This window comes from Aethalodelphis obliquidens, unplaced genomic scaffold (assembly GCF_003676395.1).
Source record: "Aethalodelphis obliquidens isolate GAN/ISIS:26980383/991018 unplaced genomic scaffold, ASM367639v1 scaffold18, whole genome shotgun sequence".
In the NCBI taxonomy this organism is placed as follows: domain Eukaryota; kingdom Metazoa; phylum Chordata; class Mammalia; order Artiodactyla; family Delphinidae; genus Aethalodelphis; species Aethalodelphis obliquidens.
In genome coordinates this window covers 11,798,117-11,902,210 of record NW_020837962.1, presented here as the reverse complement: position 1 = coordinate 11,902,210, position 104,094 = coordinate 11,798,117, and the positions used below count along the sequence as shown (strand labels likewise).

The 104,094-nt window shown below is 60.3% G+C and overlaps 4 protein-coding genes across 17 annotated transcripts; 2 read left to right on the top strand and 2 right to left on the bottom strand.

The window, feature by feature from the left end:
* Positions 1-1,002: 1,002 nt before the first annotated feature.
* Positions 1,003-12,264, top strand: NHERF2 (NHERF family PDZ scaffold protein 2). 4 transcript variants are annotated; one of them, XM_027117818.1, is made up of 7 exons: positions 1,003-1,351; positions 3,795-3,995; positions 9,681-9,860; positions 10,163-10,316; positions 10,394-10,437; positions 10,804-10,866; positions 11,099-12,264. In XM_027117818.1, exons 1-7 carry the CDS (start codon positions 1,139-1,141, stop codon positions 11,255-11,257), a joined length of 1,014 nt encoding a protein of 337 aa, XP_026973619.1. In that variant the 5' UTR covers positions 1,003-1,138; the 3' UTR covers positions 11,258-12,264. The 4 variants fall into 4 exon arrangements, with proteins under 4 accessions (XP_026973619.1, XP_026973617.1, XP_026973615.1 ...); XM_027117816.1 differs by lacking the exon at positions 10,804-10,866 and having other exon boundaries at positions 1,032-1,351; positions 11,099-11,369; XM_027117817.1 differs by lacking the exons at positions 1,003-1,351; positions 3,795-3,995 and adding an exon at positions 6,057-7,173 and having other exon boundaries at positions 11,099-11,369.
* A 699-nt stretch (positions 12,265-12,963) lies between these two features.
* NTHL1 (nth like DNA glycosylase 1) lies at positions 12,964-18,992 on the bottom strand. 2 transcript variants are annotated; one of them, XM_027117820.1, is made up of 6 exons: positions 18,809-18,992; positions 17,343-17,578; positions 16,632-16,802; positions 15,554-15,713; positions 13,263-13,368; positions 12,964-13,182 (listed from the first exon to the last, which is right to left on the bottom strand). In XM_027117820.1, the coding sequence occupies exons 1-6, from the start codon at positions 18,921-18,923 to the stop codon at positions 13,059-13,061; spliced, it is 912 nt and encodes a 303-aa protein (XP_026973621.1). In that variant the 5' UTR covers positions 18,924-18,992; the 3' UTR covers positions 12,964-13,058. The 2 variants fall into 2 exon arrangements, with proteins under 2 accessions (XP_026973621.1, XP_026973620.1); XM_027117819.1 differs by having other exon boundaries at positions 17,343-17,581; positions 18,809-18,986.
* Positions 18,993-19,036: 44 nt separating this feature from the next.
* TSC2 (TSC complex subunit 2) lies at positions 19,037-56,355 on the top strand. Its single transcript, XM_027117813.1, is given in 43 exon segments — positions 19,037-19,130; positions 19,649-19,815; positions 20,864-20,950; positions 22,586-22,696; positions 23,536-23,680; positions 24,703-24,820; positions 25,229-25,277; positions 25,695-25,820; positions 26,156-26,229; positions 27,292-27,418; positions 28,242-28,385; positions 29,263-29,400; positions 30,311-30,414; positions 30,842-30,923; positions 32,059-32,214; positions 32,709-32,825; positions 36,177-36,299; positions 37,071-37,177; positions 37,373-37,523; positions 38,816-38,938; positions 39,426-39,560; positions 40,954-41,143; positions 41,986-42,079; positions 42,298-42,400; positions 42,663-42,757; positions 43,904-44,032; positions 45,467-45,631; positions 45,781-45,933; positions 46,072-46,184; positions 46,738-46,953; positions 48,295-48,482; positions 48,484-48,499; positions 49,202-49,270; positions 50,531-50,661; positions 51,607-52,106; positions 52,371-52,446; positions 52,711-52,797; positions 53,726-53,912; positions 54,112-54,251; positions 55,391-55,469; positions 55,539-55,630; positions 55,720-55,818; positions 55,967-56,355. Coding segments are annotated over 42 exon segments (5,448 nt in total). The 5' UTR covers positions 19,037-19,130; positions 19,649-19,677; the 3' UTR covers positions 56,138-56,355.
* Positions 56,356-56,358: 3 nt separating this feature from the next.
* On the bottom strand, positions 56,359-103,779 carry PKD1 (polycystin 1, transient receptor potential channel interacting). Of its 10 annotated transcripts, none has more exons than XM_027117808.1 (46): positions 103,338-103,552; positions 87,285-87,356; positions 87,093-87,164; positions 86,837-87,006; positions 85,819-86,490; positions 85,537-85,720; positions 84,164-84,384; positions 83,708-83,823; positions 83,171-83,297; positions 82,581-82,828; positions 81,337-82,092; positions 80,326-80,457; positions 79,946-80,121; positions 79,591-79,724; positions 75,313-78,932; positions 74,936-75,085; positions 73,278-73,421; positions 72,910-73,189; positions 72,625-72,838; positions 72,370-72,541; positions 71,898-72,050; positions 71,015-71,159; positions 70,175-70,795; positions 69,750-69,906; positions 69,322-69,574; positions 69,023-69,218; positions 67,307-67,477; positions 67,083-67,226; positions 66,776-66,986; positions 66,551-66,677; positions 65,205-65,452; positions 64,810-64,994; positions 64,626-64,719; positions 62,132-62,221; positions 61,629-61,741; positions 61,345-61,547; positions 61,075-61,269; positions 60,522-60,661; positions 60,046-60,158; positions 59,641-59,788; positions 59,390-59,515; positions 58,947-59,121; positions 58,577-58,867; positions 58,368-58,502; positions 57,988-58,293; positions 56,359-57,892 (listed from the first exon to the last, which is right to left on the bottom strand). In XM_027117808.1, exons 1-46 carry the CDS (start codon positions 103,550-103,552, stop codon positions 57,419-57,421), a joined length of 13,089 nt encoding a protein of 4,362 aa, XP_026973609.1. In that variant the 3' UTR covers positions 56,359-57,418. The 10 variants fall into 10 exon arrangements, 9 of the variants coding, with proteins under 9 accessions (XP_026973609.1, XP_026973605.1, XP_026973604.1 ...); XM_027117804.1 differs by having other exon boundaries at positions 61,629-62,221; positions 65,205-65,254; positions 65,336-65,452; XM_027117810.1 differs by lacking the exon at positions 62,132-62,221 and having other exon boundaries at positions 57,419-57,892; positions 65,205-65,254; positions 65,336-65,452.
* Positions 103,780-104,094: the final 315 nt, after the last annotated feature.

Genomic DNA, 104,094 nt, shown 5'->3' with positions numbered 1-104,094 from the left:
AAGAATAAATGACTTTCCATCGGTTGGGAGAAGGGGGCATTCATGCTGGTGGAGGTGGAGGGAGGGGAGGGGAGGAAGAGCTGGGGTGCAGGAGGGGCCTGCTCAAGGGAGCAGCTCCCGTGAATGCTGACTGGCTAGTGCTCAGAGGCCCAAGCCGTCAGCACATTTCATCCTAGGTCAGGAGGAGGGTAGCAAAGACCCCTTCCTTCCAGCCAGATAAGTGCATGTCATTCCCTCACCCTTTGCAGTCACCCACCAGGCCTGGGATGGGCAGGGATAGGAGTGAGGGGTCCTGGCAAAGGGAGGGGATGGTGGTGGGGAATGCTTAATGGTCCAACGTAGCACAGATAGGCACAATCACTCCTGGGCAGGGCCAGGAAGTCACTCAGTCACTGGCCTACAGGATATAGGAAGGGGCTGCTGCCTTGTCAGTTTCAAACCCCTCTTTTTGCCTCCTGGACCATCCTGGGACTCTGTGCTGGGTCAGGGAAGCTCTGGGTTGCAGGAGGGATTCTGATACAGGAACGGGCCATGGGAGGGGAGAGGGGGGAGGGGTAGGGGGGTTCCCGAGGAGGGTGGGCAGAGCCATGGCCATTGTTCTTACCCTCGGGCCCTTGTATAGGGGTTCCTCAGTCTAAGGATCCTTTCTCCACCCCCTTCCCGCCTCAGAGGCCTGCCTTGATACCCCTGCTGCTCATACAGTAGGTGCTCAATAAATGTTACTGGCATAGGAGGCAAAGGCGCTGGCGCCAAGAAGGCTGCCCAGAATGGGAGCGAGACAGAGGGGTACTGGTGATTCGGGGGTCCCCTGACGCCTCCCCCGGGGCCTCCCTGGGCTGGCGGAGCGCGGAGGCAAAGGAAATGACCAGGGTGGCTTGGACCCGGGGCGGGGGCGGCAGGGCGGAGGGGGCGGGGAAGGGGCGGGCGCGGGGGCGGTGCCGCAGCCAGAGCCCGAGCCGGAGCCGGAGGCGACGGGAGCCGAGCGGGAGCCGCCGAGGCCACCACCGGGTCTCCAGCGCCGCCGCCGCCGCCTCCGCGCCCCCCCCATCCCCGCGAGCCGGCCCCCACGCCCCTGCCTGCTGGCGGCGGGCGAGAGCGCCGTGGCCAGCCCTTGGCCGGCCGGTGGGCAGCCGGCACCATGGCCGCACCGGAGCCTTTGCGGCCGCGTCTGTGCCGCCTGGTGCGCGGCGAACACGGCTACGGCTTCCACCTGCACGGCGAGAAGGGCCGCCGCGGGCAGTTCATTCGGCGCGTGGAGCCCGGTTCCCCGGCGGAGGCGGCCGCGCTGCGCGCCGGAGATCGGCTGGTCGAGGTCAACGGCGTCAACGTGGAGGGTGAGACGCACCACCAGGTGGGTGCCTGTGCTCCATCCCCGGCCCACCGCTCCGCCACCCCCCACCGCCCCCATCCCCGGAGCGCGTCCCTGCCCCGCGCGCGCGGAGGGCGCCAATAACCACCGAGCTCGGGGCTGCCTGCGCCCAGGCCTCAGCTCCCTTCTCCGGGCCAGGAGGGGATCGCACAAGGGCCTGCGGTGGGCTCCCGTGGAGAGGTGGGGGACGTGGCCGCTGAGGCAGAGGCAACCGGCCTCCTTCCTAGCCTCCTCCAGCCCGGGTCGGTCCTGCACGGAGCGAGGCGGTGGGGGGTGGAATCCTGGCAGGGAGGGGCCCGCATTGCGGCTCCTCCGTGTCTCAGCCCTCGCTCTTAAGTCTTGTTCCGGCCTCAGCGCAATGTGTGGAGCAGTTGGCCCCTCGGGGGTCTCCCTGTGCCTGGGGATACGGGTGCTTTTCTATCAGCGTGTACACATGTGCGTGTGTACACAACTGGGTATGTCTGTGAATGTACAGGTCCCTCGTGTGTGTACCTGCAGGGGATGTCACAGGGAGGGCACACCTGTGTGTGCCTGCATCAGGTGAGTGAGTGTGTGTGCTGGACTGTATGCACATGCGTATACAGGTCTGCACCCCTAGATATATGTGTGTGCATACAGATCTGCATGCCTGGACGTGTGTGAACTGGGAGATGTGTGTGTGTGTGTGTGTGTGTACCCTCCTGTGTGTGGCTGTGTATATATGTGTCCCGGCCTCTGTGTCTGTTGGCTATGTGTAGTCGTCAGTGTGTCTGCAGCCAGTGTACTAGTGTGTGTCCTGGCTGATGGTGTCTGGGTCCTGGTGGGAGTCACCGCTGTGGCAGCACATTCTTCTCCAAAGAGGCTGCTGGATGGCCTGGCAGGGGTCACTGATCGCAGCCCCCTGCCCCTTGCAGCTGAAGATAAAGGCCAGAGGGAGGTTCTCTGCAGGTTCTGACCCCTGGGGGGTGTCCGTCTCCCACTGACCAGGGACTCACCTGGCTTGGGTCCAGTCTTCCTCCACCCCTTCTACTCAGGCTCCTCTGTGTCCCCCCAACACCTGTCTGTGTGGCCAGGCCTGGGCCTAGAGATTAGTAAATTGGCTGGGCTGGGAGCTGAACTCTCACTTCTACCCTTGGAGATTTTGTCTGTCCGTCTGTCTGCCGTCCTTCTGTCTTTTACCCAGAGTGTCAGCTGGATAGGCTGTTTGCTGGAGGGTGGGGGTCAAGGCCAGAGAGCTTGGATTGACAGGCCATAGGGAGGGCCTGGTAGAGCTGGCGCCTGGCCTCTGTTTAACAGTTGCTGCCACCCTTGCCCCTAGAGCAATGCTTATCCCAGGCCTCCCGGGGTGCTGGTCTCTAAGAACTTCACACAGGACCACTTGAGACCTTCCCACTGTCTTGGGAGGGAGAAGGTACAGTTACGGCTCCCATTTTACAGATGAGGAAACTGATGCTTGGGGATACTGGGTGACTCGTCTGGGTCCCACAGTCAGGAAGCATGAGGGTCCTGGAGTCCTCCTGTGACTCTGTGGCTCATGGGGAAAGACAGGTACAGAGGAGGGCTGGGGCAAAGATGGGCCTGGTTCAGACCCTCCTATCTTTTGAGAACATCTACTGAGAAGCTGGTGGGGGCCCTGTCTGTCCTTTCCCAGGCCTAGGGGTAGGGGTGGGGTATTGCCCTTCCTTCCCCAATGCCCAGTGGGCACTGCCCCTCCTGCGGGCACACACTAGCATGTATGCGCCGTCACCATGCACATGCTCTAGATACTTCACAGACACCTGTGTAACCACACCTGTCCCACAGGTGGACCTGCCCCTCCCCACCTCTCCCTGCTGTGTCTGAATCCTGCTTTCCGGGTTATGGGTAGGTACCTGAGGAGGTGCCTTGCCACAGGAATCCAGGTGTTCTCTCCGCAGGTCCAGTAGGAATAGGTCCATTGTCATGATCTGGAAGAGAATGGAAGGCCTAGAGGCAGGGGTTTAGACCACTATGTTCCACCACTGGAAAAGACAGAAAAAGGCACAAACACACTGAAACTGGGACCCAGGGAGACAGTTCTTTCCTTCAAACCCAGACCTAGAGACACCCTGAAACAGAAGGTTGCAGGGTGCAGGCCGCACACATGCACACACGCATGCTGAAAACCCGAAGCTCAGCCGAGCCCCGTCTTTGTCACTTCCTGGGCCGAGGTGAGGCCCTGTGAGGCCCCCACAGCCCTTGCAGCCTGGGCGCTTGTGTCCGGAGTCCCAGGAGAAGAGGGAGGGAGCTGCTGGAGTGGGGGTGGGGGGCGGAGCCAGCGGGCCTCTCGATCCAGCCGCCCACCCCTGCCCCTGGTAGGCTCGCAGCCTGCCCACAGCCCTGGGCCAGCCCTGGGTGGTGCCGCTGCCCATGTGCTGCCTGCTGCCTGGAGTGCTGGCCGTGACCTCCCACCACCCACCTGTCCCAGGTGGTGCAGAGGATCAAGGCCGTGGAGGGGCAGACTCGGCTGCTGGTGGTGGACAAGGAGACGGACGAAGAGCTCCGCCGGCGGCAACTGACCTGCACCGAGGAGATGGCCCAGCGAGGGCTGCCCCCTGCCCACGACCCCTGGGAGCCAAAGCCGGACTGGGCACGAGGGAGCAGCCTCAGCTCTGAGGTCGCCCAGAAGGTATGGTGGGCTCTGCCCACAGGGACCACCTGGGCTCTCCCAGAACCACCTTCTTGTCCTCCTGACAGCAGTCTCTGCCTCTAGTCACCTCCAGAAGTATCTGTCTCCGTCTCTGCTGCCCCTCTGGGCCCCTTCTCTGCCCCTGGTGAAAACCCTCTTGGCTACCTGGAGCCACTCTTTCTGCCCTCAGCCTGTGCTCTAAATCAGGTAGTGTCAGGGCAACCTGGCCCTGGTCCACAGCCCCCGTCTCTGGCCCTCTTCCCCAGGACGCTCCTCAGAGCCACTTGTCCTAGGAAGGGTCATTCTGACAAGCCACCCCCTCCCTGGCCTAGGGGCTGAGGAACCTGGGGAGGGGCTGCTGGGATGTTCTGGGACTGAGCGTGCTCAGCTCTGTGCCTGTGTTGGGTGTCTGTCTGTCCGTCTGTCTGAGGAGCCTGCTTGTGCTCTGAAGGCCTCAGAGGGACTGACCCTCCTCCGTGGTGGCAGCTGAGGAGACTCTCTAAGCTGGGTCCTCAGCTCTGGGGTCTGCAGGGGTTGCGGCACCTCCCCCTTCTCCCTGCTCCCCGCTCCAGACAGGAAGAGCTAACTGGGGAAGAGCTGGGGAAGGGGGAGGTGGTGGTGGTGGGGAGTCTAGTTCTGTCTCTTTCTAGGTAGCAGGGGCTGGGCAGTGGCCCTATTGGGGCAGCACCTGGATGCCAGGAGGAAGAGCCTGCTTGTCCTGCCCTCCTGGAAGCCCCGTGCCCTTACTACCTTCTGTATTTTGTGCCCCTACTACCTTCTTCATTTTTTTTTTAAAGAGAAAAATCCCTTAAAGGAAGATTCAAGCCGAGGGGCTCCCCAGAGCCCACTTTGAGAACCACTGGCCTGGGGCTGGTGGAGGTGTGAGATCTGACATTTCTGGGTGTGCAGGGGACCCTGACACCTGCCCTGTCCCTGTCCCGGATGTCTCCCAGGCGAGCTGGCCATGCCTGTGACCTGGATCCTGTGGGGCCTTGTGTTTCTCCTGGAGGGGATGGCATTCCCGGTGGGGAGGCAACCTGGGCACAGGCATGAGCATGAACCCCTGCCCCACTTTTTTGTTCTTTGTGGCTCTAGGGCAGGCTAGGGGGTGATGGTTAGGGCCACAGTGCCAAGTCCTGGAGTCTGGACTTTGCCCCAGGGCCACTGAAGGCCAGAGTAGGGGGTGTTAGGGTCAGATTTGTGATTTCAGGGGAGCCCTGGGATGGTGCACTGGCTGACCACCCCGCCAGACTGAGAGCTGGAGTCTCCCTCCTTCCCAGGGCATCTCACCCCCAGGAGGAAGCGCCCCTCCCCCCAGGCGTTTGTCCATTGATTTAGACACAAATGGCTGAGTTCACCTTCCTGTGGAAAACTCTGCCCTCAGGCCTTATCTGGAGGGTGGGGAGGCACCTTGTCCTTGGGTGGGACCTTCTCCCTCCACTATTTCAGGCTCTGGGGGCTGCAGGAAGCCCTAGGAGGGGTCTTCCGCTGGTGTATTTTTTTAAATTTATTTTTATTCGACTTATTTTATTTTTGGCTGTGTTGGGTCTTCATTGCTGCGCGTGGGCTTTCTCTAGTTGTGGCGAGTGGGGGCTGCTCTTTGTTTCAGTGTGCGGACTTCTCATTGGGGTGGCTTCTCTTGTTGCGGAGCACGGGCTCTAGGTGTGCAAGCTTCAGTAGTTGTGGCTCGCGGGCTCTAGAGTGCAGGCTCAGTAGTTGTGGCGCATGGGCTCAGTAGTTGTGGCTCTCTGGCTTTAGAGCGCAGGCTCAGTAGTTGTGGCGCACGGGCTTAGTTGCTCTGTGGCATGTGGGATCTTCCCAGACCAGGGCTCGAACCTGTGTCCCCTGCATTGGCAGGAGGATTCTCAACCACTGTGCCACCAGGGAAGCCTGCTGCTGGTGTAATTTTAGAGGAAAAGAGTGGGGCCCGTCTGGCAGGTCCCTCCGTGGTTGGGGCTGGCAGGGGGACAGGGACCCCATAAGGTCAGGGGAGTCCCTGAGGGCACGGTCTCTCTTTTCCCTCCCAGCCAGAGACCCGGTATTTAATCGGCTGAGCTCAGAGCATGGGAAGGAAGAGCTGGACCTCCGCTGACCTCCACAAACCAGGCTTAGCTTCCGCCCATCACAGGCTGTGAGGGAGGCTGGGTGAACGATGCTTATATACAGGGCTATGCCCTGATAGGGCCTCAACAGCAGTGGGTCAGGAGAACTGGGGAGAGATGTGTGTTGTTTGCTTCACGGTGGGGGATGAAGGGGCCCACCCTCCATGCCCTGTGGGGGGAAGGGCTGAGGTGGGAGTCCAGGCCCCAAGGGCCCTTCTGGCTCTCTCAGCCTCAGTGTCCTCCTGTCCTGGGTAGGGAGGAGGGGGTGGGCAGGGGAGGACACTGATGTGGCTGGCCCCTCCCTTCCGGGGGCTGTCAGCGCTGTCAGTGGTGACTCAGCCCGGTTCAGACTGGGCTGGGGTGGCCGCAGCTGCAGTGCAGCTGATCGTGACAGTGATGATGGGGGACCGCCCCGAACAGCAACGGGGCAGCCAGTGGTGCCAGGGCTGCAGGGGTGTGATAGACCCCGGGCCCTCCTCCCCCTCACAGCCAGCCCATGCCTCCATCTCCAGTTCTGGAGGCCTTTGGGGGCTGAGAGTGAGTGAGGTGACAGAGTCCTGCAGAGGGTGACCGCCTGGTACAGGACGTGCTGCCTACAAGAGGGCTTTTGGGGCTCCCTGGTTCCTGCTCCCCATCCCCCCGTGAGCTGCAGCAGGACTGTCTTATGTTCTGAGGTCAGGGTCCCCTCCTTTGCCTCCTTGTCTCCCCAGCCCTGGGTCCTGGGAGAAGGGCAGGGCCTCCCAGCAGTTTCCTTCCTTCCTTTCTTGGGACGGAAACCTGGCCGGTGGGGGACACCCGGCTGGAGCCTGAGAAGGGGAGGGGGGCTCAGCCACCACCCTGCTCCTCAAAGTGACTCAGCCCTATGTCCCCACCCGTCCCTGGGGAGCCTGGGCCACAGTGGGAGGTGGATAAATGGGGTGGCAGCCTGGGCTGGCTGGAGAGCTCAGGCCACTCCAGCTGGACGCTCGCCGCTTGCCGCTTCTGTCCCGCCTCCTATGGCCCGCTCTGGGAGTGCCACACCACCCTCCCCGGCCCCAGGAGCCCTTCCACGGAGCCCATCCCGGAGGCTTGTGCAGGTCAGGTGGGGTGGGGGCAGGGTGGGCAATGAGGAAACTGGCAGCCAGCTTAGTCTCTGTCCCCCAGGATTGGGAGAGGGGACGCTGGGGACCCTGGTGACCCTGGTGTGAGCAGGCTGGACCCTGAGCAACAATGGGGGCCTTTTTCTGCCAGGGCTGGTGAGTCACCATCTGGGGGGTGGTACAGCCTGGCTCCAGGGGTACCCCCATGCCAGCCTCTTTGTCTGGTTAGAGGCATGTCCGGGAGACTAGGGCTTGTCCAGCTCTGTGGCTGCCTGGTAGGGAATGGGGCTTGGAAGCCTGTGGAAGCCTGAGGGCCTAGCTGGGAGGCAACAGGAAGTGCTCTGAGCCAGGGCAGGAGCGAGGAATGTGAGCAATGCGGCCAGGCCCAGCCTGCACCCCCTCCTGACCTACTATGGTGCTGGGCCTCCCCGCGGGCTTTCCCCCTGGGTCGCCTTGCTGCCAGCCTTGTCTCCCCACTGTCCCCCATTGCAGCCCCTCAACCTGAGGGGTCTAGTGCCAAGTTTGGCGCTCCTTGGACCCTGATCGTAAGGAGAGGGACTTAGGTCAGATGTTAGGAGAAACCTCTTGGCTGTGCGGTGAGAGGCAGCCGTGCTGGGTTGAGGCAGGGAGATGGCCAGTACGGTCTCGAACCAGAAATGACTGCATTCAGCCTGGCTTCATGGCCCCAGCTGTCCCCCCCGACAGTCCTGCTTCCCATCTGGGGGCCTTAAGAGAACACTCCCTGGAACCATTGTGGAGGGTGTGGGAAGAGGCCACAGGGCCCAGTGCTGAGGGCCGTCCTTTCACACGATGGGTCACTGCACGGGTCCACGAAGCCTGTTTGCGAGCGTACGTTTGGATGTCTGGTCTCTGTGACCATGTGATGCCCTGCTGCCACCCGGGCCCAATTCCACCACCAGGTGTGCTCATGTCACACTTCCACGGCCACACATGGCCCCGGCCAGCCTTGGGACCTGTGCTCTGACAGCCTGGACCTGAGAGGCACGTCAGAGCTGCACACCTGTACTTCCAGGTGTGTCTGGAGAGGGGCTGAGTCTATAAGTGAGCTCCTGGAGCACCCAGGGGTCTCACAGCCCCAAGTTCAGCCCAGGATGCCTGGCTGAGCCCCTGGGGGACTGAGGAGCAGCAGCCCAGTCCCTGGAATTTCTGGGGTTATGGGGCAGATGGTGGCCTGCAGCGGGGGTTCCAAGGGGGCAGGCTTTGGGGGGTCGGGGAAGGGGTCATGGAGAAGGGGCACAGGCTGGACCGGAAGAAGGTGTTCCCCAGGGGTGGGAGGGCCTAGAGACTGAGGTAAGGCACCACCCTGTGAGGAGAGACACGCTTGGTCCCACAGCTGGGTGGCCATAGTCCGATTTGGGGTTTGGGGGTGAGCTCGAAGGCCTGGAGGCTGGCCCTCCCTCAGTACAGCCCCCAGCCTGGCCCAGGGTCACTGGCCACACACAGGGAGGTAGAGGGACAGGAAAAGGCCCTGGTGAGCACCCCCTCCCTGCATAGTCTCATCTGCACGCGCACTTGAGCCCCAAGCTCCCAGGAAACCTGAGCTGCTGGCCGCCCGCTCCCTCCGGCCACCGCCATGTTCAACTGAGCACCGGTGGCCGCTGGCCACTCAGCGCTGTGGTCACTACCTCAGGCCCTGGCTGGGTGGGGGCCCTGGGGTCTGGCCTCTGCCTGCACGGCCCTCCCGCACCCCCAGCCCAGAACCTACTGCAGGATGCCAGAGGTAAACGGAGGCAGAGCCCTGGGGTGTTGGTGGGGGGACCCTCAGGGCACCGTGAGCCTTCCATGGAGAGCAGGGAAGATGGGAGGCAGGCCCCATCCTCGGCCCCTCACTCTGCTCCCTCACTGGGGCTCCTGCCCAGGCTCCAGCCGGTGCCTCCCAAGCCTCTGGGCCCTGTGGGGGCGGGGGCGGCTCCAGCTTGATCTGGAATGTGAAAGCAAACACAGCCGCACTGCCATCAGCCCTAGGGAGACCTTTGGGAGCATAAACAAAACAGCCGGTCCTACGGCCCTACCCTGCCAGCCCCACACTCCGGATGGGGGTTGGGTAGAGGACAGGCGGGGCCCACAGCCTTCCTGGACGCTGTGACTAGTGGCAGCTCATCGCACTTGTCTCTCCTAGGCCCCTGGTCTGTGCTCAGCCCTAGCCTTGAGCCCATTGATTCTCCCAACACCCCTGTAAGGCCCCTGACCCTACCACAGGTCCTAAGGCTTTGTTCAGGATCCGGAAGCTGGATCATCACAGGCAGCCTAAGCATCACCCCCCCAGCACCCCCCCCCCCCGCCAACCCCGTGTTGGTCTCTGAGACCTGGGGATGCTGTCAGGTGGGGGCATGATGCTGAGTGTGGGGCTGGGGCTCCCTCCCACCACCTCCACTCCTGCCTTTGCACACTGGGGATGGGACTGGAAGCCTCAGGGGTGGGGTCAGCGCCTCTAGGGTGGGAGGTCAGAGCTGGAGCCTCACCCTGCATCCCTGTGCCTGCAGGATGTCAATGGGCCCCTGAGGGAGCTGCGCCCGAGGCTCTGCCACCTGCAAAAAGGCCCCCAGGGCTACGGGTTTAACCTGCACAGTGACAAGTCCCGGCCTGGACAGTATATCCGCTCGGTGGACCCAGGCTCTCCTGCTGCCCACTCTGGCCTCCGTGCCCAGGACCGACTCATAGAGGTACCCGCCCTGTGTGTATATGTCTGCTCCTGTGTCCTTTCTGTTTGTGACTGGGCCCGTGTCCCCTGTGTGTGTCCGTATGTTTGTCTATGCCTGTGCCCTCCCGCGCGCGCGCGTTTGTGTCTGGGCCCCGGGTCCTCACTGGGAGGAGGGAGATGCTGGGAACCTGAGCTGGTGCTCCTCTTGCTGCCGTGGCTGGTGACAGCGTTGATGAATATTTGATGTCACACCTGGCCAAGTGGCTTGGGGGGCTGGTGGGGACCTGCCCTCAGGCAGCACTGATCCCATGCTGGCGGCGGCAGGTGAACGGGCAGAATGTGGAGGGGCTGCGCCACGTGGAGGTGGTTGCCAGCATCAAGGCACGGGAGGACGAGGCCCGGCTGCTTGTGGTGGACCCCGAAACAGATGAGCACTTCAAGCGCCTGCGGGTCACACCCACCGAGGAGCATGTGGAAGGTGGGCGGCTGCCCTGGGACCCAGTGCTGGGGTAAAGCATTGGGGGCTGAGTGGCCAGTGACACACTGTCCCCACAGGTCCATTGCCATCACCAGTCACCAACGGGACCAGCTCGGCCCAGGTGAGAGGGTGGGAGTGGACAGGGTGAGCCCAGGAGACCACAGGGGCACCTTTGGGGGTCCCCAGACCTGACAGAGCCCCTCCGACATTTCTGTCCTTGTCTAGCATGGTTGTGAGATCGAGCTTGGCCCTGTCACTCCCAGCCATGATGTCCCTTGGATCCGTCTTGGGTCAGCCACACCCCAGCGCCATAGGGCACTCGGGCACCTCCAGGGTGTAGTAGAGGCTCAGTGGCCACTGCCAAATAGAGGAATAAAGGCAGCTCTGGCGTGTGCACGCGTGTCTGCACGTGTGCATGTAAGCCTGTGTGTGCACAGCGGCTCCTGGGTGGGGTCCCTAAAGCCAAGCCTTACCCTTGGTTTCCCAGCTCAATGGTGGCTCCGTGTGCTCATCCCGAAGTGACCTGCCTGGCTTAGACAAGGACACTGAGGTAGCGGGTGCCTATCCACCTCTACTGCTGTTCACACACTGGGGGGCCTGAGGCCTTGGGGGCGGGCATCTGTGGAGCTGTCAGCCTGAGCTGTGAGGCCACCGCCTCTAGGAAGCCCTCCTGGGCCTGCCACCAGGTGGCCTCTGGTGTGAACTCCCTGGGAAAGGCCACCTGTCTGGGGGCCTGGGTCCAGGGCTCACTCTGGCCACCCACCCACCATATCTGCCCCTAGGATGGCAGCACCTGGAAGCGCGACCCTTTTCAGGAGAGCGGCCTCCACCTGAGCCCCACTGCAGCCGAGGCCAAGGAGAAGGTGAGAGCCACCAGGGTCAACAAGCGGGCACCGCAGATGGACTGGAACCGGAAGCGAGAGATCTTCAGCAACTTCTGAGCCCTCCCTGCCTGTTTCCTGCCGGGCTCCTCCTGCATGGACCTTGGGCCTTGCCCCTCAGGCCCGCCCAGAGCTCCCCTCAGTGGACTGGAGGGGACATCCTTACCCCCCAAGCCGTGGTGGTCCCACCACCACCCAAGAACCAACCTGTGCCCCAGTGAGACCCCGTCCTGCCCCCCACCCACTGGGTGCTAGGGGAGTGTGGCAGCAAGATGGGGAGAGCCCCTGAGATGTGAGATACCCAGAGAGACAGTGATGGGATGTGGGGAGAGGGAGAGGAGGGAGAGGAGGGAGAGGGGGGAGAGGGGGAGAGGGGAAGAGGCAGTGGTAACCCACAGGGCCCGGCCCTTGCTGCTCTGCCTGGGCCTGCTGACTTAAAGGAATTTGTGTTTTTGCTTTTTTTCCAGAAAGAGCTCTAGCTCCACACATGTTTCCACTTAATACCAGAGCCCTGCCCCCACCCCCCTCAGGACGTGCTCTCTAAATAATTGCAATAAAACAAACCTTTCTCTGCAAACCATTTTCTCCCCACCCCCTCAGCAGCAGCCATCCCAAGCAGGAGTGCCAGGGACGTCCAGGGACAGAGTTGGGGCGCTTGCAGGCCGTGTTCATTCAGGCTTTGGGGGGTGCTGGGGATGCCAGATGTGGCTGTGAGAGCTGCCCCTCTGCCCTGTCCCTGCCCTCCCTGGGGGGGTGGGTCTGGGGTACAGGGCCTGGGCTCTTTGAGGGGCCTGAGAATGGAGGCCCTGTGCCCCTGAGGAGGGCAGACTCTGGACAGGCACCTTGCCCTGCACGGCAGCCCCCAGACCTTTGGGGTGTGACTGTGTGAGAGCCTGTCCCCAGGAAGGACCCCAGGCTCCGGGCTTGGCCCCTGCTAGGAGCCTCCCCCAGAGGAAACCCCACCGACTCTGCCTTTCCCCTGCCCAGAACCTGACCGACCGACATCGCTGTCTGCCCCATAAGCCATAGCACACGCGCGCCTTCAGAATAAATAGGCCATCCTTGGACCCTGGCTGTCTCTGTCCTTCCTGAGCCTTCATTTTGGGGGTTAGAGGGATCATGGTCTGGGCAGGGAGGTGGCAGCCTGCAGCTCCCCAAGTCTCAGCTGCTGGAAACAGTCCCATTCCTAAGCCTCCCCTCCCCAAATCCATCCGCTAGCCCCTCTCAGCTCCTGCTCCCTCTTGCTTATCTCTCCAGCGCACTTGGGACCCCTGTGCTTCGGAACCCTGCCCTCTCACCAGCACCTCCCTGTGAAGCCTTCTGGGCCCCTGGCCCCCCAGCAGGTACACGCAGGTCAGGCCCTGTGCCCTGTGTTGCCCTCCCTGGGCCTGCTGGTGTCCCTCTGAGACCAGGTGGCTCTGTAAACACTGAGGGTGGGGCCCTCGTGGCAGAGGCTGGGGCTCTCAGGGTGCACAAGTTCAGGAAGGGGCGTGTGTTTCCAGGTCCCCAGCCAGCTGCTGCGGGAGGCAGCCTGGGCTTCCAACGTCCCCAGCGGGCTTCCAGACAGCTGGCTGCAACTGGCTCCTACAACCCCCCCCGCCACCCCTGCCCCCCAGCACTCAGTCCAGATGGTCACGTCCCCATCCTGGCCTCCCAGGCAGCCCTGTTCCAGACACATGTGAGCACGGATGCAAACACAGCTCATGCATGTGCTTTCCAGCATGCCGCCTCCCACCCACCGGGGTAGAAATCAGCCAGACCCTAACTACAAACAGCCCCCAAACTTTATTATAAACAGGCTATGGCTCTCCAGCAAAGGCACAAAGAGGCCAGAGTGGTGCCGGGCAGAGGCCCCAGGCCCTCAGAGTCCGTGTGCAGCTGGGCACAGGGCCCGGTTGAGGCAGGCCTGGCAGCGCGGGTGGAGGGGCAGGCAAGTCTGCTGGCCAAAGCCCACCAGCAGTCCATTGATCTCGCTCCACAGCTCCCTGTGGGGGTGGGAGCCATCAGTGTGGAGGGAGGGTGGGAGGGAGGGGAGCCCGCCCTGCCCCACCCCAACCCTGCACACCTGGGCAGCCACTCTTCCAGTGCCCTGCGGGTCTCCTCCGGGGACTTGGTTGCCTTCCTGGTCCATCTGAGTCGGTTTACGATTCTGTGCACGTGTGTGTCCACTGCTGCTTGGAGACGGGGCAGGGTGAACACGGGGCAGGCTCACCGGGCCAGACTGCCCCATCCCTGCCACGGCTCCCAGTGCGGGTTGGTGGGGGGCTGAGTCTGAAGCCTGAATCCCCCTACACACCTCCCCAACCCCCGCTGGCTTCTGAGGAGGACCCAGAACTGCGCAGGCCTGAGAGAGAGTCACATGGGCCATCCCTGCTGCTAGGCAGGGGCTGGAGTCAGATCCAGAGGACTTGGGCCTTTTTCCTGGGGTGCAGGCAGCAGTGCCTCCTGGCCCAGGCACCGGCCATGGGTGCTAGGCTGGGTGGCAGCAGCTTGACCTAGTGGGCCGGCATGAAGTCACTGCCTGCAGAGCCAGCACCTGCCACTGCACCATCAGGGACGGAGAGGGGAGCGCGGCCAGGCCAGCTGCAGCTGTTGTGCACCCGGCCGCAGTCCCGGCTCCCCATGGCCGGCCACCCTGGGGCTTGGCCTGGGCACCTGCTCACCAAGGCCCCCTCCCCTAGCCAGATGCAGCCCCTGCCTCCTCCTCCTATGTGTCTGCCGAAGAGAAAGCGAGTTCCTGCACTGGCCCACTTCCCCTGCTGCTGGCTGCCTGGAAAAAGGCTCGGGCCTGCCCCAAACAGCGATAACAGGGGCACAGGGAGAGTATGCAGATGGAGAAGCCACACCCCTGGGTCACCACCAAGCCTGTTTCTTTCTCTGTAACACGTAGGTGGCCATGCACTTAAGCTACCCAGAAGCCCAGCCCAGGGCCACACCACACTTGTGGGCCTGTCCAGCAGGGCTCTGCACACCTGTGCCTCTAATGGGAGCAACTACTTCCCCTGCTTTGTGGCCCAGCTCAGAGAAGCCAAGTGCCTTGCCCAGGGTCACCCAGCTGGGAGGGCAGAGCTGGGATCGGCTGCTGTATCCCATGGCTCTGGCTCTCTACTCGAGGGGGCTTCTTCTCTCAGGAAACCCCCTGGGAAGTGGGGCCCACCCTCCCTAGGATCTCCCTGCAGGTGGCCTGGCCCACAGACAACCAGATAGGGCAGCATTCCCACACTCCTGACTGCTGCAACCAGCTGCAGGCAGGGGCCCTTCCCCCACAGACCTGCCAGACCACTCCTAGACACGGGCAGCCGAGGACAGCCGCCCAGATAAGCTCAAGTATCTGCTGAGAGGCCGGCAGCCGCAGGAGCCCAGTGAGGGAGGCTCTGCCCGGGCCCCGCCTGGCCTGGCTCCCGCTTTTCAGGGCTTCTGGGCTCCAACCTCATCAGGTAGCCAGAGCCCTCCTCCTCTGGCGGGCACTGCAGGGAAGGGGTCCCTACCCCAGGGGGCAGGCTTCACAAGCCTCGGAAGCCCTGGGGGGATCCCCACCACCTCTCCTGGCTCCTCTGCATGAGTCCCTGAGAAGCACCACGGTGGGAACACACAAGGAGGTCATGGGTCAAGCCCTGGTTTCCGGGCTGGCTGGGCCTGCGCTGTGCAGCCTCAGAAGCCCCCACTCGCTGGGCAAAGATCTGAGGAAGCAGTCCCACCCCAACCCAGGGGTCTGTCTCCACTCGGAGCTCCTCCAATGCCAGAATGCCATACAAGGACCCAGGATAGGGATTCCAGGAAGGGCCCCCCCAGCCGCTTCCTCCTCACCCCGGGTCCCCATGTCTGCACTGCCCCTGCCCCCTCTGCCCACGCTCATTCCAGAGCCTTGTGCTCTGGCCCTCTTCCCCAGCTCACGGCTTTGCAGATGCTGTTCCTTCTGCCCGAGATGCACCTCCTCCCCTTGGCCTGGCCAGCCCACCTCACCCTTCAGCTCTTGGCTGAATTATCACCTCCTCAGGAAGTCCTCCGAAGCCCCAGACCAGGCCAACTCCAAAGGTGCCCTGCATGCCCCCATCAGTGTTTCTACCCCAGTGTCTCTCTCCCTCATGCAGCATAGACCCGAGTCCATCTAGGGCCTCTCCCAGAGGCCAGCATGCTATAGGAGCTCCTCAGCAAACAGGAACTCCTCCTGCTAGTACCCATCTCTGGGTGGGGTGGGCCTAGCTCTGAGCTGGGAACACCTTTCTGACCCTTCGGGCTGAGTTGTGAATGAGGAGAACTGAGCTGGGGTCACTGGTCACAAGGATGGGGGAACCTCAATGGCAGCCAGCAAGCCTGGAGCCGGCCACTCCTGCCTTGTGGGCGCATGCCACTCACCAATGCCTGACACAGTGCCCCAGGCCACTGCCATGGCCAAATGTGCCATCTTGGGCCCGACGCCTGGCAGTGCCACCAGCTCTGCCAAGGAGGCTGGGATGTCCCCATCATAGCGCTGCTGCAGGATAGCACTGGTCTGCTTGATGTACTTCACCTTGTTCTGAAAGATTGCGGGGGTCAGCGCTGGAGGTCAGGAGTATAGCCCGACCTGGGAAGACGAGGCCCAGAGGAAACCCACAGGTGCCCAGAGCTACCCGCCAGCTGTCCAGGACACACTCAGAGGCACCTGCTTGCCTCTGTCCCCCCAGGAGGTGGGAACAAGCCAAGGGCAGGAGAGCCCAAGGAAGGCCCAATGCAGGCCTAGACCCTGCCTCCTACTTGCCTGGGGCCAATGACAAGTGCGTGGGGTCAGGCTTGAGTCTCCCTGTCCCATCATTCCCCACTAGAGACCAGGCAGGCTAAGCAGGACCAGCTAAGCCAGAAGCTGGGCTCAACAGCACCTGGGCCTTCAGGAAGGAAGGCTGGAGCCTGGGGCTCCCCCACCAGCCGCCAGGCCAGCCGGGCGGTTCCCATCCTGTGCCTGAGTGGACAGGGCTATTTAAAACCCATCTGATGAACTGTAGCCCACGCCAGTGCCAAGGGGAAGTAGCCCCACCCACCCGGCTGCCTTCAACAGACCCGCCCACCCACCACCCTGTACTCTGTGGCCTGTTGGGGCCCTAGAGGGGTTGTGCACTCCAGGGAGGCTTGGAGTAAACAAAGGGATAGATGGGTGGGCAGCCTTAGTGAGGAAGAGAAGGGCCAGGCGTCTGGGAAGGGAGGTGGAGGAAGGAAGGGGTGGGCTGCAAACAGGAAAGGCCAAGGAGCTCCAGTGCCTGGACTTGAGGCCCCATGGCCAGGCCCCCTGTGGGCTGGTCAGAGCGGCAGGGGCAGGGCGGTGCTCCAGTGGGAACTCATAGCCAGGCCCCCACGGCCAGGGATGCCCGCCCCGGCCTCCCACACCCCACAGCCCACTCAGTCTGACATCTTTCGCAGGCCAGTGGCACCCGCAGCCCCACTTGCCACGGGCTGGGCTCACCCTCCAGAAGCCCACAGGATAGATGAGCGTGCCCAGTGTGCTGTCATCCATCTGCAGGATGCTGTCCACCGTCAGGCCCCGGGCCCGCAGCCGCTGCATGGCGCCTGCTGTCACCTGGTCCTTGGTCTGGCTGGAGAGCATCAGTGACAGCAACACCTGGTACCTCCGCACCTGCTTGCACAGTGACAGGCACCAGGGTGGGGGTGGGTCCTGGGTGCTCAGCCCAGCCAAGCCCTTTACTCATCTGCACGTGTCACCCCAGGCAGTGCATGGGATATCTGCCTCCTATCTGCCCAGGCCAAGGGTGTGTGTGTGGTGTATTTTCCACTTATGTGGAAAATAGCAGCACCTGCTTTGCAAGATCACTGTGAGGCTTAAAGAATTATTACTGCATTCAGAATTGCACCCGGCATGACGTCAGTGCTCAACAGCCCTTGGTTGCTCTTGTTATCGTTATTGCTTTGCAAAGGATGCTGCTGCCCACTTTACAGACAAGCAAACTGAGGCCCGTCACCGGGTAGCAGAGCTGGGATTGGAATCAAGTTAGTCTTAGGACCAGGCTCTGGGCCAGTGAAGTGTAAGGAACTCCCTCTCTCTCTCAGCAAAAGTTACTGAACACCCATGATGTGCCAGCTGTCCCCTGCTAAAGGCCTGAGAGGAAGCAAGTGTCTTGTTCAGAAGGGGGTCACCAGCAGATGGGTGCCCACCTACCTTCGGGGGTGCGCTGAGGTCATAGCAGTGTTCAACCCCCAGCTGGTCCACAGGCGCGTCCTTTCCACTCCTCATGGTCCGGATGTTCTCCAGCTGCTGCCGCCAGTCCTGAGGCTCCCAGGCTGGTGACTGGAGATGCTCGACCCCCTCTCCTTTCTCACCTTCTGAGGCCTCGTAGGCCACATTCAGTCTTTGAGCCTTCCGCTGACGCTTCACAGGGCTGTAGCTTTTCCTACCTTCTGCAAAAAGTACCACTTGGTCCCTTCAGTGAGGGCTACAGGTAAGGAAAAGGTGTGGGTGCTGCCCTACCTGCTATCTCATCCTACATCATTTATTCAACAACCACCCATCACCTACTACAACTGCGGGTGCTCTGGCCTCTGCAGCATGTGCTCCGGGCCAGGTCAGCCTTCCTCATGCTGTTGGCCCTCTGACCAAATCCACTTTAGCACATGACGACTCTAAGTAACAGCCTCCACCATGGTGCCCCCAATCTAGTCTCGACACTGTCAGAGAGAACTTTCTAAAATCTGAATTGAGGGGCTTCCCTGGTGGCGCAGTGGTTGAGAATCTGCCTGCCGATGCAGGGGACATGGGTTCGAGCCCTGGTCTGGGAAGATCCCACATGCCACGGAGCAACTGGGCCCGTGAGCCACAACTACTGAGCCTGCGTGTCTGGAGCCTGTGCTATGCAACAAGAGTGGCCACAATAGTGAGAGGCCCGCGCACCGCGATGAAAAGTGGCCCCCACTTGCCGCAACTGGAGAAAGCCCTTGCACAGAAACGAAGACACAACACAGCCGAATATAAATAAATAAATAAATAAAAATTAAAAATTAATATCTGCTAAAAAAAGAAATCTGAATTGAGTTGTGTCACTTTCTGTTTAAAACTCCAAACTCTGTCCTGGCATCAGAGCTCCTGCCTACCTGGCTGGCATTATCGCGTGCCTGTCCCCCCAGCCATGCTTCTGCCCAGTGTGTCATTTTGTCTGGACTACCCCTGGGGTCTTTGGGTGTCCGTAAGAATCCTCCTCTGGACAATCCTGCAGACGTCCAGGCAGGACAAGTGGCAGGGGGCCCTGTCGTTCTCGCCCACCGCTGAATCTCAAATTAGGTCCTTAATAACGACGTAAACGTAAGGAAAGCCACGCCGTTTCCCACTTTCTCTCAGAGGCACCCTCTAGCAGGGGGAGAAAACTTCTGGCTGGGACAGTCCTTGGCACCGGGCCTCTGAGCTGGAAGCAACTATGAGGACAGGGCCGGTTTGCCTCGCAATCAGCCTGGCACAAGTGGAGTACCCTAGGGCATGCTAGCGGGACCGGGAGAACTTTCTTCAACAGGACGAAGGTGGGGGAGGTGGGAACGCCTGAACCCAGCCCCTGTCTCCTGGGAAAGAGCTTAGGGCGGGAACTCAGGCCCCCACCCCGCCTCTCTTCCTGTGACCCCGCGCGGGCGCGGCGCTACCTGCAGCCGCCTCTTCTCTCCGGAGCGGCGCGGGCTTCTCCCTACTTCCTTGCTGACCGGCCCCGGGTCCCCGGGTCCGGCTGCGGGTCACCATCCTCACGCCCACCGCATTCATGCCGGATTCCTGCGGACTACACGTCCCGGCGGCCCCTGGGACCCCATCACGTGACTAGCACTCGCCCAGCCTTTCCTCCAGAGGGCGGCCCTCGGCGCCCTCCCGCTGCCGGAAGTGCAGGTCGCGCTTCCGGCGGCGGCTTGTGGCCGGGGGTGTGCTCGGTTCTCGGCGCTGGGACTGTCCCGCTCGCTGCGGGCGCGGGGAGTGGTGAGTGGCTCGAGGTGTCCTGACCGCCGACTCCGACGGGGCAGCGGAGGAGGCTGCCTCTCCAGGCCTGCTCGGCACTGAGGCCGTGGGGGCGGACCCCGCAGTGTCAGGCCCGGCTCTCGGGCGCGCCCACCGCAGCCTGATTCTGGAGCTCCAAGCATTCCTTGGTTTTAAGTCATGGCGGGTGCGAGGGGGTCCCTGCTCCCGGCGTCCCCCAACAGTCCTCCTCCACACGGGGAGAAGAGAGATGGCAAACGTCAGGGCTCCCTGGACCCCGCGGCGGCCGCCCCCTGGCCCCAGTTCCCCTCCCTCACTCCATGCACTGAGGCGGGCGGACGGCCTGGCGTTTTCCAGGTTTATTTCTGGCCGGAACCGCGCCAGCCTGTGGTGGAGTTTTCTCGGGGGCTGTGGGAGGGAAGAAAGGTCGTGCCCACCGGAGACCTAGGGTTCGCGGGCGGTCCGCGGCGGGGCAGGTGGGTGGAGCCGTCCCTGAGATCTCTGCCTGATTGTCGGCACAGAGGAGTCCTCTGATGCGTCCCTGCCCAGCATGGCCAAGCCAGCAAGCAAAGATTCAGGCTTGAAGGAGAAGTTCAAGATTCTATTGGGACTGGGAACTCCAAGGCCAAATCCCAGGTCTGCAGAGGGCAAACAGACGGAGTTTATCATCACGGCGGAAATCCTGAGAGTGAGTGAGCTGCCTGGGTCTTCTCTGCTAGCTTAGTGGGAGGTGCAGGGAAGGCTGAGTTTGGTCTGTCACCAGGTTCTGTGGGAGATGGGCTGCTGGTGACCGTCTGTGGGGCTGCTGTCCCCAGTACCATGGTGACATATGTGTCTTTTCTCTGGAAATTCAGGAAGTCAGGATCTTGGCGACTTGGTCCAGCACACTTGAGTTAGTATTCAGATGTTGATGCAAGAAAACTTGTTTTACTAGATGACCTAAAGGCCATGGTCTCCACAGGTGATTAGGGTTATGGCCAGGGGTAACTGGTAATGTGTGAGTTTCTGGGAGAAGTAAGGCTTCACTTTTTTGTCTGTGTTGGAATCTCACAGACGTGCCTACTCAGTGCTTTACCCATAAATAATGTTGAATGTTTGCACTTGTAAAGTTTCTCGTTCAGAAACAACCAAAATGCTCATCAATTGGTGAAGGTTTAAACAAAATGTGATGCTTTCATACGATGGAGTAGTATTTAACAAAAAGAGGAGTGAAGCACTGATAACATGCAACAGCATGGATGAACCTTGAAAACGTTATACTAAGTGAAAGAAACCAATCACAAAAGCCCACATAATGTATGATTTCATATATATACGAAATGCCCAGAATAAGCAAATCCATAGAGACGAAGTAGATTAGCCTTTGCCAGGGCTTGGGGGGAGGAGGGAATGGGGAGTGAAGCTTCTTTTTGAGGTGATGAAAGTGCTCTGGAATTAGTGGACCTGGTTGCAAGCACTGTGAATATGGTAAAAACTGGATTATACAGTTTAAAGTCATTACAGTGGTGAATTTTATCGTATGTGAATTTTATTTTAATAAAGTGCAGCTATGGAAGAAAAAAAAATTGTTTGTTCTTACTCCCCTAAGGTGGACTAGTCAACTCTGGTGATTCTTGGTTCAGAAGATTCTGCTGTGGGTCTCCAGCATGGGAAAGGCAGGGCAGTTCCTAGAGTGCTCTTGATTGGCAGGTAAGGAGACCTGGTGTCTGAGCACTGGCCTTCTTTCATCTCTCCAGGAGCTGAGTGTTGAATGTGGCCTCAACAATCGCATCCGGGTGATAGGGCAGATCTGTGAGGTTGCCAAAACGAAGAAATTTGAAGAGGTAGGTGTGTCTTGGTTGGGTGCCTGGAGAGATTCATGTGAGCTGCATTAAAGCCTGATTTGGCTCTTTTTAGGAGCAGGGTTGACAGCTGACTTCACTAATGAACTGATATGCACCATTTGAGGGAAATTTAGTCTTCATCTTAGCGATGAGGAAGCTTCTGGAAATGTCCTGAGCATAACCCTGAGAGGCCAGTCACATGTGGAGGTGGGGAGCAAGAGGATTAGGCTCTTTTAGCAGATCCAGAAGCGGTTTTGTGGTGCTTACAGAAACGCACGCTCACTTGTCCTCTCACATTACAGATTCGCAGGAAGGAAAAATAGGGGAACGTCAGGAGAGCATGTGGTTTCACAGAGAACAAGCCCAGGCACACCAGTCTCTGTCTTTCTGGGAGAGATGTTTGGGTGGTATTAAGCAGCCTCACAGATGTAGGAGTATTTATTTTGGGCAGATACTTCCAGGCTCTCTCCTGATGTCCTGTGGACAGAGTGGGAAGCTTCCTGCCGTTAGAGTTCCTCAAGGGCTCTGCTCTCGCCTCAACCCACTTTTGTGTGCGTGACACAGGAGGAGACATGGGTCTCATACCTGGCGGGTTCAGATTTGCTCAGTGGGGAGGAATCACTATGTCCTCTGCAGGTCATCTGAAACGTGCAGGCTGCACACGACCAGGGATAAATGTGAGGATAGGCATCTATGTTCTTAAAGTTGTTTGTGTACAATAAGTACGGAAAGGGGAGCCGTGTCAGAGCTGCCGTCAAGTGAATAGACAGATAGGCCTAAGAGGCTGGAGTAGTCCATGGGCTCAGTGTCTGTGTGCTCTTGTGGCTTAGGGTGCATCAATAGGAGTATTGTGAATGGGACAAAAGAAGTAAAACTTCCAGTGTATTCCAGTGTATGCCCGAATAATGTTGGTCAGACAACATTGAAAAGACATTTTAGTTCCCCTCTTAAGAGGAGTGCGCCCGGGAAAGGGTAAGTGGTCTGGAAACTCTGGCTGGAGGGAGTCAGGGATGGTTAACGTGGGAAAGGGAAGCTGACACAAGAGAGACTGATTCTGGGAGCTGAGGGGAAAGCACCCAGCAGCTCCCTTGTGGGCTGGGTGGACTTAGGAGGCAGATTCCAGAAGCCTGGACAGAGTTCTTAGCAAGCCAAGCCAGGCAGCAGAGTCGGGGTTGGGGTGGGGTACTGAGTGGCCCGAAGCTGGTTTGTTTACACAGGGGAGATCCAGAGCATGGGATTCCTGGGTCAGGCTGCAGGCCCGGGGACCGCTGTGGTACTTCTGGTTCTGAGACTCTTCCAGTGGCTTTTCCCATGGAGCCTGAGCAAGCTCTCAGAGACTCGCTGCTGATCTCTGGAGGCAGCCAGGACGGCCTCCCTGGCCTTCCTGCTTTCCTCCCTCCCCTCAGACTATGGCCTGGTGAGGGTTAAAGGGACCTGTGAGGGTTCGAAGTAGCTTGGAGCTGTTCCCCTTGTCAGGCTCGTGGTCGCTGTGGGCTGTGACAGGTACATGAGGGCTTTAGAAGAGTGAGTTCTAAGTCAAAAGACCACGTTGTTCTGCTCTGTCCTTTGCCCATGGAACTGTCCCTCAAGTTGAGGGGCCAGCACACCAATCCCTGTCCCTTCTTTGCCGGGCAGCATGCGGTGGAAGCACTCTGGAAGGCCGTCTCGGACTTGCTGCAGCCAGAGCGGCCGCCAGAGGCCCGGCATGCCGTGCTGGCTCTGCTGAAGGCCATCGTGCAGGGGCAGGTAAGAGGTGGCCGCTCTGTGCCTGGGGGGAGCTGGGCGGGCCACGTGCTGACTGCTCCCGCGGGCCACACTTGGACCCTCGTCTTTGGCGAGAGCACCAGGCACAGGTTCGCTGGTTCCCAGGGGCCCTGCAGCCGGACTGCCCGAGTGGGCATGCTGGTGTCACCTCTAGTATCTGCGTGACCCTGGGCAAGTCACTGGAGCCCCCTGAGCCTCCACTTCCTCTCCTCTAAAGTGGGGATGCTTGTCATTCCCTTTTTTCTGGGACGTTCTGGGGAGTAAATGAGGCAGTTCACCCAAAATGATGAGAATGGCTCCTCACACGAGTGAGCTGTTGTTTTCTTGCTCTCACTGACCTCCTGCCCCTCACCGTGGGCTCCTGCCCCTCACCGTGGGCTCCTGCCCCTTGCTCACCGTGCTCCTGCCATGCTGGAACACCCAGGCCACCTCTCACCATTCCTGCTTGGAAGGCTTCCTCTCCTCTTGGCCTATTTCCTCTATGCCTTCACACCCCGCTGCTCAGAGAAGTCCCCACTCTCAGCTTCGTTAGATGGCTATCATCATTCCGTGAGCATCCCTCGAGGGTGGGTGCGTTGGCTCCTGCTGTGTGCCCAGACCTGGGCTCATAGTAGGTGCTCCACACACACACTGGTCAAACGATGACCAGTGCGCCTGATCCCTTACCCAGTTAGTCCCTCACAGCCGCTTCCTCGGGGAGGGAGAAAGGGCCCCAGGGCTGGGAGTCTTGGAGCCCACAGCACTTCTTGGACTTCTCATAGCTGCTTGGGAAACCCAGGGGGATCTTGGCGGGACTGCTGACCCGATGGTTTTGTCTTCAGGGAGACCGCTTGGGCGTTCTCAGGGCCCTCTTCTTTAAGGTCATCAAGGATTACCCCTCTAACGAAGACCTCCACGAGAGACTGGAAGTTTTCAAGGCCCTCACGGACAACGGGAGACACATCACCTACTTGGAGGAAGAGCTGGGTGGGTGCCACGTTGGGTGTGAGGTCTCTCTGGCCTTGGTGATCAAATTTAATCTGGGATGCAGGAAGGCCTGTCGGGCCCAGAGGGAGTGCTGCAGTTCACAGGCGTGGCCTGCAGAGGGCGCTGCAACACACTGGTCTGCTTATCTGTGTGCAACCAGGATCAGCCCCCCGAATCTCCCCAGGAGCTTGTTAAAAATGCAGAGTCTGGGCTTTACTCCAGACAGGCTGGCTCTGAATCCCTGGGGAGTGGGGCCTAGATGTGCCTTTTAGGCGGGCAGGAGGTGGTCTGCGTTTTGCTGTTGGGAGAGCATGCTGCTGACCCAGGCCTCAGGCTGGGTCTTATCCAGAGTGCCCTGAGGTTTTTGGGGGGCTGGGGCCACCTCGCTGCGTCTTTCTCCTTGCCCTTTTCATGCCCGGTCTGGCCTCCTAGCGCTTCCCTTTGGTGGCCATCCTCCCTGTTATCCTTATGGTGTGAGGTTTCCATGAGTCTTGAGATTTCATGTCACTGCTGTGGGGAGAAGAGGAAGGTAAAGGAAGAAGTAAATCTGACTTGGGCCTTGCTGTTCTGTCAGAAACGGGCCTCAGCTGTTGGTCCACCTGCAGGACAGGTGCTGACGGTGAGGATGTGGTTAGTTTTTCTGTCCAAGTTTATGTGTCCAGCAACCAAGCGTTGCTCGTGTCTCCTTTGAGAGATTCTCTGTGGGGATGGGGGCCTCCTAGACACTCGCCCCGTGTTTGCACCCCCAGCATCGGGGTCAGGGCTCTGAGCATCAAATGCACAAACGCTGCCCCTGCCTCAGCTCAGACCCCTTCATGCATCCTGGGAGCTGGTGAATTCCAGAGTCCATGACATGCTGACCTGCTCGGGCTCCAGCTGAGCCTCCATCGGTCCCGTGCTGGCCTGCCTTTCATTCCATGGGGACCAATGATGCTGTTTCCAGCAGTGAATGGGATGGGGACTCATTTTCCTGGGGAGGACGTGAGTAGGAAGGACATTGCTCTCCTCTTTTTCTCCCCTAGCTGAATTTGTCCTGCAGTGGATGGACATTGGCCTGTCCTCAGAATTCCTTCTGGTGCTTGTGAATTTGGTCAAATTCAACAGCTGTTACCTCGATGAATACATTGCATCCATGGTCCAGTAAGAAAAACATGTGATCAGTAACATGCACTGATCACAGTGCTGCTGTCTTGTTTCTGCGGTTCAGCTCTGTAGGGTGAATAAAGCTGTTAAAATCATCAAATAAATGGAGATGTTGGAAGTGGCCAAAGCCACCTTCCACATAATGTTTGTAGCAGATGTGTGATATTACCTGATGTTTTGTTTATTGTTACTTGTCGTTTGTTCAAAACACTCTGTGAAACCCTGTGGGCAGAGGCTTGGTCTTGGTGCTGTACACTCAGTGCTGAGCAGTGGTTGGGTGAGGGGAGCCCTGAGGGAGGATGAGCCACTTTTTTAACTGACTTGGTAGAGGAACCAGGAAGTAAAATGGAGCCACCCAGCCTCTGGGAAGTGTCCTCTCAGCTGACTTTGTGTTTCTTCCCATAGCATGATCTGCCTGCTGTGCGTCCAGACCGTGTCCTCCGTGGACATAGAGGTCAGTAGCTGCCCCCGTCCAGGGACAGCCCCTTTCACCGTCCTTCTGGGCAGGCCGGGTGGTGTAGCAACTGAGACCCCAGGCCCTGGGGTCAAGCCCTGTGCTGCCCCTCACTGGCTGTGTGGCCTCGGGAAAGCTGCTTGACCTCTCTGAGCCTCAGGACTGTCTCCTGTAAGTAAGGGCGTTGGATGACATCCGTTTTGGGGTCATAGTTCATGATGGGATAACCCACCGTGACTGGGATGTAAAAGTGCCTCCCAGATGCTTGCTCACTCTGTGGTTCCCAGGAAGGCTGCTTTGACAGAGGGGAGGGGCAGTCATTGCTGACCAAAGGATGGTCAGTGGAGGAAGCTGGGGGTGTCACTTCCCTGTGAGCAGGAGGCAGGGCTGGCCTGACTCTTTTCTCCGCCCCACCAGGTCTCTCTGCAGGTGCTGGACGCCGTGGTCTGCTACAACTGCCTGCCGGCCGAGAGCCTCCCCCTGTTCATCGTCACCCTCTGCCGCACCATCAATGTCAAGGAGCTCTGTGAGCCTTGCTGGAAGGTAGGGGTCTAAACTCTCATCTTGCAGAGTTCTTGCCCGGATGAAGTGATAAGCCAGGCTTATGGACAGGACAAGGGCCATCTTGTCCTCAATGAATGGCCATCTTATTCTCGGAGCGGCCAGACAATGGCCTGTTGAGGGGAAGCCAGTGGCATTTTCCCAGTGGCTGAGCTGAGGTCAGGGTTTTGGTGACATTTTGAGAACTTAGCTGCCCCTGTTCGGGAGGAGATGGTGGAGAACAGCTGGACGTGGAGGGCTTCAGAGTGGTGGCCGTGCGAGGCCCCGGGCTCGTGTTTGTGTTTGCCAGTCTAACGACGGTGCGTCTTGCTTCCCAGCTGATGCGCAATCTCCTGGGCACCCACCTGGGCCACAGTGCCATCTACAATATGTGCCGCATCATGGAGGACAGGCGAGTGCGGGTGGCCCAGCCGGCATGGGTGAGGGCGGCTTGGCGGCCGCAGGGCCTCCTCAAGGAGGCTCCCTGTGTGGGCTCTATGCCTCGGCACAGGCTGATGCGGAGCTTCCTGTTCTGGTGGGGTGGCTGCTCCAGAAGCGAGTCCTGATCTAGGGCTCACGTCTTATGCTACTGGTCACCTGTCCTCCCCTCCTCCTGCCAGTAAAGTTAGAACATGCAAAACTGAGCTCTCGACCTCCCTCCCACAGGCGGACCTCCTCCAGTGGGGCTGCCTCACCACCCACTTGTCACGAGGCCCTGCCTCACCTCCCACAGCCAGACCGTCTCAGGTGGTGTTGCTTCTGCCCCTGAGATGGTCGTCTGTCCACTCCCGGGCCCCCCCACCCCCTCAGCTCTCACCTCCTCACTGCTCTCCTGCACTCACTCTTGGCCTCCTGAAGTCCATTCCTCCACACAGCAGCCACACATAGTTTTTCCAGCACAGATCTGACTGTGTCACTTTTTGCTTGAAGCCACAATGGCTCCTAGTGCTCTCAGGATAAAAACCAAATGGCAAGGCCTGGATGGTCCAGCCCTGCTCAGCCTGTGAGCTTCTCGTTCCCGCCTTGTTGCCCTTCTGCCACCCACCCAGGACCTTTGCACATAACTTTCATCTTGCTGAAATGTCCTTCCACCTGGGTTGAGTTTCCCTGTGTGTCCTTGACATTGTAGTGTTGCGGTTAGATTCCCTGATCACCCTGAGCAGGTCTGCTCTCGTATCCCATGGCTTTCCTTCTTAGCTGTAATCTGAGTTGGAACCTTGGTGTTTATTTACGTGATCCTTTGGTTCACACCTGTGTCTCCTAGGCTGTCAGCACCATGATGCTGAGGGCTGTTGAGCGAATGCGTGAATGAATCACACGGTTGCTGCTGGCCCCTGAGTCCCCTGCCCAGCCTACTTCCCCAGCTTTGCTTCTGCCTCATAAGCGTAGGGACCTCCAGGGAGGCTGCCAGGAGCCTGGGTAGATGCTGGGCTGGGCCCTGCTTATATCCTGTCTTCCCGGGGAACGCTTTCAGAGCCTACATGGAAGATGCCCCACTGCTGAGAGGAGCTGTGTTCTTTGTTGGCATGGCTCTCTGGGGAGCCCACCGGCTCTACTCTCTCAAGAACTCCCCAACATCTGTGTTGCCGTCATTTTATGAGGTAACTTGGCTTCTGTACCGCAGTGAGCTGGTGAGGGCGGGAAAGCTCACCTCAGCCCCACCCAGTGGGGACAGGCCTGTCAAGACGGGGAGTCTGCTGCAGGGGCAGGAGGTGGGGGGTGGGCACGGGGGGAACGTGTGCAGTCATTTGCTTTGCAAGTGGGGTTGCGATGTAGGGCCTTTGAAGGTTTTATCCTCAAGCAAATATTATATTTTGTGAATTTCATTTTCTACAAATTAGCATCAGGACTGCTCAGGATTCCCCCTGGGGATAGTGACATACTTGCTTTCGACAGTTTCCTTGGTCAAGTGGCAAACTTGCTCTTGGTCTAGAATGAGGCCAGAGTTAATAGCTTGTGTTTCCACCGTGTCTGGTGGAGTTCGGAGCACTTTGCATGTTTTCATGTAGCTGTCATGGCACCCTGGTGAGCTGGGGCAATCACACCATCCTCATCTTACCTGACAAGCAGATGAGCTGTGTCATGTCCCAGCTGCCCCTAATGGGGTCCTTCTGGCCACACCCTGTCTCCTGGGCAGTGGAGGCCATGTTCTTTGCACGTTGCTTGCATCAGGGTAGCTTTCAGGTTCTTCTAGGCCAGGAAGCCAGGGACCCAGAATTTGAAATGAATGGTCTGGCTACGTCAGGCCCTTTGGAGCCAGTATAGAAAACACACTTCTGGGTTCCTGAGATACTACTTTTGTGGCCCACGAGATGTGCGTGGGAGCGAGGCATCTCATGCTAGGTTCCAAGGGCGACGTGCTGGGGCTTCCTGTGCGTGAGCGCAAAGGGGCTGATGCTGCGTGCCCCCCGGGCCGTGTTCCAGGCCATGACCTGTCCGAACGAGGTGGTGTCCTATGAGATCGTGCTCTCCATAACCAGACTTATCAAGAAGTACCGGAGGGAGCTCCAGGCTGTGACATGGGACATCCTGCTGAACATTGTTGAACGCCTGCTTCAGCAGCTCCAGGTGAGGTGGGCACAGGGAGAACCGAGACGGCCGACCCGTTGGCCAGAGGGCCCCTTCCTGGGGGGCGTGGACCCATGGGGGCCTCTCCCCGCCCCTCCAGGGCCCTCCCTCAGAGCTTGCTGGGCCGTGTTCTCTGATGGCTCTTGGGTGGCAACTCACCGTCCACTGAAGACGGCTGTTTTTCCCAAATCCCCTCTATCAGTTGAAGCAGGACTATGTAATAGGTGAGCAAGGGGGGTGGGGGGTAGTGTTGATCAAGATCGACAGAGTAACACGCCAGGTGGCCTCCATGGCCTGCAAGTGGACCCTGAAGACAGTTCCCAAAGTGTCTCGAATGCTGCCTGCAGTTGGTGGAACTTTGGAGGAGGGCTTTGACTGTGGCAGGAAGGAGGACGTGATGGTGCAGGGGCTGCAGATGAGATGAGGCCCCATATAGCATGGGCTCGGGTCTGGGGCACTGGGGCGGGCTTTAGGCGGACGGCCAGGCCCGTGGGAGGAAGGACCGGAACTCAGCAGGGCCTGGGTTCTTGTCCCTCAGGGGTGGCTGCTGGGCCAGATCATTGTCATGACCAGCTGGTCAGGCAGTGCTTCATCTTGGAGTGATGGTCTGGGAGGCCACACCCCTGGGGCCTCCAGAAGATGCGAGAGCCTGAGGGAGGTGTGAACACACTAGTAGTGGAGGCCCGCCATGTGGGCACAGCCAGGACCCCTTGGGCCCCACCGTTCCCCAATGGGCAGGAATAGCACTCGTGCCCCCTGTCCAGTGGGAGGACCTGAGAGGGTGTCTGGATTCAGCTCATTTGAGCTGAGGACTCCAATGCCGAGTCCTTGAAGGGAGCTGAGATCCCTCCTGTGTAACCGTGCCTTCGTGTTGCAGAGCCTGGACAGCCCAGAACTCAAAGCTATCGTCCACGACCTGCTGACCACGGTGGAAGAGCTGTGTGATCAAAATGAGTTCCATGGCTCGCAGGAGAGATACTTTGAGCTCATTGAGAGATGTGCAGACCAGAGGCCTGTAAGACCACCTCTCTCTCCAGCACAGTGGGCCTTTGGTGCTTGGGCAAGCGGGTGGTTTAGGTCAGGCTGCTGGGGGAGAGGAGGGGCTGCTCAGCTCCCGGAGGTCTGGCTGTGTGGGTCTGGAGGCAAGTTTTCCGTGAGTTTGAAGTAAAAACCTTGGCAGGCTTCTGCTCCCCTGGGATTTGTGCTCCAGCAGAGAAGTCTGCCGTGCCGTCAGGAGGCTGAATGCGTGTGGGTCTGTGAGAGCACATCACAGCCTAAGCATCCGTTTCCTCCCACCTGTGCGGAGGGAGGGGCCAGTTGGCTTCATGCTCAGCATGTCTGCTCTCCGAAAGGCAGGCAGTCCTGGTGCCAGAAGGGCTCAGCCTGATGCAAGGCTTTTATGTGGGTTTTATCTTTTATTTCTTTATTTTGGCTGTGTTGGGTCTTCGTTGCTGCACGCAGGCTTTCTCTAGTTTCGGCAAGCGGGGGCTGCTCTTCGTCGTGGCGCGCAGGCTTCTCACTGCGGTGGCTTCTCTTGTTGCAGAGCGTGGGCTCTAGGTGGGCTTCAGTAGTTGCAGCAAGTGGGCTCAGTAGTTGTGGTGTGCAGGCTCTAGAGCACAGGCTCGGTAGTTGTGGCACACGGGTTTAGTTGCTCCACGGCATGTGGGATCTTCCTGGATCAGGGCTTGAACCCATGTCCCCTGCATTGGCAAGCGGATTCTTAACCACTGTGCCACCAGGGAAGTCCGTTATGTGGGTTTTAAATGAATCTTCACTGCTGCCAGCAGGGCCTTTATCGTGTGGGCTCCCTACCTGGGCCTCGGAGTGGCTGGTCTCTTGGGCCAGCAGCATGGGGCCGTATTTATCAAAAAATCTCTGGAAGGGCAGAGCGGCTCATTCACTCCAGGTCTTTCTTCCTTTGACAGGAGTCCTCCCTCTTAAACTTAATAACCTACAGGGCTCAGTCAATCCATCCAGCAAAGGATGGCTGGATTCACAACCTGCAGTTACTGATGGAGAGATTTTTCAGGTAGGCAGCCTCTGGAGGCCCACCTGACCCTGTGTCTGCACTGCAGGCAGGACACTGAGAGTTAGCACTTTCCTCTCCGATTCTTGAAAGTGACAGTTCTCACTGAGCAGGAAAGGGTTTGTCTTCCAGAGGACAGAGTTCTCTGAGGCCTCTGTGCTTACTCCCTCCTGTGGAGTGGTCATCTAGAAAGAGGCCATCTCTGAGGGCCAGTTCTCTGCCCCTTTACCCCATTCTTGGTCTGGATGTTGCCGAGCCGGGCCCCACGCGGGGAGGATCTGGAGTCAGTCTTGCCTGACACGGAGGCGGGTGGGTCTGGGGGCTGGGTCCCCAGGGAAGCCATTGGAGGTTGGGCTACTCGGGCTGGGGGAGGGTGAGGCCGGTGGCTGGTGCACCCGCCCAGCCCCAACAGGTGTGCTCCTCCCCCCAGAAACGAATTGCGCAGTGCTGTGCGTATCAAGGTGCTGGACGTCCTGTCCTTCGTGCTGCTCATCAACAGGCAGTTCTATGAGGTGTGTATCCATGCTGGCGCGGGAGCCCTGGGGCAGCAGGTGCGAGGGCGGCCTCCACAAGCCATGCGGGGTGATGCTCACCCGAGAGGCAGCGCGTGGCCCTTTCAGGGCACTACACGCCTCCTGGGGTTGGCCTGGGACCTGGGGTCTGCCAGCGCCTCTCTGTGGCAGGCTTTGTTTCCTCGTTCATCCCTCCCTCCCTCCCTGCCTTGGTGCCTTCTGCCAGGCCTGTGGCTGAGCGGCCAGGATGGCATAGTCCCTGCCCTCAGGAAAACAGTCTTGCATGGGGACATTTTCTTTTTATTTTTATAATCATACTCATTCTCCGGGCTCTGGGCTGATCACCAGATGCCAGGGTGGTGGCAGCCCCTACCAACCTCTCTACTGCATTTCTTCCCCTCCAGTCCATCCTTCACTAGGTTTGCAGCCAGGGCCTGTCCTTCTTTCAGAATCGGCAGCGGCCTCTGCCCACTGGGCTCTCTTCTCCGGGAGGTGTGCTCAGGCTCTACATCTCCCCTCGTTTCCCAGCACCTTCCTCACCGAGGCCTCACTGGAATGCCTGGTATCCCTAGGACCTGCCCACCCCTCCTACCCTCTCAGCCTTCCCTTTCCCTGCATCTCTGTCCCTTGGAATTCATTCTTTTTCAGAGTCCAGCTCAGTGCTGCCTCTTTTAGGAAGCCCTCTGGGTTCTTGAGTCCCTCGTGTTGGGGTCGCTCTCGTCCTGCTCTCTCCTCCTGTAGCGCTTTGTACCTGCTTCTGTGAAAGCGCTCGTCCTGCTGCCCCGTTATAGTGGGCTCTGTGATGTCGGGGACGAGGTCTCTCTATCCCCAGGGCAGAGAGCCCTCCACATGGGATCCTTGTTAATTGTGATGTTGAATGACAGAGAGGGAGCAGGGACATTCACTGCTGCATCACGTCTGAGTCTGAGCCTGTGGGCCATGCCCCGGCTGGGCCAACGTGTAGTCGTCATCATTCTCCTGAGCCAAGGGGACGCACAGAGTGCCCTGGAAGAGGCCTGGGCCTCTCAGGCGCTCGCACACCCCGCTGCTGTTGTCCCAAGTCTTTAACGACGTGTTAGGTGAGTTTTGGCCGTGTGGCCAGTGGCTCACCTGGCTTCTCTTGTGCTTGGTGCAGGAGGAGCTGATCAACTCAGTGGTCATCTCACAGCTCTCCCACGTCCCGGAGGATAAAGACCACCAAGTCCGAAAGCTGGCCACCCAGTTGCTGGTAGATCTGGCTGAAGGCTGCCACACCCACCACTTTAATAGCCTGCTGGACATCATTGAGAAAGTGAGAGCCACTCGAGCCTGGGGCTTGGGGCGCCTGGGCTGCCATTGGGACCCCTCTCTGTGGCAGAGCCCAGCGGACAGCAATGTTCTTTGGACCCGCTGTCTCCGTTCTCTGCAGGGAGACTGCCTGGGTCTCTCCGAGATGGGGTTCCCTCCTAACAGAGATGGGGCGGTGTTGGGAGGTCTGGCCGGGCCTGCTGCTGCTTGGCGCTGTCCTGCTGCCGTGCTGCCCAGGGGTCCTGGGACATGGCTCTGTGGCTTCGGGGGAGACTGGCTGGGGGTGGGGTTTGGGCACATTGTCCTTCTGCACAGCCAGCATCCTTTTAATTTCAAAATGCATTGCAGTTTCTGAACCATGCCTTGGATGAGGGGAGTGCATCTTTCCTCTTGAGAAATAAAGGAGAAAGTATTTTTGGGTAGAAAATATCAGATCTGATGGTTGCTGCCTCAGGGAGCCCAGAGTTGGGAATTTAAATAGAGATCTTCTCTCTGTAGGTGATTGCCCGCTCCCTGTCTCCACCCCCTGAGCTGGAGGAAAGGGATGTGGTGGTGTACTCGGCCTCCTTGGAGGATGTGAAGACTGCAGTCCTGGGACTCCTGGTCATCCTTCAGGTGGGCCTCTGCATTTCATTGGAGTGCTGCTCTTTAGCGACCCATCCCCGAGGAGACCTGGGCACTCCCTGGGGTCTCAGAGGGCAGTCCGAGTGTGATCCCAACTCCTCGTTACAGTGGGGGGACCAGGTCAGAGCCCTGACCAGGTCAGGGAAGCGTGGACAAGGCCCAGCCAGAGCCAGTTTGTGAGAAACACTCCCAAGCCAGGGCCAGAACCACCACCTCACGTCTCTCCACAGCCAATGAGGTGGGAAGGGCTGGTGTCCATTCTGTCCCCACGGTTGTTTGGTCTTTTTTTAATAGCTTTTTTGAGATGTAGCTTATATATCATACAGTTCGTCCGTTTAGAGTGTATGATTCCGTGGTCTTTGTTGTATTCATAGAGTTGTGCAGCCATCATTAGAGACATTTACCCCAAAGCAGCTCCATACCCATTAGCGGTCACTCCTTATTCTCCCCTCAGCACCTCCAGCCCTTGGCAATCACTAATTCACTTTCTGTCTCTGTGAATTTGCTTATTTTGGGCATTTCATAGACATGGAATCACACAATATGTGACCTCATGTGTCTGGCATCTTGCATTGAGCATAATGTCTTCAAGGTTCATCCATGTTGTAGCGTGTGTTGGTACTTCATTTCTTTATATGGATGAGTAATAGTTTATTGTACGGATAGACTATATTTTGCTTATCTATTCATCAGTTGATGGACACTTGGGTCACTTCCACTTTTTGGCTGTTGTGAATCGTGCTACAGTGAACACTCACAAGTTTCTATGTGGACATGTGTTTCATTTCTCTAGGGGATCCACCTAGGAGTGGAATTGCTGAGTCAGCCGGTAACTCTGCTTAATCGTTTGAGGAACAGCCAGGCTGTTTTCCACAGGGCCTGCTCCATTTTACATTCCCAGCATCAGTGGATGAGGCTTCCATTCTCTCCACATCCTCACTCACACTCCTTATTTTCTGTTTTTTTGATTATCACCATCCTAATGGGTATGAAGTGAAATCTTACTGTGGTTTTGATTCGCGTTTTCCTAATGATGTTGAGCATCTTTCCATGTGCTGACGGGTTGTTTGTGTATCCTCTTTGGAGAAATGTCTGTTCAGATCCTTTGCCCATTTTTTTTTTTTTTTTTTTTTTTTGCGGTACGCGGGCCTCTCACTGTTGTGGCCTCTCCCGTTGCGGAGCACAGGCTCCGGATGCGCAGGCTCAGCGGCCATGGCTCACGGGCCCAGCCGCTCCGTGGCATGTGGGATCTTCCCGGACCGGGGCACGAACCCGTGTCCCCTGCGTCGGCAGGCGGACTCTCAACCACTGCGCCACCAGGGAAGCCCTCTTTACCCATTTTTAAACTGGGTTATTTGTCTTTCTCGAGTTGTAAGGGTTCTTTCCATACCCTGGATACAAGTCCTTCATCAGTCAGACAATTTGCACACATTCTCTGTTCCCAATCATTCTCGCCACGTCGTGCTCACTCTCCTGCGTGGTGGCTGTCCTCACACGCTCCTGGGCACCGCCTGGCTCTTGAGGCTTGATGGAGCTGTGGACTTGTCCCTTTACGTCCCCAGCAGGGCAGCGATCAGGCTCTTCCACTGGCTACCGCCCTCGATCACTGACTTGCAAAGCATTGTGGTGTTATCTATACTTAGGGTCACCTGCCAGTATCAGTATTGTGTAAAATGTAATATTTGAATCAATTGGTTCATAAACTACTTCGTAAAATGTTGATGGTAGAACAGTTTCCGTCATGTTTATACGTGGACTTTTATTATCTGGTGTGGAAGTTTAAAATTTGATAAAAAGTGGACGGCACCTCCTTGGTGTCTTGTCCATAGCAGCCCCGTGCTCCCTGTGTCCTGACTTGAGGGGTTGTGGGGAGCCCTGTGGCCTGGATGAACCCAGAAGCCTATACGGAGAATGAAAAAGAGATGGTCTGTTGCCCTCACTTGGAAATCGAGCCCTGGTGACCCGGGGCCGCAGAATTGAGCTGTTTCCTACTTGAGCAAAGTCCTGGGCCAGCCTGTTTTCATTTTTTGTAATTAAAAAGTAATATATATGTCTAGTTAAAACACGCGAACAGCATAAACATAGCAAAAAGTTCTGTTCCCTCCTTTCTTCCCACCAAAATGGGCAGGCAGAGCAGTGGCTGCCCAACTCCATGGGTGTCCTTCCTGAGATGCTTGTGCTTTGTCAAGCGTGGTGTCCAACTCCCTCCCCTCTCCCTTGTGTGTGTGTTTTGTTTTTTGTGGAAGGCAGGGATAATGCTTCTATGTTGTTTTTTTAAAATTAATTATTTTATTTTGGGGGGCTGCGTCAGCTCTTTGTTGCGGCGCGCATGCTTCTCTCTAGTTGCGGCGTGTGGGTTCCAGAGTGCGTGGGCTCTGTAGTTTGCGGCACACAGACTCTCTGGTTGAGGCGCACGAGCTCAGTTGTTGTGGCCCATGGGCTTAGCTGCCCCACAGCATGTGGGATCTTAGTTTCCTGAGCAGGGATTGAACGCGCGTGCCCTGCATTTACCACTGGACCACCAGGGAAGTCCCTATATTGTTTTTGAACCAAAGAGACACCACTCTGTTAATCATTTTTTTCTTTAAAAAGAATATCAATAAAAAATAAATGAAATTCAAAATAAATAAGTAAATAAAAGAACATCAGTGATACGATTTTGAAGCACTGCTCTCCTCCAAGGCTCAGAGTACCACAAAGGGGACCCTTGGCTGTAGCTGGGTCCCTTGGGTCCCTCCTGCCCCAGCACCACCCCATAACCCCTGCCCCCAGAACCAGGTTGCTGGCAGCACCGCGAACTCTCACACCTGGCCTCCCGTAGCCTGGCTTGTCAGGGAGGTGCTCTTGACCTTGCAGAGGTGGGGGAGACGGGCTCATCGTGGGGTTAATAACAGCCCCAGCAGCTAGGGGAATTATCCCCTTTATAACCCCTCACGAAGCACACCTCCCACCTTGCTCTGCCCCTGGTTTCTCCCGCTTTGCCTCGTGACGTTGAGAAGGTGCTCTGTCGGTGCACGTGGATCCTGTCATGCGTTGCTGTGTTGTGTGCCATTGGGCAGGTTTCTCTGATTCATTAACCAATTCCCTGTTGATAACACAGATATGTGGCTGTTTCTGGTTTTTTGCCTTCACCAAGGGTGGGCGCATGTGGGCGTACCCGTGGGATGAGGCCCTGAAGCAGAGTTGGTGGCTTGAAGTGTTTGTACATTTTAAAGAATGGTGGGTACGGCCAGTTACCTCCAAAGTGCTTGCCTGGCCTCTCCCCCCGGGCATCAAGGTGCTGACTCCCCGGCTGCAGTTTGGCCTCCTGCCCTTGCAGTGACCAGCGCACTCTCTCTGCAGACCAAGCTGTACGCCCTGCCTGCCAGCCACGCCACACGTGTGTATGAAACGCTTGTCAGCCATATCCAGCTCCACTACAAGCACACCTACACCCTGCCCATTGCCAGCAGCATCCGGCTGCAGGTATGTTCCCTGGGGCACCCAGCAGCTGCATCCGGCCTGGTGAATGCAGTGGCTGCAGACTGGAGAGGTGGCAGGGGGCCCGGGAGGGGTCTTCAGCAGACTGTTCCTTCCTTAGCACCAGCTGTGGCTGCGTCCTCCCCAGGACCTGCTGCTTTTTCCTTTGCCTGTGGTCTGCATGCCTCTCAGTCACATGGCAGCCTGAGATGGGGGCAGAGAAAGGGAATTGCTCTGGAGCCCCAGACCCCTGGTGCCGCGGAGTCTGTTAGTGACTGGCAGCGGGGGTGCAGGGCAGGGCATACTGGTATGAGCTCCCACCATGGGAGCTGGCACCAGGATGAGCAGAGGGCGCTGGGATGGAAGCCCCGCTCCCTTTCAGAGTGTCTGCCCAATGGGGCAGCCCCCTGTCATTTGGGGACTCCAGTTAAATGACCCACCAATAGCTGGGGGAAGCGACAGTGTCCTGAGCAGAGCTCTGCTGTCTATACCGGGGCCGTGCAATGATGCCTGGGCAGGTGCAATATGTCCACTCCCGCTGTTTCCCCGGGTGTGAGAGGCTGCCATGTCGCCCAGCTTTTGTGGGAATGTCACAGCCTCCATGGGCTCTGAGGGAGGAGGCCATGACTGCCCGCGCCTCTCCGCCAGCACCACCGTCTGCAATGAAGTCAGGGCGTGGTTGCTGTTAGCGCGGCAGCCTTTCCCGAGAGCTGCGCTGGTCTGCATGGCCAGGTGGCGGCTTTCTCTCTGTTGGACCATACCTCCTGCTCTCCGCAGGCTTTCGACTTCCTCCTGCAGCTGCGGGCCGACTCGCTGCACCGCTTGGGCCTGCCCAGCAAGGACGGGCTTGTGAGGTTCAGCCCCTACTGCGTCTGCGACTACATGTACGGTCCTGGGTCCTGGGGCGGGTGGGGGGTGGGGAGCTCGCTGCCCTCCGCCCTGGGGTGGTCCTGTGTCTGAGGGAAGGTCCCAGAGGCATCCTGAGCACAGCCCTGGGTTGGGGCTTGGGGCCTGCATCAGTCCTTAGCCTCGTGGAGCGGGAGCTCTGGCCTCAGTGCTTCTCCCACTTGCTTCCACAGGGAGCCGGAGAGGGGCTCTGAGAAGAAGGCTGGTGGCCCCCTGTCACCTCCCACTGGGCCCCCTGGCCCGGCACCTGCAGGCCCCGCCGTGCGGCTCGGCTCGCTGCCCTACTCCTTGCTCTTCCGTGTCCTGCTGCAGTGTTTGAAGCAGGTGAGATGGTCAGACCCTCCGGCTGCATTAGGTCAGACCAAGCAGTGACTGGTGCTGCCCGGGGGCCACCGTTCTTCTCCCGCATTGGCAACCTTGGGAGGTTCGCTGCCTGTTTCTTGGTTGTCTGCCTCGAGGCCTCACAGCGGTTCCGTAGCCATGTGTTGAGCGCCTGCTGTGTGTGGTGCATCACCAGAAGCTGGGTGCGGAGCCGAGGAGACGTTCCTTCCTCCAGGTGGTGGTTTTGGTACAAGAGTGAGGTGTATTGACAAATAACTGGATTGTAGGATGGGGTGTGCCTTGGGAGGAGGCACCAACAGGCTGTGCGGGACTGAAGCGGGGGGTGCCGTCACATCTGGTTGGGGGTATGGGGAGGGGCAGGTGAGGGCAGTCTTGAAAGAGGGGGAAGATTCCAGCGGCAGGAGTAAGCAAAGCCTGGAAGTAGGGGAGGTAAATTCCCTGTGGCGGGAGGTGGAGGAGCTTGGGCCTGTTCCCCAATGGGGCAACGAGGGAGGAGGGTTGGTCAGCAGTGTGCCGCAGGCGGGGCTGGGCAGCCCGGAATAGGCTGGGGGGCACTCCTGGGGGCCACGGGTGGGGAAGCAGAGCTGGATGGAGAGGCGGTAGCAGGTTCCCCGGGGGTACCGGGGTTTGGCATTAAAGGGGTTTGTCGGAGATTTCCTGTGAGCGTCTCAAGGTCTCCGTGTCACAGTTGGGATCTGGGGAAAGGCTTTTAGGACTCCTGGCCATTGGTGTAGTTTATGGGCAGTGGTCACCCCAGTGGAGGTTGGGAGGGCTCACCAGGGAAGGTCCGTGCAGGCCACAACCCTGTCCTCGATGCTGTGGTTCTGGGTCAACTTTGGTCCTGTGGCAGGTATGTGGGCTCATGGATCGTTGAGGAATACTTGCTTCTCTTTAAGCTAGTACAGTAGCTTCTTTCCAGATCCATCTTCATTGTGCTCTGGGCGGGCATCGTCAGAGCCCCTTGGGTCCAGTGCCCTTGGTAGGCCGTCCTCGGATCACCGTTGGGAAGGTGGGGAAGATGGGGCCGGTGTGCAGAAGTTCCAGGTCCTGCTGAGAGGAGAGGGGTGGTGCTGCACTGGGCCTCCTGCCCTGCCTGGCGTTTGGAGGCAGCAGCCGCCGTCCAGGGCTGACTTTTTTCTGAGTAGCGTCTGCTCCCCGAGCTGCAGGGACTGAGGGCCCAGGCTTGTGTGGAGAACAGGAGAGCAGGTCTGAGGCCTCGCTGCTGTCCAGATCAAGCTTCCAACCCTGAGACCCCGTCTTCCCTGTTCCTGCAGGAGACTGACTGGAAGGTGCTGAAGCTGGTGCTCAGCAAGCTGCCCGAGTCTCTGCGCTACAAGGTCCTCATCTTCACCTCCCCGTGTAGTGTTGACCAGCTATCTGCCGCCCTCTGCTCCATGGTGCGCCTTCCGCTTCGGGCCTTTCCTGCGTCGTGCACAGCGGGTCCGCGGCCTATGTGGTGGGTGGGGCCACAGCATAGTTCCTCAGCTCTGAAAGACTGAGGCCTGGGAGGCAAACTTGTTTCCCTCAGAGGCTCGGACCCCGGCTGGAGTGCAGATGGTGCCTCTGGGAGCCTGTCCTCCCATCCCAACTCTCGGGCAGAGGATTGGGGGCCTCAGTGAAGGGCTTGGGTGTGCAGGACTGAGCAGGGTCTTAACTCCTTCCCCTCTCCTCCTCCCTGGGGTCTGTCTCCCTGGCGGATCAGTGGGCAGCCTCCCACTTCTCTGAGAAGGCAGGCTGCTGGCTAGAACAGGAAGTAGGAAGGTCCTCGGGCTTTGACCCCTTCTCCCACTGGGCCTACATTCTCAGGGGCCACCCCGTGCCCCCTGGCCACCCAGCTTGACCCAGCTGCCGGGCAGGGCTTCACATCTGGCCCTTGGCTGTTAGCTTTCAGGTCCCAAGACCCTCGAGCGGCTCCGAAGCACCCCAGAAGGGTTCTCCAGAACCGACCTGCATCTCGCTGTGGTTCCCGTGCTGACAGCGTTAATTTCTTATCATAACTACTTGGACAAAACCAGACAGGTACCAGATGGGAGCGGGTTGGTTGAGCTTTGAAAGCCTGGTCCCCAGGATGCTTGCTTCAGCCAAAGGGGCCCAGCGTTTTCCTCCTAACGGGTGGCTATTGGGCCAGGGCGAGGGCATCTGGCTCTGCTTCCCTATGTGGCCAGTGCACCCCTGCCAGCTGGCCCAGCCTGGAACCGCGGACGTTTGAACTCACTGGTGCTCCTGAGTTGTCTCAGGGAGGAGTGGGCTTAATGAAATGCTTGAATATCCCCCCTCCACACATATGCAGTGCTATTTTCTTTCTAAGGAGCTTTGCCTGGCTTGTCCTTGCTACAGTGTTAGGATAGGTGCTGAGACGCTTGGCGGCGCCGAGCCTGTTTTGAGAGGCATAGCAGCCGGGCAGAGGGCCCCCCCTCCGCCTACCTCCAACTCTGTCATGAGATGCAAAAAGCACACGCAGTAATGCCTGTTTTCTTAATTCTGCACTGCTGGGTGGGAGGCCTGCAATGAGCCATCACCTTTACTTTCTCTTTAAATTCCTGATACTTTTGTTACTCTGCCCTCATCAATCAGGGAACAGAAGTCTTAGGGAGCTCAGGTAGCCCACTCAAGGCCACAGCAAGGCGAGAGGCCTAAACTCAGACTCAGTCCTGTTTGGGTGGTGAGCCCATTGCTCTTGATCAAAGTGCTGTTGGAAACTCACACTCGACTTGCCATCCCCCACCTCACTGCCCACCCCAACTCCTGGGGTGAGTGTGAGCTCCAGCTCCTTCTGTGTGGCCTGGCCTGGTTCTCACTGGGGTTCCCCGAGAACCCTCAAGGCCCAAAGTGTTTCTGAGGGGTGGGGCTGGCTGCAGGAAATCACAATCATCCACAGGGCCTTAAGCTACCAGGTGGTTTGCCCGAGGCTGTGGCCTGAGATGGCACTTGTCTCCTGCTGGGCACAGCTGAGCCATCTTCATGGGGGACTCTGTCCAGGGTTGGTGTGGGCCCGGCGGCCTTGCTGTGTTAGGCAGATCCTCCCCTTGCCAAAAGGCCAATCAGTTGGGAATTCCAGAACCAAGGGGGTGATGAGCCTAGCATGTCCTGGCTCCAGGGTGGGCTGGGGACCTGGGACCCCACCTTTGTGGGGGTGTGGGGAGGTGTCAGGAAGACCTTGACCAGACCAGCTTTGCTGTCCCCTTGGCTCAGGTGGGGTCAGCTGCTGGTGGCTCTGCCGCTTAGGTGCCTGAGACCTGGGATAAGGCACTTGGCCTTTCTGAGTCTTGGTCTTCTCCTCTATAGAACATTCTGGAGTGGGAGAGGGGAGACCAGGCCCTGGCTCACCAGAACGGCTCTCTATGGGCAGGGACGGGGCACAGAGGGCCAGCCTGTGGTGGGCCTGGTCTGAGGCATCCGTGTTGTCCCACAGCGGGAGATGGTGTACTGCCTGGAGCAAGGCCTCATCTACCGCTGCGCCAGCCAGTGCGTGGTGGCCTTGGCCATCTGCAGCGTGGAGATGCCTGACATCATCATCAAGGCGCTGCCTGTCCTGGTCGTGAAGCTCACGCACATCTCAGCCACGGCCAGCATGGCCATTCCACTCCTCGAGTTCCTGTCGAGTAAGCATCTGTGGCTTCGCACGTGTGTATCTGGGTGTGTGTGAGTGAGGTGGACCTTGAGTTTGGGGCTGTGCCTTGCCTGAAGTAACTTGTGCTGCCTTCTCAGACCTCACCTTGGCTGCCTGTAGGCACGTTGTGCTCCGTGGGCCACCCTTTGCTGCCTCAGGGCCTTTGTACCTTCTGCCCCTGTGCTTTGAACGCTTTCCTTCTTGGCCTTCGAGTGGCTGGCTTCTTTCCTCCTCTCCGTGTCAGTTTAAATGGCACAGAGCCTCCTGTTGCCTGACCTTGGTCCCTACTCGGCCTGGCTCTTAGAGCCTCCTCTCTGTCCCCCCTCAGCACACACTACAACTTGGAGAGGCTCTACTCACCCCTCAGGTTGTGACGTCCAGGAGCTTGGGGTGCCCCACTCGCCCCTTCCCAGTACCTCATGCATGTCTGGCCCTCAGTCGTGTGGACAACAGGAGCAGGGCAGGGCTTTGTTTCTGTAAAGGGCCACGTGTGATATGCCTTGGCTGCCTGTTCTTTTTGCTTACAACTTTTTGAAAAGGTAGAAACCATTCTTAGCTCACAGGTCATAAAGTGAGGCCACTGGCTGGATTGAGCGTGGGGACCATAGTTTGCCAGCCCTTGGAGTAGAGAGCCGAGGCCCAGGGGCAGGGGAAGGTCCTGTTTGGGTGGGTTGTGACCTTCACTGCTTTGCTGCCTTCTTGGGTCGGAGTAGCTGCACTGGCTTTTTAGACACAGAGCACAGGACTCTAGCAACACCTGCCCTGCTGTGGCCGTGGGCCCATCTTTGCCAGGCCCATCTGGGCTCCCTCACTGGCTGTCTCTTGGTGTTGCAGCTCTGGCCAGGCTACCTCAGCTCTACAGGAACTTTGCAGCAGAGCAGTACGCCAGTGTGTTTGCTATCTCCCTGCCGTATACCAACCCCTCCAAGTAAGTGCTGCCGTGTATCCCTATGAGACCCTACCCCTCCTGGTTGTGGCCCAGGCCAGCTGGAGGCCTCTGCTTGCTAGAGGCCAGGCCTCTCGGAGTAGAAAGCCACATAGGCTCCCTGTGGCCATAGCACCTCTGATCTGCACCCCCAGCTCCTGGCTCATTTCCCTCGGGTGCCACGCTGGACCTCCAGCACTTCTCTTTTCTTCTTGTCGCAGGTTCAATCAGTACATTGTGTGCCTGGCCCATCACGTCATAGCTATGTGGTTCATTAGGTGCCGCCTGCCCTTCCGGAAAGATTTTGTTCCTTATATCACTAAGGTAAGCCAGCGGAGGCCTCATCCTTTGTTAGGGCCGGGACCTGCTTTGCTGCTGGCTCACCATGGCTGGATCAGGGTGACGGGCAGGGGAGAGAGAGGTGGGGCGCCACTGGGACACAATTCTGCCACCCTTGTCCTGGGCCTGTAGCTCATCCCAGGCTCACAGTGTACCTGGGCTGGCAGGTGTGGAGGGAAGAAGCCTGTGGGTGCCTGGAGGGCCAGTACCTTCTGGCCTGTGGCTCAGGTCTGCTCCACTCTGCCAGGGTCTGCGCTCCAACGTTCTCCTGTCTTTTGATGACACCCCCGAAAAGGACAGCTTTAGAGCACGGAGCACCAGTCTCAACGAGAGGCCCAAGAGGTGCGGGGCCTGTGTGGGCGGGCCTGGTGTCAGTGGGGCAGGGCAGGCCCGCAAGCTGTGGCCTGTGGCCGGCATGGTGCCTACGGGCTGGGGCTGAGGGCACGCCCTGCGCAGACCATGCTGGGCTCCAAGGTGCCCTGGGGTTGTGAAGCAGGGCGGGGCCTGAGAAGGCTGCAAACGCCCCACACATGGCTGGAGAGGCCAGCGCTGCTCCTCAGCAAGCCGGTTGCTGTGGCCTGCGGTGTTGTGGAGCCTGCGTGCTGGGTCGTGGCCAATCCTGCCTGGGTGACGGGCGAGTACAGATTTGCTGAGTTGGAGATTGAGGTGCTAGTTCTAGGGCGTCAGGTTTTGGGACTGACTCCGCTGAATAAGCCCAGGGTTGCATCAGGGCAGCTGACTCCTGAGAAGCCAAACACCTGGCCTGGATGGGAGGATCCAGGGTCCACAGATGCCCAGCCTCGGGCCAGGGTGGCTTGTCCCCCGAGCTCTCGCCCAGCCCATTGCTAATGGGGTCATGCTCTTCTTCATCACAGCCGCTTTCGCCAAATCTGAGAAGAGCCGTGCTAGGCCTTGTGGTTTCGTTTGCATTTCATTTGAACGGCTGCCCCCCTTCCTGTCCCCCACCTTCCTGTCCAAGCTTTTTTGGCTCTCCCTAGGTGGGAATACGGCATTTTCCAGAATGACCACGTCAGTGTGACCTAAGTCAGAAGCTGTTCTCTCAAGGTCCTGGTGGCTGGGGGCCAGGGCCTTGAGCTAAGAACTGACCTCTTTTTGAGCTATGACCTTCGGGGCCTCAGCACCTGGTCCCGAGCGGGTGGGCGGGACGCCTGGTCAGCACAGCCTGGAATCTGCCGTGCGATGCGGTCCACACACATTTAGTTTGCACTAATGTTCTTTGTTTTGGTATCATGCGTGAAACCTTACTTTTTCTGTCATGTTTACAAGATGTATTTTCATGCATTTTTGTTTTCTGTTTCTTCCCCCTGCTAACTGGCCTCTGGCATGGTTTTTTGTTCATCTCACCCGTGGGCTCTCCATCCTGACCCTGTGGCCTGTGACCTTTCCTCCTCATCCCTCCAATGGCTTGTTTTCCCCTCCCGGGAGCTGGGCTCTCTGGGGCTTGGGCCTTCCTTCCTCACCTGGTAGTTTGAGGATAGCCAGACCCCCCAAACAAGGCTTGAATAACTCTCCACCCGTGAAAGAATTCAAGGAGAGCTCTGCAGCCGATGCCTTCCGGTGCCGCAGCATCAGTGTGTCTGAACATGTGGTCCGCAGGTAGTGGGCTTTGTTGGGTGGGGGGCTCAGACCCTGGAGCTTGGCCCGTGAAGTGGCGCTGCCAGGCGGGAGCACCCGGGTGGCGGTGCATGGGGCTGCTTGCATGACCTCATCTCCTGCCCACGCCCTCCCTGGCCAGAGCTGGAGGAGAGCCCAAGTGGCAGCCCTCAGGCCGCAGGGGCCCGTCCTGCCAAGCCCTGCCCTTGGGCCCGGGGAGCCTGGTGGAGAGGGGTGGAAAGGTTGCATTCTGTCACCAAGGCTCGTATGGGTGCGGGCTGGCTGCACAGCATACTCAGAGGCCGGCCTGGGAGCCTAAAGCAGGGTGACCACTGTGAGATAGAGGGTGTCCAGTGGCAGCGCCCACAGGCCTCTCCCTGGTGGTCAGGGGCCTTTGCAAATGAAAGCAGCGCCCATGCAGGTCAGGTGGGGACACACTCTCCAGGGTTCGGCTTTTCTTTCATATTCTCTTCAGTGGACTTTCTTCTTAAGCTTTTTTTCTAGAAAAGGTCTGTTTTCTGCTGTAGCTGAGAGGGAATGGGGGCTTTTGTGTAGGTCAGTGGGCTGGGGGCCAGCCTGCGAGAGGCTGGGCAGGGGAGGCCTGGCCTCTCCAGGGGTGCAGTCTCATCACTTCTCCCTGCTGTGTCCGGGTGCAGGTGTGGGCTCTGGCGGGGGGAGGGTTATTGCTTCGTGCCGACAGGCCAGGCTGCACTGTCTCCTCACCTGGAAGCTCCTTCAGGCCTCAGTGTCCCACAGCTCGGAGACCCACCCGCTTGCTGACGCCTGACTGGGGCTCCAGCCTCAGGCTGGCTTCCACCAAGTGGGGTTTGACTTGGTGGGGAGCTGGGGTTGGGGAGTGGTCAGTGAGGCTCTCCTTTTAGCTCTTTTCCAACAAATTCTTTATCATGAGCAAAACTCGGCAAAGGGAGTATGAAATTTGTATCAGAGTGAAACCTGCACAAGCCCCTCCTCCTGGTCACTGGGGCAGGGCCGGGGCGGCCCAAGTGTGTGGGTGAAGAGCCTCACACAAAGCCCAGACCCTTCCTGTCCTCCATGGGAGGTGGCCCTGTGGGCAGAATGCAATCTTTGTCTGTGTGTCCTGTGGTCTCCGTGTCTCTGCATGACTACACTGTTCTGCCACAAAGCCATCACCTGACTCTTCTGCGCTTCGGTGAGGGGACAGCCTGTCTCTCCCCATCTCCTAAGCCTCTGCTCCGATGAGCGGGCCTGGGTCTCTCCCATGAGCCCCTGTCTGCCCACCCCCTGGGATGATGTGTCCACTCGGTTTGCCAAGCTGTGGCTCGACTGGCCACACGCCCTGGCGGGTCTTTCTGAGTGCAGCCCTCTCAGCACCTGCATGCCTTGAGCTTTGGCCCCGGTGGTAGATGGCTCAGCCCCCACCTGGCACCCTGACCTCGCCGTGACTCCTCCCTCCAGCAGGATCCAGACATCTCTCACGAGCGCCAGCTTGGGGTCTGCAGATGAGAACTCAATGGCCCAGGCTGACGACAACTTGAAAACTCTCCACCTGGAGCTCACAGAGACGTGTCTGGACATGATGGCCAGATACGTGTTCTCCAACTTCACGGCGGTCCCCAAGAGGTGCGAGTCGGGCTCCAGGACTGGGGCAGGGCAGGAGGGCAGGGCCTAGCTTTTCTTCTATGACTGCACTTGGTCAAAGGGGCAGCAGGAGTGGCACGTGGGACTTCTTCTTGCGGGTGAGGTATTGACCAACATTCCTATGCTTTCAGGTCCCCCGTGGGAGAGTTCCTCCTGGCAGGTGGCAGGACGAAAACCTGGCTGGTTGGGAACAAGCTTGTCACTGTGACGACGAGCGTGGGGACTGGGACCCGGTCTCTGCTGGGCCTGGACTCAGGAGAGCTGCAGGGGGGCCCAGAGTTGAGGTGACCACCTTTCTGCCCCTGCCTGCCTGACCTTGATGGTGGCTGTCCTGAGCCCAGGCCTGCATGAGACAGTGTCGTGCTGGCCTGGAGCCCCTGGAATACCTTGGTTACGCTCTGTGGTGACCCTTCTGTCCTCAGCTCTGACCCCAGTGTGCACGTGAGACAGACAAAGGAGGCACCAGCCAAGCTGGAGTCCCAGGCTGGGCAACAGGTGTGCCGTGGAGCCCGGGACCGGGTCCGCTCCATGTCTGGTGAGCCTCTGCCTCTGCCCACCCTGCCTCCCTCCTGGGTGCCTCTGCGAGTCCCTGTGCTCAGGAAGGTCCTGGGAGCTGAGGATCAAGGTGGCTGGCTTTATTTAGGCCTGCTCCAATTTTTGAATAACTAAGAGTGCTGTCCGTGAGCCCTTATCACGGGGTTGGGGTGTGGGGGGACATGACCTTCTGTGCAGCTGTGGCACGAGGCCTACTTGCCGCTGGAGGCCTGTTCTCGTGGTCAGTGTTTCTTATGAGCCCTCAGCAGTCCTGGCCCTCAGCCCAGCTCACCCCTTGAGCTTTTTACTCTACTGTAGCTGAAATGAGCCATGGTCTGACTATGGGACAGGTGATGGGGGCCCTTCCTGCTGCCCTGGCTCCGCCAAGGCCGACACTGACACTGGAAGAGGGCCATGCCTGGGGATGGCTGAGCTGCCTCTGGGCACTAGCTCAGGGCTTGGCCAGCCCAGGCCCCAGGTGGAGCAGCCAGGCCTTGCCAGTGGCTTTTCCACTGGGTGGTGGTGGTCACCAGCCCTCCTGCTCTCCTCCTCAGGGGGCCATGGCCTTCGAGTTGGTGCCTTGGATGCTCCAGCCTCCCACTTTCCTGGCAGCCCTGCTTCCCCGGGCTCACAGACTGCTCCAGCCAGCAAGCCCGAGAAAGCCTCAGCCAGCACCCAGCTACCAGCACAGAAGGAGAAGACAAACCTGGCGGCTTACGTCCCCCTGCTGACCCAGGGCTGGGCAGAGATCTTGGTCCGGAGACCCACAGGTACCCCAGGGGTGGACCTGCGCTCAGCTGTCCTGGGCCGCTGTCAACCCGTAGTGTGGGACAGTTACATAAAGACTCTGGACACACAGAAGCCAGTGGCAGGCAGACTGGGCCACGGGAGCAATTTGGAGGTGACTTTTGAGCCGAGTCCCCAGAGAGGAACAGTGAGGGGAGGTCCCATGGCTAAGTGAGGAGAAGGTCTGTCCTGGTCTGCTCAGGCTGCCATAACGAAGCACCACAGACTGGACAGCTTAAACAACAGAATTTATTTCCTCCCAGCCCTGGAGCCTGGAAGTGCAAGGTTAGGTTGTCGGCAAGGCTTGTTTCTCCTATGGCCTCTCTCCTTGGCTTTTAGATGGCCGTCTCCTCACTGCATCCTCATGCGGTTGTCCCTCTGTGTCTTAATCTTGTTTTAAGGATATCAGTCAGAATGGATTAGGGTCCATCTGTGCGGTCTTATTTTACCTTAATCACCGCTTTAAAGAGCCTGTTTCCAAATGCAGTCATTTTCTGAGGTCCCAGAGGTTAGGGCTCCAACACGTGAATTTGGGGGGACACAACTCAGTCCACGACAGGGCCATTTCAGCCAAGGCCCAGAGCCTGGGAGGAATCTCAGGTGCAGTGTGGGGCCAGTGGTGACCGAGTGGTGAGGAGAGGGATGGGGTGCTGGCCCCATGGAGGCCTTGCGTGCTGGGCTGTGGGGCCGTGGGGGTCGGGGCAGGGAGAGGCTCCTCGTGTGTGTTAGCCCAGTCCTCCCGGTTCCTGTGAGGGCATGGCCGTGGGGGAGGCAGGAAACCAGGTGGGCTGGGAGGAGGTGGACTGAGGTCAGATGAGATGCTGGGATGTGAGGCTGCTCAGTGAGGAAGGTCAAGTCCAAGCGTGGTCCTCTGGGCCTGGAGGGGAGAGTGGACAGAGCCCAGAAGCCTCTCTGAGCCCCACCCAGAACCCCCCTTTGGGGAGGAGTCTGCTGCGCTGAGTTGCCTTGGCTGCTCGCCCTCTGGCCCTGAGCCTGGCTGAGCCTGTCCTGAGTGTGGGAACTGCCCTGGGGCAGCAGGTGCTGTGAGCTAAGGGCCCCTCGTGCTTGTCACTGAGGCTAGTGACCACTGGTGGCTGCCCTGACCTCAGGGCCGGGGCAGGGGGACTGGGGGTGGGAGCGTCAGGGCAAGGCCAGGGGCGTGCCTTGCCTGGTCCCCCCACCATTACTCCCTGGTGAAGCACGAGTCATGCTCCCTAAAGGCCAGCGTGGCTGGGGCTGCCTGGGGAGGTCCGGGAGGGGATGGCTGTTCGGATGCGCTGGGCCCGAGCCCTGAGCCCTGTGGGGTGCTGGCTGCCCCTCTGCAGGGAACACCAGCTGGCTGATGAGCCTGGAGAACCCACTCAGTCCCTTCTCCTCGGACATCAACAACACGCCCCTGCAGGAGCTGTCCAATGCCCTAATGGCCGCCGAGCGCTTCAAGGAGCGTCGCGACACGGCCCTCTACAAGTCGCTGTCGGTGCCGGCAGCCGGCTCAGCCAAGCCCCCCCCCACCCCCACGCTCTAACACAGGTGAGCGCTGGCCTCTCGCCCACCTGGTGTGCCCTGTCTGATGGCAGATGCGCCTGGGGTGGGGTCCTGAGCCTTGGTGCTGCCAGCCTCAGGCATTGGGAGAAGGCTGGCCGTGGGGGGATGCCCATTTCCAGAGAGCGGGGACTGCTCCTGCAGGGGCGACCTTCTTCTTTGGAGGCGCGGTACCATGAATCGGTGGGCTCAAGGCCCTGCTCAGCTGGCCCTACTCATGGGGTGGACACGGGCAGGGCCAAGCGAGGCCTTGGTTCTGCACCTTCTCTGGGTGCCTGGTGCCAAGGGTTCCAGGAGGCTGCCACACTTCTGCTTGGGTTTGGGTTTGGGTTTGGGTTTGGATGCGCCGAGCATACCTGAGCCTGCCTGCGCCTGCCTGTGCTCTCATGGCCCTGCCCAGCTGGGCCCATGCTGTCCTTCAACCCCCGGCCTTCCCTGTGGCCAGATGACACTTAGAGGCTGAGGACCTCTACTCACGAGAAGGAGGGATGCACTCCCGCCAGATGTTCGCTCAAGCAGCTTGGAGAGCTGGGACCCGTGTGTGCCACACCCGCCCCTCCAGCCGATCGCTGGCCCTCCCCTCTCTCTCTCCAGGCTCTGGGTCTGTGCAGGACTAGTGGTGCCTGTGCTCTCTGCTTGACCTGTGCGTAGTCTCTCCTGCTGACTGGCCGCTCACGGTTTCCCTTGCAGTGGCCTCTTTCTCCTCCCTGTACCAGTCCAGTTGCCAAGGAAAGCTGCATAGGAGCATTTCCTGGGCAGGTATTCGTGCGTCTCTTTAAGGAAAGCGGTGTTTGCTGCAGAGCACCACTTTGCCCCCTAGATGCTGACTCATCGTCCCTCATCCGCTCACCCCTCCATGATGGCACCTCAGTCTCTCGTCGCCCTCTGGGTGCAGGGCCCTGACTCGCACGAGGACATTGGTGCCGAATGCGTTTGCTTTGCCAGCGGGAACCCCCACTGTCTCGCGCTTTCATGGCTGAGCTCTGTTCCTGAGCCAGACAGGCCCTCCTAGCCCCTTCAGGCCTGAGGAGGTGACCTCGGGCAACTGAACCCCAGAGGCCGACGGAGGATAGCTCTTGGGGTACGAGCCTGGCTCTGGGCCTCGGCCGAGCTGCCCCTGCCCTGGCCCCTGGTGCTCTGACTGGCTTTGTGAACCCACAAATTGGGACGTGTCTACCTTTCACAGTAGGCTGGCCGAGGGCCTTGCAGACCGGCTTCTGGCCCGTGGCTCCCAGGCCCCGGCAGGGAGGGTGTGGCCTGCTCGGGGCTCCAGCCGCCCGGGCCCTACTGCATGGGCAGGAGCCAGCTAGGAGCGTGCAGTGGCAGAAGGGCTCTTATGGGCAGCTAATGGACTGCGCGTGTGCGGGGCTGCGTGTGGGCGGCGCTAACCCGGTTGCTTCTTCTCACCCCCCTCGCCCTGGTGCTGGCACAGGAAACGCGGCTTGGGGGCGTCATGCTCTCTCCTAAGTGCGCCCGGCTCGGAGTCGGCCTGGACTCGGAAGGCGAGCCTCCGCTCTCCAGAATGGCTCCTGAGCCTGTGTTCCCACACAGGGACTTTCCCGCTGCAGTCTTTCGACCGGGGCCAAGCAGGGAGGAGCTCTGGCTTCTCCCCAGTTCCTGAGGGCTGGTGTAGGCATGCCCTCCTCCTGAGCGGAGGCCCCGTCTCAGGCGGGGCGGGGGGTGGGGGGCTTCCTCATGGGAGTCCGGCCTGCCCTTGCCCACCTGCCTTGCTGAAGGAGCAGAGGTGGCTTCTGTGGACACTGGGGTGGATGGGTGGGGACTAGAGGAGGCAGATGTCCTCTCATCCTGACCCCTGGGAGCCCATGTAGGAGACACCCTGTGTTAGGGCTCATACCCAGGGTGCTCAAGAGTGCCCTCCTCCAGCTGGCTCGATGGGAGGGGGTGGCCCTGCTGGGGGGCCACTGTGCCCTCTCGTGGGGGAAAAGCTGGTACCCCTGAGGCCACGTGAGCTCCTGGCGGCCGGGCTGGCACCCAGCAGCACCGTGTGTGTCTTTCCAGACTCTGCAGTAGTTCTGGAGGAGGGAAGTCCAGGCGAGGCTAGTTTGCCAGTGGAGCCCCCCGAACTGGAAGACTTTGAGGCAACCCTAGGCACAGACGGGCGCTATCGGCACGCTGAAGCTTTCAGCAGGGTGAGTGCAGCTGGGGACCAGAGCCGGCCTGAGGGTCCCTGTTGGTGCTGCCATCTGGACCTCCATGGCCAGGCAGGCCTCTAGACCTCAAGCCCAGCTACTGGGCGGGGGGGGGGGGCGGGGGGGGGGGGGGGGCTGAGGCAGGGGCTGAGTCGGGGGGGGGGGCAGGTGTGGGACCTCCACCTTAAGCTTTGTGGCACATCACTGATTTGCTCTGAACTCTAGAAAGTTTTTCCACTGTTCCGCCCACCCCATCCCCTTGCCTTTTCTTATCTAAAAAAACGGCTAGATGTTCTACCAAGTCCCTGCTGTAAGACAGTGTGGGGTTTTCCAGTGGTCTACCCAGGGATATAGCTTCTCATTGCTGGTATCCTTTCGTCTGCGAGGCTCTTGTCTCCTCTGCTGAGCGTGGGGCACAGGGAGGTGCTTTCAGGGGATGGGGGGACCATCAGTTCGGTGCTGGGCAGCTCCATGGCCCTGGGCTGGAGGATGGGTGGGGCCTTGTTGCCTCCAGGTGGGGTCAGTGGTGCCTCTTTTTTTTTTTTTTCAAGTATATTGAATTTTCATTGTTGTTGGTTTTTTTAAATTTATTTTTGGCTGTGTTGGGTCTTCGTTGCTGTGCATGGGTTTTTCTCTAGTTGCAGCGAGCGGGGGCTACTCTTGGTTGAGGTGCGCGGGCTTCTCGATGTGGTAGCTTCTCTTGCTGTGGAGCACAGGCTCTAGGCGCATGGGCTTCAGTAGTTGTGGCTCGCGGGCTCTAGAGCACAGGCTTAGTAGCTGTGGCGCACGGGCTTAGTTGCTTCGTGGCATGTGGGATCTTCCCAGACCAGGGCTCGAACCTGTGTCCCCTGCATTAGCAGGAGGATTCTTAGCCACTGCGCCACTAGGGAAGTCCCCTCAGTGGTGCCTCTTGATGAAGATTTTCTTTGGATATACTCTTTGCAGTCATCTTCGACCTCCAGCCAGGAGGAGAAGTCATTCCACGCCGAGGAGTTGGCTGCTGGGGGGATCCCCATCGAGCGGGCCATCTCCTCTGAGGGCTCCCGGCCCTCTGTGGAGCTCGCCTTCCAGCCCTCGCAGCCCCTGAGCAAGTCAAGCTCATCGCCTGAACTACAGACGCTGCAGGACATCCTTGGGGACCCTGGGGACAAGGCTGATGTCGGCCGGCTGAGCCCTGAGGCCAAGGCCCGGTCACAGTCAGGGATCCTGGACAGGGAAGGTGCTGCCTGGTCAACCCCAGGCGAAGAGAGCCAGGGCCAGGGTCCCACCCAGCCTGAGGGTCCCTTGCCTTCCAGCTGTCCCCGCTCCCCCAGTGGGCTGCGGCCTCGAGGCTACACTATCTCTGATTCGGCCCCGTCACGCAGGGGCAAGAGGGTGGAGAGGGACGCCTTCAAGAGCAGAGCTGGGACCTCCAATACCGAGAAGGTGCCGGGTATCAACCCTAGGTGAGCCTCGCCCTCCTGGTGGGAGTGCCCGGATGTTCCCTGTGGGGACGTGGTGCCTGAGGGTCCCAGGACAGAGCAGGCTGGGGTACAGGTCTGCACATCCTCTGCCCCGTGGCTGCTCGGAGCCACAGGAGAGAGTAGCTCCTTGGGTGATGAGGCTCGGGCCCTGCTGCTCTCCACATGGGCTGTGACCGTATTGGCTGAGACCCTGGACCTGGGCTTGTAGCTCCAAGCCCAGCCCCTATCATCTCTCTTCCCCTGCAGCTTTGTGTTCCTGCAGCTCTACCACTCACCTTTCTTCGGTGATGAGTCCAACAAGCCAATCCTTTTACCCAATGAGGTAGGCGGGCCCTCTCTCCCCTCAGGGTCCCCCTGGAGCCTGGCTGGGGGTGCACAGTGGGATGATGCCCCAGGGCTGGGCAGTGGGGGCTATAGCCCAGGCTCGTGGAGGGCTACGGCCTCAGGTCCCCACGGCAGCCTGCGGTAACCTGCCTACGTGAGGAGAGGCCTCTCCTGGACAGGCATTGGGCTGGGGCTTGCTGGGCAGGGCTGGTGGTAGGGGACAGCCTCTGCCCTGGGCTCAGGCAGGGCTCTGTGGCTACAGTCTTTTGAGCGGTCAGTGCAGCTCCTTGACCAGATCCCATCGTATGACACACACAAGATCGCCGTCCTGTACGTGGGAGAAGGCCAGGTGAGGCTGCCAGGCTGGCAGGGGCCAGCCTGCATGCTGGGCAGAGCTGGGCGTCCACCCCACTGGGGCGGGGGGGTCTGGGCCCTTGTCCTCCGCAGAGCTTGGTCACTGCAGGGCCGCTGGAGTGTCGGGTGCCCATTGAGCTCCATGCCAGGGATCCAGGAGTGAGAGTGACAGGTAGTGTGTGAGCACGTGGTGCACGGAGTGGCGAGGACTGAGGAGGAGGAGGAGGTGGCGGGTCCAGGGAGCCTGCGCAGGTGTGAGCGACACGCTTTTCATGTCGCTGATCCGAGGGAGGTGACATGGAGTGCAGACATGGAGTGAAGACGAGGGAGGCGAGCGCACATGCAGGTGGGGGCGGCATAGTGCGCTCCTGGGCCAGCGCAGAGGGGAGGGGTGCCGGGCGGGGTGGGGGCGGTGGGGGCGGGAAGTAGTGGGGCTGTGGTAGGAACTCAGCACCCAGTGAGATGGGAGGGCCTCAGGTGGTTCCAAGCGAAGGGTTCAAGTTGACTCGACCTGAGTCTCAAAAGCACCCTCCGGCTGAGGCTGAGAACTGGCAGAGGTGCGGCAGTGGGTGGAGTGAGAGGCAGGTTGGAGGAGCAGGGACAGAGGGGTGCCGAGGGCTCTGGGTGTGTTCTGAAGCTGAGCTGGCCCAGTTTAGTGACAGGCTAGTTACGAGAGAGTGGGGGAGCGGGGTGACACACCTGGGCAACGACGGGAATGAAGCTGCCTCACCCTGAATGAAGCTTCCTCGCCAAGTCGGGTCGATGGCAGAAGTGGGGCTGTCTGCCCAGCCACACCAGTCACCCCTCCTCTGGGTCCCCAGCAGCAACAAGCCCTTGGGGTCCTGAGAGCCAGGGAGGGGCAGCATGTGGCTGGGGGGTGGCCTGGGAGCAGGTGCCACCGTGCCCCGCTTGTCTCCCTGCAGAGCAACAGTGAGCTCGCCATCCTGTCCAATGAGCATGGCTCCTACAGGTACACAGAATTCCTGACGGGGCTGGGCAAGCTCATTGAGCTCAAGGACTGCCAGCCGGACAAGGTGTACCTGGGTGGCCTGGACGTGTGCGGCGAGGACGGCCAGTTCACCTACTGCTGGCATGACGACATCATGCAAGGTGTGTGCCCTCCCCCGCCCGCTCCTCCCAGCTCCTGCAGGCCCTCAGGAGCCTCCGGAGAAACCTAGCCCTCCTCTCAGGGGCACTGAGGGCTGCACCCACTGCCACCTGTCCTGGCCCCCAGCCTCAGCCTGAGGAGCCCTCACTGGCACCCTGCCTGGGTTGGCGCCACCCCGCTCAGCTCCGCTCCGCCCTGCAGCCGTCTTCCACATCGCCACCCTGATGCCCACCAAGGACGTGGACAAGCATCGCTGTGACAAGAAGCGCCACCTGGGCAACGACTTCGTGTCCATTGTCTACAATGACTCTGGCGAGGACTTCAAGCTCGGCACCATCAAAGTGAGCAAGGGGCCCAAAGGGCAGGTGGGCATGGATCTGGGCCCCAGGCTGGAAGCCGGATCTCTCTGGGCAAGTGCCCCCTGTTCTGTGTTGAGCAGAGATAGCGAGCTTCGCTGGGTCAGCGTTGGTGACATCACGACCCGCTTGTGTAACCCCCTGAGGTGGCGGGCCCCCACCTGGGCCGTGTCCTCTTCTGTGATGAGGACAATACCCGTTGGTTTCCTCTTGGAGCCATGCAGTGCTGTGGGTTTTGTGCGACTGTGCTTGGCGGGTGCACGGCAGGTGGTGGGTACGCAGCGTTTGCTTGTAACAACCCTGAGCCCTGTCCCCCAGTCCGTCTCTCATGTCGTCGCTCAGCGGTTGGGCTGGACCTGGTATCACCCGCTTTCCTAGAGGAAGTCGCTGGGGCTCGAGGTCCCATGGGGAGGAGGCGGGCTCAGTGCAGGTGGCTTGTCACAGGGTGGCCATGTGTGGATGAGCTGCAAGGCCGAGTGGGCAGGTGCCTGGCGCAGCCCAGGGTCTGAGGTGCCAGTGCTCAGGGGCGTTGGGATTTATTCTGAGTGCACTGAGCAGCCTTGCAGGAGGTCACTGAACACAGACCCCCTGAGGTTTGGGGCAGAGACTCTGGTAGAGGCAGGAGTGTCTGGGGAGGCCGAAGTGGGCCTCCTGCATTGTAGAGCTGTTGGGGGGGGGGGCGGGGGACACACACACACACACACACAGACACACACAGACACACACACACAGACACACAAACACACACACACACACCCCCCTCAGAGGGGCCTGAGGTGTGGATGCTCCGTGTGCCATCCTGGGCGGCCCAGGAGCTCCACATGCTACTCTCAACCAACAGTGAGGCAGGTGTCTCCTGGGCAGCACAGAAGCCCTGGGCAGTGTGGAGGGATTGGGAGCTGTGTGACCGTCTGGCTTATGCAGGCTGTACGTGAGGCAGTAGAGGGGTGACAGGGTGGTGGCCCCCAGGCCAGGTGAGAAGTAAGTGTGGGTGTGCAGGTGGCGGCTACATGTGCTGAGTTAGCGAGCATCTAACCAACGAGCCAGCTGCCCTCCTGGGCTAAGTGTGGGGTGGCAGAAAGTGGCCCTTGGTGCTGGGGTGACCCCTGCTCTTGTCCGGGCAGGGCCAGTTCAACTTTGTCCACGTGATCATCACTCCCCTGGATTATGAGTGCAACCTGGTGTCGCTGCAGTGCAGGAAAGGTGAGGCGCGGGGCCAGGTGGGGAGGCACCCGGGGCTCTGAGCCCCACATGAGTGCTGTGTCTCCCCAGACATGGAGGGCCTCGTGGACACCAGCGTGGCCAAGATCGTGTCCGACCGAAACCTGCCCTTCGTGGCCCGTCAGATGGCCCTGCACGCAAATGTGAGCAGAGGTGGCCCCCGGGAGGTGGGTGGGACAGGCCCACAGGTGCCACCTGTGCAGGGCTCACTGTTCTGCCCTCCCCGCCCCAGATGGCCTCGCAGGTGCACCACAGCCGCTCCAACCCCACCGACACCTATCCCTCCAAGTGGATTGCCAGGCTCCGCCACATCAAGCGGCTCCGCCACCGGGTAGGGAGGTTGGGCCATGGGCATGCTGGGCATTGGGGGTGGGGGCGCTCCCTCAGAGACGTGATGGCTGACTGGGGGTGCTGGTATCCAGCCTGGGGAGCATGTGTCGCCCCTTCTGGACTTGCTGCTGAAGCTCCCTCTCCCTCAGATCCGTGAGGAAGCCCACTACTCAAACGCCAGCCTGCCCCTGATGCAGACTCACCCTCCTGGCCATGCCAAGGCCCCCACGCAGGCCCCAGCTGAGTCCACGCCCACCTACGAGACAGGCCAGCGGAAGCGCCTCGTCTCCTCCGTGGATGACTTCACTGAGTTTGTGTGAGGCTGCACGGGGGCTGGTGCCTGGTCCTGTTGGGGCTTTTCTGAGATGCTGAGCACGTGCCTGGGCTCCCCCAGCTGTCACCTGAGCAGCCGTGCTGCCGGACTCTCCCTGCCCCCATGAGGCACACTGGGTGGTATTTATTTGTGCAAATAAAGTGCTGGTGTGGCCCAGGCCTGTGTGCGTGGACACAGACACCGGAGTGGACACGGACACTGGAACGGTCAGTCAACTCATTTATTTGACTTCGTCTGTTGGGTGGGGTGGGATCAAGGCTGTAGCTTTGGCCATGCCCACTGGAGTGGGGAGGGGGCCTGTCAGGCTGCTGTTGGGGACTTGCCCTCAGGAAAGCCTCACATGTGCACTGTCATGCTCACCTCCCCTGGCCCGGGAGCCAGCCCCCGGGGAGAGATCTTTCCCCTTACCCACCCTAGGGCCCCGTGCCATGCACTGGTGCTGCCCCTCACCCAGACCCACCAGCAGGCCTGGGCAGGGGAGGAGAATAAGGCCATGGTGGTGACAAGAAGGGCCCGGGGTGGTTACACCCCTCCAACCGTCCTCTCTGCCCAGCACCTGCCCAAGGCCAGACTTGGAGCCAAGAAGTAGCTGTTGCTTCCCTAGCCGTGTGGGCAGGTGTCTGGGGAGGGAGGCCAGCTCTGCAGTCCCAGCTCCCCCTTAAGGTGGGTGACAGTGGGCACAGGCTGTTTCAGCCACCAGGCCCCTTGGCCCTATTGAAAAATAAAAGCGACGTACAAAAATATATACATTTTAACCCCACATAAATTACTGACAGACAATAGACACACAGCGGCAGCTGGAGGTGAATGCACTCAGCAGGGGGACAGAGGAGGTAATAATTTAGGGAGGAGGATGACAGGAGGTGCAGGTTCCATCCCCCATAGCCTGGATCCTTAGCAAGGGGGAGATGTCTGCCCAGGAGGTGGGGCCGGGCACAGCCCGCTGTACCTGAGGACTTGGGAAATAAATTAGCATCTCAGAGGCCGGGCACTCAGTCCAATACTGTTGTGTCCTCCCACAGGGAACTGGGGAGGGGACCCTGGGTCCTAGCTGGCCACGCGGCCTCTTTAAAGTGCTGAAGCCCACAGAGAGACACAAGTGCTGCCTGCTCTCTGGGGGACCTGCGTGCAGCTGTTCTGCCTGGCCTGAAACCTCGAGGGTGGCAGAAGGTAATAATACTGAGCGGTGTCTGCTCTGGCTCTGAGGGGCCAGAGTGAAGCCACAGGCCCACCCCAGAGAAGAGGCATGAGCCCAGATCCCCTGGGACTAAGTGCTGCTGGGGTGGATCTTGTTCTTGGCCCGCAGGGATGCCCTGCTGGGGCCTATAGCCAAGCCAACGCCTCCACTGACCCGGACAAGGCGGCTGGGCAGGACTGGCCTCAGGCCTGGGGAGGGGCTAGGGGGAGGTGAGGCTGTGGGCCCGCTGCTCCTGCGGCCATGCAGGCTCTGCAGCCGCTGCTCCAGCTGGTAGACATCCTCCGTGGCCTGGTTGAGTCGGTCAAACTGGGCGAGTAGGGCCTCAAACACGGCTTGGAGACGGGAGGGCTCAGGTTCGGGCTCCCCTCGGGGCCCTGGCCGGCCCAAGCCCACGCTCAGCCCATCCAGCTGGCTGGAGGAGGTGGAGGGGCGGGAGGCGTCGGAGCCTCCGCTGGGTGGGGGCACATCCGGAGAAGACTTGGAGCCCCTGGATGAGCGGGAGGGCAGGGGCTCCATCCCTTCAAAGCGGACTTTGTGGCGGAACTGGGGGCGGCACAGGGGCTCGGTCAGTCCGGCTGCGCCCTGGGCTCAGCTGGGCCCAGGGTGCGTCCCTCTCCCCCCCACTGGGCCGTACCCACCTCCTTGACTTTGCTGAAGCCCATCCAGAGGCGCAGCCGGCGCAAGAACAGTTCCACCATCTCGTAGTCCTGCGGCTCCCAAGCTGGGCGGTACAGCTCCCCACGCAGAGCGTGGTACCGCCACCGCAGGAGGACTGCCCCCAGCCTCAGGGCACCCCACAGCCGCAGGGCCCAGAGCCCCGTGCATAGCACAGGGGACAGGCGCCAGGACTCCGCAGGGCACAGGGCAGGACCCCCAGCCTCGGGACACAGCACCAGGAGGGCCCGGGCAGCGCTCCGAAGTGAGTCCACGCAGGAGGAGACCAACTGTGGGGAAGGCGGCATGAGTGAGGCGCGGCCTGGGCTAAACCACCCTCTCCGATGGCCCCACTGGCACCTACCAGGACAGCCAGTTGCGCGTAGGCCACGGCGAGCACCACCAGGCCTAAGGCCGCCCCCACGAGCTCTGGCAGGGCCCGGCACAGCGTCTTGCCGAAAACCGACCACTGGCGCACAAAGCGCAGCTGCTGGGCAGCCTGTGGACAGAGGGCGTCAGCCGACCGACCCCGCCAACGCCGGCTCGCCCCGGGCACACCGGCCCGACACTCACCTTGACCAAAAGCAAGAAGAGCAGCGAGGCGGTCAGGCCGCGGGCCACGGCGCTCAGCTGTGCCACCTGCTCGAAGCTGGTAAAGCGGCGCGGGCGGCCGCGCAGGAAGCGGGTCCACTGGCGGTCAGCGGCGCCCAGCTGGGCCAGGCGCACCAGCGCTGCAGCCGCCGTCAGCGCCACCAGCAGCCACCGCGCCCAGGTCCCAGGCCGCGTGGCGCGCGCACGCCCCTCCCTGCGCCAGGCGCCCACCTCAGCCGCGGAGAAGTACACAGCGAAGAGCAGCAGGCTCACCTGTGGGGGCGGGGCCGGGGAGGGGTCAGGACAGGGGCGGGGCCATCCGGGGCCGGGGCGGGGCCGGGGCGGGGCCTACCGAGGTGAGCAGCGGCAGCGAGAGGCCGGCGCTAAGGCGCCGCAGCGCGAACGGGCGGACGCTGAGCGCCGCTACGGCGTGTCCGGCCGCCGGGAACTCCAGGCGCAGCGTGACGGCGGCGTGCAGCCCCACCGCCGGGCTGTAGTGCGTGAGCTCCACGAACACTGCACGGCTCCTGCGCGGAGGGCCCGGAGTCAGACGGGGTGGGAAGGAAGGGGACGCGCCAGGAGAAGCCGATGCGCTCGCAGAAGAGGCTTGGGGTCAGGTTGTTGGGAGGGTGAGGCGTGCACTGGGGAGGCCGCGGGGCTGCAGGCGGGCTCGCTGGGCTCCTTCAGGGGATGATAAGAAGCAGCGAAGCTGGGCGCAGGAGTGAGCCAGCCCGCAGATGTGACCGATGTGCACAGTGGGCGGGGTTCGGGAGGGGCTGAGGGCAGGGCGCCCACCTGTTGTCGATCCAGTTGTGCAGCTGCAGGAAGCCCAGCTGCGCGCGGCTCTCTTCCAGGCTGGGCCCCAGCTCCTGCACGTAGCCCCCGCTGTCATACACGGCACAGGAGCCCCAGTACCAGACGCTGCCAGGGAGGAGGACAGTGTCAGAGCCGGCGCCATGCAGAACGTGGGAGTGGGCTGGAACGAGGGGCTCCTCTGGGGAACTCCCCCTGCCCCCTGGGCACCCTGACCTGCCCTCCGTGCTCACCCCAGCAGGTCTGGCGCCGAGTAGGCCCACATCTCAGAGCCGTTGTGGGCAGCACTCCCCCAGCCAATGCCGTAGTCGCTGGTGCTGAAGCCCCCTGAGGCTGCTAAGCACGTAGGGGCCCCTGAGCCAGGCGGGTCCAGGCAGAGCGCTGAAAGCAGAGGGCTGGGGAATGAGCCCGGCCAAACCAGGAGCATTGACTGTTCACCAGCCTCCTAGGCTGAGCTCTATGGGATCTCACCGAACCCTCCCAGCAGCCCAGAAGATAGATGTCACTGTCTCACCTACACATCGAGAAACTGAGGCAGGGAGGTCACCCAGCTAAGGGAGTTGGAACCAGACCCTGGCCAAAGGCTTCTCTTTGGAAAAAAGGATGGGTAAGTGGCAGGGTGCCCCACCCCAGCTCACCTTCCTGTAGCCGCACCTGCCGCAGTCGTGGAGGCCCCAGCTCTGGTCTCGACGGGTTCCCGTGGATGTAGGGGAGCAGCACGTGGGACATCCACGGCCAGAACTCATCAGACCTGACCACACCAGACAGAGTCACATGCTCCATCCTTCAGCTTCCGGTACCCACCAGAGGTCAGAGGCCCAGACAGCATTGCTACTGCAGCCCCGGCCCAGCCAGGGGGAGGCGGCCAGTGCTACCCCAGGGGACGAGGCACAACCTGGTTCCTCAGCCAGGGTGTTGAGCAGTATCTGTGGTCTCTACCCATTGTCAGCAACACCCACTCCAGTTCTGACAACCAAAAATGTATTGAGGTACTTCCCGATATCCCCTAGGGGCTGGGTTGGACCAAGGGCAGGATCAAGGTGGACCCTGGTCAGCATCAGCACCACCCTGGCCAAAAAGACAGACCTGTGCCTGCATATCGGGGCGTCCATACCGGGTGATGGCCAGGAAGGCCTGGCTGTCCAGCTCCTGCTTGATGGCGCTCTGCAGGCGGTAGGCATGGTCGTGGCACGAGGTGTCCCCATAGTTGGCCAGCAGCGTCACCAGCAGGAAGAACATGTATACCAGAAGGCCCTGGGGGGCAGGGACGACCCGGAGTCAGCCGAATCCTGCCTGCCCCCACCCCACCCGTGACAGAGCAGGGCTTCCGGATGCTGGGCAGCAAAGTGCCCACAGCCAGGGGGCCTTGTGCTGAGAGCCAGGCCTGGGGGCAGACGTGGTCCGTGAAGGCCAAGAAGCCGCACCAGGGCCCAGTGAGGCCAGGAAGGAGCAGGCATTTGAGTTGGGCAGGAGGATGGGCCAGGAGGTGATAGGAGGGAGTTGGGGCGGGGGCTGCAGAGCCCTACACCACCTGCTAAAGGGCCTTTGGTGGTCAGAAAGAGGGTGCAGGTGAGACTTTTGAGAAAGGCAGGACCTCCTGGAAGATGCTGTCCTGGCCAGGAGGCCAGAGAGGGAGGGCAGGCGCTGGCTGCGTGGCCTGAGCTCACCCTCAGCATCCTGTGCAGCCTCTTGACCTTTCGGGCTTCCTCCTTTGCCAGGAAGAGCGCAAAGCCATGGGGTGGCCGCACACGGGGCACACGCTCGCTCACGGGCGTCACGGCCGGGCTTTCCACCAGCGTATCATCCTCATCAGGGTGCAGCCGCTTGGCCACCAGTGAGAAATACAGAGCTTCCAGCAGGACCTGGACCAGGGCTAGCATCAGAGGGGCCCATGGGTGCCAGAGGCTGGCAGCCTGGCCCCCCTGCATCCCACTTACCTTGAGTGGCTCCCAGCAGAGGAACGAAGCCAGGAAGCTGGAGCTGCTTGAGAGGAGCCACATGACAGACACGCTGGGGGGGAAGCCAGCGCCGACCCACCCTGACACCCCCACGGCCATGGCCACCAGGAGCAGGCTGAGCCCGTGGGCCAGGGGCGCACACCAGGCCGGCAGCAGTCGTTTCCGCAGACCCTCCACCAGCCCTGGGGAGGCAGACACAGACAGGTCACCAGCAGCACAGAGGAAGGGGTGGGGAGGGCCAACCTGGGGATTCGGGAGCGCACCTGTCCTGGACAGCTCTGCCGGCTGGGGCTGCTCCCACGTCAGGCTTGGGCTGGGCAGCCCCCTCTCCCCTGGCAGTATCAGCGTCTGATTCCTCTCACCAGGGGCACTGCACCTGAGGCACAGGCAGAGCAGCCAGCACTCACCTGTCGGCCCACATGCCACCCAAGGCGCGGCCAGCCCACCTCTCTGGGTCCATCCATTCCCTTCTCCTGGTCCATGGAGAGAGAGGACACTGCCCCAAGCCAGGTGGAGATGGTGCTGAAGGCCAGAACACCACTGGTCACTCTGGGGAGGGGCCAGGTCACCTCCTCCGGGACCCGGTCCTCGCCTCACATCACTGTGACCTGTTGCCCCTCCGTCCTGCCACCGCTCCAGCAGCCATCGCCCCCCACAGCGCCACCATCCGGCCTCCAGCCTGGTCCCCCAGCCTGATCTCTGTGCCAGCACACCAGGCCTCGCTGCACGCGAAACCAAAGACCGGCTTCTGGACAAGGAAACGTACGTGTGTCTTTCACATGCCGAGCTGCCTGTCTCTCCCGGCGCCACCCGACCTGACCTTCCGGGCTCCAGAGCTGCTACAGAGACAGGGCAGCTACAGGAGCCAGAGCAGAGAGGAGAGAAGGGGGAGAAAGAAAAGAGGGAAGATGGTGACAGCCATGAACTGGGGACAAAGTGCACACACTTAGCAGCGGGTCTGCACCACTGTGCCCTGAAGAGAATGGACCTCCAGACACGCCTGCCGCTGAGTGGCGGCAAACCTTTCTGGTTTTGTGCGTCTCCCAGGGAATAAAAGGCATTATGGCTTCTGGAGGTGGGACAGCACAGAGAGAACAGACATGAATATACAGGACACACTTTTCTCTTGAAATGGATTTTTCTGATTATAAAAGTAGCATAAACTATTTGTAGAAAATAGATTTCCATCATGCAAGGAACAGCAGTGTTAATAGTTATTTCTAGTCCTTTTTCTCTATGTGTGTTTACATTTTACATGCAGATAGAAACAAGTCGTATCGGGATCAGTGGTTCAGCTAGAATACATAGAGTTTGACATTTGACTCTAAGCTGCAGGAGAGCAAAGGCTATGTCTGATTGGGTTCGCTGATTCCTTCGGTCACAACCAGGATGACGTCCCCTAACTAGATGCCAGGCCCTGCTCTACGCACTGAGACGAGCACAGTCCGTGTGCATGTCATGTGCACGTGCTGGTGGGGGAAGCAGACAGAAAGCATAAGCGAAGCAGGGGAGGACACGGAGACAGAAGCCTGTTTCTGCCCTGCACGAGCACGCGCCCACATTCCTGTGCCTTTTACATTATTTACACGGGGCAGGAAGGAAGGCTCTGATCAGGAAGTATCTGAGAGGAGACCTGAAGGAAGTAGAAGGTGAGGCTCCTGTCTTGGGAAGAACCCTCCAGGCAGAGGGAGCAGCAAATATAAAAGATGAGGACAGAAGAGCAACGGAAGCCACAGCCAAAGGAAGTGGGTGACGGAGGTGGCAAGAGAGGGACAGGGAGGGGGTGGGGCCAGATCAGGTGTGGTTGGGGGAGCATTGTGAGGACTGTGCCCAGTTGCAGCAGGTCACCTGCGGGATGGCCCCAGTGATGCTTTCCTCCTAACCAAGAGGATACTGTGGAAATGATTGTGTGTGAATAAGGGGCTGGGCCACAAAGGACACTATGGCTTCCACCTCGTTCTCCTGGACCACTCACTTTGGTCGCCATGTTGTGAGGACGCTCAAGCAGCCTAGTGCTGAGGTCCAGATGGTGAAGAGCTGAGGCCTCCCACCAACAGCCCATACCAATGTGCCCCCCTCCCCACCCCAGGAGGGCAGTGGCAGGGTCTGCTGCAGGGAGAAGGAAGGTGAGCTGTAAGGAAGGAACAGGACTCTGCTGAGTCAGCCCTGGAATGGTCCAGGCAGAGGATGATGTTTGGATGGTAGGTGCAAGGGCAGGTGGAGAGAAGGTCAGATTCCGAATCTGGAAAGTAGCAGACAGAATCTGTTAAAGGCTTGTGTGAGGAAGTACTTGAAAAGAGAGGAGTCAAGAATGAATCTAAGAGTTTTGTCTTGGTTGGTCCAAGAGTGCACCTGCCCTTTCCTGAGACATCTCGTGTTGCTGTGCGAGTCTGTGCTGCCCTGGACACTCATGTGGAGAAGTTGCTTACTGGCAGGTGGATGTCTGGACCTGGGTGTCAGGGAGGGCTCTGGGCTGGAGATGGTGGGGTGGTCAGCTGCTAATTACTACCAGGGCTTCCTCATAGCATAGGTTTCCAAATTGATTGGCAATTCCTTCATTAAAATTCTATCACGGCATGGTTATCTGTCTTCATTAAACAAATTGAGAAGCTTTACCTTTTTCTCTGTGTTCTGGGAAAGTTCGTATATCTCAGTAATTTTTGGTTGCTTGAAAATTAGAATAGTTAGAAGGAATGGAAATACGGATATTAAAGTAGGTACACATGAGAAAAGAGGTATGAGGTAATTCTATGTGAATCTTTGTTATTAAATTGGAAACCAGCCAAGAAGTTGAGACATTCTTAAAAACATAAAACTGAAGGGAATTCCCTGGCGGTCCAGTGGTTAGGACTCGGCACTTTCACTGCCAGGGCCCAGGTTCAATCCCTGGTCAGAGAACTAAGCCCCACCGTGCGGCCAAAAAAAAAGAAAAGAAAAACCATGAAATTGAAATAGAGTCAAAAGGAAAAACATTAACTATTTAAAAGGCTGCAACGACCCTGCATCATGGCAGGTTCTGCCATCCTCACACTGGTGGCCTTTTGTTACTCAAACATCCCTCCCTCCTGCCACCCTAAAGGGAACACTGGCTGGGCCCTGGTGACCCCACGAGGTCTTTCAACAGATGAGGGACTCTGAGGCCTAACAACTTCGCCCCAGCCCCACACTGGCTGGACAGCACGAGGGCAGGCCCAGACAGGGAGCAGGGTTACTTGGCTGGGCTCCCTGCTGCCCCCCACCCCCAGGAGCTGGGCACTCACAGGCCAGCGAGCAGATCTGTTTCTCCTTGAGTGTCCTGGGTGGGGGCCAGGCTGCCAGCCCCTTCAGCCAGGATCTGCCGGATCAGGTCTTCATCTGGAGGGAGCAAAATGTGTCAGCCCTGGAGCCTTCCCTCCTCCTGGGGGGAGCTGGGGGACACCACCCTCCCCACCCCTGCTCACCCACCTGAAGCTGAGAAGTATTTGGCAGGTGAGGAGGGGCTGACCAGGGAGAGACTGTCATCCTCCGGGCCCGGCGTGCGGCCCATCCGGCCCCGGGCCAGCCGCTGCAGGGTGCTGCCCATGACGGACGGGTCACTCAGCAAGTCTGGCCAACTGAGGGTGCCTTCGCTGGATGGCCAGCACACCAGGCTGCAGGCGACAGGTCAGCAAGGGGAGCCCAGAGGACGCGTCTGCACACATACCCAACCCAAGTCCCATCACACATGGACATGCGGTGCTGCTGAGCAAAGACTCCCGGGACAGCCCCACGACACACGGACGAGGACACGTGACGCGGCACATGCGAGGCGCAGCTGACCTACAGGAGAAATGGCTCACGTTTCCTCTAGAGACCCCCACCTTTTAGAATCCTCCACAAATAAGTCATGTTTCATTTGTCCAGCAAAGGCCTGTTGAGAAGCACAGAGGAAACCTGATTCCAGGCTGCCCAGAACACGACCCCATCCGGGCAGGCCCTGGGGAGCCCGCACCTCAGCGCCGAGTCCTGGGAAGGCAAGTACGGAGCTGTCCAGCACAGATGAGTCCAGGCAGCTGTCCATGTCCAGCGCCTGCGGCCCTGCTGGTGTGGGGCTCGGGCCCCCGGCCACCTGCAGGAGAGGCAGGCGGTCAGTGGGAGGCAGCTTGGGCCCCTGCTGTGGGGAGGCATGCTCGCTCCTGGCAGGCAGAGTCTAGAGCAGTGCTCTCCTGGAGAATGTTCTAGATGCACACATTCTACACCTTCATTGTCCATCACAGGAACTACCTGCCACATGCCAATGAAGAACACCTGAAGTGTGGCTGGTGTAATGGAGAAGCTGAAGTTTTAATTTTATCTAATTTTAATCAATTTAAATATAAACAGCCAGGGACTTCCCTGGTGGCACAGTGGTTAAGAATCCGCCTGCCAATGCAGGGGACACAGGTTCGATTCCTGGTCCGGGAAGATCCCACATGCCGCAGAGCAACTAAGCCCGTGTGCCACAACTACTGAGCCTGTGCTCTAGAGCCCGTGAGCCACAACTACTAAGCCCGTGTGCCACAACTACTGAAGCTTGTGTGCCTAGAGCCCACGCTGTGCAACAAGAGAAGCCACTGCAATGAGAAGCCCGTGGACCAAAACGAAGAGTAGCCCCCACTCGCCGCAACTAGAGAAAGCCTGCACACAGCAATGAAAACCCAACGCAGCCAAAAAAAAAAAAAAAATATATATATATATATATATGTATAAATATACACACACACACAGATATATATAAAAACAGCCACATACGGGAAATTCCCTGGCAGTCTACTGGTTAGGACTCCGTGCTTCCACTGCAGAGGGCGTGGGTTCGATCCCTATTTGGGGAACTAAGATCCTGCATGCCCCATGGCATGACCAAAAATTTAAAAAAAAACAAAAAAAAAACCCTGCCCCCCCCCCAAAAAAAACCCAGCCACATACAGCTAAGGATGTCCATTCTGGGTTCCTGGGGGAAATGCTACTTGTCATGGTATATGACCCTTTCTTATGAGACATGGGCATCAGCCAGTTCCCCAGCCAGTCCTGTTTGCTTCAGTGGTGTCAGCAGTGACCCCTGTTCACTGACCCCTGTTCTGACACCCTGCATCTCTCCCCTGGCTCCTGACCCCTCTCTGGCTGCTATACTGAACAGCACAGCCCTTGGCAGGGGCAGCCGTGCCCATGCTCCAGGAGCCCCACCCACCTTGCTCCGGGACATCCGGAAGAGGAACAGGATGGCCAGGTAGACGGGGTAGACAACCAGGCTGGACACCAGGCCGACGGCGATGGTGTCGATGCTCAGTGGGATCAGACTGGACGCGGGCCTCACACTGTGGCAGGAGAGGAGAGACGGGCCGGCTTGCGGGGTGGGGCAGGAGGGGTTGGGGGTTGGGCAGAGAGAGGGCGTGCCGACCCCCACAGCACCCACCTGTAGGTAGCATCTCCCACAGCACCGTACCACACGGCGTTGGCACCCAGGAAGAGGCAGATGAGGAGGACGCAGCACGTGGCTCGCTGGACACGTGTAAAGCGGCTCCGAGGTGGCCGGTCCCACATGGAGAGCCAGACATGTTTGTCAAAGAAGCCGCGCTGCAGTTCGGCCACCAGGAGGCGCTGGAACCGCTGCAGGGCTACATCACCTGGGCGGGGACAGGAGGGCTTCAGGAGATCCCAGGGCCAGGCGCCCCAGCCCCCCACCCCCACCCCATGGCCCCGCCACCGGGGCAGGGCCTTACTTGCCGCCAGCACCTCCTTCTCCACCAGGCCCCCGTTGGCCTCCGTCTCCACTGACAGCCAGTCGTTGACCAGGAAGAAGGTGCTGCGGGCGTTCTGCAGGTCCCTGACGATGATGTGCTGCAGGAACCAGGCGGGGCTCAGCCCTGCAGAGGGGAGGGGCAGGGTGGTCAGAGCTGGGTGGGGCAGCAGGGGGGTGGGGGCGGCAGCAGCGGGGCCCCCAGACCTTTGTTGTCATGCCACACGCGGATCTTCCACACGCTGCCCAGGCTGTGTGGGGTGGCGATCTGGAAAATGTCCAGGCTGTTGCGGTGGAAGGCTCCGTCCCCATCCAGGTGCCGGTGGCCGCTGCGGCTGTCCGCCCCGTACAGCATGATGCCCACATGAGCTGTGGTCCCTGAAGGACGTAAGAACAGGGGGCAGGACTCTGGGTTTGCCGCCCACCAGACATTGACCCCGGGCGGGTCTGCCCTGACAACCTTCCTTCGACAGGCACAGGCAGCCCCCACCCTGTGGCTCTGATACAAATGGATCTCAGTCGCCTCAAACCATTAAATGAACGGCCCCCAGTGACACAATTCAAATGCCAGTTGTGGTGGTGCCTTAACTACGAGTAACAGCGTGGAACGTGAAGGTGGCTGCCAGCCTTCAGTCCGCTACACAAGAGATGCATGTCCTGATGGGTGACATCACCTCTCCCAGAGGCTGCTGGTGACCAGTCACCATACACCTCTCAGTCCCCACACGGACCACCAAGTGCACAGCAGTGTTGCCCCATGTCCCCAGTGATAAACCTACACGACGTTTTATAAAAGTGGGTCATCAACACAGAGGACCAAAAAAAATTTAAAAACTAAAAATAAGGGGCTTCCCTGGTGGCGCAGTGGTTGAGAGTCCGCCTGCCGATGCAGGGGACACGGGTTCGTGCCCCGGTCCGGGAAGATCCCACATGCCGCGGAGCAACTAAGCCCGTGTGCCACAACTACTGAGCCCACGTGCTGCAACTACTGAAGCCTGCACACCTAGAGCCCGTGCTCCACAAGAGAAGCCACCACAGTGAGAAAGAAGCCCACGCACTGCAATGAAGAGTAGACCCCCACTCACCTCAGCTAGAGAAAGCCTGTGCAAGCAGCAACGAAGACCCAACGCAGCCAAAAAAAATTTTAAAGATAAAAGAGAGAACCAAGTGACAAAGATGAAAGCACAGCATAGAAATGAAAAATGGTACCAAGGAAGCGAAATTTGCATCAAAGGCAAACACACGACTGAAGAAACAGCCGACCACGGGGCCACTGTCGCTACCGCTGCCCCAGGGGCTCTGGAGAGGCCGTCGCTGACAGCAAACTCACCAACATGAGTGAGAGCAATCGTTGAGACAAAAAGGATGAAGACGTCACATAGCAATGGATGCCGGCAAAAACTTCACGTGGCAAGAACTCTCAGAGGTACTTCACAGAGAGGAGAGCATGACAAGAGGTCGGCAGCAAAGTGTCCGCTGGCCGAGGCACAAAGATGCCCCCTCGGGTGGCAATTACAGATGAGAAGGCAAGTGCTGCTCAAACTACTCTTGGTAAGTTTCCCACAAAGAAATAAGGCACTTTAGTTCTCAGCGTCTAACGCTTTATGTTACACTGTACTAACTCCACATCATCAAGTTACTTTCCACATTTTTAACCAAAATTCAAGAGCTTTTGATGTCTTGAAAACAATCTTTTCACCAGGACGACTTATTACCATTTAATAATCATTTCCCACACCAATCGTCAGGCTGTTCCACCCGGCTGCGCACGTCAGCGGCTGCCCACAGGGACTACGAGCCCACTGCATGCCCACAGGTGCAGATGAACGAGCTGCTGCTTGGCACAGCCATGGTGACCCAAACCCCTGCTGGAAGCCACCCCTCTATTACAAGAGTCCCCATCAGGAAGGCAGCCCCCCTCACCTGAGCCCCGGCCCCAGCCGGTCTTGACCAGGATCTCATACTTGAAGCGACCCCCCTTCCCACAGAACGGGATGACGCGGACCCGGCTGATGTCCAGCTGGTCCAGCTTACGCAGGATCACAGCCGTGACCGCGTAGGTCACCAGGCACACAGTGCACGTCAGCAGGACGATGTAGTTCACGCTTGAGGCTGGCTCCTAGGGAGACAGAGCCATCAGGCCCCAGGGGCGCAGCCCAGCCCTCGCCTGCTCAGGGCGGAGCTGGGGCTCCCCCGAAGTCCAAGGATGCAGCACCACTCACGGGGAAGATGAAGTGGACGTGGCTGGGAGGCACAAAGAGACTGGCACCGAAGGCGGTGAGGTGGCGGGTGAGGCAGACAGCCTGGCTGGGTGAGGTCTCCTCTAGGGGCACGAGGCCCTCTGTCCGCCATGCCATCTCCTTCTCGCTGAAGTACTGGCAGAGGGACGTGTACAGACCCACGGACACCTCCAATGCTGACCATCGGAAGTGGCTGGTCAGGTTCAGGTAGTAGCTAGCGCCCAGATCTCTGGTCCTGGGAGAATTGGGGGTGTCATGGCCAGACCTGGCCTGGCCCGCTCCCCAAACCCCACAGGGAGCCCCTGGGCCCTGGCACGTACGGATCCGACCATGTCCACCTGCCCTCAGAGATCAGCCCCACCCCGCCAACAAGTCCCACTGCTCCCAGGTCCAGGGCAGGATGTGCTCACCCCGGGGCGATGAAGAAGGTGTAAGGCCTGTGGTCGTCGCCTGCCAGGACCTCCAGGCTGATCCTCCTGCTGGCTGAGCAGTTGTGCTCGTTGGGCCAGGGCATAGCGTGCAGGTAGGCGGCCAGGTAGGGCTCAGGCTCCTCTGGCAGGTAGTGCTCTGCGGGTGGCATGTGCAGGCTCAGACCCCTGCTCGGGCAGCTCACACACCCCAGGGGACAACCCCAGAAGCCCTCCCCAGCCACCCCACTGTCCTCCAGCCAGGCCCCCAGGGCTCCACGAAGCAGGAGACAGACTTTACCGAAGGCCACGAGTTGGGGGTGCCCGCGAGAAACACCTGTTCACCTGGCCACCCCACTGCCCCACACAGGCTGGGCCACAGGAGGGAAGAGGAGGCCGCCCACCGAGGGCCCCGCCATGCCACGCACCGTTCAGCACCATGAAAGTAAGCTGCAGGTGAAGCCCGGCCTCAGGGTTGCTGTTCTCGGGGGTGACCACGACACTGACTGAGGCCTGGGGCTGGACGATAGCGGAGCCAGCAGGGATGCGGTGACCCTGGGCAGCTTGGTCTGAGTTGTTGGGCACCTTCACGGTGATGGCGCGCTCTGAGGCCAGCTGCCCAATGGGGATCTGGGTGCCGGCCTGTGTCTGGAAAGCCATGGACGCCACCTTGGTGGAGACAGTGTAGTTGCTGATGTAGCCAAAGGGGAAGGGGTTGGAGTCGACGAGGAGGATGAGTTGCACTACATCACTGAGGTTGGACAGGGCCCCGCTGAAGGCTGTGGGGATGGAGAAGTGGCAGCCGGGGCCCGAGGCGTCGCCCTGGCACAGCAGATTCAGTGGATCCGAGCGCTTGCCCTGTGCCACGATCTCTTCACCCGCCAGGGTCAGGGGCTCCTCGTTGAGCACACGGGAGCGCATGAGGATACCCATGAGGGCCGATGAGAGCTGGTAGGCCCTGGATGCCACCAGTAGTGACGGCGGCTCTGCCCCCAGCTCCGAGGGCTGTGGGCCCTGCACGTCCGAGCTGGCCAGGTGGATGAGGTCACCTACGGATAGGAGAGATTAGGCGGAGAAGTGGGGAGAGGGATCATGGGGAAAGGTTGGGGGGAGAGGTCCGGTTTGGGGAGAGGTCTGGTGGGGGGAGAGGTGGCAGAGAGGTTGGGGGAGAGGTTGGAGGGAGAGGTCCGGTGGGGGGCAGAGATTGGAAGGGGGGTAGAGGTGGGGGAGAGGTGGGGGAAGGTCCGGGGAGCAGCAGGCGCCCACACCTGTGATGTTGAGGATGCTGTCAGCAATGGCAGTGGGCGTCCCAGTGCCCGCAGCGGTCTCAGCCTGCAGGATGCGCATCATGCCCTCTAGCTTGTGCAGTGTCTTCTTCAGGCACGAGCGGCACACGAATTCCCAGCTGGACACCTGCAGGGAGCCCATCACCATGTCCAGCCCCACTCCAGCCCAGCTGACCCAGGCCAGGTAGGGGCCACTCAGCAGCAGCTCCCCCCACTTCTGTCCCTCAGCCCAGCTTGGCTCCGCCATGCTCGCTGTGATCCTGGAGCAGCCTCTGTGACAGCGGCCTCCCCACCTCCGTGGAGCCGTTCCAAACCACCTTTCATGTTGCAGCTGGAAAATCCATGCCAAACACGGCTACACCCATGGGCATCTCTGCCAGGAGCCCTTCAGTGGCTCTTCCCCACACACAGGCAGAGTTCAAGGTAACGTGGCCCCAATGGCCACCCCGGCCACACACACAGCCAAGTAAGCCATGTCACAGACAGGGCGACCCCCACCCAGAAAACCTTCCCCTCCCTTCTCCTCCACAAGGCCTCGGCAGCAATCCCCTGCCACCCTGAGCACAGTCCCCTCCCCGCCGTCAAGACAGAGCCCAGCCCAGCCCGGCTGCTGAGTCCTAGGCGAGGGTGGCGGAGTCAGGTGTAACCACAGGCCCACAGGCGAGAGTACAAAACAGCCTCGCCCCTCCCCACACCTGGGCCTTGTGCCCTGGACCCCCGCAGGGTCACCCTGGGGGGCACCCGTGGCTCATGCTGGGACAGCTGAGAATGGGCACGTGGCCACACAGACTTGGCTAGGAAAGGAGCTCTCAGGTCGTCAGGGTTGGGGGCTCAGGGCTGCCACAGGGCCTGTATCTCGTCCTACCGTGCACTGGGCCAGGGCGGCTGCAACCTGCTGGATGTCGTCCACGGTGTTAACCCGCAGGGAGACCAGGGTCTCGGTGACATTCTTGCGTATCTGGGCGCGCAGCTGCCGCCTGGGGTCTGGCTCTGCCACCATGGCCAGGGCCTGCTCGTACTGCAGGCACAGGGGAGCCGTCAGCAGGAGATGGGCAGCCCCGCCTACAGTGCAGGCTGACCAAGGGCAGGCATCTCGGCCGCTGCCTAACACCAGCGGCAACTCGAGCCCTGTGTCAAGGGCAAAAGGGGTATTCCCCAGGACCCCACGTGGGGGCTAGGGGCACAAGGAGAGGAGGAGGCAGCCTGGCACTGGGGAGGGCCCCGCAAGTGGGTGCTGCTGGGAGCAGGAGTGGTGCCGAGGCCCTGGTCAGGAGAGGGGGTCTGGGCCACCCCCAGCACAGAGGCCAGCGCAGGAGGGGCTCCTCAGCCGCACTGACCTCATTGAGCACAGCGATGAGGGCCAGCGAGTACTCAATGACGTGCTGGGGGTCGGCCTGGCGCAGCAGCCCAGGCAGCGTGCTCTCTGTGAGGCTGTACAGCCAGGGCATGAGATCTGGGGGGCCGTCGGGGGACTCTCCGGGGGGCTCTGGCAGGGTGATGGCCAGAGACCTGTGGGCAGAGGCTGTGGATGAACAGGTGGCGGGTCCCCCTCCCACCCCCAGCCAGGCCCTGTTCCACGGGCACAGGCTCACCTGTTGAGGGCAACCACGGCGGCACCCAGTTGGTCCTGCACAACCACAGCCAGGCCCACCACAAAGTGGGGCGCAAAGCCAGGTGGCAGCACGGCCCCATAGGTGGAGAGGCTGCCCTTGTAGACACAGAACTCCTCGCAGTGGCCCTGGTGACAGCGCCGCAGCAGCAGGACATACACCAGTGGAGCACCCGCGTCCTCCTCATCCTGCCAGCCTGTGGGACCCCAGGGCATCAGCGGGGTCCCAATGTGCCCCCCATCACCAGGGCCTGTGGGCCGTACTCACCCACACACTTGAAGTGCACCTTGGTGGTGAGGGCGCGCACGGCCTCGAGTGGGAAAAGGCGGCAGGAGCCCCCCAGTGGAGGGCGGTTCGGGGCAAGATGGATGGAGGCGCAGCCCTGCTCCTGGCCCGAGTGGCCCAGCACCGTGAGCGTGAATGTGTAGCCCTCGCCGTCCCGTAGCACGCCGCGCCGCACCACCAGCCGCATGCCCGCACTGCCCGTGGACGTGGTTGTCTCATCCAGCACCAGTGTCTCATTGCTAAAGCTGCGCGCGGCCCAGCGCTGAGAGGGCACCCAGATCACAGGTGCTCAGGGGCGGGTCTCCCCCAGGCCCACCAACTTTGGTCCCCACCTGGGGCCCCCTGCTCACCCCGCGCTCGGAGCCCCCGCCGCAGTTGTCACAGCGGCCCTCCAGGTACACGTAGGAGCTGCGGCTCACTGCGTACACCGCCTGCGCCTTGCAGGACACACACTCCAAGGACACGATGGGTACCCGGCCACTCCGGATCAGCACCTGGAGGCCGGGCAGGATTAGAGAGAGGCATGCCCACCCTGGCCAGGAGCCTCCGGATTGGGGCTCTGCTCCTGAGGCCCAGACCCTTGGGTCTGCCCCGTGTGGTGGGTGGTAGCGAAACCCATGAAAGAGCAGGGCCCCTGCCCCTGCCATTCTCCCACTTGCAGAAGCTCCTCTCAGACCCAGCCAACTCCTAAGTCAGCCCGAAGCCCAGGTTCTGTGGGGCCATGAGCTCAGCCCTCACCCAGGATGTTTGTATCGTTTTGTGACTCCTAGGATTGGCGAGGGACAGGGGAGGAGGATGGGGGAGGAGGGAATTTAATGAAGTGCAGACCATGATGGGCTTATTTTCTGCAGCACCCCGGGCCAGTCTTGGGCCTGGCACACAGCAGGCACTCAACAGGTGCTCAGCTACAAACAGATAAACAGAGGCGTGAAGGTACAGATGGACTAGTGTCCGCGTGGGGACAAGCATAGCTCAGCTCAGCGCAGCCCCGTCTGAGCCTCCCACTGCTCTCTGCACTGGGGGTGGGGCCCACATCAGACAGCCCCAGACAGCCACTCCAGGCAGAAACCTGGCACAGGGGATGGACACCCCATCCCAGGCACCAGCAGGGCCTGATGCACCCACTCCTGTTACAGCAGCAGGAGTGGTGCCATGGGGCCAAGCATACGTGGTCCTGACCGCCTGGCAGCTTAGGGAGGGAGAGAGAGCGTGCTCCACACACAGGCAAGAACAGGCCCTCCTCATTCAGGGAGGGGACACCATGCTCTGGGGAAGGGACGTGTCTCCTCGCTGGTGGCCTTCAGTGCTGCGGGCACAGTGAATTTCTCACAAACCACTAGGGCCTGTGCTGTGCCTCTAAGCTTTGTGCACAGCTATGGCCTTTTTGGAAGAAAGCAATGCCAGAGGAGCATCTTGTTAAGTAGAATTAACATCAAGGGTAATAATGACTTAAAACCAATAGCTTCTAGAAGTACTAAAACAAAAAACCAAAAAACCAAAAAAACCCTGAAAAATGGGTGCTCGGGGACTTCCCTGGTGGCACAGTGGTTAAGAATCTGCCTGCCAATGCAGGCGACACGGGTTCGGGCCCTGGCCCGGGAAGATCCCACATGCCGCGGAGCAGCTAAGCCCACGTGCCACAACTACTGAGCCTGTGCTCTAGAGCCCGTGAGCCACAACTACTGAGCCCGTGTGCCACAACTACTAAGCCCGTGTGCCACAACTACTGAAGCCTGCATGTCTAGAGCCCGTGCTCCACAACAAGAGAAGCCACCACAATGAGAAGCCTGCACACCCCAACAAAGAGTAGCTCCCACTCACCGCAACTAGAGAAAGCCCACACGCAGCAACAAAGACCCAACGCAGCCAAAGATAATTAAAAAAAAAAAAAAAAAGGGTACTCGGTACTATGTGCAGGCAGGGGCCCTGTGCACTCAGCCTCTCCGGCAGTTCCCCCCACCCTGGGGGCCGGTAGCTCCACCCAGGGCTGGGCCAGGGCAGCACCCACCGTCTGGTTGGTGACCTCCTCCTTGCGGCCTGCCTTCCATACGGTCAGGTTGAAGGTGTACTCCACACCGGCTTGCAGACGCTCCCGGGGGATGGTGACCACGCTGCTCCCACGGGGCCCGAAGTTCAGTGCACACCCGCCAGTCTCACTCTGCAGTCCGTAACGGGGCCAGGGAGGGGGTGCGCACGGGGGTGAGATCCTAGGCCTGCCTCCAATTAGATCCTGGCCCGGGGACGGCTGGGAAGACCCCTCCCCCTGCTGGGATCGAGCCCACCAGGCACTCAGACATATCAAGCAGACCCAAGAGCCTGCCAGCCTCATGCACACAAACAACCTAAGGGGGATTAGGAGAACGATTGCCCCGCCATGTGACTGACCTGCGTCGAGGCCACGCAGGCCCAGTGGAAGCTGAGTGGCGTCTGGTCACCGTCCTCCAGGTTGGGGTCATAGGACTTGCTCCCATCCAGCACCAGGTCCTGAGAGTCCGACCACACACGGTAGGAGCCACCCTCGACAATGGGCACCAGGCGCTCAGGGGCCACTGTCACATTGGCCTGGATGCTCTGTGCCAGCGGTGTGTCCCCAAACGACACCACGAACACAAAGCAGTAGTGGCCCACAGGCAGCACCATCCGTGGCACCACCAGCTGGGGCCGGCTCACATCCACACTGGGCAGGGTCACCCGGGCCATGCGCCCAGGCCGCTGGCAGCTGGTGGCACGGTACACCTCCCAGCGGTACTCAGTCTGGTACGTGACGCAGTCACGCAGGTCGACGTGGGCCTCCAGGTAGTTGCGCTGGGAGCGCCGCATAAGTACCTGTGGGGGCAGGGCCACATCCACCTCGGGCTCCCTGCAGGCCAGCACATGGACGGTGACCGTGGTCTGCGCCACAAAGAAGCTCACCAGGTTGGAGGCGTTCACCTCCACACGGTAGTCCCCAGGCTGCAGGTAGGAGTGAGCCACCCAGGGAACCTCCGTGTCCTCTGCCAGGGCCCCATCCCCAAAGTCCCAGTGGTAGGCCACTCGCCGGGGGCTGGGGCTCGTGGCAGCCTCGAAGCGGGCCGAGCGGTTGGTGAAGCAGCGGCTGCTGCGCAGCGCCACGTGCTGAATGACGTCCTGGACGTCAATCATGAGTGTGTGGTTTACGCCGCCCAGCTCATTGAAGGCTCGCACGTGGATCTCCAGCAGCCCTGCAGCCACGGGAGTATAGGTGACGTCGCGACCCGACAGGATGACCAGTGAGTCTCCCTGAACCTTCTGCAGCGAGAAGTACCACGCGTAGGCAACACGGGAACCCCGCTGCACCCGGGCCGTGAAGTTCCTCTCGGAGCCCGTGGCGATGGCCGGCTCGCAGCAGTCGGGCACCTGGAGCCCACCCACGGCCTCCAGCACTGAGACACGCACCTGCGCCTGCACCCGGCTTACGTGGTTCTCGGCCTGGATGCTCACCGTGTAGTCCCCGAGCCGGGGGAAGCTGCGGGAGAAGTGGGGCCCAGGGAGCACCTCGAGGCCAGCCCCACTGACCTGTAGGTGGAAGCTGACGGCCGAGCCGGCAGCCAGCAGGATCTGAAAGTGAACCAGCTGCCCGGGCTCCACCACCTTCCTGCTGGCCCATAGCACCAGGCCCACGATGGGCTCCTCCACCGTGAGGTTGTGTGTGGCCACGACCCAGCTGACCGCGTTGGAGGCGTTGAGCTGAATGGAAAAGGTGCCGGTGTCGGGGAGGACCACGGCGATGTGTTGGCCATGCCTGCTGCCACCCGGCACGGCCCAGCACCAGCTCACATTGGTGCCCGAGGCCAGCTGCCCCCAGAAAGGCACGGTGGAACTGGCCACCACAAAGCTGCAGTCCAGTTCACCGGCCCTGATGCTGAGGCCACTGACAGGCACTTGCACAGCCACCTCAATGCTGGCGTTGGCTGAGCCCAGTTGGTTCTTGGCCATGACTGTGACCAGGTGCATGCCGGGGCTGGGAAAGGTGTGGGTGGTGGATGGCTCTGGGGTCTCCCAGCCCAGCCCTTCCTCCAGGGACCAGGTGTAAGTGACGCCACTGCCACCAGCCAGCTCAGCGCGGAGGGTGACACTTGCATTGACAGCCACTGGGTTCGGGGAGGCGGCGGCGGCCAGCCACCCCACAGGCTCCACAAAGTTCACGGTGCGGTTGGCCGAGGCGCTGCCCAGCATGTTGGTGGCCCGCAGCTGGACGTGGTAGGTGCCAGCCTCGAGCACGGTGAGCGAGAAGGCTTTGCCGCTGCCAGCCAGGGCCAGGCCACTGTCCCGCTGAGCGGTCCAGCTGTAGGAGATGTTGGTACCATCCCTGACTGAGGCCTGCAGCTGCAGCGTGCGGTTGGTGGGGAAGCAGCAGCTACTGCCGCCGCCCACCACCTGCAGCCCCTCGATGTGCTGCAGGACATAGATGAAGATACTGTCCTGGGCGGCGCCCACCTCATTCTCAGCCGTGACAATGATGTTGAAGGTGCCAACAGACCGGAAGGTGTAGGAGATGGTGGGGCCCCCAGGGATGGGCGTGCAGCGGTCACAGAGGACCCAGGAGTAATGCACGTCACTGCCCGCCTCCAGGGAGGTGCTGAAGCTCACGCTGCCGTTCAGGGGTACCACCGTGCGGCTGGCGTTGACGCTGAGCCCCCGCACACGCTGCTGCACGGTGACATTCAGCTGGGCCTCCCCACGGCTTACCTCGTTCCAGCCAGACACCCTGACGGGGAAGCAGCCCGTGCTGCTGTAGGCGTGGGTGACCGCAGGGCCCTGGAGCCGCCCGCCATCCCCCAGCTCCCACAGGTAGGTGGCGGGGTGCCCGCGTCCCACAGCAGAGAACAGGTAGGGCTGCTGCAGCTCCAGCACATGGGAGCCATTGACCCTGATGCCTGTGAGATCCACGGGCTCCTGCACCTCCACGAGTGCCGAGTCGTTGGCAGCTGAGATGTTGTTGGACACGGTGACGGTCACCAGGTAGGAACCTGAGTCCCAGTAGGTGAATGTGGCCTCAGGGCCCCCAACGCGGGCAGCAGCATCCTCAGTGCCAAAGTCCCAGGTGTAGCGGTAGGGGAATGGGGGCCAGGCACAGGCAACTAGCCGGGCTGTGTCCCCGACCCGCACAAACTGCCTCTCGGGCCACATGGTGATGTTGCCCACCTCGGGCTCCACGCAGATGCTGCTGAAGTAATGTGCCTTATTCACGTGGCTCGACAGGACCAGCGCCAGGGGGAATGTACCACTACGTGTGAAATTGTGCATCACTGTCGGGTCCCCCCGGACGGTCGTGTTGGATGAGCCGTCCCCGAAGGTCCAGTCGAAGATGTAGTTGGTAGGGTTCCCAGTGACGTGGGCTGTGAGCTGGGCGTGGGGCTGGGTGGGGATGCAGGCTGTAGGGTCGATCCACAGCACCTCCAGGACAAAGACCTGTATGGGCAGGCTCCGGGCCAGGTTTCCAGTGGGGCTGGACGCGCCCACGGTCACCGTGCAGTTCTGCGCCCGCAGGTACACGTGCTCTACTGTGGCCTCAGGGCCCATGAGCACTGTGCCGTCCCCCATGTCGAAAGTCCATGTGACGTTGTCGCCCGAATCCAGGGTGGCGCTGACCACCACGGGTGCACCCTGCTCCACGGCCGGGCTCAGGCTCACGGTCAGCCCACGGAGCTCCTCGAAGACACGGACGCTGATGCTCGCCACTGTACTACTCACCGTGTTGTTGACCTCCAGTTGGATGTGGTATGCGCCCCTCGAGGCGAACGTGTGGTTGATCTCTGGCTGGGGCTGTGTTACATCTGGGGAGCCATCCCCGAAATCCCACGTGTACAGGACACCCCCAGGCGAGGGAAGCGGGTGCGGGAAGAAGGTGACAGGCCAGCCAGCCACCAAGACCCGGCTGCCCGTGGCCACGGCCACGGCGGGCAGGGTGGCGCGCACACTCACAGGCACCTGCTGCGTCAGGTTCTCGAAGGTACTGGACACGAGCAGGGTCAGGTTGTATTCACCTGGCAGACAGGCCCAGAATGGGGACGGGGATGGGGCCGGGGCCGCCGCCACCACCTACTCAGCAGAACCCCTCCTAACCCCGTGCTGTGGGCAGGGGCCTGGGGTGGGGGTGAGGCGCAAAGCAGGGCCCCAGTTATAACGTGAACAGAGAACGCCCTTGGACCCAGGCCCGGGTGCTCTCAGCACAGGGCAAGTCGCAGGGCTGAGGCAGAAAGATGAAGAGCAACCGTCTCCAGGTACGACTGCCCTTGGGGTGACAGGGCAGGCATAGGTGCAGGGCTGAGATCACAGGAACAGGGCTGGGATCATAGGGGCACCACTGTTTACTCTGCATTTCTTGTGTGTGAGGCTTCTGGAATTTCAAAAATGACTAAAAGGAATCTTCCCTTCTCCCCCAAAAAAGGCTCAGGGAAGGAGTCAGGAGGGGATAGAAGGGTCCGGTTTCTGGCCGGCAGACTTGAATCATGGGTCTCAGAGACCTAGTCCACCCCTCAACCCTGGACATCCCTTCTTCACCCCAGTGAGGGCCCTGCGCCAACAGCCCAGGCTGGATCCCGGGAGGCAGGACCAAGGGGGGCTGTCCCCCAGGGAGGGGCTGTCCCCGGGGCAGGGCTCACCCAAGCTGGAGGCTGGCAGGGCAGCAGGCCTGCCCCTTACCTGGGACAGTGTAGGTATGTGTGATGTTGTGCTCCACCAGCACCTGGGCCACTGTGGGGTCTGGGACCTGGAAGGACTCGTTGTATGGAGGCTTGAACTGGCCGATCACCTGCTCCCCATCCCCGAAGGTCCACCTGCCAGGGCAGCGAGCAGGCAAGTGAGCAGGCTAGGAGGGGTGGGGTAGGAGGGAGGGGTGGGGAGGGCCCAGCTGTAGCCCCTTTCCTTGCACCTCCTTTCAGGGTACCACCCGCCCTGCTGCAGCCCTCCAGCCGGTCCCAATGTCCTATGTACCCAGCACGTCCTGACAGATGAGGAGGTGGAGGCTGGGGCCCCACCCAGGGCCCAGCACACTCACAGAAAGGCCACCTCCATGGCCGAGTCCACCAGCACGTCAGCCGCCAGCGCCAGCGTGGCATTGGGGGGCAGCACGGGCGGCACCGCAGACACCCGCAGGCCCCGCATCCTGTGCATCCGCTCGACGGTGACGTTGTAGTTCACGGTGACGTTGCTCACGTGGTTGGAGGCCGTCAGCTGTGGGGACAGGCAGCAGTGAGCAGGCCACCAGCCGGCCACAGGGCAGCGTGGACAGAGCCCCTCCCCGCACTCACCCACAGCTGCCACGGGGTCCTCGGGAGCAAAGCAGAACAGAAGGCAAAGGTGAGCAGCGGACAGCCCAGCCCCCGCCCCACCCACTCCCACCCTACTCTCCACCCTGTGCCCACGCCCCCCGCCCACCGAGAGCTTGAAGACGGCGGCGCTCTGGTAGATGACGTTGAAGACCACATTGTGGAAGGTCAGGGACTGCTTGTCATCAATGGTCCAGCGGAAGACCACATCCGAGCCAGCCTCCACCACGGGGCTGTACCTCTGCGGAAGGGCACAGCGTCAGCTGGCCATGGCCCTGCCCCAGCCCAGGGTCTTTGGGGGACCAACTGTGCCCTCAACCCACGTCTATCCGCCTGGACATAGCTCCCTATGGGGCTTCCCTCTAGGCTAAGGAGGCCACATAGTGCGGGGCTGAGCCTGGGCTTGGTTACATCCTGACCTCTCTGTACCTCAGTTTCTTCATCTGTAAAATAAACCCAACACCCGTTGGGTTGGGCCAACCCACCTCAGTCTGTGCACCCCCACCCCAGGGCTCCTGCTCAGGCCCCCGTAGCTGGACAGCACAGTGCCGTTTGGGAAGGCACGTGAGTCTCAATGGGCCTCATGGTTCTGGATGTTTACCTGAGTCACCTGATAGAACAGGTGTGAACAGGGAAGCCAGGGGAAGGGGACACAACCACCCAACAGCTCCTGTGCTAAGGCTGCAGAACTGGTGGCTGCCTTATGTGAGGTGGGTACTCCCAGGACAGGGACAGCCGCTCCCGGAGTGGCACCAACAGTGGCCGGGTGGCATCAGATCCCAACCTCAAAAAGCGCTCACTTTAGCCAGGTGGGAACACAGCAGGACCCCGAAAACACACCCAGGATCAACAAGGTCAGAGGTGGGTGGAGAGTTCGACAATTCGTGCAGGAAATGTGAGAGCAAAAAGAAGCATTTTCAGAGCAACTGTTTCACAGGTGACTTCCCCAGTAACTTAGGAATTAACGAACCATCTGAGGAACCACTGAACAGGACCTGCCCAGAAACCGACACTGAGCCCACTGTCCCGGGCAGCCAAGTGCTCTCCTCGCTGGGGAGAGGCCACCCTCAGCATAGGCACCTTGTCTCAGGGCGGGGCGGGGGGCGGGGCCCACACTCACCACCAGGACGCCCTGCAGCACTCGGGCCTCGGGGCTGGGCGTGGCGCGGAGACCTCGGATGGGTTCCTCAGCCTTCACCCGCAGGCTGAGGTTGGCCCGGCCAGCACCGTTCTCCACCACAACCTCCACATCGTGCTCGCCCTCGCTGAGCCCGGGCAGTGCCAGCACCGAGAACAGGGTGCTATTGGCCTCGTGGGCACAGCCAGGCACCAGGGCAGCCACAGTGGCAGGGCAGGCAGCCTCGAAGGGCGCACTGACGTTGCCCCCAGGCCAGCGTGCAGTGGCCGTGGCGTTGGTGCCGGAGTCCACCTGGAGCACCAAGGCCGAGCCGTTGGTGGGCATGTAGAGGCGGCCGTCGTAGGGGGCCGGGTAGATGGCCCGAAGCCCTGCCACCGGGGAGAAGACGTTGAAGCTGCAGGACAGGTTGTGCCTGGACACGCTGTTGCCCACTGTGGCCCTGACCTCATAGCGCCCTGGCCGCCGCAGCCCTGGGTTGGGGCTCAGGCCCAGCAGAGGGGTGAGCCGCTCTGTGGCAACAAGCAGCCGCAGGGCACAGGCAGGGCCAGCCGGGGCCGCCTCCAGCTTGGCAGGCAGGTGGGCCAGCCAGGCTGAGACGTTGGTGGAGAAGTACGGGGCCTCGGAGCCAGGGACGCTGAGTGCTGGGGGGCAGCGCAGGAGGGCGCCCGGTCCGGCATCGTGCTGCAAGCTGATGAGGTCACCAGGGAGCAGGGGGCTGCCCTGGTCGTGGAAGGTGACCTACAGGAGAGGGGGTTGGGCCTGTGTCAGGTCCTCACAGTGGGTCAGGGGCCTGTAGGCAGCACTGGGCCAGGGGCTCCAGCGGGCTGCAGAACCCCCCTGGGGTAACCCAGAGTCACCCCCTACAGGGGTCTCAACACTCCTCATTCACTCACACACCACCAGGCTTCACAGGGGCCTCCAAGGCACTCCAGATGGGGACAGACAAAACACACAGGGCAGAGAGGATGCAGGCAGGGGTGGGGCTTCCCCAGACAGGGGAGGGACTTCTGGACACTGGCCAGCCTTGCCCAGAGAGGGGAAGAGTCCTCCTTAAAAGGCAAGTGCAAAGGCCCTGGGGCGGGAGCTTCTCACGGTTGGCAGAGGAGGAGAGCATTGCCGAGGCAGGAGGCGGGTGGGTTAGGGGACCTGGAGGGCTGTGCAGAACAATCTGCATTTTATTTGTGTTTGATGGGGAGGCAGAAGGCACCTAGGCCAGTGATACACACCGAGTACTGGGCAGGGGGGCCCGCAGGCACAGAGAAGAGGAACTCTTTCCACAATGCATAGGAGACCCCAGGGAGCCCCAGCCCTGATGTGGATCCGTTGGCACAGGCCCGAAGGTGGCAGGGGGTGTCCAGAGGCAGGCAGATGTTGGATCTGGGGCACGGGTGTCCTTCTGGTGTGCATGTAGGGATGGGCTCAGTCCTGTTTTCCAGGGACCTACTCTGGGGCTCGCTGCTGTTTCCTGGGGCCCCTGCAAGGAAAGGAGGGGTGTCAGGTACCCCAATTTGCTAACAGATCATAAGGACGCCCTGCTACAACATGAGGTCTTGCCAGGCAGTGTACCCGGCCCCCACCATCACTCCTCTAACCCTCCCCACACCAGGCCAGCTGACTGACCCCAGTGAGTCCCCAGCCCCAGCAAGTTCCCCACCAAACCCATCCTTGGGATCCCCAGCATGAGTTGGCATCTCTGTGGACCCCACTGTCCACCTTGAGGCTGGAGACCAGTCCAGTGGGCAAGGGACCAGCAGACACCACAGTGCAGAGAGGCTGCTCGAGCCTCCCAGGTCCCACTGCCAGGATGGAGTCCCACCTGTTCCTCGCATGGCTCGATACACCTGCAGCCGCAGCTGGGCAGGCCCGCCGAGCTCCGGGGTCCCGAACTCGGCAGCAGTGAGGAAGGCTTCACGGCTCGGGCTCAAGCCAGGAAACACCATCACCTGCCAGGGCAGGGGGGCCACTCAGCTCCACCGACCCCGGCCCTCAGCCGGCCCCACCCCGATGCCCAAACACCCACCAGGTCAGAGGGGAGGAGCCACCAGATGGGCCTTCAAGAGGCCCCCACTGGCCTCATTTCACACAGTGGGAGACAATGTCACTCAGGAGAAAAAAATCAGGTCAAAACCATCTGTGAGCAACAGGAATTGTACCTTCATTTCTAAAAAATCCCCAAGCACCAAGAGAAAAGGCTCAGGAGCGTTCAGAGCTCTCCCGATGCCAGGCCTGGGTGCTACTCACCTCTGCACTGACTCTACTAGACGCAGAATGTTAATAAGGCCCAGAAAAAGGCTTCTTGTTTTTTAAAGGGAACTGCAACAGCCAGGGCAAGAAACCTGGAAGGCCAGCCTACCTCAACGGGCTCCCGGGGGGCTGTGAGTGCCTCCTGCTGCACCAGGGGGCTCAGGGGCCCCTGCAGGTCCCCACTGGGTGCTCCCACGAGGAAGTTCTCTGCGTCCCACACAGGGCCTGTGGTGCAAGTGTGCAATGAGGTGCTGTTCCCAGGCCGAGGAGGAGTGTGTTGGGGGTCCAGGGTGGGACCAGACCTGGGACTGAGCCACCTGGCAGTAGCCCCTGGCTCCCTCCACCTGTTTTGTCCAGTGTGGGCTCAGCCCGGGACAGTAGACACTCAGCAAACACCTAACAAACACTGAACAGCTAAGGAATGAACTGGAGTGCCAGGGGCAGCTGTCCTGGCCAGGATGGGAGGAGCTCCCAGGGTGGCCAAGGGACCCTGTATGCTTTGGAGGAGGGGTGTCCTGGGCCAGGGCAGCAGGTGCTCCCCAGCCTCCCAGGGGCCCCAGCGCACCTCCGGGCCGCAGCTCACAGACGTAACTGTGCGGTGCCGAGCACAGGTCCGTGTTGCACTGCCCAGCAGGCCCGAGCCGCACGCAGCGCTCAGCTGTGGCAGGGTGCGGCTCCCCAGGCAGCCAGTTCTGGCAGCTCTCCAGGCTGAAGGCCTCACCCTGCGGCGCTGGGCCCACCTCTACCCCCTCCACAGCTGAGAAGCCGATCCACACGTCCAGGCTCCTGCAGGCAGACAGAGGGAAGAGCAGGTGCTCAGGGGCTCCCCAGAGACAAGCACCCCTCCCTCTGCCCTCTCTCTGGGGGCACCCTCCTCAGAGCAGCCTGTCAGGCAGGCTCTGCCTGTCCCCACTTTCCAAATGGGGAAACTGAGGCTCATACATGACTTGGCAAGCAAGGCCCACACCAGTGCCCACCCAATCACCTATCCCATGGGGCCAGGGGCCCAGCTGAGACCCTCATGGAGCTCCACCTCACTCTGGCCCAGGGCCACGTAGACCTGTGTGTGCCCAGAGGTGAGGCTCCAGGTGTGGCATTTGGGGACAAAGACACCCACATATCAGCCCCCAAACAGGCTACTTCCCATAGCTCTGCCAGGGCAGAGAGACCCTCCTGGAGGCAGGGCTTGTAGATACAAGGACAGGGGCAAATATTGGGACAGGGTCAGACAGAGGGACAGGCAGCAGGGGTGGCTGAGGTGCTGTGGTCAGAGCTGGGTGCTGGGGCTGCATTACTACCTGGGAACCAAGTGACCTTGGGCAAGGGCTATGACTGCTTTGGGCCTCGATTTCCCCTCGGGAAGTCCAGGGTGACCCACAGTCCAATCAGTCCCTTTCCACACAGGGACCCTGGGAGAGGAGGGGGGCCAGCCTCCACCCCATCCCGCCCCCTAGCCACTGCAGGTGCTAAGGGCTGAGTAGAGACCAGGCGGGGCCACCTATGGTGACCACTACAGAGCGCATGCCCCCACAGGCCTGGGCAGCCAGAGCGTCCAAGAGGCTCCTCGTGCATGGGCAGCGCTTGGCAGCAGTGACCACCCAGGGGGGAGCAGCAGGAGGAAGTGCAGCCTCCGTGGTCACACCAGAACCTCCCCGGTCCCTGCCAGGAGGGGCCCAGAATGGGACATTGGGGGCAGGATACAGGGCAGGGGGTGCACCTCCCACAGTGGGCACCCCCGTGTCCACATCTGTGCCGAGAGAGCTGATAGGAACGGCCACACGTGGGCACAACATGGTTCCTTATCCCCAGAGCCAGGCTGGCTGGCTACAGCACCTCCAGACACCCCAATGTGCTCATGCTCCATCCCCACCCCAGCATTCTGGGGACCTCCCCCGACCTCCCAGCCTCTCCGAGGACCAGCGGCATTTGGGCAGGCACCTGGTGACGCGGGAGACCAGGAAGTGCTGGACGGCAGGACTGTCCACCATAGCCAGGGCGGCCCCGGCCCAGGCCCGGCACTGCTCCTGTGCCTGCAGCCAGGCCGCCTTCTCCACCACCAGGCGGTAGCAGCGCCCGTTACCAGGGAAGATCTCAGTGTCCGAGGGGCAGAGCGGATGCACCACTGGGGGGTCAGAGAGCAGAGAGACAAGGCATCGATGTGTGCCCAACCAGGGCTGCCCCACCCACCCCGACTCAGGCCTAGGGGCGGGGCGGCCCCACCTCGGGCTGGCTCCTCGCCCAGGGCCACAATGCTGTAGGTGGCCTCGAGGCCAGAGCCGCCACGGTTTCGGACGCCAAGCTTCAGGGTCTCGTCGCTATGCACAGAGGCCAGACACATGAGCTCCAGGGCTACGGGAGCCGCCTCCACCCACACCTCTGCCCAGAGCCGAGCAGAGCCGACCCCCAGGGCCAGCACGGCCGTCACGGGATAGCGCCCAGGCAGCACATAGTGGTGAGTGGCATCCGCGCCAGCAATGTCCACCTCAGGGGAGCCGTCGCCGAAGTCCCAGCGCGTGGAGCTGACTGGCAGTGAGGCAGTGACGTGGAAGGCTGCGGGCTGGCCAGAGGCCAGAGGTCCTTGGGGCCCCACCAGGGCAGCCCCTGGGGAGGCAGGGAAGATGTTCTGGAGGAGGGTGGGCCCCCGGCAGGTGGGGGTGGGGGGCAGTGGGGGGCTGGAGCAGGAGGGTAGGCAGGCCGAAGAGGCATTGGGAGGCCGGGCCAACCCGCACAGGCACCTGCCCTGCTCTGAGAGGGCCGCGAGGCCCCGGCCAGCCGCGAAGCAGAAGGCACTGCAGGCCTCAGGGGCCAGCGGGCCCTCATGGGCAGCTGAGAAAGCCACCAGCGCCACGGCGCCCGAGCTGTCGTCAGGGACACAGGCAACGTACTCCTCACCTGGAAGGGGCAGGCAGGTTGGTCCCGAGGGTGCACCCCACCCCATTCTACACCCCAGATCACATCATCTCCGACCCTCCAACAGCTGCGTGGCGCTCACCCCCACCCCCAGACTGGTTTCCCCGCCTCACACCTACGTGGTCCCCTGGTCCAGAGGGCCTCTGCGACCCTTCCCCCAGTCAGTCTGTCCTAGCCCCTGTAATTATTTCTCTCGTGCAGCTGTTCCCCAATCCCCATCTGCCACCATAGGCTGGAGACCCCTGAAAACCGGCAGGGTTCCCGCCGGCTGCTTCGCCAAGCTGTCCGGCAGGGAGGGACCAAGTGTGTCCCGCCCACCTGCACTCACCACAGCTGCTGTCCAACAGGGGGCCGCTGAGGAGGGGCCGGCCGGCCAGAGGGCCGGGCCCAGCACACGTGGCCGCCTCAGGCCGCACCACACGGACCTCCTGCTCCTCTGCCCAACGTGGCAGCCAGGCCAGACCACAGTCACACTCCAGCGGGTTCCCGCTCAGGTTTCTGCAGGGGGCGGGGCAGGCTCAGAGGGCAGGTGTGGGGGGCCACGGGCCCAGCTGCCGACAGCCACCAAAACCAACAAAACTTACATTTCACTTAAATTAAATAAATTAGCAAATATTCCTTCTTCTAATGTAGAAATCTTGTTGTTGCTTATGTCCCTAAAAGAAAGGAGAGATTCGACATGGTCTGACGCGAGCCCCCTCAACCGCAACAATGACAGGCAGCCGCCACCTGCCCAGTGCGTGGAATCCCGCAGCAGCCCTGGAGGGGACACTCACAGCTCCGTCAGCGCCGAGAGGTTCGCCAGGAGCCCGATGTCCAGCGCTCGGAGCAGGTTGTGGGAGACATCTCTAGAGAGCAAAGCAGCTGCAGGTCAGTGCTGGGGCCCAAGGCATGGCACAGAGTCCACCCGGGCCCACCTCAGATGCTCTCCAGCTGCAGCCTCCCACCTTCTGAGCTCCCTCTTCCCAGGGCCAGAGGTGGAAGACCTGAATGAACTCTCATCTGGAGAGCCCGAGGCAGGAGAGAGCTGGCCCCTCAGCACTCCATCCATGCCCTGCCCCTTCCCCTCCCACCCCCTGCCCCCTGCCCCCTCCCCCAGCAGGACTGCACCATGTAGGGCAGGCTTCATCCCTCCACACAGGGTTCAGAACACACGAGGAAGCCCAGGGGTTTCCAGGGCCAGGGGCCCAGCTGCTACCAGCTGGAGGGTGGGGGGAATGTGGCACAGACCACACAAACGGGAAGGGGGCTCTGGTGGACGACCCCATAGCAGAGCAGTACTGACAGCCCGTGCTAAGTCTCTGGGGTCTGGGCACCAGAGTTAGAGCTGGATCTCCATAATCCCAGGCCCTCAAGGTCAACAGAACCATATCAGAGAACCGAACATGGTGCAAGACACGGGAGAAGAGTCACGGGTTCTCAAAGCATGAAACTATGAGCAGAAATAAAACATCAAACGCCGAAAGATCCAACTGCACAAAAACATGCAACTTACACACAAAATATCATAAAATCAGAAAACAAACTACAAGCTGGGAAAAGCACTAGCAATTTAGATGATGGATTAAAGGCCCATAATCCCCTTTCCACATATGCTGTTAACAAACCATAAAGAAAGCAAGTTACTCCAGGGGGAAAAAAAAGGCTAAAGATGAAAATAGGCAAGATTAACGAAAGATATACAAATGTCACAGATACACAGAAAAACACCCGGTCTCATAACTGGAGAAACACCATGAAAACAGAACAACAGCACTTTTTGTCTACCATCACCCCCAGCGCAGGTGACGTGGTGGTGACACACCAGTGACTACACTCCAATGACTACATGACCCCAGCCCCTCGCGAGTCTTTCCGAGGATACACTCTCTAGCCAACAATTCCACCTCCCCGCCCGGCATAGAGGTGGAGGCCAGTCACCCGGCCCGTCCACCTCCTGGGCAGGGACCCTGGACCAGCCTGACTCAGTGGACACCTCCAGTCGCCACTCCTCCCAGGCCTCCCTGTGCTCCCACAGGTCTATACCTCCCACCATAGTCTCCAAACTGACGAGGCCTGGGCCTCCCACCCTTGGGGCCTCTGCCCTTCCAGGTGTCACTCTGGCCCTCTGATGTCCCCAGAATGCCTCTCACCAGGTCTGCCCTTCCCTGGCCTGTCAATGCCTCCTCCAGGCCTATCTGTCTTCAGGTCCTGTCAACCCAGCTCCTAAAACATTCAGACTCCCCCACCCTACCCGAGCCACAGCTTGGTCCAGATCCCCATCCCTGGGCACCCGCCCAGACTTCACAGTCCCTCTAATCCGAGCTCCCGTGGCAGCCTGAGGGGTATCCTGAAGCCCAGCTCCATCAGCCACCCTCTGGAATGGGTTTTGCTCTCTCCAGCTGCCCCACATACAACAAGAACTTAATAAGAACTGGCTGGTGTGAAGACAAGGCCCTCCTGGAAGCCAGGGGCCTGAGTGCCAGTCCAGACCCCAAGACCATGCCCAGGGGTGGTGCTGGGATGCCTGGTATGATACCTCTGCCTGGCTCACAATGTCCAGGACCACTTCTGGAATGAGGCTCAGGAAATGGCCCCCACCCCAGCCCCTGACCACTGCTCCTTCCTGGGGACCTGCTATCCACATGGGGCCTCATGGCCACCTATACCCAAATACTGGCTGGGGGCCAGTTCTCAGTCAGGCTGCTCACGTGATCCTGGCTTCCAACACAGCCAGGTGGCCACCTGGGGGACTTCTGGAGGGGTACCACCTGCCTGCAGGTGATACGAGGGAAGCCAGGCCCAAAGGGGCTCCTGTCCCCCTCTGGCCCCCACCAAGGGAGTGAGGAAAGGGGGACTGGACGCACTCAGCTAACCCCTGGGAGCCTGGTCTCTCCCTCTGCATAGGGGGCAGCCATCGGGAGACTTGGCACTGAGTGGACGGCATGTGGACATGACATGCTCAGCCGATGCTGGCTGCAGCCTGCCTGGGGAGGCAGCAGGCCACAGGCAGCCTCCAAATCATAAGGCCTCAGGCAGGAGGGTACAGGCAGTAGGTGGGCAAAGGTGGGCAAGACCAAAGTTCTCCCCTGAATCGGGGGCTTCCTCAAGAAGGGCTGTGAGTAGAACCTCGGGCACAGTCAAAAGAGCTACATAGCTGCAAGGGGCAGGGTCCTCCCAGCAGCGGGACCTCTGAGACTGGACAGGGGTCCCACAGGGTCAGGGCTGGGGCTGCAGCTCCTGCTGGGACCACATGGGGACGGAGGCTTCAGCCCAGAGGACCTGCAGCCCCATTGCTGCTCTGACCAGTGGCCTGACTGTGCAGGCTGGGGGGACACCTGATTTGGCAAAGGCTCTATCCCGGCAACAAGCGCAAAACGGCAGTGTGGGTGCCACCCAGTAACGCCGCATGCCCTGAGAGTTCAACTGCTTTGGGCACCAGCACAGCCACATGCACGCCCCGAGGCACAGACGTCTTTCCCCTCACCCATGAGATGTGACAGGAGCTGGTGAGCAGGTGTGGCTCACACCCCCGCTTAGCCACAGAGGCAGGAGAAACGCAGCTGCAAGATGCAGTCCCCCCGCTCCCCGTGACTGTTCAAACTCTAAAGAAAGCGCTGGAGGGGTGCACGGTAATAACCCCACTCCTGAGAGCAGGCAGGCCCCTCCATTTCCCACACTTTCATTCTGCTCTTCAAGCAGGAGAAAGTCGGTGCAGGAGGGGACAGACAGGATGCCCAGCAGGACCTAGAGCGGGGGCTTCAGAGGGGAGCAGACGGCGATGGGCTGGGCAAGGGGGGCCAGCAGCCACACCAACCGGGGAGGTCAAGGCAAGGCCTCCTCCACTCCAAGAAGCGGCACGGTCCACTGACAGTGGGCTCAAGGCTGGAGCTCCACCCGACTCACCCGAGCCAGGGGTCCCAGACAACCCCACTGAACAGCTGGGTTTCCCATCTGGATACTGGCGGGTGTGTGCGCGCGCACGCAGGTCCCTTCCCCCAAAGGCTGCGTGACAGGGAGCCCATGCCCAGAGCATGGGTCCCAGGAACTCCAGAAGCAGAGACGCCCTTGGGGGCCAGGGGACATAGTGACAGGACCCTCTGGCAGGGTCACCTCTGCCCCTCACAATGGAGCCTAGCTTCCCCCTTCCATCTGGCGGTGCCACTGGGTAAGCCAAGCTGGGCGCTCACAAGCAAGCCAAGAGCAGTGGGGGAGGCAGCAGTCGGCCTTCCTCCGGGGTGCTCCGTGCCCTCCACAGCAGCCCCGCCCAACCCCGGCCGGCCGATCCAGCGCACAGACTGGGAGACCAGGCCCAGCAGGATATAGGAGACACAGGATTTGCGTGTGTCATGGGAGCTGCAGCCGCCCAGGCCTAAGGGAGCCCATGGCACCTGCGCATCACTGTGTTAAGCCACTGAAGTTCGCTCAAAGCCTTTAGTCTGTTGCTGAGGAGTGAGCACGATGCCAATGCACGGCCGCAGAGCCCTGGATTCTTAATGGTTGGCGAAGATTCCACATACAAATTCTTTGAGTTTATCCTCACTGATCCGTTCCATAAAGCTACAAGAAGAAATCCTGACACCCAGCGGATCACCAAAGCACGGTGAGGCTCTCGCGGTGCAGCCTGGAGAAGGCATAACGCTCTCCAGCACTGCTGTTACTGCTAACGGAAGCAATGCTTGTAAAACTCCTACCTAATAAACAATTTGGGACAGTCTCATCTGCTTTAAAAAAAAAAAAAGAGACACACACATGGTGTCTCCCAGTACAGGCCAAGGCCCTCTACCACTGCACATGAGCATGTGTGCCCAGAGGTGGGCTGCTGGGGCATCCACACCATCCCCGCGGTGGGTTGAGGCAGGCCAGGAGACCAGGGAAAGGCAGACAGACTCCACCCAATGTCAAGTACAACGCACCAAGTGGGGACGGCTGTGCCATGAGAAATTTCAGTGAGACTCAAGCAGGGGCTCCTCTGAGGCTAAAGGGAGGACAGCTGTGGAATCCGTGCCTCTGAGAAGTAGAGCTGCAGGGGCCCAGAAGCAAAAGCCCTAGGCAGTCAGATGATCCAGAGACGGGGACTGGGGGACAGTGGGACACAAGGGTGAGTGCAAGCATGAGACACCCACCAGGGGCACCAGGGACAGCTCCCCAGCCAGGGCCTCAAGCAGAAGAGGAAAGAAGGAAAATCCCTACAATGTTTTTCCACATCCCATTTTCTGGAAAATCCATCATTAGCGGCAGCTGCGGGGAGCCATCTGCGGTGCCAGAAAAACCAGCGCAGGAGGAGGGAGCCGGGTCTACCTCAGTGTCCCAGCCAACGCCCACCCTGGCAGGACACCATCATCCCTGGCCTTACTGGCCCATGGCTCTTGGCCATCCTGGGCCCAGCTAAGTCTTCTATCCAGCTTGGCCTGGCCCAGCTGCCCCCGGGAGGCTTTTCCCCCGACTGACGAAGACAGCCTCACCCCGTCATGAGTGCTGGCCACATGCTCCCCATGCTCCCAGCTCCAGGGAGCCCCTTCTCCCCAGGACTCACCTGGGTCTGGTCAGGGCCCACAGTGCAGAGAAAGACCCTGCCCGGCAAAGCTCCTGCAGCCTGAAGGCAGAACCAGGACAAAAGCCAGGTGCATCACCACAGGCCAGGGCTGCCTCGGAGCATCCGTAAGGGGCGTGCCACGGGTAACAGTGTGGTGGGGGTGCAGAGAGGACACTGGAGGAGGGCCTCTGGAGGCAGACACTGGTGGAGTCCTCACCTGGCCTCAAGGCCCTGAACAGCCACTTTTCCACATCTCCATCTGCTTTTTTATAAAAATAAATTTATCTTTGGCTGTGTTGGGTCTTTGTTGCTGCGCGTGGGCTTTCTCTAGTTGCGGTGAGTGGGGCTACTCTTTGTTGCAGCGCGCAGGCTTCCCATCGTGGTGGCTTCTCTTATTGCAGAGCACGGGCTCTAGGCGCACAGGCTTCAGTAGTTGTGGCAGATGAGCTCAGTAGTGGTGGCTCGCAGGCTCAATAGTTGTGGCACACGGGCTTAGCTGCTCCACAGCATGTGGGATCTTCCCGGACCAGGGATCAAACCCGTGTCCCCTGCATTAGCAGGTGGATTCTTTTTTTTTTATAAATTTATTTTTTTAAATTTATTTATTTTTGTCTGCGTTGGGTCTTCATTGCTGTGCACGGGCTTTCTCTAGTTGCAGCGAGCGGGGGTTACTCCTTGTTTCGGTGCACGGGCATCTCACTGCGGTGGCTTCTCCTGTTGCGGAGCACGGGCTCTAGGCACGCTGCCTTCAGTAGTTGTGGCTCACGGGCTCTAGAGCGCAGGCTCAATAGTTGTGGCACACGGGCTTAGTTGCTCTGCAGCATGTGGGATCTTCCCGGACCAGGGCTTCCCGGACCAATCCCCTGCATTGGCAGGCAGATTCTTAACCTCTGCGCCACCAGGGAAGTCCCTCCATCTGCTTTTGCCGTCACTGTTCTGGGGGAATGCCAAGGCTGCTGTGGGCCAGCCCCATCCCACCCCCAGCCCCTCGGGTTTCCACTGCACCCCCCCGTGACATCATCATAGTCACTGACGCCCTGCCCCCCACTCAGGTTCTCTCTGTCTTACAAAGCGGGGCGGTGGGGAACACAGCAAGCCCAGGGAGCCACCTAAAGGAGCGCAAGGAGCCCAGCAGAGCTGGCAGAAGCAGCAGAGGCTGGCTAAGCACCACAGCAGCCAGCCCCCACTAGGAAGAGAGCCAGCACCCAAGAGGTCCTAGGCCAAGCAGGGTCCACCCTCTGGCCATGTGGACCCTCCCAGACCCCTCCAAGGCCCAAGCCAGCAACTTCCAGGGACCCCAAGTCTGGAGGGGTCAGGCCAGCTCAGGGGGAGGGGTGACCTGGGGACCACACACACCACCTGGGGACAGGCACACACCCACAACAGCACAAGACACGTGTCACCTCCCTGGGCACCAGGGACCAGGCTAGCCCACAGCACTGGATGGAGATGGGGGCTTTCTCATACCTGGCTCGTCCCCTCCTGTTCCCCCTCCTGACCCGAGACAGTTAAGTGTGTTGGGGGAGGAGTGAAGACCCCTGTTCTACCCCCACACCTGGACCTTCCTTCTCCTCTTCCCACAGTGCCCAGCTGTCACTGGAGAGCCCAGTCTGCCCCCAGCACTGGGCTGCCCCAACTCCCCCTGCCTTCCAAATCAGACATCCAGCCTCCCGGGGGAGTGTGTCCTTCTGGCTCCGATCTTTCCTATTCCGAGCAGGAGCTGGGGGTGGGGGAGAACCCCTGCTTCCACCACCAAGCTGGAGGTGTCCAGCGGAAGGTGCTGAGGGGCCCCCATCCTGTGGACAATGGTGGCTCCCCCTGACCTCCCCACACAGGGCTCAGCCCCTGCTCACATCCTAGTTCTCGCAGAGGGGCAGGGAAGGGTGTCTCAGGGCCCAACAGGGAGAGATGGGGAAGGGGCTGTTAGATAAAGCCGAGTGGGAAGAGGTGTGTGAGGTGGAGGCCAAGGAGAGGTCGTTTTTGAGCCCTGGGTGGCTCCAAGTGCAGTGCCTCCTAGAGCTGAGGAAACGGAGGCTGCAGATAAGCCAGGACCCTGCCCTGCAGCCCCAAGCAGCCTCAGTCTCCTTCTCTGTCAAGGCGGGGGAGTGGCCAGGGTGCCTGCTCCCCAGTCCAGATGCCAGGCGGGGTCTGGGGGCCAGCCGGAGCCCCCAAGGAAACATCTGCACATTCCAGACGCATGTGGTCAGCAGTGGAGGCGAGCACCAGGCCCCAGCCCAGCACCCCACCCGGCGCTGGCCGCCACGCTGGAAACAGGGCTTGGGGGGGAATGGGCTCCGGAGAGGCCGCCTGCAGATGTTACGTAACCACTCTGCCCGAGCCAGCAGCTGCCTCCTCCCTCTGGCAGGACAGGACAGAGCTGCGGCAGAAGGCCCCCCACTCCCCATCCGAGGCCTAGGGCTCCTGCTTCCCGCTCTCGCTGGGCTTCCAGAAATGCAGCCTCAGCTGCCCTGTCCTCTCCATGGAGGCCCCAGGGCTCCAGGGAAACAGGCTTCCCTCAGCCCAGCTACGGGGGACCCCCAACACATCCCCTCAGGAGCCAGGTTGAGGCAGAAGGGATGAGAGGCCACAGGCTGGTCCCGGTGCCCTGGGACCCCACAGGCTGGTCCACACCCCACCCACATGCTCGGCTCCCAGTGCCCCCACTCGACGCCGCGGTAACGGCTCCTTTTGGCAGTGGGACGGGGTGGGTCAGTTTGAGTCTAGTAACCTCACTCTGTCTTCATTCCCTTCTATTTATGGTGAGAGAGGCTGGCTTCCAGGGGCGGAAATGATGATGTTTAAATTAATGAATTCAAGTTTTGGAGAGAGAGCCGATCTGAAGAAAAACATGCGGAGAGGGTGAGCTGCAGGGGTGGGCAGGGGGCAGGCTCTTGGCGCAAGGGCATGGAGGGGCCAGCCCGAGCCACCCACCCCCATCTGGCGCCAAACTAGGGCCCAGAAGGGGGGTCTGGACCTCAAAGACAGGGAAAGGCCTGCGAGAGCCCCCTGGCGCCTTGTCCCAGGGCGTCGGAATAGGAGGTGGCCTATGTTTCCCTGAGCATGTTATGGGCTCCCTCACCGGGCGTGGCCATCCCACGACTGAACCATCACCAGGATGAGACACAGGCGTCTGGTGTGGTGACATCCCCTGCCCAGGAAACCCCTGTAACTACAGGCCAGGACAAGGAAGGGAGCCCCGAAGAGGGGCCTTCCCAGATCAGCCTACAAAGAGGCAGCCACCGTCAGGGCATTAATAAGACTGGGGGCAGGGGGTGGCGAAGGGCTAAGAGGGGACCCTCCCAGGAGAGGGCCCAGCTTGCCCCTCCACCTGCAGCTGGGGATTTGGGGCCACTCTTCAGGGCAAGGGGAGGAAAAGGACCAGTACCCATGGACACTGGCGCCCATGTGCTGCCTTCAGCTGGGATGTCCCTCTGCACTCTGGCCCGTCACAGTCAGCCAGGGCAGGGGCTGCGCCGACCCCTTCTACAGATGGAAACGCTGAGGCTCCAGGAGGCTGCCCTCCTCACCCTGTGGTCGCTCCCAAGAGTCCGAACAGTGAGGGACAAAGGTAGCTGGGGCTCTCCCCATCCTGGCCTGGGAGCCGGCACATGGCCTCCAGAATTCCAGGGGCAGAAGCATCATCCAGCGTGGCCAGCAATCCCGTCACCCAGTCAGCCGCTGGGCACGGCCACTGGGCTATAGGGCTCAGTTTAGAGGTGCAGGATCTGGAGGCCCCGGGTGCTTTTAGCCTTGCCCAGAGCACTGGCCCTCATTCCTCGCCTCAGCCAAAAGGCAAGGCTGGCTTCTGCCCCGCCTCAGGACAGAGCCCTTTCCAGGGCAGCCCCATAGGATCCAAGAGTGGACTCCAGGCCTGCTAGAACTGGGGACACACTTTGCCAGGCCTGGGCCCATGGGCACCTCAGAGGGAGAAAGAGCCCTGCCCACTGTGGTCCCCAAACGTAGCCCCCTCCCTGGCATGGGCGGCTGGGTACCACTGGGCCCTTCGGCAGAGACAGCTGCCAAGCCATAAAGAACGAGGTGTTCCAGGAAGAAAGGACGTGAGCCGCATTTTCCAGCTGCGATTGCCCGACAGCGAGACTGCAGGCACGTGGCCTGGCCGGCCAGCACGGAGGGTGAGCCCCAGTGCACCCATCCCAGGCGGCGGCCGCCACCCCAGACAGCGCGGCCGGAGCAGGGTGTTTTCATTCCAGCACTCGGTGGGCTGGGCCCGGCTGGGTTCCCGTTGTGGCGCTGGCCACCGCAGAGTGTTCCGGAAAGGAAAATGTGTGTCTCATCCAAAATGGCTTCCTCACTTGAAACCAAACCCCAGCCGGGGTCCCCCTCGGGAGCCAGGGTCCCCACACACCCACCTACATGGCACAGGCCCCCCAGGTGGGGGGCGAAGGTGGCGGCACCGCCACCCGGCCAGCTGTCACAAGATGGCAGAGCAGCCGGAGAGGAGCCCGAACCTAACCTCTGAGGCAGAAGCCACAGGACGGGCCTGCAGAGATCTGGGAAAGGGAGACCGAGTCTGCGCACGCTGGGCACACCTGACCCGAAAGCGCCTGCACCAGTCAGCTCCTCAAGGGACAACTCGAGGGCTGCAGTGAGCGGGGCAGCCACGGGGAGCACTGAGCAGCTCGAGTGTGCGCAGATTCCAATGGTGCCTCATCAGCTCAGGGCACAGAACAAGGTGTACACGAGAGCTCACAGTGCGGTTTATGCCTCATAACTTCACCATGTTACACATCCATACATGAAGGCATCGAACACACAAATGCATAAAACAGATAAAAACACAAGAGAAACATGCGAGGCATGATACATCCCAACAGCCACCTGGCTTTGCATTGAAGTCACCTCTGAGGCCAGACCAGAGGAGGCAGGAAGGCTTCTGAACATGGGGCCTCCTGGACTGGGTGCCAAGGGGTGTGTAGGAGCCTGCCTGCCCAAGGCTAATCTGTGCGTTTCCCATCTGCTGCGGCATTTGGTCTGAGCAACACAGTCACGGGCACATGTGCACCAGCTCAGGGGCACCTCCCCTCAGGCTTTTTGTCTGCTCTGTGGCAGGGCAGGTCCTAGGGGCCCAACTCCTGCCAATGCTTGGGTATAAGGTAATGGGCTCTGAGAACACAGAGAAGGGACAGGGGGGCCACTCTGACAACAGTTATGATTATCGTGGCCACCATCAACTGAGTCCCGTGGGTGCACCATACACCCTCACCTCTGACGCCCCACAACCACATAAGGTTCATCCACTCATGGTACCCATTTTGCAGGTGAGGCAACTGAAACTCAGAGAGGCCGAGTGACTCAGCCAAGGTCATACAGGAAGCGGAGGAGCTGGGATGTGAACCAGGTCTGACCCAGAGCCTAAGTCCCCTACTCCTGTGTTCCTTGCCTCCCTCCTGGAACCAAATAGAAAGTCAGTGGGAGGACCAGAGCAGGGACAGCCAAGGGAATTTCAAGGAGGGAGCTGGTGGGAAGGGCTGGGGAGGGCAGGCCCAGGCAAGCAGCTGGGGCCTGAGTCCAGAGCCCACCTGGTCCCATTCAAACATAACCCAGCCCCACTCAGGGATGCCCCCACCGCCACCTCTGTCTGCTGACGAAGCAGGTCACTGGTGCTGTACCCCAGGCCCCCGAATGCAGTTCCAGGGATATGTCCCAGAGCGTGCTGATGAAATCACCTCTCTGCCACAACCTACCAGCCACGTGACCCTAGGAAGTGACTCAACCTCTGGGAGCCTCAGTTTCCTGGTCTGTAAAATGGAACCAAGTGTGGTTCTGACCCAACTGCATTGGGGCAACACATCACAAGAAAAGGGCTCAGCAGAGAGTCCCCACTCATGGCAACCGTGGAGAAGACAAGGCGGTTGCAGAAGTGGGGTGCACCCCTGGGATATTTTCTTCAGAGATTTGTTTTATAATTCACATACTATAAAGCTCACCCTTCTAAAGTTTACAATTCAGTGGTTTTTAGTATATTCTCAAGGTTGTGCAACCACCACCACCATCTAATTCCAGAACATTTTCATCCCCCAAAACAGAAACCCCACAATGCTTGGCCACCATCCCCCACCCCCATCCCCCATCCCAGCTGTAGACACTAGTCTGCTTGTGCCTACATGGATTGGCCTGTTCTGGACATTTTTTATCAGTGCAATCATGCAACATGTGGCTTTTTGTGTCTGGCTTCCTTCACTGAACATGTTTTCAAGGCTCATCCACCCTGTAGCATGTATCAGTACTTCATTCTTTTTCATGGCTGAATAATATTTCATGAACAGACCACATTCTGTGTATCTATTCATCTCTTGATAGACACTTGAGTTGTTTCCACCTTACAGGTACTATGAATAATGCTGCTACAGGCACTTGTGTACAAGTTTTTGTGTGGACGTAGGTTTCGTGTCTCTTGGGTGTACATACACCTGAGAGGAGAATGGCTGGGCCCTATGCTAACTCTATGCTTAGCTTAATCTTCTGAGGAGCTGCCATACTGTTTTCCAAAATGCTGCCCCATCCTACATCCCCACCAGCCGTGCACGAGGATTCCAATTTCCCCACGTTCTCACCAACACTCCTTAATGTCTGTCTTTTGGTGACAGCCATCCCAGTGGGTATGAAATGGTATCTCACTGTAATTTTGATTTGTGTTTCCCTGAAAGCTAGACACTGAGCATCTCTTCATGTGCTTATTGGTCATTTGTGTATCTCCTTTGGAGATTGATCTGTTCAGATCCTTTGCCCATTTTTTTAGCATTGAGTCATAAAGGTTTTTATGTATTCTAGCTACAAGTCCTTCATCAGATAGATGGTTTGCATGTTTTCCCCACCCTGCAGTCGTTTTGCAGGTGTGTTCACCCTCCTGGATGGTGGCTGTCCTCACTGCTCCCAGCTACTGCCTGGCTCCTGAGGGTTACTGGCACTGGAAATGCTCTGGTGTTGGTCCCTTCGTGTCCCCAGGTGTCACAGATGAAGCTGAAGCCTTCCCATTCACCTGCCTGACCTGCCAGGGGACCTTACAGAAGGCAGTGTGTGCCCTCTTGTCCACAGTTCAGACAAATCTGCAGTCTGTGTCTTACCACAAAACTAATGTTACATGTGCACTTAGTCTGCATTTCCAAGTGCCAGCTATCATATGCAGCTCAGGTAATGTGAGGGTGAGACCAGCTGAGTACGCAGGACACCCAGGGCCTCCTGAAACCCACTGTCTCCACGCCCCAGCTAGTGTTCTTTCTAGAAGATGCCAATCATGACGCTTCTCTCCTGGGTCCCTCAATGCTGCCCCCCTGCTCTCTCGATAGAGGCCCCACCTCCCGCCCCTCCATCACCTGGCACCTCTGAGACTCTACCAGGCTGTCCCCTCTATCTGGGTCACTCTCTCCCAGCCCCTGCATGACTCCTGCGTGAGCACTGAGTCTTGGCTTCAATGTCACCTACACTGGGGATCCTTCCAGGGAGCCCCTCCAAAACGGCCTCCTCCTTATCATCTGTCTTTTGGTTTAACACTAGCTCTGCTGTCATAAAAGCCTCAGAGACGTGGGCCTTGAAGACCCCTGGCACAGGGCCAGGAACACAGCAGCCAGGCCCTCCCTCTGGTGAGGGCCCAGAGACAGGGCCCTCCGCTGCCCCGCCAGCCCTCAAGGCAGCCACGTGCATGACACCTGCAATCTAACACGTTACACACACGCCAGGCCCACGCCAAGCCCAGGGGTCTACTCCCTGATGTCCATCTTCCCTCACACCCATGTCCTGTGCAGGCCCCGGGGGCTGAGTCGCCCAGAGATTCCCCTATTATTTAGGGGCACAGGTGAGGAAGGGCGAGGCCCTGGGTGCCCCCAGCCAATGGAAGACCCTAAGGCCCCAATATTTTAATCAGCAAACCAAGTGCCTATTGAGTCCCTGCTCTGAGCCTAGTCCTAGACCCAAACATTCACAAGACAGTACGAGGCCCACTTTGGGCCCCTGGCCAAAATTAGCAGCTCACATCACCTGAAAAGCTGTCAGCCAAAAGCAACCACACCTGAAAATGACTGACAGCACCTGGAGCAGTGCTGTCACATCTAGAACTCTCTATGCCGTCCCGTCCAACATGGTAGCCCGCTGGCTCTGTGGCTCGAGCACTTGAAATGTGGTTCACCATACAACACAGCTCTGGACCCGACCATCAATGTACAGGAAGAACACCAAGGGCAGAGGGACACACAGAGACACAATCCAAAAGAAGGTGCCGTCGGAGCCGGTTTCTTCAATAAATCGCACAAGAGGAAACAGATGGAAGGAAAGCCTACACATCCACAGAGATTTAAAGGACATCAACTAACCGCACTGCCACTGCGTGGACCTTATTTGGGTCCTAATTCAATCTACTAAAAAAACTGAGACAACCACAAATTTGAACACACTGGACATGCAAAGTGATCAGGGTATTATGCACTGTTTTAGGTGTGATCGAGGTGTCACCATACATTCCAAAATGCTTACAGATCAAAAGTAGGATGGCTGGAATTTGCTTCCAAAATGGGTTGGGGTGGGGTGGAGGTGTGGAGGGGTAGGCCAGGCCACAGGGCAGTGGGTCCATGAGGTTCATCACACTATTCCTCCCACTTTTGTGTATGTTCAAACTCTCCAGGATAAAAGCTTTAAAAATAGGAGAGCAACAACATTTTACTGAGTAACGTCATCTTTTTCAGGCTGTCATCTCCCAGCAGCATCACTTAACCCAAGAAAGGCTGCAGTCTCAGACTCCTGGGCTATCCTGCATGCCGAGGCCCAGGGGCCCCGAATCCCCCACCAGCCAGCCCCTGTCCTCCCCCCCAAGTCTGGACACAGCTGTCCTGCCACACCTCAGGCTGGCCAAGGAGTCTCAAATGGAGGCGTGGCTGCGAGACACTGATGACAGAGACGCCAGGCCTGAGCCCGCTAGAGGAGGCTGCTGGTGACACCCAGGAGGCAGGGGTACTGGGGCCCCTGGACACGCACACCCTCACCCGGGAGGCTCCCTGGCATCTCTGAGCTCAGCCCTGCTCCCTGAGGAAGAGAAGCCTCACCCACCTCCTGCTCCCTGAGGAGGGGGTTTGCAGGGTGGACAGGCAGAATGGCTGGGGCAGCCCACAGAGCACAGATGGTGGCCTGAGGGACCGGGGTGAGGGGGCCTTAACTTTTGCACCCAAGGGCCCAGTTTACCATTTTGCACCCAGTCCTCTGGAAATCTCCCAGAGGCAGCTTCAGAGTGTCAACAAGAACATGAAGTCTCCTCTATTCCCCATCCCCCTCCTCCCAGAGTCCCATCATCACATGCTGCAGGGTCAGCAACCCTGGGAATCCTGCTGGCTCAGGCCAGGCCACCAGCTCCCTGGACCTCCAAAACCCAAGACCAGAGCCTAAGGGGACACATGCAAGGCAACAGGCTCAGGCTCCGTTGCTATGCCTGGGAGCCTGCACCCTGCTGCGGGCCCCTGGCCAAGCTACCAGTGCCGTTTATTTCCTGGACAGCTCCTGGACGCCAAAACGCCGCCAGGTGATGAGGAAGCGGGAATAACCAGCAGGAGCTGGGGCCTGACCCCCCAGCAGCTCTCAGCCCACGAGAAATGTATGTAACCTTACTCACAGCATTGAGAAACAAGGAGTGGCGTGGATCCAAAACGACTGTGTGGGCACTGGCTCCAGGCCAGAAGCCCACCTCCACAGAGACAGCCGTGATGGCAAACACTTAAGCTGGCAGGGAGCAAGATGACAGCGTGGCCCCATGGCTCCCAGCCGCTGCCCCTGGAGAACCTGGTTGCCCCCAGCCCCCAGCCCCAACCCCCAGCAAAGCCCCAAGGAGGACCCATCCAGGAAAAGCACCCACCCCTGCCCCACCCGCCAACATCCAAACTCGTCTGAACACTGACCATGAGGGTCCTCCTCATAAAAGGTGGCCACACACTGGAGTCACCCAGGGAACATTACAAAACCAAATCCCAGGTTTAATAAGCCTGGGGATGTTAAACCCCCACCAAGGGATTCCAGCATGCAGCCAGGGAGTGATGGAGTCCTGGCTTAGGTGTCTGCAAGTACCCAAACGGGGCCGGAGGGATGTGGATAAGCAGGCCCTGAGCCTGTCCCCATCTCTGGGGACAACCATCTGAAAATCTCATTCCCCTGAATCCCTTTCAATCCAACCCTCAGCTCCTCACAGTCAAACCCTGCCTCTGCCATGTACTGGCTGTTACTTGCTACTTGTGCTTGGACAAATCACATCACCATCACCTCTGGGCTGTTTTCTCATCTGTAAAATGGGCATCTTCACTGTACCTCACCTCAGAGGGTTAGGATGAGGGTTATGTGTGACAGTTCACAACCAGAGCTTGGCACAGGCCCGGGCTGGAGGCAAGCTCTCCATAAAGACTGCCTGTTATTATTTCTGCCAAAATGCAAACCTGACAATTGCTTTTCAGCGTTTTAAACCCCTTCATGGGCATGCTACCCCCCTACTGTTCCCAGGATAACATCAGAACGCTAAACTGCACAAATGAGGCCCTTCATGACGCCAGCCCACCACCCATCCTGCTCCCACTCCCTCACACTACCCCTTCCCCCCACAGCTGCCACACTGGAGGTGTACCCCTACACCCACGTTCGACCAAGTCCAGCCTCCAGTCCTTTGCACACATGGTTCTCTCCTCCCTTCCCCTAAACCCACCTTCCTACCCCTCAAATAACAGGCCAATTCTTACACATCCATCAAATTCTTGTCCACCCCCTCCGGAGAGCCTTCCCTGTCATCCCAGATAGAGCTCTCCACCTCCTAGCTTCCTACTCCTGGGCTCCCAAGTGCTGGGTATGCCCCCAGGCCAAGCTGCATCCTATTAAGCTCTAATTAGAGTTTAAGTGTTTTTCAGAGACCTTCCCGCCCCGCCTCCGCACGATGCTACAGGCCCCCAGTCAGCTGGCGTTAGCGGAGCCCCACCGGGTTGTGCGATGTCTCTGCCTGCACAGAATCCGGTATTTTCCTATTTCCCTCTGGCTGAGGCCAGGCGGGCTGAGAGCCGGCCCCGGTCCCAGGTTTTCCTTATTTAGTCGGGCCGACCTCACTGCGCTGGAGCCTCGCCCTGGGAGAGGCCTGGCCCGCACTCCGTTTCCCCTTCTAGAGGCCGGGGACGCGCCCACGCCCTGTGAGGCCCGCCAGGCCGGCGGCCTGCCCGGCCGGCCTCTCCCCGAAGGGTGCAGGCGCCCCGCGCCCCGCCGGGCCCCGGCAGCCGCCAGTCCTTGCGCCCGCCGGGCGCCATGGCAACCGCCCGGCCCGCGTTGCGGGCGGCGGGTTACTCACAGCGCTGTGGCGTCCGCGGGGATGCGCAGCGCGGGCCCGAGCGTCCGCAGTCCGCGGCCGGAGCAGTTGACGCGGCAGGCGGCGCCGGGCGCCGGGCCGCAGAGGCAGGGGGGCGCGCACGGTCCGCAGCCGCGCCCGGGGACCCCCGCCAGCGCCCCGAGCCACAGGCCCAGGCCCAAGGCGAGCGCCAGGCGGGCGGGCGCGGCGGGCGGCATCGTCAGGGCAGTGCAAGCATGGCCCCGGCCCGGTCCCGAGGCCCCGAGCCCGCCCGGCCTCGGAGGCCTCGGCTCAGGGTGGGCCCGCGCACGGCATGGCTGGGCGCGGGAGGGGGATCTGGCGGCGGCGCGGCCGCGGCCTGTCTGCCTGCGCGACGCCCGCTCGGCACTCCGGCCCGGTTCTGAGTCCACAGCCGTCCGCTCGCGCGCTGGCGCTGCAGTGCGGGCCGGCCGCCGGCTCCTCCTCCTCCCGGCGCGGCGCGGGGCGGGGCTCCCTTAGGCACCGCCCCCTGCTCCGCCCTGTTGGGCGCGGCGAGGGGCGAGCGCCAGGGCGGGTCGCCCCAAGGCTCCGCCCTTCGCTCTGCAGCTTGGGGGCCTGTGGGGCGGGGCTAGATAGGCGGGGCGCCTGGAGCTCCTCCCTTCGCACAAGCAGTGGGCCGGGCCTCGGGCTCTGCTCCCCAGGGAGCGCCGGTCTGGGTCTCCGCTCTTCCCCCTCCCCACCGCGTGCGCCCCTCCCAGAACTCACTCAGCGCCCGAGCAGT

Excerpts from the sequence above, each read along its gene's own strand:
- NTHL1 (XM_027117819.1), bottom strand. The coding sequence starts at position 18,923 with ATGAATGCGGTGGGCGTGAGGATGGTGACCCGCAGCCGGACCCGGGGA. Across the intron at positions 16,803-17,342 it reads ACCTCAGCGCACCCCCGAAG|GTGCGGAGGTACCAGGTGTT; the intron begins GTAGGTGGGCAC and ends CTGTGCAAGCAG. Across the intron at positions 13,369-15,553 it reads GGGCACTGTGTCAGGCATTG|CAGTGGACACACACGTGCAC; the intron begins GTGAGTGGCATG and ends GTCTCCAAGCAG.
- PKD1 (XM_027117803.1), bottom strand. The coding sequence starts at position 103,552 with ATGCCGCCCGCCGCGCCCGCCCGCCTGGCGCTCGCCTTGGGCCTGGGC. Across the intron at positions 62,222-64,625 it reads ACAGATCTGCTCGCTGGCCT|CTGCCCTGTCTCTGTAGCAG; the intron begins GTGAGTGCCCAG and ends TGGCTCCTGTAG. Across the intron at positions 58,294-58,367 it reads ACGCGCAACTGGCTGTCCTG|TTGGTCTCCTCCTGCGTGGA; the intron begins GTAGGTGCCAGT and ends CCTTCCCCACAG.
- NHERF2 (XM_027117814.1), top strand. The coding sequence starts at position 1,139 with ATGGCCGCACCGGAGCCTTTGCGGCCGCGTCTGTGCCGCCTGGTGCGC. Across the intron at positions 1,352-3,794 it reads AGGGTGAGACGCACCACCAG|GTGGTGCAGAGGATCAAGGC; the intron begins GTGGGTGCCTGT and ends CACCTGTCCCAG. Across the intron at positions 9,861-10,162 it reads CCCAGGACCGACTCATAGAG|GTGAACGGGCAGAATGTGGA; the intron begins GTACCCGCCCTG and ends TGGCGGCGGCAG.